General features: G+C 39.5%; 1 long non-coding RNA gene across 1 annotated transcript; it reads right to left on the bottom strand.

Annotated features, from left to right (window-relative positions):
- Positions 1–67562: 67562 nt before the first annotated feature.
- On the bottom strand, positions 67563–135153 carry LOC140917283 (uncharacterized). The gene is made up of 3 exons (XR_012160781.1): positions 135073–135153; positions 74442–74535; positions 67563–67843 (listed from the first exon to the last, which is right to left on the bottom strand). It is a non-coding gene; the product is annotated as an uncharacterized lncRNA (long non-coding RNA).
- Positions 135154–144179: the final 9026 nt, after the last annotated feature.

Raw genomic sequence — 144179 nt, 5'->3', positions numbered from 1 at the left:
AAACCACTTTAAACACCAGCTTCAGTCCATATAAAATATCAGCTTTACAATGCTTATTCCTAGTTTGTACAGCTGGCGGCTTTGACCCTTCCTCAGCAGATGGTGTAGATAGATGCCTTAGCATATATTTTCAGGATCCATGTAAGATAAAAAAAATGCTATCTTTATTATTACTCTTTGTGGCATCAATGACTGGTTCAGAAGAAAAGCAATACCTAAAATTAATTGTGATTCAAATTCCCTGGATATTTTGAGGCAATTGTAGAATATGAATTACACTCTATCAAACCATTCTTCACATCTGAGGCCTTTTCTTACACGTCACCATCTGGAAATTATCAAGATGCCCAGGAACTAGAAAATGTATAAACAGTATGGTCTGATTAATCGCTACACTCCCACGTTCATAAAGACAGAATAACTCATTTGTTTTATTTATTTAACGTTTGCAGAGTGTTGGAGCCATGTTGGTTTCAGAGTGCTAGACAAGGTGGGTGAGGTAATATCTTGTATTGTCTCTTTCACCTATAGAAGTTGGTTCAATAAAAGAGATTACTCGTTTCTCTTATTTATTTTAAAAATTCCTGAGCAGGAGAGTAAGTTCTTGGAAGGAAGACAAGCATAAAACTGAACCAACCAGACAATAGAGCTTTCCTATTCTTGGTCAACTCCTACAATGCTAGGTCTCCCTACTATACACAAATACCACTGTCCCCAGTCACTGAAGCGACTCTCCTGGGATACAGCCATCGCTGGCAAGGGCAACTTGAGTTGGGCATTGTATTTAGGGCCCTCTTAGGAAGGGGAAAATTATGAGTGTCCATGAGCCATCAAACCATCTGTGGCGTAATAAAGGTATTGCTGTTTCTCTCGCTCTAATTATCGTCTCCTTGTTGACATTCTTTGGGAGGCCAGATTAAATTCAATTGAAGCCAATGGAAAGGCTCCCATTGATTTCAGGGAAGTTGGTTCAGGGCCTTACTGAGGCAAAGTAGAAAATAAGAAAGCTCCAATAGTTTTCTATTTGTCAGTGCAAGAGTTGAGCTGAGCTCTCACTGACTGGCAAGAGAAGACTTAAGAGCTAAGTGGCCTTTTCGATTGCACTGGTACATCTCCATGGACCACAATCTGGGATTCAAATTTAGGTCTTCTTCTTGGCTGTGCTTTATCAGGTATATAGCCCTTCTCATCTATTTATTTAAAATTGCTTTACAATAGAGGTAACTGAGGCAACGGAGGATTAAATAATTTGCTGCAGGTCCAACAGCAGGTTAGTGAGAGAGCTAGGAAGAGAACACTCTTGGTAGAGGAGAGACAAGACTTAGCTGTAGTGAATATAAAGTGGACTCTATAATGAGGATACCAAATGCAAATAGTTTCTGTAATTCTCCCTGAGGCTGTAGTTCTCAGATTAAGCACAGCTTGCGTTGCTAAATATCACCAAAGTACTGGCCTGAACCAAGCAATCATAGATGGTATTGCTTTCAGTGTATATAGCCAACCCATAAAGCCATCTGATAAAAGAGGTAATTTTTAAAGAAATCCTGGCAGACATGAAGTTACAGTACAGTGCTATATATTTTCACTCTGAAGTTTACAAAATACCTGTATTTATCATAGCAAAACTTTCAACAAAATGGTGAAAAATGTAGTTTCTATTAGAGGATACATTTCACTATAACAGAGGGAAAAACCACAGTTTTGCAAAATTGTTTTAGGCCTATGGTGATTGATTCTTAAAAAATATATATACATATATATGATTGTGGCTTCTATGGTTTGATGCCAGGAGAATCATATTTCTTAATATGGGATTGCTCATTAACATGATATATCCACTATTACCATATTAATCACAAATTGATTTCCTTTACAGACAGGGTAGTTGAAGAACTAATAATTGAAACAGACATTAACAAAGACAGCTTTATTATGAATAACTGCCATCAATATTACCTTTGATAGTTACAGTGTAAATTACTATTTTCCAGCTGTCAAATTTCTTTTGCTAGAATACTTTGAAAATAAAATGTGCAAAACCAATGCAGTTATTGTACGTCAAATTGCTGAAAAAGTTATTTTTATTCTGATTCTATTTTTAATTTGCCCTTTAAAGAAAGAGTGCAGATTTTTAATACTGTAGATATATATATACACACAGATTATGCTCTGCTTAAGGAATTTATGTCAACGTTCTGTAAATTTTTAACATTGCCCTTTATAAATGTTTCAGGGGCTATAGAAATGAGACAGGCCTATAAGAAGTTTAATGGGTCCCTGTTTAGCCATTTGTAATGGGGATTTAACTGCTTTGTTTGTGAGCTTCAGCCAAGAAAACAGATTACCTTCATCAAGTGCTAATACTCCAGAGTCAATCTATACTCTGTTCAGCTATGGAAAGGTATCATGGGATGTCAATAAGTACTGTAAACACTAATCCAGCAAACATGTCAGCTGCTGTATAAAAAATTATTTCTAAATCCAAGCTTCAAGTCCAACACCACCCTTCCTTATCCAAGACATAAAAAAAATATGGTGCATCATCAGGGACACATCTCAAAATTCAAAATACTCTGCTCATAATAATTGAAACTGTTGCAGTTAAAGGGATGCTTTCTGCATATCAGCAAGACAAAAGCATGTGATAAATATGAAAAAAAAATCAAGGCCTCAGAGATGACACCATCACAACACAACAAATTCCATCAAAATGTGTTTGCTGAGGCACTAGATGGCTCAGGGGATTGGTAATGGTATTTCAGAGACTTTCCCATCTCATTCTCCAGTTTGAATTCAGTCCTAGTGTCAGTAGTAAATGAAAACTATTACCATCCAACAGGGGTGAAAGTAATATTAATTTCTTACTGGTATGGGGGCCAACTCTGGCCCCTGGAAGGGCGGGGCCTCAGACAGAAGGTGCGGGGCTGGGGGTGTCAGCCTCCCCCAGCCAGCCCATCCGTGCTGCCCGGGGCTCCAGCGGCGATTCAAAAGGGCCCGGGGCTCCAGCTGCTGCTACAGTAGTGGCAGCCGGGAGCCTTGGGCCCTTTTAAATCGCTGGCCCTGGGGCAGCTGCCCCTTTTGCCCCCCCTGTTGGTGGCCCGGGGCAGAGGCAAAAGGGACAATGACATTAAAGCGCTGCCACAGTGCTTTAACGTTGTTACCCATTTGATACTGTCTCGCATGACCTTCTCATAAACTAGGGAAATACAACCCAGATGGAGTTACTATAAGGGGGGTGCATAACTGGTTGGAAAACCTTTCTCAGAGAATAGTTACCAGTGATGCACAGTCAAGCTGGAAAGGCATATTAAGTGGGGTCCCACACAGATCAGTTTTGGGTCTGGTTTAGTTCCATATCTTCATCAATGATTTAGATAATGGCATAGAGACTACACTTATAAATTTTGCGGAGGATACCAAACCGGGAGGGCTTGTAGGTACTTTGGAGGATAGGATTAAAATTCAATATGATCTGGACAAACTGAAGTGGCCTGAAGTAAATCGGATGAAATGGTCTGAAGTAAATAGGATGAAATTCAATATGGAAAAATGCAAAGTACTTTGTGCTTTGGAAGGAGCAATTAGTTACACACATAAAAAACTGGAAATGACTGCCTAGGAAGGAGTACTATGGAAAGGGATCTGGGGGTCATAGTGGATCACAAGCTATATATGAGTCAGGAGTGTAGCACTTATCAGAGGGGTAGTCGGGTTGGTCTGGATCTGGATCTTATGCTCCAATACGTCTGTTAGTCTATAAGGTGCCACAGGACTCTTTGCCGAGTGTAGCACTGTTTAAAAAAAAGCAAACATCATTCTAAAATGTATTGGCAGGCATGTTGTAAGCAAGACACAAGAAGTAATTCTTTCACTCTACTCTGTGCTGATTAGGCATCAGCTGGAGTATTGTGTCCTGTTCTGGGTGCCACATTTCAGGAAAGATGTGGACAAATTGGAGAAAGTCCAGAGAAGAGCAACAAAAATGATTAAAAGTCTAGAAAACATGACCTATCAGGGAAGATTGAAAAAATTGGGTTTGTTTGGTCTGGAAAAGAGAAAATTGAGAGGGGGACATGATAGCAGTTTTCAAGTACATAAAAATGTTACAAGGAGGAAGGAGAAAAATTGTTCTCCTTAATTTTTGAGAATAGGACAAGAAGTAATGGGCTTAACTTGCAGCAGTGGGGGTTTAGGTTGAACATTGGGAATAATTAAACACTGGAATAAATTACCTAAGGAGGTTGTGGAATCTTCATCATTGGAGATTTTTAAGAGCAATTTAGACAAACACCAGTCAGAGATCATCTAGATAACACATAGTCAAACCTTGACTGCAGTGGATTGGACTAGAAGACCTCTCAAGGTCCCTTCCAGTCCTGTGATTCGATGATTCTATAACAGATACCCTTGCTGGCAGTCTCAGTGTTGCAATGCCTAACTGATTTAGGAGCCTAAATCGCATTTAAGGTGCCTAGATCACTTTTAAAAATAAGATTTAGGCTCCTAAATCAGTTGGGCGTTGCAACACTAGGCACAGCAAAAATCTGGGTCCATATGGCTAAGTGCTTAGCTGGACTGGGGGCAGCACTCCCAGCACTTTGTCGGATCAAGCCCATATTAAGGAATCTTGCATAATTGTTGCCTACATCATGCAAAAACAGAAAACTTCACTCTCCAGGGCTTTCAGTCTGGCACATTTCATGAGCACTAAAAGTTTGGCATAAGGAATCTTTGAGATGCCTTTCTTGATTTTTCAGCTCCTTTGGCTGCAGCATTTATTTGATATGTTTTTAATGGTGTTATCATTTTTACACAGCTGAAACTGTGTTCTTACGAAGTTTGGTTAGATATATTTATTGCTCCCCAGTCAGATCTCCTTCTTCATATATACGATATGCTCGAGAGTAAATATTCTTCTAAAAGCTTTGCTAGATTATAAAGAGGGGTGTTCAATGGAAGATAAATTATAAGAATTACATATGATTGGCATATGGAAAAATATAAACAGAACACTATTTGCATTACAGTACATCAGGAGAATTTCTTTTATGTTTATTCAACAAATATTTCCTAAAAGGTTTTCCTCCAAACCAAGAAATTTAATATTCTGTCTAATGTTATTCTCAGTGGTTATATACTTAATTAGCTTCTTAAGCGTCACATTTATTTGCATTTGAGATAAATGTAATCTGTTCTTAGTATAACTTTTTGAAATCAAAATATGGACTAAAAAGGGGCAAGTTTGATTAGTGGAACAGATACTGTAGCAAGTAATCATAGCAATGAGATGTTAATTGGTGTCTGGGAGGTTCTATTCATAGCAACAATAGGCCATAATAACACTCAGTGTCCTCTACTGCTCAACTGTGTTTTGCCGTGGCATTTATTATACTGACAATTATATTGTACTTGAATTTCCTGCCTGTCTTCCCAATAGAAAGGTACATAAAATGAATCAGGCACCTGTGATTTTGTGAGGCACACTGTTTGGAAGTAATATACTGTAATTTACCATAACTCTGTTTGTTTCTGGAAGTCAATGCACAGAAATATAACAGGTTTCAGAGTAACAGCTGTGTTAGTCTGTATTCGCAAAAGAAAAGGAGGACTTGTGGCACCTTAGAGACTAACCAATTTATTAGAGCATAAGCTTTCGTGAGCTACAGATCACTTCATCTGATGCATCTGATGAAGTGATCTGTAGCTCACGAAAGCTTATGCTCTAATAAATTGGTTAGTCTCTAAGGTGCCACAAGTACTCCTTTTCTTTTTGAGAAATATAACAGATTTTTCTGCACAACATAAAGGACTAACCTGTGAGCCTTGTGCTTACACAAAAGTCCCAGATTGTCAGAAGGTTTAGTTTCAAGAGTCAGGTGAGTAGGATTTAGCCCAATTCTAAAGAAACTAGAAGAAATCATTGGTTTTAACAAGAAATTTTCCACTCATCATCCTGATCTCTTTATCTATGTTATATCCTTTTTTAACATCAGACCCATCTGTCTTGTCTGTTTAGATAGCCAGCTCTTCAAGATGAGACTGTTTTATTTATGTGTGTACCGAACCTAGCATGATGGGACCTCAGTCTCTAATCTGGGCCCTAAATGCTACTGAAATACAAATAATGAAATATTTTTCTGTGCCCTTAAGGCACAGGTCAGAATTGGAGCCAATGCTGAGCTGCACCATGCCACTGGCACAGTGCCTTACGGAACTGGATGGAGCCCCATTGCTATGTCACCCTGAAAGAGGTGCGGCGACTACCCCCTCCCTATCTGTTTTGGTGAATCTACCATCAGCAGTGCTGCAAGGGTGAGAGACTCCTTGTATATATGGCTGCGGACATCTTGTCCATAATTAGTATATGTGATTGAACACACACTATAGTCAGAGGCGTACTTTTGGGAGGTAATTTGGAGGAACGAGCACAGGGTTGGGAGTCCAGAGAAGTTCTAATCCTGGTTCTGTTGTGTGTCTTTGTACAAGTCCTTTCAAAATTTCCACGCTGCCTCGGTTCCCCCATCTGTAAAATGGGATTAATAATAATTGCTCACCATACTTGGAGATTCTTCCCAAAATACTCTGAGCTTTCACTGGGTTTTCTGAGAGACTGGGTTTTCACTGGGTTTTCAGATTTTGAAGAGGCCAGAATGCCTGTCACTTCTTTCGACTGAGATCCCATTATTCTAGGAACTTTACAAGAAATATAAAAAGACATGGTCCTTGTCCCAAAGACCTTACAGTCTAAAAAAGAATCCATGCTCAAAGTCCTAAATGCTTTGTATTTTTGACACTTACTGAATTTATATTATTTAACCCAAAAGTGAAGATCATTTTATTGCTATGTAGTGTTGTGGATGTTCCTTTGTTTTGACTTTGATACCTTAAATATGAGAATTACATTAGCTACCTTCAATCTAGTCCTCTGCTAATTACCCTTATGGAAAAAGAAAAGGAGTACTTGTGGCACCTTAGAGACTAAGCAATTTATTTGAGCATAAGCTTTTGTGAGCTACAGCTCACTTCATCCGATGTAGTGAGCTGTAGCTCACGAAAGCTTATGCTCAAATAAATTGCTTAGTCTCTAAGGTGCCACAAGTACTCCTTTTCTTTTTGCGAATACAGACTAACATGGCTGTTACTCTGAAACCTACCCTTATGGAGCAAATCATGCTTCTTTCTCAGAAGGTTTTCCTGTTTCCCAATCCTTCAGAATTTTGGTATGTAATTAATCTGAGCCTAGGTCTTCGCCAATTTTTCAAAATTACTGTACGTGTAAGAAGAATTATGCAAAAACAAATATGCAACCCAAAAACATACAAGTTTTGGGAGGACAGGATTTGCTGTTGTAGTTTATTTGAAGATTCTGAACATGATATTCAGCTACATTTATGAAGAAAAATTTAAAAAACCCTTTCATGATTTAGAAACTACTTCTAAGAGACCTACTTTCCTGTTAGGGCATGTAAAACATTAAATAATAGTTTCAGATTGACTATGAAGGTGACAGGAAAAACCTCTAGTTTTCACTACCTCTACAAGAAAAATCAATCCTTTAGAATTTAAAGGGTGTTCAAAAATACTTAGCAAATAAACCAATATATTTTTAATAAATTAAAATTTAAAATTTTATTTGCTCAGGCACTGGGGTCAAGCACTACGTCCACATTTCGTCTGTGAAAAAAATAATTACACTGCACTAAGCCATGGGGAGGTGAGATTGGAAACAGACTTTCCTTCCTGCCCAAAACTTTTGTGCAGATGACGAAGGGAGCTCATCACAAAACCTCTGTAAAAAGACACTTTTTGCAAAGCCAAATGGGTGAAAATTTACCACTTGTTATATGGCTGTACTTCAGTATTTCTCACTGTAAAAAACATTGACAATTTACCTTTGTGGAAATCAGCAAATCTTGGCAAACGCAGAAATCAAAGTTTTTGCATAAAGACGCTTCCTGTTTCACATACCCTACACCCTAAACCTCTTTCAAATGTGAAAGTCAAGTGAGGCACTCCAGGCTGTAACTATTTCCTTTCATGTCCCTGATGTCATCAAAACATCAGGTAACAGCATGACTGGGCTTAATCATTCATAGCTGATAAGGAGAAGGTGGTTGCATCAATAATGCAGCCTTAATTGGGGTTATAAATATCAACCTGGATAGGATTTAAAACACAAAGAAGAATGAGTTGAGGAAGTGATGAAGGAATAAGATTTGACAAGGGCAGGATTGAAAATAATGAATGAGATAAAAATGGGAGAGGAAAAAGATGAGACAAGAAAGACAACAAAAAATTAATGCATGCAGCTATGAGATTTAAAACTGAAACATCCTGCAGCTGCTTTTCCCATCACCTTTAATGAACAAGGGATAACCAGAACTCAGTTCACCAAACCTGAGCCCAAAGAGTTTCCCTGTCTGTGTAAAAACCTAGTAATCCTAATCACTACACAGCATCTTTCTTCTCAAACTAAACTCTACCCTCCTTTAAACAACAACAACAACATAAAAGTGCTTCAACAATCCTGACTACAGTTTCTCTGGAATTTTTTGATGAAGTGCTCTTTCATCAGAAAATGCTGATTGGTCGAAATCAAAACTTTTCACAGGAGCATATCACTTTTGATTAACTTCTCTTGGATAAGGTTTCTTGAGTCAAAACCAGTGTGTGTGTGTGAGAGAGAGAGAGAGAGAGAGAGAGAGAGACCTGATTGATTCAGAGCAGGGATCTGAATCTCTCTCATATTTTGGGCAAAATTTCAAAAAAGTCTCACATTCATCCCAATACAGAACAGGACACTTTGAAAGCATTACAACTTTCACAGGGTGGGAAAACTGTATCCTGCTCACCTGTAATCCTGACCCAGGAAATACAATTCCATTTTCATTCATAAGCAAGGAGACAATACAGTTCTCATAGCTGCAGTCACACATATTCCAAAAAAGTGTGATTCGGCTGGTTCAAAATATCTTTCTAGTATCTTCTACCACAAAGCAAATCTGACCTGTGCTAGTTTACTTCTGTGGGAAACTGCCTGAGAATGAACAACTCTTGCATGTAAAACAGGTGCCTCATACCCGAAATTGATTAACTAAAATAATTACAATCAATTAACAACCTTCCAAGGGTTGCTACAATCCAGAGAAAGAACAAAATCAAGCAGGTGACCTTTAGCATTAAATATGCCAGAAAATTTACATACTAAGTTAATACAAAAAGACTTTGTATCAAATGAGGATCTGGCCCTAAGGAAATGGTGAGCCATTGCTGAACTGGAAACAAATATGGAAACAATAAAAGTTAAAGGTTTGAAGAACAGAGTATAAATGACAGCAGATTCAGCCTTTTTATCTGCTCAACATTCTTTATCAGAAATATTTGTGAGCAGAGAGATTTCCTTCATTTTAAATTACTCTATGAATTTACTCTGAATTATTTTACAAATTTAATTTTTCTATGGCGTGTTCCTATACGTTTTGGTTAATTTTGACTGGTCATAAGAGTTTAATGGAACTGTAGCTGTTCCCCAACGGTCTTTTTCTTTCTAGCCTTTGTAGTCCTGGCCTCAGGCTAGGGTTCCGGACATGGAACACTCTGCTCTGGTGTATTAAGAATTTCCCACCCCACACATAATATACCAGATTCTTTATAGAATTTTCTGGCCTGGAGTTTTCTGTCAGCACGATCCTAGGTATTTATGTCTGTGGAGGGTGTGGACAGATGCTTGAATGGTATGTTTCATTGTCTCTGTGCCTCGGGACAAGTGTCCTCCTCCTGGGTTAGTATCTTTATTGTACTATATAATAACTGTCATTCCTAGTCATTGAATGGATAGAAGAAAGGAGTCATAACTGCAAAGGATGAAGAAACTGCTCTGCACAGTTCGTATATTTAGCTCCTAGCATGAGACAAGCATCAGCCCTAACATGGGAACCAGCACAGTTTTGTCATAACACACCCCTTCTGCCAGCTTCAGATGGCAATGGGCTACTGCAAGGAAATATCAGGCCAGTTTGTTCAATGTGACAGAGAAAGCAGTCAAGAACTTTGAGTTCAGACTTCAGGGAGACGTGGTGCTTATTGTTCTGCTGTAGTCTGACTAGTTCAGTGTATTGTTATGGTGTCTGGAGAAGACTGTTTAGCAGAGAGTGACATATTTCTGGGGTATACCAAGATAAATGACAATGCTACAATGGAACTCATTACTCATGATGATTTGGGAATGAAGAAGCAGAAAAGTGATGAAATGGAGTCATAGAGAAGGTACTAGAAGAGGAGCTCTTACAGAACATTGCTAATACCTTCCTTAACAGTGTCCATAACAAAGTACCTTTACCTTCTGTGATGGGTTGTGGCGGTGAAATTGGAGCTCGAATAAGAGACCAAACACAAGAGATGATGCAAGTCCCTGAAGCCCTATTTATGTTTCTAATGCTTCACACAGGCAATCTCATTGGAAACACCAAAAACAAATTATAGCTGTGAGTATTTTTCCCAGTGATCCAACTCATATAATTCCCATGTCAGGGAACAGTTACATGCAGACTGACCCCTAAGAGCTGAGTATTTCATTTCTCAGTAACCACATAAAGCATAATCATAGCAATGTATACACTCATCAGAAAAGCCAGGGTCAGCAGCATCTTGGGGTGCCCCTTTCATCACTAAACAATGACTCAGGGAAATGCCTTTTCTGATGTGGAGACAGGGCAGCAGAACCAGCAATGGACTCAGTTGTTCCTAAGAGCCTCAGCGTTTTCCTATGCCAGCTGAATTTAGTTTAGGGTTAAATGGGCAAAAAGTACCACCATGAGCAACCTCAGTCCTCTTGAGTGAATGCTGCCGATGCAAAGACGCTGGCACTTATTACATGTGACCGGAGGGTTTTTGTTTTGTTTTTTAAATGATAGTTGCTACCACTTCATGATAGCATGTACCTCCTTTCCCCTCCTGCTCCCCACAAAACAGGCTCTATCAGGGCTCTGCTGATCAGCAAGGAGCAAGGCATATTCATGTCACCATGAGAGGATCCATCTAACTGCAGACACATGGACAAGCCACAATGAGCTGTACACAATGAGCTGAATTCAGCAGTAGCAATCCTCATGTCACACTGCACACTTCTAGGCTGCGCTAAAACAGTGGATGGTGATATAGTCTCTCATTCAGGTCTGTAGTCTCTGACAAGTGGCAAAATACAAGGAAGGCAGTGCATGATGGACGTTTTCCATACGCATTCTGCAATGTGTATTGTTTCAATTGCTCCCTCATCACTCAATGAGAACTTTGTGGGATTCTTATCACAACCAGGAAGATTTGTGAACACTTCAGCTGATCTCATGCCGTACAACATTCTCCAGGAGCTTCATGTGGAGAATCAAATTCCATGCCACCTGATGAAGGAGAAGGCAGCAACACAGTGAAATTTCACATCCTGGATTAGCTCTAGGAGTATCAATTAGCTACCTACCATCCATGCTCCACTCAGATTCAGCAGTCTGCACTTAACACCAGCAGAGTGGTCATTAATAATGACTCTGTAACACCTCCAGTCCACAGACATGGTCAGTGATACATATTGAAATCCATAAACAACTGCCTGATGGGATACCAAAACAAAACAAAGTAAAGCTACATAAGCAGGAAGGCTCTGAAAGACCTATAAGTGGCCCATGCCTCCCCCACGCCTGCTTGAAAATACTAGGTCTTCTTTCCTGCTTTAAAGAGAGGAAGAAAAGATCAACTGACCCAGTGGCTGTGTGTGTGACAGGAATCCCCATAATGGAAATGCCAGGCAGGACTAATGTGAAAGTAGTAGCTGAGTGAGGGGAGTGCTCTGTGGGAAATCCTGGAATACTTTGACTTTGATTTTATTGCTGCCAAGCTGCAGACTTCATCCCAGGGAAAGGCTGCACATATGGCCAGTATACTATTGTTATATCTGCCAGTATAGAACCTTGGCTGTATTGGTAGCAGTACAGGGACCCATAGCTGGCCTTGTTTTACGTTCAGCTGTACAAATCCCACTGGTAAGCCGAGCCTTTCCTCTAAGTGCCTTCTGAGTACAGCAGATGCTGTAGTCACCAACAGGTGAACTTGCCTCTCCACAGAAAATATGCAGGGGCTTTTACATCATAAAAATGAACAAACCACGGCTTCCACAGGCATACAGACTACCAAAACATATGGCTAGAAGCAGGGAAGCAGATGCACAGGACACAAACCGGGATAATCAAGGGGATAACATAAAAGACTTGGAGCACCAACGGTTGGTTTATTTCTCTTTCCGCCCCTCTCTGTGTCTGCCTCACACTCGCACATCAATAGGGTTTTTATTTGAAGTATGTTATGAAAAGATTGCTTACCTTATTGACAGTAAGTGTGGCCAGGCCTCCATTTTCTCCCAATTAGCAGGACAGGATCTGCCTGTGTCTCAGTTTTCTCCTGGTCTTGAGTAGTTTAGCCCTTCAGCCAAACTATAAGCTCCCTCAGTCCCCTGAAGGGTAAAAAAGAGTCTAATTCCTTTTACTCTTCAGTTCAGGGATTCCACAAAAAGTCATTCACCTTCCCCAGATCACAGCCCTCTCTCTAGGGTCTGTGTAATCTCATCTTTAGTTGGTCACAACAGCCCTGTACCCATTGGTTGCAGGAGTATCCACTCATCCCCCCAAAGGACACAGCCAAAAGGAGAGCACATTAGCTCCCTTATCTACCACAGACTCTAGGCCCAAAGCCCTAAACAACAAAGCAGCCATCTGCTTCAGCCTCAAATTTTGCTTTAGCCTTCCCCCAGGATTACCTCCTATCCAGGCTAACTGACTTCCATCTCTCCCTCTATGGTCCTTTTCCTCAAGATTCTTTTTCAGCATCTGCTTATCAGGGAATCCCAGAGCAGGTCTTGCCCAGGCCCCTACCAACAAGCTGCTGTTCTAGCTAGCTCTACTCACGCTGAGATTGTGGCTTGGCTTCTTAGCAGGATTTGCTCTTAACCTGTGGTCACAGTGATCCCTGAGAACTACAAGTCCCCAAATTCCTTTGATCTGGGAGGAAGCCAAACATAGAGCAGATCTAGGATTTCTAATAAAGGCCTGCCTTGTCCTGTGTCAAGACCACTTGAGTACATCTAATGCAAATGTAAATATGCTAGTCATGAATACAGCTGGCCAGAAATTATTGTCATTTTTTTTCCCGAACAACAACAAAGGACATTTTTGTTAAAATGAACACACTGACAAATGTTTTCATTTTGATAAAAGATCATTTAGAAAAAAAGATGTAAAGCACTTTGATAATCTTGAAACATCCCACTTCAAAATTTCCAATATGGAAAATGTTGAATTTTTGTTTCAAAATGACTTTTTGAAAATAAATGATTTTTTATATAAAAATAGTTTAAAAGTGATAAAGGCTCAAAATCAAAACAAAACATTTCACTCAGCCTGAGATTTTTTTTTTCAGAATTCCATTTTGCAGGAAATTTTGAAATGTTTAAATTATGTTTCATTTTGGAATGGAAAATATTCAAAATCACAACATTTTGAATCACATGTATCAGAAAATCTGGTTCTCACCCAGCTCTGTTTATGAGCACGCAATGGTAAGAGTTGAAAAGCTCCTTTCCACAAGTATTTATGTAAATGTAACTAATCCCCCTGGAACTGACAGTAGTGGTTGAATCTGGGACCTTCAGCATTAAAACTATATCTTGGTACTTTTATATGCCCATCATCCCTACTATTTGAGACCTCAAAAAAAAACCCTCAAAAAAACCTCATCACCTCCTGTAAGTTATCGTCCCTATTTTGCAGATGGAGAAGTGAAAAAACAGAGTAAATTAAGTGATTTTCCAGGTCACGCAGGAAGTCTGTCGCTAAACTAGGACCTAAAGCCAGTGCCCTATCCAGTATACTATCCTCCCTCTACTGTTTGAGCAAAGGATTAAACCTCTTGTTTTGCTGAAGTGAGAGCTAAGTCCATTAGCTAGAAGTAGTAATAAAATGTATAAATCTCTCATGTACAGCAGTCACAAGAGGAAGACAGAGACCCACACGGTCCTAGAGTGAATTAGAATCATGGAATAGAATCATAGAATCATAGAATATCAGGGTTGGAAGGGACCTCAGAAGGTCATCTAGTCCAACCCCCTGCTCAAAGCAGGACCAATCCCCAATTAAATCATCCCAGCCAGGGCTTTGTCAAGCCTGACCTTAAAAACTTCTAAGGAAGGAGATTCTACCACCTCCCTAGGTAACGCATTCCAGTGTTTCACCACCCTCCTAGTGAAGAAGTTTTTCCTAATATCCAACCTAAACCTCCCGCCCTGCAACTTGAGACCATTACTCCTTGTCCTGTCCTCTTCTACCACTGAGAATAGTCTAGAACCATCCTCTCTGGAACCACCTCTCAGGTAGTTGAAAGCAGCTATCAAATCCCCTCTCATTCTTCTCTTCTGCAGACTAAACAATCCCAGTTCCCTCAGCCTCTCCTCATAAGTCATATGTTCCAGACCCCTAATCATTTTTGTTGCCCTTCACTGGACTCTCTCCAATTTATCCACATCCTTCTTGTAGTGCGGGGCCCAAAACTGGACACAGTACTCCAGATGAGGCCTCACCAATGTCGAATAGAGGGGAACGATCACGTCCCTTGATCTGCTCGCTATGCCCCTACTTATACATCCCAAAATGCCATTGGCCTTCTTGGCAACAAGGGCACACTGCTGACTCATATCCAGCTTCTCATCCACTGTCACCCCTAGGTCCTTTTCCGCAGAACTGCTGCCTAGCCATTCGGTCCCTAGTCTGTAGCTGTGCATTGGGTTCTTCCGTCCTAAGTGCAGGACCCTGCACTTATCCTTATTGAACCTCATCAGATTTCTTTTGGCCCAATCCTCCAATTTGTCTAGGTCCCTCTGTATCCTATCCCTGCCCTCCAGCATATCAACCACTCCTCCCAGTTTAGTATCATCCACAAATTTGCTGAGAGTGCAATCCACACCATCCTCCAGATCATTTATGAAGATATTGAACAAAACCGGCCCCAGGACCGACCCCTGGGGCACTCCACTTGACACCAGCTGCCAACTAGACATGGAGCCATTGATCACTACCCATTGAGCCCGACAATCTAGCCAACTTTCTACCCACCTTATAGTGCATTCATCCAGCCTGTACTTCTTTAACTTGCTGACAAGAATACTGTGGGAGACCATGTCAAAAGCTTTGCTAAAGTCAAGAAACAATACATCCACTGCTTTCCCTTCATCCACAGAACCAGTAATCTCATCATAGAAGGTGATTAGATTAGTCAGGCATGACCTTCCCTTGGTGAATCCATGCTGACTGTTCCTGATCACTTTCCTCTCCTCTAAGTGCTTCAGGATTGATTCCTTGAGGACCTGCTCCATGATTTTTCCAGGGACTGAGGTGAGGCTGAGTGGCCTGTAGTTCCCAGGATCCTCCTTCTTCCCTTTTTTAAAGATTGGCACTACATTAGCCTTTTTCCAGTCATCTGGGACTTCCCCCGTTCACCACGAGTTTTCAAAGATAATGGCCAATGGCTCTGCAATCACAGCCGCCAATTCGTTTAGCACTCTCGGATGCAACTCGTCCGGCCCCATGAATTTGTGCACATCCAGCTTTTCTAAATAGTCCCTAACCACCTCTTTCTCCACAGAGGGCTGGCCATCTACTCCCCATGTTGTGATGCCCAGCACAGCAGTCTGGGAGCTGTCCTTGTTCGTGAAGACAGAGGCAAAAAAAGCATTGAGCACATTAGCTTTTTCCACATCTTCTGTCACTAGGTTGCCTCCCTTATTCAGTAAGGGGCCCACACTTTCCTTGGCTTTCTTCTTGTTGCCAACATACCTGAAGAAACCCTTCTTGTTACTCTTGACATCTCTTGCTAGCTGCAGCTCCAGGTGCGATTTGGCCCTCCTGATTTCATTCCTACATGCCCGAGCAATATTTTTATACTCTTCCCTGGTCATATGTCCAACCTTCCACTTCTTGTTAGCTTCTTTTTTATGTTTAAGATCCGCTAGGATTTCACCATTAAGCCAAGCTGGTCGCCTGCCATATTTACTATTCTTTCGACTCATCGGGTTGGTTTGTCCCTGTAACCTCAACAGGGATTCCTTTAAATACAGCCAGCTATCCTGGACTCCTTTCCCCTTCATGTTAGTCCCCCAGGGGATCCTACCCATCCATTCCCTGAGGGAGTCGAATTACATGTGGAATGTACAATCACAAAAAGGGGGGTGAGTACACTGAATTTATTTTTATTTATTTTAAAATTCTTCTGGAAATATTACTACAATGTTTGCCCTGTGCTAGTTTAAAAGTAGTAAAAATTTTTAGAGACGTAATACAGAAGCTGCACTTTGGCATGTGTTCTACACCTTCTTGTCCTCTTTGCCATCAGAATGATACAAGTCATATTCCTGTTATAGCAGCAGTCAGTTTATTATCTGCTAAGCACAATGGGCCAAAATGTGTGGGGCACAGGATTGTTTTAGATCTGAAATCAATTTTAGAGTTACTGCTGGTTAATACAGCTACAGTCCCCATAATGGAAAGTGATTTGTGCAGCAAAGACAGGAAATTTAGGTTGTTTACCTCTTTGCAGGCTGAACCCCCTATTGATTTGATGCGGTTGGTGGACCAAGCCAACAACAGAAGTGAATGTGGGAAAAAGATCAATGTGTGGAGGAAATTCAGTTTCCTGGTCCCTCCATGAAAAAAATGGCAAAGGAACAGCATGTAGCCCAATGCATTTTCTTTGTACAATTATCTAATAATTATCTGAAAATGCATATTTGGGTAAAGAGCCCAAAATCATTTTTGGCAATAAGGATCATTTCATGAACCAACCTATACAACTCAATTTTGAACACTTGTCTAATTTTCAGTATACTGTAACCTCTCACACCATATCATACTGCAGCGAGTCCAATGTAAAATTGGAAAGTTCTTCTATGAAAGTATAGTTTACAATGGGGAAAACTCAAAACATATCCATGTAATAGTTTGGAATTAATTATGGTATTACAGTTTTATCTGATTGTTTCTTGTGTTGCAAAGATGTCAGACATAAGAACTGAATATTTTCATAATACAAGGGCATTAGCATTTTTCTCATCATCCTCAACTTCTATAGTACCTTCCCTAAACTGTAGCAGCCAATCCTGCAAACATGCGAGTGAACAATGTTATTCCCATGAGTAATCCCAGTGACTTCAGTGGAACTACTAACTTGTCAAAATTTAGTCAAGATGCCCACTTTAGTGGTTGGGCCTATAGGCATGACTATTTAAAAGGCTCTTTACAAGAGTCAGCCCATCATTTTTAATGATCAGTTGTAGTCAGCACTTATGATAGAATTACCTGCCATTTCCAGATTTTTTAAAACAATATTTCCAGTCCTTAGAATAAACTGGATTATTCCTGCTGACCCATTTCACTAACTGTCTTTCTGTGTAAAAATCTGTGTTTTGGTTTCCTGCAGGAAAACACCTACCATTTATGGAGTGAAATTAAATTTTCTGTAATTGGGCACATGAGTTACAGAAAATTATAGCTAAAATTGTGTATTTAAATAGCTTATTTTGCTAGTGAGTTCTCTCTTAGTAAAACTTCTGCTGGATGGATCCTTATCTTTTGAGATACATCTTTTCCTTGATGCAGATGCATAACTCTCATTTATATTAGAGGGAGTTACCTGTGAGTCGATGACTAGATCATGCAAACCCTTCCTCACATTAATAGTCTTTATTCATGCAAGTATTCCTATTGGCATCATTGACACTACCTGTGAGGACAACTCATGTGAGTACTGTTTGCAAGGTTTGGATCGTGAGAGAACAGATCTGTCAGCCCTTTAACATATTGCAGGATCACTTTCCATCGTGTTGGTTCATACTAGGGTCCACATTTAGATACCCTTCTGAATACAGAATAGTACCTTACTCAGCAAATACTCAATTGAAAGCACTGCGAATACTCAACGAGACAGGGAATATACAGGATGAAGAAAGGTAGCAGTTGAGCCCAAAGGAAACACAGGAGATGATGGGAGTTGCTTTGATATAAAACTGGAGTAATACCAATGTGAATCTGGCCCAGATTACATAAAAAGTTGACAGGTTTCAGAGTAACAGCCGTGTTAGTCTGTATTCGCAAAAAGAAAAGGAGTACTTGTGGCACCTTAGAGACTAACCAATTTATTTGAACATGAGCTTTCGTGAGCTACAGTTGATTGTGTGCTGGTGCAGCAACAATAAAATAAAGTTCTGAAAAATGGAAGAAATAATTATGATTTCACAAAGACAGAAATTATTCTTTTAAATAAGCACAAGATTACTCATTTGTTTTTCCTTTGGAAAACTGCCCTATTGGATATAACAGTGATGCACACAAGAGGATAAAATATTTTTTATGTTATGTCTTCCTGTTACTTCCACTTTTGCTGATCGATGACTCTCTTTCTCTTGGCTTTTGATTTTGCAAGGCTAAATCAAAAGCAAAGTCCCAAAAGAGAGAAGCAATGATATGTGACCGTTCAACATAGCTGCCTGTCTTTTGGTCCACTATAGAATATTTTTAAAACATAAAAAAAATTCAGTTCCTAAGGACAGTAATCAATCCTGGTTAGCTGAGAAACTGGAGATCCCATGTTGGCTGTGTGCTTGGCAAGTATCCACTTTCCTGTGTATTACAAGTTTAAGTAGAAACAGAGCTAGGCAACAACAGGCGGCCTCAGGCTCCAGAAACTTATACTCTCCTCCAATACAAAATGTATAATTCATAGTTAATACCTCATCTAAATATGCCCAAACAAAACCAAGGGCCCTGTTTTGCCCTTACTCAGACTGCACATGCCTTAGAATTTAGCATAATTTAAACAAAATATAACATAACTCTTTCACAGAGGTCACGTGATGTTGATATTCTCTTCTTTGCAATTTAGGACTTGTAATTTTCAGAAGGTTTAACTGCACAAAGGACTGTGCATGTCCCAGAGGCATAAATAAAAAAAGGATAGTACTCATGGAGCTAAATAACTAGGGAACAAATAGAAAGGGGAAAAAAGCCAGTTATTCTTATTCTCCAATTTAAAAAAATTATAGATGGCCCACTCTTTCAACAGCAGTTGCATGTGTTGGTACCATGTTAGGACTGGACTCATATGCATTCCAGAAGGTTTTAAAACAAAACCCACATCTTTCATATAGATTTTTAGGCTATCCAAGTATCTTCCCATCATAGAAAAACCTCTGGGTGGCACAGGGCTCTTTGCCACTTCTCTCCCCCTGTCTGGGTTGTGGGGAGTGACCCAGGACTTGGCTGGCGGACAAGATGTGCCTGAAAGTTGCTGTGCTGATGATCTAGAGCAACCCCTGTAGGTGGCCATTCCAGCGTGGCACATATAGCCTAAACATAATGCTGCTATAACTAGTGCCAAGGGCCAAGCTGTCCCCTGGCAGACCCCAAATTCAAGGGAGCATAAAGGACATCAGGCCAGTGCTATTAACTGGTGTGAGAGGAGACTCAGACTCATTATCTGTAGATTCTGAGAACTTCACTGCAGATATTAAAAATGACTGCACCACAACTATAGGGGGCAGAATTTGTCTGGGCTTACCAAAAGAAGGGCAGCTCTACTTTGTGGGTGGGGAGGTGGGAGGGAGAGGAAGAAGGTCAAAAACTGCTGCAAAAGGTTCTTGGTGGTCAACTTTGCTGCAATGACTCCCCCCCATCCCCCCCAGGAATGTGCATAAATGTACAAAACCTGGGTGGGGCAAGTCTCTGTGTGAAAGCAGCAAGGAAGCCAGCACTCACCCTCCCTCCCCTAGTGAAGGTGAATGGCAGGCTGGGTTAGGACTCGCTGTGGGCATTACGCCAGTCGCTCCTTTTAAATGGGGCCTGGGAAGGAATTTTTCCTGCACAACCAGAATGGGCTTCTATAGAGTGCGGTTTTTTTGCCTGCCTCACAGCGGGTGTGAGGATGGACCTTTTCTGGTGAATAGAAAAGGTGGTAGGCCATATGTCACAACTTATTTTGTAATATTGGGTGGATGTTCAGTGCAGATACGCCATAGGGAGGGCAGCCAGTGACCAGATAAATGGCCTGGTAAAGAACTTAAAAGGAGGTACTGCATAAAGAAACAGAATGGGGGAGAGGGTTCGGGGACTCCCATGATCGGTACGGCAGGGAGCCAACCCTTCCCCTCTGCCCCCCACCCTGTTCTCATAGCCCTCCTTAACCCTCCTACGAGGCTGGTGGATGTTAAGGTCTAAGACATAGGTCGGCTGGGGAACCTGGATGGAAACAAAGAGGCTGTGGGGTGGAAGCCCTGGAGAATTGATTTGAATAAGCATGGATTAAACAAAGGGGAGCTGGTAAAAGCCCCAGAGAATTTATTTGAATAAGCATGGAGTTGCCTGCACTGTACACTTTATCTGTCAGGTAGTCCCAGACATCTATACAATAAAGTTGTGGCCTGATTAAAACCCATAATAAGCTTCCTGTCCTTCTTGCGGTATACCCAGAAGTCTTGAGATCAAAGGGGCCAAAATGTGCTGCCAGTTATAGTTGTAAGGCTGTACTGATTTTAATGAAGCATGACTTAGAGCAACACTTATGGAAAAATCCTATAGGACTAGTAGCAATATTTTTGTAGGACTCTATTGACATTAATAATGGTCCATAATGGTTACTTTAAAGACCTATAAAACTTGATAGAAAATTATATCCTTCTACGTTTTTTTTTGTTTTGTCTTGTAGAATTCTATAGAAGGGATATAAATCTCCATTAAAAATCTATAGGATGGCTGAAAGAACCTTTAGGAAGAATATAATTTGCTATTAATTTTCTGGATTTTCTGCCAAGGGGACTTTAGCCCTAGATGTTTTCAGTATTATTTCAAAATGACTCTTGAATTAGCAGTAGAGTGCTGATCTGTTCCTGGCCTCAGATTTGAAATGACTTTTGCCAAAATGTGCAGAACTCTCTGAATTATCAATGGAGTTATATTTTAATATCTGGGCCCAGATGTTTCAGCAGTGTTCATGGGAGCTGCATGATTAAAGCTCCATTGGGAAAGTTTCCCTTCCCTCCTCCTCACTTCACATCTATACCTTTTATTATAGACTATTCCACCGCAACTTGATCGCAATCAAACATTAATCAGGGCAATATACAGAAACTGGAAGAGCTATTCACTTCTGCAACAGATTTGAAAGTTACAGCTAAGTTCAGGTAAGCGTGTTCACTTTCCAGGACTTGTCTGATCAAAACCTCCAGAACTTTTGATCCTGTGTACCAAGGTTTTCCAGTCCCATGGTGCACTCTTAGTGCACAAAATTGCAAGGAAGCACAATAAAATTAAAAATTTTAAAAGACAATTTCGTAGGATATAGTGAAGGGACCATTGTTCATATACATCTACAGTATTTTACTGTAATATCCCAGGCACTACAGCTCATAAAGTGACACCACAGTATTTTGGACTATTACATCCTTTTATTTTGATCTGATGTGTCCTGCTGACAACTATCTGCTATAATGAAGAAAGGAGCAAGCCATCTGGCCACCTTCTGACTGAAGAGGACCTTTGGTGGGAGAGGGAAGTGGGCCAACTTGCAATCCTTGAACAGAAGGCCTGCTACTGGAGGTAAGCAATGGGGGTTGGAGTCAAGGGACTTTGTGGAACATTCAGAATGTTTCAGTTCAGATTACGTTTTAAACGTAGGCAAAGGTTTAGTCAGGTTCTTATTGTATCCAAATCAATTCACTCATCGTTAGTGCGAGGAGCTCATTTTAAAACAGATCTATTTATTTTTTAAAGTCAGGCTTTGATTCTATCGTTTGAAAAATGTGGTGGATGTGTTTACATAAAACCATAATATTGATCACAAAGGTATATGGCAGAGTACAGTACTAAGTATACAGCTCTGCTGATATCATTTAGTTGAACTGATTAGATTTTGATCTGCCCAAATTAGTCATTATAACCAAAATACACTGAGCTTTTGAGAGTGTTATAATCTTTTGATTCATACATCTGCATTCAGTTTCACCGAAGTGAGGAAAAAACTCGTAAGTGACTCTATGTTGTCCATATAAAAGGACTAAGCAGTTGTTTACTATCAGCTACAGTAAATACTGCTTGTATAAATTACACATAAGCAAAGCGATCCACTGTCAGAGAAAGCTCTGTCATATTTATCAACTAAACAGTTAGTTCATATGATTCACAGAGAATGTTTCATTCCTATATATAGATGGACAATTTGTTCCAAAATCTCTATTATATATATCTTCGTATATAATATAGGCACTAAATAGAAATAATGCACTATAAAGAACAGCAATTGTATCATATACTATAATTATTTAGATAAGTTCCTAAATTCAAATAGATTGCCCCTTCTGATCCCAATTTAAGAATCTTTAGTTTGCAGGAGCCAAATGTTTTAAGATCATAATACTATAAAAGGTTTTGCAACTAGAGTCTAAAATATAATTCCAAAATTCTAAGCAGCTCACATTTTATTTCAAAATTAGTCTCCTTCATTGAGATATTACCTTGGCGTCTATTAAGATTTTGCCTTCAGCTGGGAATTATTGGGCTTTTTTGTTGTTGTTGTTGCCTTCTTTGTTGTTTTTACATTTAAAAGCTGTCTGATTCTAAAATGAAGCTATTTAATCCCTTGTCATCACATGGCCATAAAAATTGCAGGCAGACAGAAGTTAGCAATGGTTGCTTCACAGGCCCCACAGCAATGCATGGTAACAGATTTTCAAAGCAGTTCAAAGAGTCCAGTTTCCATCTGTGTTTGGTGAAGGGTGCAAAAACCTTGGGGCCATCTGAAAACTCTGCTTCATCTCTAACACTTGGAATAACAAAGGTGTTATTTTTCAAAGCCACATTCTCCCCTCCTGGGGTGGCTCTGCAGATATAGTTCAGGGAAGGTGGAAAACTTCAGAGTAGATATTCTCCTTCTAGACTTTGCCTCCTTCAGGGAGTTCTTTTGAGGATGTCACAATAGTGGCCTATATAACATGGGTTACTGCCAGCAGAGGCCAACAGTTAATGAACCCTATAGACAAATTCTTTCTTCAGATTTCTGTGCAAAAATCTGCAGAAAAACAACATCCAGGTTATTTCCGAGCCCTGGAGTGTTATTTAATCAAAAGAAAGCAGAGGGTGCTCTATACCCATAGTACAAGCCAACATATGCCATATGTCTCCATTTCATTCTGCTGTGCCAGTATCACTAAACCCCACATTATGAAAAGGATAACTTAAAGATGGTTGGATTGCTTTATTCCTAATAAGTTGCCGATTGCTAATGTTTGCCTGACCTTTGCAAATAAGGCAAATCTTCAACTCATTTATTTTCACTTTTGGTATCATTTTTTAATTTATTCTTTGTACACAGAGCACATTTATACAGGATGCTAACATAAGGAACCTGATGAGTAGCATAAAGCAATAACTGTTATTTATTGTAATTATCCATAAAGCACCAATAATATGTCAGGCGTTTACTCGATTTTCACTGTACTATCAATACACTTAGTTCTTTACCATCTGTTACTGTATTTCTTGTATCCCGTATTTATCACACAAACATATGTGACCTCTCCTATATTGGGAAAACAGAGTGGAGAATAAGTCAGCCAGAAAATACCAGTTACTCTCAATCATAAGTATAATAACTGTAGGTTCTTGCTTAAACGCCAAAGTTGCTTAAGTAGTCCAGTGTTGTGAGGTAACAAGGTTTTTTTCAGCCCTTTTGTTCATCTGAGAACAGGACATGCATTATTTATGAGCATTTTTGTTTTGCACAAATATTGCAATGCATGTGCTTTACTTGTACATTTAGGTTTGTCTCAATGCTCACTAAGGGTCTGATCCACTTCCATCTGAGTCCATTAGGAATCTTCCCATTGACTTACATGGATTTTGGATCAGGCCCCGAGGGTTGAATTCTTCCCTGACTTACACAGTAGGTAATTCCATATAGGTCTATGGACCAGCAGGGAATTCAATGCTATTTGATTAGTTAAAACTGATATTACTAGAGTTTGAGAGAAGGAATTTGGGGTTTGGAAAATGGCTTTGACTGCTGTAATATTCTAGAGTTTATCAAACAGTCTTAAAATGAAGACATATTTTGCAGATTGTAATCAAGCATTTTTTTTCTTGCATTGGCTACTCAACAATATAAACTTCATTGAAAATTTAAAACTGTCTTAGACTGATAATCATCTTAACTGACTTGGCTTTCTAGAACTGGATCCATCAACAATGGGCCTCTCAGTACCTTTTCAATTCTTCTCTTTTTCTTCCCCTCATTCACCGCATTCTGGCCCTGATTCTCTCTGTTCCATTACATTAGTTTTACATGGTGTGACTCAGTGGAAATAAAACAGGACAAAACTGGTGTAAAGGAGTTCTGTTCCAAGGGCCCTGCCTCTCTTTCAGTGCTGAAATTCAGATGCAGGGGGGAAGTGCTGGTACATTCTGATCCCCAGAACATGGATGATATGCTCCCACTTTCTCAGTCATTTCCCACTCCCCACAGAAATCATTGTGAAGTGGAGAGTGACATAACCACTATACTCTCCCCCACAAATCCAGGAGCCGCTCTCTTATTCTCTACATTTGAATGAAACTCCATCCCTAACTTTCTGCCCACGGGGTTCCCTGATTTGTCCACAGGCATCTCTTTCATTTCTTATAGTTCAAAGCTTTTTGGTCGGGGCAATTTCTGCTCTGATTGACATCTTTTGCTACCCTGGTGCCTTCAGCATGGTGAGCCAAGTCAGAATTTAGCCCAGAGTCCTATGCTAAAATGTTTTCTTCTAAAGTTTTGCTCTGACCTCTGCTAGTAGGTTTATTTATTATTATTTATAATTATTGCAACCTAAAATTAGACAAAGAAAGGAGGGAAGTAGTGAAAGAGGTAGTGCAAAGATGGTGTGTACCTTGTTACTGTCATATGACTTTGGATTTATTTATTTATTTTTAAACAATTTAAAATTGTAACATAATGTGGGTGAGGTTATAAGATTATGAGGTAAGGCAGACAAGCAGGGATGAGTGGTTAGTGGTGGGAGGTTTGCCAAAAAACTGAGCTTTTAGGATAGAGTTGGAGGAGGACAGCAAGTTGACTTGTCTCAGCAAAAGACAGGCTCTTCAAAGTCTGATCCAAACCCCTCTCGATGTTCAAAGACATTCTCGCTCTCTGCTGTGACCCCTTTGTTCCATTATTGTTGAGCTCTACTTCCTTTTAGGCCTCATTATCTAGTCCAAGGCATTCAAGCCTTTATGTGCTGGTTCTCCAAGATTTTTATAACATCTTCTCTACCCCTTCCAATTTCACCACTTGCCCACATATCTTCCTGACAGTGGCCCTTGTCTTTGCTACCTTCTGTGTTTCTGGTGGCACTGGATAGAGAAGGCAGTTATCCCTAACTACTAAGTACCCTATTTTGATAGCTAATCAAAAGGGACATAAAAACCCACAAAACTGTTAAAGGAGTCATACATATGGAAATCTTTCAAATGGCTAAATCAATTTCAATTCCATTCTGCTGCTCGGGGCACAAGAGTTTAAGATTCCGTTGTAGTATGTACACATTTTTGCAGAACCAGAATAATGAAAGCACAATTCATAAGAAGAGAGGAGAATGATACTATGTCCCCTCCATACAGGTGAGACTGAGGTGTTCTACTGAGAGGAGTTCAATAAGCTCTCCACCCCAGGAACAGGTTTAAGAGAGTGACTTCACTATCCCAACAACTCATCCAGCAGAGCCAACCCAACAGCCAGAGAGCTCGGGGGCCAGTCCAGAACACATGAGAGCATGGCAGAAATTCCAGAAATAAGTGAGGCTGGGAATCTAAGACCAGCAGAGACTCCAGAGCTGTTAGTGAGTAGGGAAAGATGGTATTTTTGGGTGGGAAGGAAGCACTTTAAAGTTGTCCACTGTTCTATCTGTGATGGTTCTGATACAGTACCCATTACCATGGTAACCAAGTTCCTTAGAGAAGGAGGAAATCTACTTTGGGGCCATACATGTACTGTTACAACACTGGTTTCACTGACTAAATTATTAATGTCAGATCCCCAAGCTGGCATAAATTGCCACTGAATTCAGTTGAGCTATACCTGTTTGTACCATCTGAGATTCTGGCACTTAGTCTATAATATTTATGAATTATTATAATAGTGCTGCATGTACTAAATACTTTACAACCCACAACTTGATAGTCCACGATGACCGAAGGAGCTTACAGATTACCAGGGATCCTAGAAATCCATTTGACACAGAAAAACCCAGAATCTGCATTTTTAGAGAATCTTTAGCGTTTACATTTTCTGGAAAATTAAGAACATATGTTAACTATAAACTAAATTTTACTAAAAGTATCAGTGTCACTTATTCAATGCTTGCAACTTCCCCCTGTTGTAGCTGATTTTTTAATGTGCTTTACATTTACAGTGGAACCCCGTTTGATCCAATCTAATTGGGACCAGGGCCAGATCAGATAATCAAAAATGCAGATAATCAGGAGAAATGGCAAAGAGCTTTCTACCCCTTATTTTAAGATGGGCAGTGGGGCTTGGGAGGTCAGCCCCATGCAGCTAATATGGACAGCCAGGTAATGGAGGCTGGATTCAATGGGGTTCTACTTTTATATCAATAAAACACTGTGTTCAACTGATACCTATATATACTGTGGTTAGGGAAACTAAAGTTCCGTGTGTCATTTTAATTGTGGAAAAAGTGGATTTTAATGTTTTTTATTGGAGAATTTGGGGGCTTTACCATGGAAAACCAGGATCCCTGAACATTACTAAGCTCATCACATTAATATGAATATTAGCTATTTGTTATGTTCTATGGTAGAAAGTTCATTTTTGCAAAGCTGCTTTATGCCTCACACTGTTTGTGGTTGAACTCAATTTCAAATTTACTCTCGTCTCCGTATTTATGTATAATTCCCATTGAAACTAACAGAGGCTACTCCCAGAAGAATCAACCAAATATAAATTACTGATGGCAAATGGGAAAAGTGTCAGCTAATGGACTTGACAAGGCCCTTAAAATTAAAAATGATTGTGTGGCTACGGACACAAGTTTTACACAGGTGTAATTCCATTGACTTCATTGGAATTAGTCCCAGTTTTCATATCTGGGTGAGAGGAGAATCAGATCCTACAAATACAGTACATGTCAAGCTATGTATACAGATATTGCCCCTGTATCAGGCAATGGAGTAGTAAAGCTAAGAACAATAGTTTTAGCTGAAGGGTTTAAACATCACAAAGCTACCGTATATTTTATCATTGATTATTATTTCAGTGGGGTTTGCTGTACCTCCTCTTTGGATTAGATGTTGTACTGATCTCCACCAATGACCTCTCAGAAGCAGTTGTGCTATAAATATTTCACTTTCAGTGTACAACTTGCTGAAATATATCTTTATTTCATGACCATCATTGCTGGCTACATTTCAGATACACCTGGAGTTAAACTTCAAACACAATTCACATTAGGTAATCAATGGTTAAATCCGATGTAGATACCAAGAGAAAAATCAATAATGTAACACCTAGTCAATACAAAAGGTCAAAATAATATAAACAGGAAAGAGTTGCACTTTATGAAAGACTATGTGAATTCATTGGTATGTTTAACAGAGACAACATAGCACAGGAACTCTTGATATTCATGGGTATTGTTAAAATATCTATAACTATCCATGGGCACTCAAAATTGGTGGGGGGTTGCCATGCTTTGAAGCCATCCTCTCAGATACCATACATCAAATCACAGAATCAGCCTACCTGGACTGGCAATTCAATTCTTTGTAGATGTATTATAGGACAGTACTCCAGGGAATGTAGAGAACAGCATGTTGTGTTCACTGAGCTCAGGCTAATGCAGATATAAAACTTGCTTTTTATTGCTGGCCTCATAGTAGCTTTATATGGGGAGATACCCCCACTGCACTTTAGTGATTAAGCTACTTCAACACTTACACTGAGTTAATAGAAAGATTAATTGTTTATGATTCCTTTCATATCTATACTGTTACATACAATTATAACTGTAAAAGCTATTCCTTTAATATAAGGAGCCATTTAGTAGGCAAATGTTCTTTATGTTGCAATAGCTGTACATACTACAGTAAATTGTCTGCCCACATTAAAACTCTAGATATTCCAAGAAGACTTCACAGTCATAATTTCTTTTAGTACCTCTTATACATCAAGAAAGTTGAGTTAGTGTTTTATAAGCATACATGTTAACCCCATCACTCCCTATGTGTACCTATGACCAACAGTGAGGCATTGGTAGTGAATCTGAAGGTGGAAGGGAATTGGGGTGAAAGTCATGCATTTTATGACTATAAGGAAAGGAAGGAGTTAGAGCATCAGAATAAGAACAATAGACTTCAAAAAAGCAGACTTTACCACTCAGAGAACTGGTAGTTAAGGTCCCATGGAAAGAAAATATAAGAGGAAAAAGGAGTTCAGAAGAGCTGGTAGTTTCTCAAAGAGACAATATTAAAACCACAGCTAGATGGATAAATTGTTAAGGAGGAATACAAAAGAATAGCACAAGCATGTAGGATAAAATTAGAAAAGCATGTAGAAAGATTAAGGCACAAAATGAGCTAAACCTAGCAAGGGACATAAAAGGCAACAGGAAGAGGATCTTTAAATACATTCAAAGCAAAAGAAAGATGAAAAAAGTGTAGGTTCTCTACTTTGTGGGGGAGGAGAGTTGATAACTGATGACATCAAGAAAGCTGAGGTGTTTTAATGCCTATTTTGTTTCAATCTTCACTGAAAAGTGAATGGTGACCAGATACTGAACACAATTAACGTTTCCAAAAAGGGGGAAGGAATACAAGCCAAAATAAGGAAAGAATAGGTTAAAGAATATTTAGATAAGTTAGTTGTATTCAGGTGGGCAGGGCTTGATGAAATTCATCATAGGTACTTCAGCTAATTCCTTAAGCAATCTCAGAACCATTAGCAATTATCTCTGAGAACTCCTAGAGGATGGGTGAGGTCCCAGTGGACTGGAAAAGGGCAAATATAGTACCTGTCTTTAAAAAGGGAAACAAAAAGAGGATCTGGGAATTATAGGCTAGTCAGCCTAACTTCAATACCTGGAAAAACACTGGAATAAATTATTAAGCAATCAATTTGTAAGCATCTGGAAGATAATAGGGAACAGCCAGCATGGATTTGTCAAGAACAAATCATGCCCAACCAATCTAATTTCCTTCTTTGACAGAGTTACTGGCCTAGTGGATAGGGAAGAAGCAGTAGATGGGATATATCTTGATTTTAGTAGATCTTCTGACACAGTCCCATATGACATTCTCATAAGCAAAGTAGGGAAATATGTTCTAGATGAAATTACTATAAGGTGTGTGCACAACTGGTTGACAGATTGTAGAGTTATCAATGGTTTAGTGTCAAACTGGGAGGGTGTATCTAGAGGAGTCCCTCAGGGGTCAGTCTTGGGTCCAGTACTATTCAATATTTTCATTAATGACTTGGATAATGGAGTGGAGAGTATGCTTATAAAATTTACAGATGACACCAATGGGAGGTGTTTGGAAGACAAAAATAGAATTCAAAATGACCTTGACAAATAGGAGAACTGATCTGAATTCAACAAGATGAAATTCAGTAGAGTCAAGTGCAAAGTACTAGACATAGGAAGCCAAAAAATCAATGCACAAACTACAAAATAGGGAATAAATGGCTAAGTGGTAGGAGTGCTGAAAAGGATCTGGGTAGTATAATGGATCAGAAATTGAATGAGTCAACAATGTCATGCTGCTATGAAAAAGACTAATATCATTCTTGTGTGTATTAAGAGGAGTGTCGTACGTAAGACACAGGAGGTAACTGTCCTGCTCTATTCAGCACTGGTGAGGCTTCAGCATTTCCGGGTGCCACACTTTAGGAAAGATGTGGACAAACTGGAGAGAATGCAGAGGAGAGCAACAAAAATGATTAGAGGTTTAGAAAACCTGATCTATGAGGAAAAGTTAAAAATCTGGGCATGTTTAGTCTTGAGAAAAGAAGACTGAGGGGGGACCTGCTAGCCTTCAAATATGGTAAGGGATGTTAATAAAGAGGATGGTGATCAATTGTTCTCAATGTCCACTGATGTTAGGCTAGGAATCAGTGGGCTTAATCTGAAGCAGGGGAGATTTAGATTCGATGATAAGAAAAACTTTCTAAGTATAAGGGTAGTTAAACTCTGGAATAGGCTTCCAAAGAAGGATGTGTAATCCCTATCACTGGAAGTTTTGAAAAACAGGTTGGACAAAAACCTGTCAGAGATGGTGTATGCTTACTTGGTCCTGCCACAGCGCATGGGGCTGGACTTGATGACTTCTCCAGGTGCTTCCAGCCCTACATTTCTGTGGTTCTATACACATTATATTGTACATCCAAGAAAGCTTTGTCCATCTATTATAATGATGCATGAGCATATGTGAACGTAAGTGTAACAGTCATCAGAAATCCACAGACTATAAATCGAGCTGATTCTGGAATAGAGTAAATGGCTCTAAACTAAATCTCTGACCACTTAGCAAGTGGAGGAAAACTTAAATGTCTAAAATGTGTACAATATACCTTCATGCTAACAGAGAGCAGAGTATAAAAACTAACTCATCATTATACAGCTGAGTGAATTATTAATAAATACGTTTGATAAATTTATTCTCTTTTTCTCCTTAAGAGTTACATGAGCAGACTGATATCCTCAGATTTATCCAGTTTTTGAATTTATTCAAAAATCTCTTTTCAGATTTGTAATTCAGTGGATTGATAGCTAGTACTGATAAAACAAGCTGAGTTGCTTACTTGTGATTAGTCAGATAAGTCATATGGTATTGCTGGAATTCACTAACAGGATGAGCACGCAAGCATTTCTAGCGCAAGTGATTGTGTGTGAAAACGAACATTTGGTTTCTGCAATTACTCCTGCATGCAAGTTTGAAGTGTTCTTTCCATAAACCTTTGTATCAGTAAAACATGATCATTCAAGTGTTCATGAAAAGTAAACACGGAGGGAGGGACGGGGACGGAACGGAGGCATGGCCAAAGCAAGTTCATTTAGAACTTAACATGAATATTTTCAGAAAAGGAGTAGCCCGAGTCTCCCAGCTCTGATCATTAGAATAACCCTCGTGCTCAAATAGATATTGCTGCATGGTTCATGAATGTACTTTATACACCTCTCACAAGTATTAATGTACTTTGTATCAAAAGGAACCCAGCTGGGTTAGCTTTAAAAATTTTTTTTAAAAGGCAGGTGCTTCAGTGAAACCAGGGAAAATGTATTTATTTGTCCTCCTCACCCTGGGGAAAACAACCTAAATAAACAAAATACACATCCAAGTTATTAGCAGTGCCATCTTAGACAGAATAAAGACCTGGGGGCACTCACCAATGTTAGTTAAAGAGGTAGGCAAATACCAGCTGCCTTTCAACTCAGATTTCTGTACTTTTTTAAATACAGTTTACTGTGCCTTGAGATTTCTAATTCCTAACCTATTGCACTTCACTCCCAGTTGCTAGCAAGCATTAACAGCAACTTGTCCATGGGTATTTGCATATTTGTCCTTTACGGGTTTTCTAGTAAAAAAAAAAATGCTGCCATAATTAACATAAAGGAGAAAACATAAAACTGTTCTACCTTTCACACATCCTTTAAATCTGATGCCCCACACAGTAATTTGACCTGAATCTTTAAGGGAAAAAAACAAAACAAAACAAATCCAAACAGCCTTTTAAGGAAACAGACCGCCTTGTCAACACTTGGAAAGCAAGTTACTTTATCTGATATAAAGTAAAATGGTGTAAAGTGACCCTCTACAAGCAGTATATATAGGCAGAAATAAGTACATCTAAAATTTTGACAGAACTAGTTTTCTCAACTAAAAGTGTGTGTACTGAATAACATGCCCTAACATGAGTCCCCTGATATGAGAGAAAGTACTGTGTTTACAAACTGAAAAATGACTATTTAAGGCTGTACCACTTTTACCACATCAGCAACTGGTATCATGGCCATATCATAACAGGCAAAAGAGAGAAAGCTGGGAGAGAGGTGTAATAAAACAAGGACACCTAAAAAAAAAGGCATGGGGAGGGAGAGGCCAGATTCTGAGCTGATATAAATCAGCTGTAGTAAGTCAATGAAATGCTGGCAATTTATATTTGGCCTTGACTTTTTTTAATTGTTGTGGTGATAATGCGGTCAATAGTATGATCTACTGCTCATAGTTTACAACAAAATCCTGTCCAACTGGATTAAGGTAAGGAAATGCCTCTAACCATAATCTGGTCATCATGCCAGAAAACAGTGATGAGCTGTTTTAAGCAGTGTGTTTGAGGGGAGGGAGAGGTTGCTGTATATAATGCTTATAGCTAGTGCCACTGTCCTTCACTGCATGCATTAGGGAGACAGCATCTGTAATGTAATGATGTAATGATAAACCACAAACCATTTAAAACAGACAAGTTGGTGTCTCTTGAGCAGATTTCCATTATATGCAGAGTTCATTATAGATCAGATTTTGGCTGGTCTGTGCAATGAGGGAAGGCATAAGATGCTTTCCCCATCCACTTCACACTCAGCAAAGAGCCAGTTACGGTGCAGTAAAAAGGACTGCTTGCCCTGGTGACATCAGGCCAGAGAGCGCTGCATGTACCACCCTTGCCCATAAGGTCTGCCCAAGATACAATCCTGCTATGAGCTCCCCGAGTGGTTCAGTTCTGCAAGGGGCCAGTGCCATAAGGGAGGGCATAATTTGGCCCTACATAGCACAACATGGATGTGTGTGTGTTTCTGGGGAGAATATATTCAGGGAAATGAACTGATAGGCAATTGCTGTTTGTCAATTAGAAATAAGCCTAATTATTCTGTGTATTCCAACATATAAATTACAACATTTATGAAAGTGCTGTACATTTCAGATTTGTGAATGTCCTCATTCTAGAAGTAATCAGTTATATGGAGCTGATCAGGTAGAAAAACTGTTGATAATCAGTATCTGACAAATCTGCATTTAATTCCTGCCCCCCCCATGAGTTCTCATGTATCAAATGTAATTCCATGATTTCCACCTCTACAGCTAGCCATCTGCAGATTTAAAATCCTTGTCCCTCATAGCTGAGGTGAGCTGCTGTGATTTTGCATTAGCAGGGGACTAGTAATCAGTGTTTCTCAGTTCCTGGCATTTGAAAACCAGCATAACTGAGTTTACGCCAGTCCTTTGTTATTTATTTATTTAGGCCAGGGTTCTGATTCCTGTTCCATTCTGAAGGAGCTGTTCTACTTTTTGCTTTAATTAGGTCATTGGAGGTCAATTTGGATAGAACAAAGGGAGCTACCATGTCTATCAGGCTCATTTTTGGCAGACACACGGCAGGCATGATTATCACAATCTCTCAGCAAAGAGATAGAATGACTGATTTTCCTGGAAGCCATCATGAGCAGAGATTAGCATACAAAACTGAGGGCTATTTACACCTGACTGAAATAATAAGTTTTTAACTGGTTAGTGCGAAACCATGCTGACACCAATGATCACTAAAACAGCGTTCATGCAAAATTATTTCAGTGCCAGTATTAAGTGGAAACAAGTGCTATCATGGCATGTATTCATTTGATCTGGGAAATTATTGCAAGTTTTTTATTTCAGTGGTGCCATCTCAAGGGAAGTGTGCTGTACATGGCTCTCTGAAGGACTCCTCTTGACAGCCCGCTCATAGTAATTCAGAAATCTAGTTATGGCACATGACACAGATAGATCGGCTAGAGCAGATTTAACTGATTAGCCAAGCACTCCATCTGGTAGGAGGGCTTCTTGTGCATACATCCTTTGTATGACTGTATCTGAACCCTGAACAGGGAACCAAAAGGAGCAACTCTACTGGCTGGTTCGATAGGGATTTTCATCTTGACCAGTTGTAGGAGTTTTGCTAAATTTGTCTCAACTGGAAGTTTTTGGTTCTTGCATTAACCAAGAATAAGTAGTTTGGGCAAAGGTGTGAGAGGATGTTTCATACTTTTGAAACGAACACAAACTACTTCAGCAATAAGATACCAGACTAGATGGACCTTTGGTCTGTTACAATATGTCTAATTCCACTAATATTAATAATCCCCTTTAATAGGCTCATGGCTTGAGCTAGAGCCCTTAATCTTGCTCTCCTCACTCCACCCTAATTCTGACTAACAATCAAGGAATCTCCATCCTTCCCTGTTACTAAGCTGCAGATTGTGTCAGTAGGAATTAGGCAGGCACCTGTGATACTACCTGCTGGAATCTCTAATTCTTTTAGTCACTTAACCATTCTTGGTCTTTTTATAGTTCATTCAGTGCAAGAGAAGGAGGAGAAAAGAGAGCATGCCATTAATGCCAAAGTTACACTACTCACAGTTAGGAAGTTATCCTTATCACATGAAATTAATCTGGTCTAGTACCCAGGAATTCCATTGTTTGTATTCAATCCGACTACAGTCACTAGAAAATTTCTCAAAAAGAAAAGGAGGATTTGTGGCACCTTAGAGACTAACCAATTTATTTGAGCAGGTTTCAGAGTAACAGCCGTGTTAGTCTGTATTCGCAAAAAGAAAAGGAGTACTTGTGGCACCTTAGAGACTAACCAATTTATTTGAGCATGAGCTTTCGTGAGCTACAGCTCACTTCATCGGAATTTCTGAACAATTTCAACCACAGCAATTTTTCTCTTTTTTTACTTTTTGTGTTAACTTAATAAGGGTCTATAACTGTTGTACCCTTGTTTCAGCTCCTGGTATGGTGGTGAACTAAAAAATTCTGCCTTGACATATTTCAGAACTTTCAGAAAGAAAATAGACACACTGATTTTATTTACTGATTTTTAAACATTGCAACAAGTCAGCAAATTGGGAACGATGTCTGGAAATGAAAACTCCTTGTCCAGTGTACAGAATGCAGAAGGAGTTAGATCCTACCTGCAATAGATGGATATACAATGTTCAGCTCCATCAGAAATGTGACTTGCTAATCCCAGGGACCATCACCCCCCAACCTGTTTTTGATATGTTTTTATCCTTCCTCTCATACTAGGCCCTGATAGAACTTTAGTAAGTGAAAGAGTCATTCTCTCCCTACAGCACTTTCCCCCTACTACACCAAGGTAACAAAAATCTATAGGTCATTTTGAAGAGCAGCACTGAAATTCTACAACAAGCATCATTCATAGGTTAGGAGGTAATGCTGAGCGTCCTGGACCTCCGCAAAATCAGCTTGGAAGTTATAAAAGCCAAACTACATGAGCTAGTTTATCAACAGCTTGTGACTTGTTAGCCCAGTGAAGAACATTGTAAGCGTATGTGAATGATAGAAAATGACATAACACTCCTATAGCCTTCATAAAAGTGTAATTTGTTTTAACACAGTTTTAAAGACTTCTACCCAATCCTGATACAAGCTGTGGCAGCACATATTGAGACATGATAGGGGGCGCTACAGAAAAAAATGATACTGCATTGTGGTATTTAACTTAGACAAAATATTGTTATTATTCTTTCTACCTACAATGGGAAATACCTCATATCCCATAGTCAACTTACCTACTGCGGGTGATAAATGTCCAGTTTTTAATGGCACACCCTAGGGGTATGGAATCAGAGCAAAGGCCTAGAAAAACATTGACTGTGGATCAGGAAAACAGAGCCAAGCTTACTTCATTGTGGATCAGGGAACCACATCCAAGTGAAAGGAACCAAATGCTGAAGAGAATTATTTTGGCGGTTTGGACCAACTGTGAACAGATGGAATATAGACAGTGATGAATTGGAACAAGAGGAGCAGTGGAATGTGTGGGCCAATAGGTGACCAAAGCTGTTCAATCTCATATTCTCATGTGAAACAATGTCTCTCACCACTGCTTGAAGTCGTTTAAGCCCTTTTGGACCCATGCATTTAATGTTCAGCAATGCATCTTCAACCCTGATGAAGCTTGTAAAGCCAAATGGAGTTCACACGAAGTCACAAATAAACACCTCATGAAAGACCCAGTGCAGAAAATCCCTGGCTTCGATCTCCCACAAAGATCATGGCCAACCCTAAACTGTATCTGCACAAACCATGGCAGATGCAGATTCTTGCTGCACAAATGGAAAATGTAAGACTCTCCAGTGTGCGACTGTGGTTGTCCAGAACAGACCATGGAACATATAACTGCTCAATGCGTGATTCACAAATATGAAGGAGGCATCGCAGCAATATGCTCTGCTACACCAGATGCAATTATCTGACTTAACCCTCTAAATGTAAAATTATAGTTGTTGCTCTACATTTACATCAACCAATATGAAGAAGAAGAAGATGTGAATCATCACATGCTTAGAACCAAGAACGACACTGTAAAACAACGAATAAGGATGAAAAGGAAGGCACTCTCCCCTCGGCCTGCATCTGAGAAAGAAGAATAGTATGATAAGTGCTTCAGACTGGTAGCCCAATGCCAAGTCTTCAGGGAGATTTGGAATTACCAAGCAAACAAAAGAGGAAGAGAAAACACTGATCATGGTATGTCTGTGGCACAGGAGTGTGTTTGTGTGCATTTTTTTCAAATTTAGTAACACTTTCTGAGGACATTAAAGTGTGTAGGTGGGGTGTGTATCAACCTGTTAATCGCACTAATAAGTTAGTGGTTTATAGTAATGCTATTAAAGAATGTGTCTCCTGCAGCTGTAAAAGTGCCAAAATTTATGAGATGGGTATAAATTCCTGTGCATCCTGTTACAAAGGTAACATTTTTGGTCTGCGATTGTAACACACATGTGTAAAGTTTGTGTGATTGGGTACAAGTAAAAGCTGTCAGCAGACAAAAGTGCAGTATTTGCCAATAATAGGTATGATTTTTGCATAGAATAGTTACATATATATTCCTGCATGGTGTGTAATCCCATCCAAAGGGCATTGCTTGCAGCAATTGTAGTATCTGATCCTGCAAACATTTTATCTGTCGTAAGTAGCTCCACTGTTATACAATCAGTAAAGTTAAGCATCTGAGTAAAAATCATCTTTTGTTCTGCTAATATATTCTAACTCTGATTTCAATTAGCCTGTAAAGAATATTAATCTATGTGATACAGTAATTTTGCAACACAAAATTAAGGGATTAACATCTAGGGATATGATGTATTGTAATGTCTGGGGATATGTTGTTAAATTGTTTTAGCATCAATAAAGATCAGAACATCATATGTAGGGGTGTCAGAAAGGTGTAAGGCTCTCCTTGTTCTTGTCTTCAAAGTCCTTCATTCCTCAGCCCCACCCTGTATCTCTGATCTTGTTTCCTATCGTGTTCCCGATTCCCCTCTCTTTTGCCAGTAATGCCGGTCTAGACTCACCCACCTTTATTCCCTTCTTTCACTTCATTTTTTTTCATGCTGCCCCCTCTACATGGAATTTCCACCAAGCCACCCTGCTCTCTTTATTCAGATCCCTCCTAAGAACTCACTTCTGGCATGTTGCCTATGAGAAGGGAGGATTAAAAAAACCCACAAACCCTCATGTGATGGTACTGCCAAGGTCTGCACACAACACTTTCAAATGAAACTTATTGTCCTGCCTCTCACTTTCCCCACCTTTTGTTTGCTTATCATCCTCACATTTTTGATAGGCCATGATTGAGGAGCACATGCTTAAGTTCATCCTGATTTCAGAATAGCATTGAAGAACATGCTTAACATCAAGCATCTGCTTAAGTTCCATTGACTAAAGTTAAGCACAGGCTCTAGTGCTGTACAGGTGAGGGATGCTTTTCTAAAGAGCTGCCTTAAATGGTAAGCAGTGTTGGTATGGACCATGTCTTTACTTATTTCCGTGATGCTACTAGAAAACTCTTGGGCACTTGAAAAATAATTAATAGTGCAGAAGATGGATGTCAATGAAGCTATGACAATTTATAGCAGCTGAAGATCTGCCCCTAAACCTTTACCTCAAGCCTTCTTCTAGGGAAGCAACCTTATGAATTGATGAAAGAAAGTGTCAGTGGTGAACTTGCGTTTTCTGCACATAACTGAGGTATTTAAACTGAATCCATGAAATTGTTACTATCCAACTAACTAGCAACATCTAGCTCAGTGGAAATGACCTGATATAAAGTGAAGTAAGCCAGGTAAGAGAGACAGACAAAATACTAACTACAACAATACTTTCCAAATAAATATTTGGGACACACTACAAAAAGTAAGAGCTGTGTACAGTGTTACCTGTCTCAAAGTCACTGGACCTGTTTGCATTGCTTTTCTGCAATAAACAGTTCTATATTCCTAATAAAATATCTATTTTACTCTTGAGTAGCTGGGCATCTCAATGTTTGGAGATAGGTAAGCTTCAGAGGTAATTAAACAAATTGCTTTGTCCCACCTCTGTTTTCAACAAATTCTGTTCCTCAAGAAAAACACAGGGAGGCAGTGAAATATCACTTTTGCTGTATACAGTGTGTTTTTTTCATGGTTTTATTTCATTTTGCTTATCAAACTCAGGAGCCAACTATCAATTCTACTGAGGCCTTGTAAGTGAAGATTAAAGCATTCTAACACGCTTGTCTACAGGTGTGCCATGGTGAATTATGATCCTCGCATAATTCATAGAATGAAAAAGCTACACCCAGAAACCAACTGTTAATCAGTGCATTGGCACAGAAGATCAATCTTTGATTCGTATATTCACAAATCCTGTTTATTTGGCCACATTAGAGAACAGTCGGGTGAGCTGGAATGGATTCTGAGAAATGATGGATGTAATTGTCAAAACTGCCAAGGTCAATGTATAATGTTCAAAAAAGAACTAACTCATTTCAAGCACCTTCCATTTATCATTCATGCAATTTGACCCCCAGTTCTCTTTGTAATAACATACTATGAAGGAACAACTGCTGTGTTCATTCCTATATACTCCTGTGGACTTTTAAATACCATTCAGGTCACAGCCTTTCCAAAAGACTGAGGCCATTTGTATATACCTTTTTTTTTCGAAGTATTTAGAAACTATTAGATGAAGCCTCGATTTAATAAAGAATAAGTTGACTTCATATGTAGTTGTTGTTGTGTTGCCATACAGTGTACATTTAAAAAGGACCCCATTAACTTATTTTTCACAATGTTCCACAATTAAAAAAAAAAGGGGGACACTGGTTTACAACAACCTCTTGGAACCCTGAAAAAGAATTCTGTTTCTGTATAAAGATGTTCCACCATTGCTTGATGCATTCTACTTGCTGACCCTCATGCTGCAGAGCATAAGCCAGCCTCTCAGTAATGAGGATTAGAAAGAAACTGTCCCCAGGGACAAGTTTATTCTATAACTGCTTTTTACAGGCTTTCTTGCACATTCCTTTGAATACCTGCCACTGTCAGAGACAGGATACTGGACCAGATGGATCTTGGGTCTGATCCAGTTTGGCAAGTCCTATGTCACTCTGTTTGATTCTTTGAGTACTGGGCTTCTGGCCACAGCTGGTTGAAAAATGTGTTTTATTTTCTACACACACACACACACAAAATTGACAAAAAAGAACATTTGGGGTTTTCACAAATTAAAAAAAAATGCAGATTTTTTCCAGTTTCAACCAAATTAAAAAAGAATTGTTTTGATTTTCAGCAACGACAAAATTGGGTTTGTGACAAAAACCTGTAACATTTTTGACCAACTCTACTTCTGATACCTTTCATATGGGACTCTGTTTTTCCCATTGTTTCCTCTTACATGGGCACATACAGCTTATGATTCCTTTTGTCATGGAATAAAAAGCCTAGAATCATTAAATAAATAATAAAATATACTGGATATTTTCTGTGAGGACAGGGTAGTGACTGGACCTTAGGCTTCATGGGATTTTCAACTATTTCTTTCACATTTTCTGCGGAGCAACTTAACGTTATTAGGTCAGATCCTCAGCTTCTGTAAACTGGCCTACCTCTAGCTGAGAATATGGCCTGAGTAATCTGAATAATTTGGAATCAAGTTCAGATGAGCTCCCCAAAGTCAATGGGAGCTGTTTGGTGAGCATCCGATGGACACAATTTGGCCCTATTTTGGCCTCAGTTCAGGAAAGTATTTAAGCTTATGCTTAACTTTAAACATATGCTTAACTCTCATTTACTTCAATGAGACTTAAACACACAGTTAACGTTAAGCACATGCTTAAACACCATTCCTGATTAGGGATGCTTTCCTAAAAATTAGGGCCTTTGAACTCTGAAATTAAGGTGCCACGTAATAAATAATTTCTGGTCATTTTTAAAGTAGCATGCTCCTAAAGTATCACATGTTTAAGAAAACATTTCAAAGTGCGTGGCAAATGAAATGTCATTTCCCTCCTAAATGATAAATGATTTCTCCTACTCAAGCTGATGACATTGTACAGCATTGTACAGCATATAGCCAGTTCACATAAGTGCTTCCCTTCATATTTAAAATGGAAGAAGGCACAATATGGCAAAATTTGTAGGTGGGAAACTGTGACATCAGAATGAGTGGCAGCAAAAGGTGTAAAGGGAAGCAATCATGTCTGAAATGGCACAAGATGGTTTTAAAATGTCTTTTGTTAACTTTTACACCTTAGAGTTGAGCTGTAATCTTGGTAATAGAGCTTTTTCCATTTGTGAAGAAGCACTTTGTTCAAAAAATATCCTTTAAAAATAAAAAATATAAGAAAAAGTATCTTCAGGGGATCTAGAATAGAGAAAATACAGAGACAAATTATTTAAGTGATAACTTCAGCATACATGAGTACACAGGTATGAAAAAAATGGATTAAAGCCTTCAGTTTACTAGAAGGGTCAGAAATGCATTGCTGGATGAAATTTATGAAGTGTTACACTTTTATTCACAAAACTCTTACTGCTCTTATTTACTTGCTAAAGGGAAATAAATCCATAGGCTTAATTTAAAAGACATTGGCTGCCATTTGATGTTAAACTGGTCTCCCTGACACACACTCCAGATTTAAATAAATGAATTATCTCCAGCAGAAGCCACATCAGAATTGTGTGTCATATTGTGACATTCCATTCTCCTGCCTTCTCTCTTGTCCCATGACTCTTGAAGCCTTAGAATGATACGCCCATGGAGGAAGCTATTTCATTAAGGTTGGTCATATTTCAACCTATGGTATGAGGACAGTAACTATATTGCTGTGGTCATTACTGCCCTGTGCACACTGGCAGTGGTGTTATATATATTTATAAATTTGTAAGTCTCTAAGGTGCCACAAGTACTCCTCGTTCTTTTAACAACTATCATGTGAGAACTGTGAACAGTGTGAAAACTAGTGTCAGGTGCTCACCCTTTTCTCTGGCACAGTACTTATTCACTGAATGCTGGCTGCATACACTGAGTTTTTGAGGTAAGGCAATAAAAGTGAATGGAAATGAGGCTGCTTTGTGCATCCCTTCTCTCTTGGGTCCATGGAACTTTCCACTGCTGCTGTCCAAACCTGTTAGAATACCTGTCAGAATACCTGTGGCCTTCTCAGCCAATGAGCACTCTAGTTTGAAGGTGGGAAAGGGTGGCACAGTGGTTAGGGACACTAGCCTGGGATTAAATTCTTTGCTTCTTTGTATGTGACATTGGGCAAGTCTGTGTTCCTCAGTATTCCATTTGTAAAATGGGGATAATAGAACTTCCCTACCTCACTGGGGTATCACGAGGACAAATGCATTAAAGATGGTGAGGTTCGAATACTACTGTGATGGAGGGGTCATGAAGGTACCTAAGAAAGACAGGTACAGTTGGAGCCCAGTGGCTACCCAGCTTTCCTGTTAAACCCCATACATTCAGACAACATAGATGATGCACAGTTGATGCATGAACTGATTTACAACCCTGTAGTGAAGGTGGAAATTAATTATTCTATTAGTTGCTACAAAATGTATTGAGAATAGTAACCATGTGGGATAGTCATGCCCCTTTTCTATGTAACTCACTACTAAACTGAACCCTTCTTTGCACCCTTATAGGTAATATCCATACCATTGTCACCATACACCATACCAAACGAGTGGTATAACTATTTTAAATATTCTTAATATATATAAGAAATGGCATGAAATAGAAGAGGCAAGATTATCTCATTGTAGGTGAGATAATAATTATTATTTTATATTATATTATTATGTAATATATTATATTATTAATTAATAATTAATTAATCTCTGTTTTCCAATTTTGAAATTGTCTAATTCTATTTTAAAAAATAATTCCACAGAAAACTGGGAAAACTGTGCCATTCAAGTATATAATGGGACAGAAAATTATTTTGAGTTTGCTGAATATTCTGTGGAATGTTTACTCTCCCCCCACCCCAAAAGAATATAGCTTGTACATTTCAATACTTTTTATTTATTTCATTACAGGTCTGGTCAACTCATGTTAGTGTGTGTTTTTCTTATATTTTTTCAAGAGGATTTTCTGATATTAATGATTGCTAGCTGATTAACTCCACCCCATGTAGACACAGGAAGTTTGATTAAGTTTGATTTCATTTTTCATTTTTTGTGAACCAAGATAAGAAAAAAGTAGGGATTAATTATATTTCTGCTTACATCTCTCTCCAGCACAGTGTCAGATAATGCTGTATGTATTACTGTAGGTTTCAGCAAAACAGACCAAAAGGACGACGAGTGTCAGAATAGAAAATGGAAGAATAAAGTCAGCTTTGAAGTCTACCTGTACATCTGCAGTGCATTGTCAACTCTGAGCTTATTTTGAAATCAAAGAATGATCACACAAAATTCCAAGCAATCAGACACAGATTGCTACATAGAGACTTCACATCAAGTTCTTTCTTTGTAGCAAGGCAAAGTAAAAACCCTGATGTTTTGAGATGAACAGTACAAGCAAATTAGTCACATCTAGCATACAATTAATGTTACCAGCAACACAGTGAAAAACAGCAGTTTGAAAACGTATAAATATGTGGAGTTATTTTCTTGGACATATAGTATAAAAAACCTGTCATTTTTATGAGACAATGATTACCAATTTGAAATCTTCACAGATGTGCTATTAAAGTTATTAATTTCACCAGGATTATCAATAATACTTTATTCAGTTGTTCTCCAAGCCTTAGAATAATAATGAATCCACTCACATTCTAAATTATAACACCTCTTGTCCTTATGTTCAAGATTTTTGTTTTGCCTTATATGTTTTCAGTCTCCTGGGTTTAAATTAGTAAAACTGTTTTAAAGAGTTGAAAGCTTTAATACATAATTGCATACAGTACAAAATGATTATGGAGACTTCAGTCAAATATATTAAGCTGTGTCAATTAATGAAAAAAAGAGAACTCTAGCTACTTTTAACCTATTTGTGAAAATGTCTGGGACAGTAGACTTCAAAGAGAAGGAAAATGACTTAAATAGGTTGCATATGACAACACGTATGAAAAGAAACAGTGAAATAGAAGTCAGACATGTTTGATTCAATATTAGTTTATTTTCACACTGGCCATAGTAGATATGAAAATTTGGCAATCTGCTATTTAAGACAAAATTCACTATTGTTATGTAACCCTATAAAATACTTCATTAACAGCATCCCACTCAATGAAAGACAAACAAAGCTACTGCCAATATTCATTTTAATTAACCCAATAGTATTAGCTGCTTACGACTTCACTCTCTTCAGTCCCAGTGGGCAACCTGAAAGGCAATTCTCACTATTACTTAGCTCCTGTGGTGTAATCCACAAGAGGCTGTCAGCTTGCCATGGTTTGTGACCTCTGACCCAATCACTTTCTTCCTTTTAACATTACTACTTTTGCACATTTAATGAACTTTGTACATGGTTAAAAAAGATGTCAGCACAGAGAAATGATAGGCCCTGCTGTGAAAGGCTCCATTGTTTCTATAAGTCTAATTGACCTTTCACATCACAGAAAATGAGAAAAAAATCAATATGGTTACTAAGTCACCAATCCAATGCTATCTTTTATTAATATGCTAAACACATTGCTTTCAGAGCATTGACACCCAAACACCCTTACACGTACAAAAATGACTTCTCATTAATAACCATTATATTAATCACTGTTGCCCAGAACTGGATTCTCACTGTGAAATCCCCTGGTGGAAATTGCTATAACCGTTCAAACTACAGGAATGAATATTTTTTCAGCATAATTACTGCTGTCTTCTTATTGAAAAATATTCCATTAGATGGCAGCATTTAGTTACGTAAATCGAGTTGATTAATTTTTAATTTCGAGCATTTATATGACATTGCACAAGTAAAGATCTTTGATAATTTAAATGGTGAGCTGAGCAATTATTAAAATAATGTACAGCAATTCAAATATTCATTTACTTACTAGCATTGCCATACATCATTAACGCCTGGTTAAAATAAAATTTGGGAAATTGTAAATGGTGATGTGATCACAATGATATTTTTGTTCTTGTCACTAAAGAAATGTGCTAGTGTAAAAATACGTCTACTAAAAATAGGTTAAAAGGAGATTGTCTTACCTAGTAATTCCTTACTGTGACTCTGTTCCACCACTGAGGAGGGAGGAGGAAGTCAGTTCTCCAGTGATTGTCAATCAAGCAAGAGGCGACAAATAGGAACATAGCATTTTGGTGCTGTTCAGAGTCAACTCCCCCTCTAGGAGTCAGAAAGTGTCTGACTGTAGAATATACACAAGCTGTCTGTGAGAATAGAAAAGCCCCCTACCTCTAGGCAAAGTCCTTTAGGGACATGGAACTTTGACTCTGATCTCACTGGCACTGATGTGAATCAGGAGCAACTCTACTGAAATCAATGGAATTATTTTAGTGTAAAAGCAGTGTACGTGCAAGAATTGGGCTGCTCATGGTATCTGGGTCTCTGCTTAGTCACCAATTTCAAGTATTGCTCTGAACTATGCATTCTTATCCTCAAATATATCAGCCTTGAACATCTTAGTTAATCACCCCGACAGATCCTCTTTCACCTCGGTGTTCACAAACTTTAAAAAATTGTACACTATTATCATGTCACCACAGAAATTGCATCCATAATGTTGCACATGAAAAATTTAGGATTTGCCTGAATTAATCATATTTAAAATAATAAAGTAAAAAATCTCATGCAATCCCCATTTCTTCACACATTTAAAATTTAGATTTGATAATTGCTAATAACTGTACTGCAGGGAACCATTTCTTCACTGGGCATGGATTAGATGAATTAGTAGGTCTTTCCCATCTCTAATATCTATGATTCTAACTGTGTGAGGGAATGTTCAGGAAATTCTTGCATCATTCTTATGCAATTTCCCTTAAGGAAAAGGGTTTGAGTTAAATTATAATATAATGGTTTAATAATTATCCTCAACAAGAAATACCCCAGGCTCACAAACAGTTTCAACAAACCTTTCTGTTTTTCTCCTACTGCCAAGGACAATAGTTTCCCTGGCTGCTGCTGTTGTTTTGTATTTTGGTTTTGTTTTTTGTTCTATTCCTGTTTTTATGCAATGTTTCAAAAGGTGCTAAACTAGTTTCACACCTTTCAGCAATAAGAAATGTATATTTAGTATGGGAATAATAAGGAAAAAATTGAGTTTTGCCCTTGGGGAACCTCAAAGATGAGAGAGAATACCTACATCAAGGAAATGACTGTGCTGTAAAAGGGTAGTTCTAAAATAAGAGAGTTCCATTTTACAAAATGGACCTGCTCCTTTGTCTGTATTTAGGGCCATACCTGCTTACCTTTCTGACCAAAATCAGTTTACAAGATTTTACTCCTGTTAGCCATAGTTATAGAATTCTAGAAAAGTGAGCAAGATTCTATTCTGACTGTGTATCATCAACAACATTGTTTGTTATTATTATTTATTGTTTAGAGTAGCTAAAGATCCCAGTCCAGATGAAGGCCCCATTGTGACTGGCAAGGTAAAAAAAACATATAATAAGACATGGTCTTGTTCTGACTCCAGGATCTTATAACTGATGATACATCAGTCAGAAAGAGCCCAATTTGATTGTTTACAGGACTGTCAGTAAAACAAAAATAAAAACAACTGCTTACCCACAGACTGAGCAGATTTTATCTAGAAGCTACTGAGAAAGCAAAGTTTAGGACTACACAATCCCATTTTTACAAAGTCATTTTTCAGACTATAACCACACTAAACACACTGTAACATATATGGACTTCCTTGTAAACACTATGTTTCACACCTGGGCCACTCAAAACTTCACCACAAAAGCAGTGAGAGAGCCCAGGTTTCCTACTCCAAAAGAACAACCCCCTACCATTTAATCTAAAAGAGAGTCTCACGATTATCACTGCAGTGCCTGTGACACGGCTGATCAGTTTTGATTCCTTCCTACAGAACACAGGTTCCTGAATTCTTGTTTTTTTGCTGCGTCCTCCCTTCTCCATGGGAATTACTTGACTGCTCCCTCTCCCCCTGCTACTCCTGCCTGTACATGACACAAAGTGACTGACTGAGGGGAGTGAGTGTCTCACACCTGGGGCAGTGGCAGGCCCCTGCTGGCTCTAACCCCAGAGGAGCCCATGGCAGTCCAGCACGAAGCGGCCTGGGGTTCTTTGCCCTCCCTTCCCCATGCCTAGATCCTCTAGCTCCTGCAGGCTCTGGAGTGTTTAAAACATGAGGGGCTTTGGCTGGCGGGGCATCCCGGCCGGGGCAGGACGGCAATAGGGAGAGCACACAGTGTGTCCCAGTGGTCAGGAAGGGGAGAGCAGCAAGCCACTCCTGCAGTGGGACAGGGCTTGTCAGGGCAGGGTGGGACTGCATTACCCCCTCACTCTGAGTGCTGGAGTCTCCCTGCATGCTCTCCCCACTGCTGCCCTGCCCTGAACCAGACATCTCGCTGGCCTCTGCCCCGTGCCCCACCTCACACTTCCACGATAACCTTGTCATTCCACCCAAGGGGAGTGTGCCCCACAGTTTCAAAACCAGTGCTACAGCAGTACATATACACTAACCAGTTTATTACAATATGTTCTGTAGCAAAAGGGAGGCTTTTAGCTTGAACATACTTCTCCTGAGGAAAGACAAAACGAGAATAAACTGGGTGTAATTAGCTTTGGTTTAGAAGGTTAAGGACCATTCCTGATTAGAGATGGGTGAAATATTTCATCTGAAACTTTTTTTTTTTTTTGGTTTAAAATGTAGATTCAACACCACAAAAATGTTGTGAGTTTGTGCCAATTTTGCCAAATTGGTCATTAGGGGGACCTTTGGGAGAGGGCACAAAGTTTTGTTTCAACATTTTCAGAATGAATTTTTTGTTTGTTTTAAAATTACTCTTTTTTTACAATTTCCTTTAATTTAATTTTTTTAATGTATAAATTTAAAAATGGTCAGTGATTTTATGGAAACAATTTTTTGGTTGACCCAAAATGATTTTGGGGGGACTTTTTTGAAATTGCCAACAAATTAAATGAGCCTAACTCAATTTGTGACTACCAGCTTAAATAACTATTTGCAAGGAAGCGTCATTTTAAGATTTCCTCCCCAACCATAATTCTGTATTTATAAGTATTATCGACTTTAGATTTATTTCAAGTCTGTATGGTTGGTAGCTATTACTATCCCATTAGAGAGAAGGGTGTGGGGACAAAATCTAAGATTCAGAGAGATTTAAATCCAGATTTTCAGTTTTGCCTTATCTTGTCTCTTCTTCTACATACACACATGAGGCTGCACCTTGCAGATGCAGGCAAGTGTTAAAATTTGCACTCACAAAACCCATTTGGACAAATACATCTGCAGTGAAAACTGTAATACCTGCATATGTTAAAATTATTCAAGTGTCACACCAAGAACATTGTGCACAGAGAAGTGAAGGTAGGGTCTCGAATCAGGCAATAGTTGACTTGACCAAAGTCACACAGAAGGTCTAGGAAACAGTTGAAAATAGAATCTAGACCAAGCCTTGAGTACTCCCTATTCCCTGTTTTGAACATAAAATCATCCTTCTTTTGATTTTAATGTACAAAGTGTTGTACATTGCCATATTTGTTTATGGCACTGTCAGCTAACACTATTAGCTGCCTTTCACTGAAATCAAACTTTGTTATAAACACCCTTCTTACCTGTTCTAACACTTAAAATATTTTGCTCTTGGGAACAACATAATACAAAAAATAAAAGAAACTTTATTTTTGGAATGTTGGTTGTTTTTTATGAGCCAGTTCAATATGGTTCCTTAGAAGATTAGCATTATTAGTATGCAAAGGATAACATCCCCAAAAAAGAACAGATAGTATGAACAGCTACCGTGTCAATTAAATCTTTGCATTTATTATTCCTGTGTCCTCTTTCTGCCCCTTTCTTCCTTGGTGGTCTTCTGGTATTTTCCTTAAATAATACCAGCAGCAGTGTAGAAAAAAAATAGATACTACAGGCAATATCTTAGTACAGTTACAGAGAGAGACTTTTTTGTAGTATAATATTTGAAACTGCAGGCCTTGGAACTTTGAGTTCTACTATTTACACAGATGTTAGAGAAGGCAGCTTGTAACCATCTACCTCTGCCCTTGTGGTCACCTTTGCCTCTGAGCAGTCTTTGGGAGGTACATTAATAACATTTGTATTAGATACCCATTTCTAAGGTACAATATTTTTATTTCACATTGTCTGTGTGGAATGTAACTTAATATATACTCTTGATGCAAAGAGATGTTTACTTAGTATTTTATGATTAGTTCAATTGTAGAGCAGGGGTTTTCACAGGCTAATATCAATAGCCCGTACAGTAAGAAACGAGGCAAAATACAATTATTATGCTGTTTTAAAGAGTGGCACACACAAAAAAGTTAGAAACTAATCTTAAAGTCATAATATAAACATTCTGCTACAAAAAGGAAATAAAAGAGACCCAATCTTTAAATCTTGTTCTTTGAAATTGAAGGAAAATATTTTCAGGAGAGAAAGATTGAATAAAAAAAGGACTGAACCATATTGTGTATAAATTATATCAAAATGTATCATAATCACTTGATAATGTGATTAAACTGAAAGGCCTTTTTGTTGTCTCTCTCCTGGATATCTTACTTTAGTCATTCTTTAGAACATTCCAGAGAAAGAATAATAATGTTGATACAGAGTATTAGAGGGCGTTATACAACATTTCCTTTGATTTTTGCCTTTTAATTCCATTCTCTTATTTTATGGGATACAGAATAAAATTGGAAGAGGGCTTATTCCATAGGCCCTTCCTACCTCTTTAATCTTTAGTCTTGTTCTTTCAGATGCTGCAGGTGCCCATATCCTGCTGGTAGGCCGAGTGCTAGCCTCCCACTGGGATTTTTACTCAGCCAGGTGTCATGGCTGCCATGCTGAGTGATAAACACTAAGTAGAACCTGTCAGAGGAATATTTGCATTGTGGCTTTTCCTTTAGAATCAAAAGGTGTTACAAAATGTCATTGAAGAGCTTATAATAGTGACTAAGCATTTTCTATACTTTAGCATCTCTTGGCCTAACTTAGTCATAGGGGCCTCCTGCAGGTATGCCTAATAACTCCAGCTCTAGTGCCTATATCTTTTCACACCTTTTTACCATGAAGGAAGCATTGTCTTTGATTGTCCATCAGCCATAATCCTTTCTCAGCATGACACTTGTTAGCATAATTACAGAGGAGAAACCAAAAGGTACATTGTGTGTGTTTCTTTTTTAATGATGTGGGCTATTTGGATGAAAGGACCACTGTATTTATTGCACTAATCCAGCATTTTACATGTTTTTTTTTTCTATGGGGGAAAAATACCCAACAACTTCCACCTTTTAGTTTTCCTCTCTTATATTAAATCAAAAATCTCAACCACAACTCAAAGAACCCTTCACAATAGTCACAACATTAACAGAGTTAAAAGAGATGCCTCGCTAGCATTAAAATTAGAGTTTCTATTGAATAAAATTATGAATTATGATCAGCACTCGCACCTCCAAACTCACTCTCATCTTCCTGGTTGGCTAGTAGAAACTGTGGCACTGATTATGAAGAAGAAAGTTATGGAGATTGTAGTTTGAGCCCCTTCTGTCAAAAGAAAGGAAAACTTTTAAATGATCTCTCCTTGAGAACTGGAGGCTAAAAGGGTAAAGAGGAGCTAATGAGCCCTAAAACAACCCTTTCAAATTATTTTTTTTCCTTGACCACCTCAGGAGCCTGTAGTCCTTATAGTCATGCGATTGCTATTTCTGAAGCAGAAAAGAGACTAGAACATGTTTAACTCTAGAAAACTCCCCTCACTTTATAGCAAGATTTGCATCATTTCCTATCTCGCTCTCTCAGGAAGAATGGAGGATGCTGAGATGCTAAAACTAAAACAAAAACAAAAAACATCCTACAGATGGATAGTGGCTTGGTCTGTGTGTCCAGGCAAGGGAGTATGGGGCTGACCCATAAGTTATGTAACACATTTTGATGATTTTCAAGGACCCCCCCCCCACACACACACCTTGTAACATTGAAACACACAAGCAAAATTAAGGATTCACTCACCCCCTAATCTGTTACCTAATTTATGAACAGCCCTTAAAAGAACCTCCCCTGCACTTCTACGTGGGCTTGTGCACTGTGGATCCTGGGAGTAGGTGGGTGAGGAAGAGCGGGGATGGATAGATACTTGGCTTCACCCTTCAATACACTAAGAATCTTAGCTGAGCCAGTGTGAATGTTGTAATTTGATGCTGGCGTAGGCCACTCAATGCTACATTAAGACAGGGCTGACAAGAGCGGAGGAAGCAAGGGCAATTGTACTGGGGCCTCAAGCCTCAGAAGCCCCCAAAACATCTGTAACTGGGATGAAATGGGAAGCAGAGAGTCCTTGGCAACCATGATGTAGTGGGGCCCCAAAACTCTCTTGCCAGGCCTGGATTAGGACCAGGATTTTTTTAAATTTACAAGGCATATTGAGAGCCTGTGGGGTTCATGGACCATCAGTGATATGCTCACAAGAGGCTGGTTTCTGTGAGCTACACATGTTGTTGCTTCTGTATTGCACACACGTTGACCCTGAGCTAACGTGTGTTGTAGTAGCCTAACCTGGAAGTGATGAAGACAATAAAATAAGGGGCAGGGGGAGGGAGCCCAAAACAAAAAGGTAAGCATAACATGATGCCATGTTCATCTTGTCACAGAATAATCTTTTACTTTTTTTACTGCTTTATGTTGCAAGAAAACTCAGAAAAAAAGCCCAAAGCAAGGAAGAGAAACAAGGCATAAGCCACACAGAACATAGCCAGCCCCTGAGACAGAACAACTATCATGCACAGTCACCAGGAAATTGCCATCAAATAGAAGTGACTCCAGTCAAGAACTATCTTTTCTTCAGTATTTTTTCCAACAGGTCCATCAACAAAATTCCCCTACACATCACTATTCAATAGTTATATCAACCAAACAAGTCTAAAAGTAAAGACCTAGTGTCATCAAGTTTGTGGCAAGAAATGTCATGTCATTTAATTCACTGTGCTAGCTTTCTATAATGGGAGGCAGAGGTGATATCCATAAATTTGTAGCTCACATTTCTTTGCCAATGAAATTAATCAGAACAGGCATTCTTGTAAATCTGTAAGTGTGAGCTTCAGGTTGCATGAGCCCGACAACAAAGAGAAGAAGTCTTCAATATTGACTTTAGTCTTAAGTTTACTACTTCCCAAACATGTCTACATTTTGGACTGCCCCTGGTATATGTGAGGGAGAACCGTGGAATTCTTCACATCTCCATGAGTTGCCAGTATCTTTAATACTTTGGACATATGAGCTGGTGGAACTGTAAAGAAACACTTTTCTGATGACTTAGATGAAGGCAGAGATCTGCTAGGGCTTTATTATTATGCACAATTTTGTTCCACTATTGTGTTCCTGACCCAGTTCACACTGAAATGCTTCCATGCTTTTTTTCCCCATGGACTTTGTTAAACAAGCCAGTAGAGTTGCAGGTGCTTAGCACTTCTTAGAAATCTGCAACAAAATATCTCAAATTGAAAGCACAAAAATTAAAACATTGAAGATCGGTGGGCACTTATGAAAATTTTCGCTCTGAACCACAATCCTGGATTCCTTATGACTCTAAAACTTCCATGGTAACTTTGGTTTTGAGTTTTGAGCCTAGCTTTCTCATTAACTTTATTCGGAATTTGGGGTGCATCAGTAACAGAGCAGCTGAGAATAAAGTTAGTGAAATCAAGATTTCAGGTGGCTAAAGATGAAACTGAGGCATACTGGAATTTTTCCCTTGAAGCACAAGCATATAGTTGGGGTGTGTAATATTCACAGCATTTGCATAAGTACAAATGGCATTTTTATCTAAATACATATAATTTTAGTCTATAAAAAATCCTAGATATAATTACTTCCAGAGATTTCTTGTGAAGAAGAACAGGAAATTAACTGTGTAAAATGTGAAATCTGTATTACTTACTAGTCATTTTATATGGCCTAAAACGATATACATTTAGATAAAAGTATCATTTGTAGATATGGAAATAATGATTCTTACATTTTGCATAAGTACCCCAACCATACACCAGTGCCCCAAATAAAATAGGTTGTTTCATGAAGGATAACCTAGGACCTTCATAAACAGTACACTAGAGAATTTTGGAATACCAAAGACTATACATTCCCGTAATGTTTTTCCAGAGCGCTATATATCACAGTGTTAAGTGTCTATCAGTCATTACATTTAAGTACACATAACAATTTTAACACAATTTTTTTTACCACCTTGGAAACAAAAGGAAAATCCATCTTCAGTCAAAGAATGGTGTACAGGGAAATCAGATATCAAATGCTTCCTGTTTCTGAGAAAAGATGTAATACTCTGTGAATGACTGACCCAACTCTGACCTTGATCATGGGAAGAGATTTGTTTTGGTAGTCTGTTGTAGCCAGCTACCTGAAGAGAGGTTTGGGAATCTTACCAGAGGGAGTTCTCAACCCTGCACATTTGTTTGGGTGGAGATACTATTGCAGATAGGATATTACCATGTATTTAGATTGCTTGACTGATTGTTTATTCTGCTTTAATGTATTTTATACATAAGTATTTATGTTTCTTGAACATAAGGTGAAATCCTACACATAGCACCTTCACTGATGGGATTTCTATAATAAACACAAAACCTGCATTTGAACAACAGTAAGGATTTTATTTCTACACAACCCAAGAAATTAAAATTTAAGATTTCTCACTCCATATATACATATATGCTGTTGACCCTAGGTAATGCAGAGGTCTGAGAAAAATGTACCATGTGTACTGTATTGTTTGGTATAGAGGCATGAGTAAAGCACAATGAGAAATGTTAGTTGGATTTCCAGGCATTTAACATATTTATGCAAAACATTTACATTATTTCATTAGTTCTTTGTGTGCAACTTCCTGTTTTTGATTTTGTTTTAAAATCAGGAGTGTAATAAAAGAAAGGAGGAAGATGGATGAAATAGAATTTAGCACAGAAATGGAATGGAAGTTATGGAACCAGGTATTTTGGTTTATTTTTCACTTGAAACATCTACTGTATACTAATGGTACTAATTGTCAAACTGCCAGTGTTCCAAACCACTGTGACAGTGATTAATTTGTGTTTGAAATTTTCAATCAAACTCTTCTTCAGATCTGCAGTTGTTTGTTGCTAGGAGGTCTGACAATAAAGTATACATTTAAAATCTGGAACAAGCACATGATCCTGCATCCATTTTGCATCAAAACCTACCGCTGTCTTCAAAGAGAGTTATATAGGTGTACAAAGAGATCAGAACCAGACCCCAAGAGAGAAAGCAGAATATTGGACAGTATATTAACAACATTCTGCACCATAAATGGGTACCAAATATAATCTTCACTCCCTTCATTAAGTAATAGTAGATAATGGGGCTTAGTCAAAGTTCATACATTCTTCTTCCCTATATATTTCTGTGTGTATATGTGATGTATATCTGTACAATTCACACTATATCAGATGGTAATCTCATTGACACATACTTGAGTGTGTGCAGTTGGTCACCTTCTTTGCACACTCTCTACTTTATGTACATGCACAAATCCCAGATTTGCACATGCAATGGTTTATATAGGTATCTCTTGGAAAGCTGTGTACACATGTAAATAGGGTGTGCAAACACTAGGCCTGCAATTGAACATGCACAGATGAGAATGTGACTGATTCTTGAAGAGCAGGCCTTAAAAGCTATTTCTAGGGGGGAAACTGTAGTTAAGGTTGCAAAGTGGTTTCTAATAGAATCCCCTGTTTAACACATTAGAATCTGTATGTGTCTCTCTCTCCAGCATTTGTGAATGATTTTCCTCATTGCACGAAGTGTAAATTTTGTAACTGATTCAACAAATGAAATTAATTTCACAACTCTGACTGTTGCTAGCCAGCTAATGAAAACAAATATAAACTCAAATTTGCCTTTGAAATGAAGTGTTCTTGTTTTGCCACTGCTGTACCATCAACAATCATATAAGCAAATAAATGATCAGTTTTGAGTAATTTTGTCAGACATGCATTTAAGGAAGTACACAGCATAATTAAACACAACATGATTTCCCCAATATCCATTTCTTTCCTTCTTCATATAGCTATGTGATGGCATATACAAAGCCCATGCTGGAGAACAAGGGGTTAAGGAGCTGCTCTGGGCTCAGCCAGCCCTACCCTGCTACACCTGCAAGAGATGCACAGGCTGGAGGAGAAGTTAAAAGGGAGCAGAACAGCTCACTTGTGGCCAGGCTCATGGATCAAGGCACTAACTTTACACCTCGGCTGCTGAAACAGGTATGTGATCTTCTGAAAATAAAGATCTCACACACATTGGTCTATCGCTCACAGACAAATGGTCTAGTTGATTGATTCAAGCAGACCCCGAAGAGGATGTTAAAAAAGTTTATGCCTGAAGACTTCTGTCATTGGGATCAGCTGATACTTCCACCCTCATCATTTGCTATTCAAGAAGTCCCCCAATCATCTACTGGGTTCTCCCCATTTGAACTCTCGTATGGGAAATGGCTCTGGAAATTCTTGACTTGGTCCGAGAGACGTGGAAAGGGCAGGTTCCTAGAACAGAGAATGTCCTATCATACATGCTGAAGCTCCAGGAGAGGCTCAAGAACCTAGTAGCCTTTGCCAAATAAAACCTCCTTAATGCTCAACGGACCCAGGAGCGAGCCTACAAGAAAGGGATGCATATGCATGCACTGAAGCCAGGTGAATCAAGTACTCCTTCTGCTCCCAAGTACAGAGTCCAAGTTACTTGCCAAATGGCAGGCACCCTACTACTAAGCAGTACTAAAAGTCAGGCCAGTTAACAATGAAATTAGGTAGGCTGACAAGAGGAAAGCCACACAGATCTATCATGTTAGCCTTGTAAAGTCATGGAAGGAGTGAGAAGGCATATTTATTGCCCTTGCCCCCAAGCCAAAATTGGAGCCCCATGTGTCCAGCACACTGGCCCCTGACTCTATAACTATGGGGGAACACCTCTGCCTAGAACAGAGGGCCCAGGTGAGAAACCTCCTAAAAGCGTTCTTGATGGTGTTCTCTTCCTGGCTGGGGCAGACCCACATGCATCACCACATCCAATTGGAATCTGGGCAACTTGTTCAGGAGAACCCTTCAAAAACGCAAGAGAATGTGAAGCTAGAAGTCCAGGTGATGTTGGAGCTGAGGGTCATTGAAGAATCTCACGTGACGAAGCCTGGTCGTGATCTCCAGATTTGATGCCTACTCCTTGTCCCAAGTAGATGAGCTATTAGACAGGCTGGGTGAGGCCTGGTATATCACTACATCAGACCTAATGAAGGGGTATTTGCAGATCCTACTCGCACCAGAGAACTGCCTTTTCCACACCCATTAGACCTCTACAGTGTCCTGGCAGCATTTCAATGGTTCGTGGATTGAGTTCTGCAACCACATGGCTTATGCACCTTATGAACCTCTAGCACACATTACTGCTGTCCTTTGGTCCCTACTGCAGGCTGTGCTAATGGCAAACCACACAAAGTGCAAGATGGGGAAGGAAGAAACCAACTATCTGGGATATACTTAAGGGAAGGGCCAAGTCTGGCCCCTTGTGAGTAAAGTCCAGGCCCTCAAAGCATGTCCACGTCACATCATGAAGTCAGAAAGTATTTGGGGCTTGCAGGTTACTACTGCCAATCTGTGCCAGGGTTTTCGATGACCACAGTACCTTTCACTGACCTAGTTAAGGACAGTAGCCCCAAGAAGGTACACTGGTCCAAAGCCTGCAAAAAGGCCTTTCAGAAAGGAAAAGAACTCCTGTGTAAAGAGCCTGTCCTGTTCAGTCCTGATTCTCAAAAGAATTAATTTTACAGACCAATGCTTCAGAAATGGGACTGGGTACTCTCTTGCAGCAGAATACCCATTACTGTACTTGAGCCATAAGCTGTTCCCACGGGAACAGGCATATTCTGTAACAGAAAAGGGAAGTCTTGCTGCGAAATGGACTGTGGACTCTATGATATTACCTCCTGGGAAATTCATTCAAGCTTGTCATCAACCATGACCCCTGGAGGTAGTTAAATGCCATTAAGAACACAACCCCCCAGCTTATGTGCTGGTACCTGTCTCATCTGTCACCCTACGCCTTTCAAATTCAGCATAGAGCCAGAAAAGATCACCAAAATGCTGACTTTTTCTCCAGGCCCTGCTCTGGAGCAAGGTGGAGTGGGAGGGCCCACTCTCCCCTACCAAAATCACTCTCTCCATGTGGAAGGACCTAAGCCCTGACCACTAGGCAATGCTCCCCACAAACAAAGACCATCACAATCTATATATTGCCTGTCCTAATTGTCCCCATTTTTATTTTGTGTATTGACCAACATAGGAATCATTGCATAGTTTATTGCTCATTTTAAAGACCCAGAAATTTAATTTACAAATGCTAATTACCAAAGAGAGCAGTCGAGCTTTGGTAGCTTTCTATTGCTCCTGCTCATGCGCCACATTCCAGGCTGCAAAACTAACTTCATTAAGATGGCATCTTCCTTAGCAGGTGTTTTTGGAATTCCAGCATAATTCTTTTGTCATGCAAATACAAGTATGCCTGCCAGCCCATCAAATTATGCTCTCCTGCTGCACACGAATCTATTGTAGCCAACAGCCTAACAATAAAAAATGTTTTGCTATGGTGTTTCTTTTTTTTCAGTATAGGATCCCAAAATTGTCTGGGGAACAAGTGTGGTGTCTGAAAACAAGGACTTTCAGGTGAGATAAGGTGAGCATTGATCCTACTGGCTCAGCCAAAATAGGATACTACTTTGGCTCGGTTTGTAGAGGTGTTCCCTGTGCTAAAAAAAGGATCTCCAACTGAGCCTCGGTTGTAGGAACATAAAGGACACACCCAGAGTGAGTTTAACTAGCAAACAAGAGACTTCCCTAACTGGCTCACACCACTTTAGCATGTGACAGACACAACAGCTAAACGATAGGAAAGGTGAGATTGAAATGTAAGAAACTAATGTTCAGAGGAAAAGACACAACAGAGGAAGAATTTTAAAAGGCTGGATTTGTTATACAGGTAAGAAAAAGCGCTATGTGAACATGTAGGAAGAAAAAAGTTATATACAGAAAAACCTTTGTGGCTTAACAGAAAAAAGGTGGCAACCTTACCTCAGCATGATAATCATTATGTAGAGGGTATAATGTGTTCTCACCTACAGTGTGATCGTGTTTATATTTGAGGAGTAGTGTGATTTTAACTTTAGTGGGTTAGTAATTAAATTTAAGGTATATATGAATAATACATGAGGAATGAGAAGGGGCATTTTTATAGACCAAAGAAGTGAAATAACCAGTTGGAGACGTTGTTACAGAATTCTGAATGTGCAAGCTTCCAGATGTTTGTGTTACCCAGCTTAAAATATTCATGAGAGCACTAAAGATTTATACCCAACCCCTAAAGCAGCATATGAGTGGGTCTTTTAAGGGTATGTCTACACTGCTCTTAAACACCCGTGGCTGGCTCATGACAGCTGACTTGGGCTCATGGGGCTCAATCTGCAGGGCTGTAAAATTTCAATGTAGATGTTAAGTCTCAGGCTGGAGCCAGCCATGGGTGTTTAATAGCAATGTAGATACACCCTTAGACATAAACATGACCACTTCCTGAAAAGCACTATTTTTAAGATTCTCCATGATTGAAATGAATAGACCTACAACTGAATTAACTGGATGCAAAGTCATTTAAAGTTAGTCCTGTCTGAACTTCATGGGAAAAGCATTGCTCCACCACAGAAGAAACCTGTAATGTAAAAAAGTGTAACATGATCTAGTGGCTGGAAGTTGAATCTAGACAAATTCAGACTGGAAATAAGGCATAAATTTTAATCAGTGAGAGTAATTAACCATTGGAACAATTTTCCAAGGGTCATGGTGGATTCTCCATCACTGGCAATTTTCAAATCAAAATTGGATATTTTTTTAAAAGATCTGCTCTATGAATCTAATTCTAAGGCCTGTGTTATACAGAATGTCAGTCTAGATGATCACAGTGGTCCCTTCTGGGCCTGGGATCTATGAACCCTTTGCAGTAGTTTCAGTGTAAACCATATATTTCTCTATATATGATGACGCTGGAGACAGCACTTACTTTGTAGGCCCTTAAGGTTCTCCCTCCAGATCAGAGAGAAAAATCACATTATCGGGACCAAATCTGAATGCTTGTGCTGCCAATACCTGTGCCACACCTATTCTGTGAATAACCAGAAGACTTGTTCTAGTGCAGTCAATCTAGCACTCCCACGAGAAAAAACATTGTATTAATATATGTTTTTAAAAGCCGCTAGTCCCTAACAAACAAAAAAACACCCCCAACTGTCTAGATAGTTTGAAACAACTTGCAATGCTTATCCAAAGATTGGTCATGAATTGAGATCAAAGTGGAATTCTGGGAACTAAGAATGCCACATTTTTCTGTTTCTAGACCCAGCCACCATGGACTCCATTTGACAAAATTAAACCTATGTCGTCCTACTTATGACTAACTTTATAATATCCAAATAGTGTATTACAAAGCAGCTAATTTTACTCTGCACACAGCAAGTCCTTCATCTAATACAAAGAATATTTTTGCTTCCAAAAGCTTAATTGCATTTCATACTTGCATGGCATCAGAGAGTAATTTACAAGTGTTTTAAAAATATAGACATGACACAAAAATATTACAGTCATCTTCTCTTCCTGTGATCTAAATCCAGGCACCTTTGACTCTCTCTCTCTCTCTCATTGAATCACTCTAAGCAAATTACTCTCTCTCTTTTTCTGGGCAGGCGGCGGGGGGAGGGGGGCATACTTCAATACCCTCACACATGCTCAGTGATACCTTTGATTATGAACCACTTAATCACATTAGTGAGTGGTCACTCAAGTGGCCAGTCCCATTGAATTCATTGGAACCACTTGCATGAATAACTCCTCATCAGTATGTGTAAGGGAAGAGGTAGGTGTGTGTGTCACAATCTGGCCCATTGGGACTACTTGAGAAGTAAGGATGAGGCATGGTAAATGTATCTGGTCCCTAATATCTACACTATTCATATTTCACATTTCAAGGTTGAAATTGGCTTTGGGGTACCTCAGAATTTTTTTAGGTTGTTTTTGCGGCCAAAAAACCACTTTTCCTCAGGTGGGGTGGGGAATGGCAGAGCATTTTGGGATCTGACATTTTCCAGGCTACAACTTTAAGTTATTCCTATTAACACTAACCACCCGAGTACAGAACCATTTTAAATAGCTGGACTCTCTGCATTTCCTTTTGTCATTGTGAGACTTAATTAATTGATAATAAAGTTAGGTGTTATACTAACAAATACTCCTGACCCTCCATATTCTTATGGCTTGTTACCATGAACTAGGAGCAGTGATAGAAGTATGGTATGGATGTTTGTTTATATATGGCCTGTTTTACAGAGGTGTTGAGCAACAGTGGGAGCTGTGGGTGCTCTTACAGTATTGCCAAAAATTTCAAAACCTAGCCATTTCAGTGCCCATTTATGTATGCTTCTTGCAGTTGGGCATATATGTTATTTTTAAAGACTGGTTTTGGTCACAGCCAAGAGTGCAAAGCACTCTGGCTTTCCTGTGTTCCGAGAGGCAAGGCCTGAGATGTAGTTTTGGGAAGTAGCACTGCATCCGTATTTTCAAGAAAAATCTGGTGCTCTCAAGGGCTGCTCCAGCTGCTCCAAACTTACTCAGCTCAGAGGCATAACTGACTCAGGAGGCATAGTGTGAAATACTCTACTAGCAGTTCCTCACTGGCTGCTGACAGTGTCTGCACTTGCCACCATGCTCCACACAGAATATAAGTCCCCAAATGCTCCTAGAATGGAGTACTGTATTTTGAAAAGCCGTGATTCAACAAACGGTTTTGTGGTTCATGATGGATAACAAACTGAACATGAATGAGCTCCTAGCGTAATACAGTGGCTGAGAGAGCAAATGCAGTCCTTGGACCTATAACAGAGGAAAACTGAGTAGCAGTCAGGAGGCATTATTACCACTATATAACGCATTAGTGAGACTGTTACTGGAATACCGTGTCCAGCACTGGTGTGCACACTTTAAAAAGGATGCTGAATTAGAAAGGGTTCAGGAAAGAGATACAAGAATCATTTGAGGTCTGGAACACCAGTTTTACAGTGTGAGATTCAAAAGTACCTTCTCTTGGATAAACTAATAGATTGTAAAAGATTATGTAATCACATTCTAAAAGTACTTATGTGAGAAGGCAGTTTCTGACAATAGAGAGCTCTTTAATCTAGCAGACAAAGGCATAACAATCTCCAATAGCTAGAAGCTGAAGCTAGACAAACATATACCAAAAATAAGGTGAAAATTTTTAACACTGAGGATAATTAACTTTTGGAATAACATACCTAGGGATGCGATAGATTCTGTCACTTGAAATGTTTGAATTGACGTCAGATGTCTTTCCAAAAGATACACTGTAGCTCAAGCAGAAGTTATGGGCTTGATGCAAGAATTACTTGGTGAAGTTCTATGGCCCATGTTATTCAGGAAGTCAGACTAGATGATCATAATGGTTCCTTCTAGCCTTAAAGTGTATGAAAGCAAATCCATTAAACCATCCTCCCTCATTTCTCTCTTCCTACCAAGTAAGACCATCATATTCCTGCACTGACACTGTCCTATGAAAGAATGTCATTACCTACACCTTAGGTGCTTTCTCTACAGCCCCTTTGCAATGAAAAAACAACTCAGAGTGAAGTCTTGGCCCCACTGAAGTCAATGGGAGTTTTATCATTGACTTCCATGGGGCCAGTATTTTGCCCTCAATCTTTTGCTCATTCCAAATCCAACAGATTTAGAGAAAATAATCTCTCCACCTTTAGTTTGATAAAGCTTCTGACCCCATATATGTTTAGTCTGTCTGGTTCAAGAGAAGGTACAGCAGTTTTATGAACTACACAATCACTCAACTCAGACTGAGTTTGCTCAGGGTTCTGAAGATTTCTAGTTCCTAATGGGCATGTTCAAACACTTAACACATTATTAACATAATCACTCCCATACCAACTTTAAGCCATCTATTTTCATGGTCACTTCTATACTAGAAACCTGATACCTATATTTACGTATACTATGAATAAATCCTCACTTACGCTGTGAATTGTGCCTTGTAGTCTGGATTAGATTGGAAAAAATCATACTAAAGATTCAGTAGCACCTACCCAAGGGTCTAAAGTCAAGAGATGCACCTGATTAGAGTGCCAATGATTTTTTTTGTGCTTTGTTTCTTTTAGGCTGATAGGATGGCAATGACTATCACTAAACCCAATGATTTATATATATTTCTTGTAGACAAAAATATTCAGATATTACATGTCTGTGTGTGTGTGTGTGTAAATTGACTTCCATCTATGCCTATCTATACTGGGCAGGGGTTAATTATACACACACACTTAATATCTGAATATACTTGTCTTCAAAAAAGAAGATAAAAAGGCTTGTATATACAGTATTTTATGTGCTGATATTAAGATTATATTTGCAGTGATGTTTGTGGTTAGATTTTTCAGACATGCACATTTATCTATCTAGCAAAAAAAGATATTTCAGTATCTAGCAAAGTATATTTGACAGATTATTATGGACCTTTTACATTATAAACATCCACTAGATATCCACAATAGATATCCCCTATTAAAATATACCGTTTTTAAAGTTTTTCTCTTAGTTACCTTCTGCTTTTTATCTGGTGCAGAATAAAATATTAAAAAAAAACTTTTGTTGTTTACTGTGCATCTGGAGTATAAAAAAAGCACAGTATGAGAAAAGGATACTCCATGAAACACTGTGTCAGAAACTTTCACAGTCAGAATTCCAGAAATAGCAAGATGTTAAATAGATAATTAAAATGTCTTCCAGGTCTAAACCATAGGGAGGTAGAGTTTTAATCATGCAGAGTATATTCATGAGAAGTTTCCTCTTTTATCTAGATGCTCAGATTCTGATGCTCTGTTCTAAGAAGAACATAAGATCCTGGTCTGGAGCACTGAAATTGTTAAGCCTGGCTGGCATTGGTAATATTTGCAGAACGGAGACTCTGCATAGACATCATTTTTTTAATGGGGTCTGCAGAAAAGTTCTGCGATCTTGCCTTACAGAGTGCGATGATGCTTCCAGTTTCATTGAAATGGGAAGTTACTGGATCTTAACTCTGCACAGTACAGATGGCACAGTGCCTCCAGACAGTATCATCATAAGAGAAAGGGAAGCAGAGATCAGAGCCTTGTTTTACTATTAACTAAAGATCCAGTCTTAAAAGGATTCATAAAATGTCTGCTATAATTACAAGATAAACATAAAGGTGGCATTTCTGCTGTGAGGCCTTCATTGGACTGTGGAAAAGCTGGAACAAGCTTAATGGGGGAAAAATAAGATTAGCTATTTTTCATAGCTAGAAGAAGGCTTCATGGTTAAAGCAATTCAGTAATCTTATTTTCTAATTCCACCATGTTTTTATTAACTTATTTTTCATCTTGTAGCCCACACACAACCATAACACTTATTTAGGTGTTACATTTATATCTATATCTGTCTGTATCTAGCTAGATCCAGTTATTGTGCAGTATGTTAAAAGATACTGTAATTTTAAGGGGCAATTTAGATCTTAGGCATGGTAAGAGAAAGGAAAACACATCAGTGCTAAATTAGGTACTGATTAGGCTCTTGATCACTTTCTCTTCTCCTGACAAAAACAGAAGGTGTTAGTAAATGCTTAGAAGGACTGTGCCCCTGACGAACAGATGTTAATAACAAAGAGCATCTTCCTCATGTTAAATTGCCAAAAAGAAGAGACCTGATATTGCAGCTATTGATAATGATACCCATATATCATGCATTCTAAGTCATGACTAAATAATTAAAGTAATTGCATGATACTTTGTTTCAGGCAAGTAAAACGGATCACGGTGTTAGTGGGCGGGAAAATAAAATGCAGTTCACATAACTGATTGTCATTGGATGTATGGAACTTGATAATAAACATGAAAATTGCATCAGGGAAAAAATCACTCTATTATTCGTAGTTTATTCATAAATTAAGGCTGGAAATTCTGCTGGTTGTTTGATACTCCGGGTAGTTAGATACTTTTAAGTGACTGGTTGTTTGGACATTCATTAACATGCTAGGAGAGGAGAGACAGGACTCTTGTAATGAATGGAAAGGGGATCCTTTATTAAGGCTACTGGACACAGACTCTGTATTTCTTCCTGGCTTTTTAGTTTCCAGATTAACTAACACCATCTGTGTTACCTATTATCACCACAAAGGGTCTCCCTATGTCTTGGCCAAAAATAGTCACAGATGGAAGTGCTGACTACACTATAAGGGGATACAGTCAGCACAGAGAATTGTTACCCCTTTAAAAACAGTATATCTATAGTCACCTAATTCTGGCCTACCAGCACTTGCCAGTACACAGGAGATGAGGGAGGGGGTATGATATTGCCCAAACTCCACTCCACCCAAACATGTCTTACTGGGTCGGTAATACTGCACACAATTCTTGTTACCATGCTTGTGCCCTCCATGCCTCCCAGCAAATTATAGCTGCCTCCCACATGAGTTGCCTGGAGAAGTGGTGGAGAAGGAGAACTCCATTTCTCAAACCCTCTCCAGCTACCCCATGGTCTGTGAAGAGGCATATATAGACTGGACATCTGAATTCTTGTGATATTGTTCCAAAAGCATGTTATTTCACAAAATGGAGACTGCAAAGACAGGGCAGTTTTATTAACAGCGATGCAGAACTTCCCCACAAATCAGAGAGTTATCCAACATGTGAGCTGACAATTGGCTGAAATTAAAATGTTCTCTGATCTATTTATATATCCTGATGGGCTGAATTTTGAGGCATGCAAATAATGTTCATCCTGTGAAATGTATATTAACTTGGTCTACTGAAACTACAGTTACAGCTGAACCTCTTTGCCCAAAATTATTTTAAAGCTGATTTCACTAAATACATTTACACAAGCATATACTAAAATGACACTGGGATCTATTGTGATGAGAAGCTTTTAGAAAATGAATTAGCAACTTAGGTATTAACTGTTGAATATTCCGTAGCAAAAAAACCCCACATCTTGAAGTCCTTACTCAGAGAAAACTCACTTTTAAATTAATGAGAATAGAGCTGATTGTAAATCTAAAATTTTAAAATGAAAACAAAACCAAAAAAACAGTAAACATGATTTTCTGTGGCAACCCTCCCCATCATTTTCCAACCCACTATAGTCAAAAGATTTTGAATTTTGAAATTTTAAAATTTAAAGTGGGGAGGTCCCGTCCCTTTTTTTCCCTCTTCCAAACAATTCTCATTGAGATTTATGCTGAGTGAAGAATGAATGACAACTGAGCTCTGGATTTTCAGGCATCATCATGATGATGTTGAGTAAAATACAATAATTAATAATGTAAATACTGTGATCTTTAGTCTTTATCCCTTTTTATGTTTTTCTAACATAACTGTAGCACTAAATTTGTCAATAAGAGTGCACGCCAATGTCCATAGTGGATTTTATTCTAAGGATTACAAAGGTTCTATTCTTTCCTCTCCCAAGTTTGTTATGCTATCCTCATTACATTTCAGTTATGTTGGGAAAGCTTTGGCCTGGTGGCTGTTTCAGCATGCACAAAAATTTGTGATACTTTAGCTCTTTCTAATCTCTTTGGGATCTTATTTCACGGTCAATCCCCCAAATTCATCTTCATTTCAAAAATGCTACATTTTTTAGAGTGCTGTGTAGGCTTATGGCACTATGTTAACAATGCTAATTAAGTGTAAATAATATTTCCTGTTTTACCAAGGTAATAGTCAAAGATTGTGAGCAGAGACCCAGAGAGTGTTAATAAAAAAATTTGGTTGACCAAAAGGCTGAAGGAACATCTGAGAAGTCAGAGATTAGGGATACTCCTAGGTTTTGTGGGGCCTAATGTGAAGTTCGATACGGGTCCCAGTCAGACTTCCATAAGCAGCACTTCTGGGAGAAATGGCAAAGGCTTTTGCATCTAGCTGAATTGGGGCTCAGGCAGCCATTACTGCAAGGAGAATTCCTGAACAAGAGGTTGTTATTATTTAATTGGAGCACAACCCAATGGGAATCCTTCCATGGACTTTAGCGGGCATTGGATCACACCTCTAATATATACAGAATATCATAACACAGGTCTTCACGCTTGAACAAATAAAAATAACCCAATACATTTATTTTTTCACTTTCTGCTATTGACTGGGGGAGGGGAATCATTTACAACAACCAAGTTTCCCCTCACACTGATTTTTCATGTCACTTTTTTTTCAAATGCTCAGTTTACTTCCTGCCCCCTCTGAAAATGACCTCTTGCTTCATGACTTGGAATGGGCTGTTTTTCTGTTTTCTTTCTACCAATTCTAAGCCCAAAGGCACTAACGCACAGGGAAGCAAGAAATGAGGAGCCAGGGCATGGGCCAGAGTCATTCTATGCATCCTCAGGCATAAAATTTGCCATAAAGAACATGAAAAGGGGCAAAGAGAAGTGCCCCAGTAATGACCTGCACACATCAAACTATCTTTGTGCACACATACAACAGGAAGCTAGTTGGCCCCAATGACATCAACTGCACCTGTAATTATTTGCACCTACAAACTAGAGATACAGAGTTTTAATAATCTGGCCCATAATCTTGAACATTATTTAGTTTAAGGTTAGCCATTCTGATCACCATTTCCTATGATAGAGGGATACTTATGAAAAATATGAACTGCATTAATCCTCCATTATTTTTTAAAGCCTAAATAACATTTTTACAAGACAGGGTACCCTTTAAAATGTCACTGAGTCAGCAAAATGACAGAAAATATAACTGTCAAAATGTAAAGATTCAGGTATTTCAGATCACAGAAATCAGTTACTTGCTTTCTTTCTGCCTTTGCTATTACCAGCCTGAAGTGCTTTCTTAAAAGGAAAAAATTGTAAGGAAACTAGCATGCATTGAGTGTTAATCAGTAATCCTTTGGTGTACAGTAACAACTAAGAAGTCTCTGGTGGCTGCCACATGCTAGATACAACAGATAAAAATGGAGAACAATCTTAAAGGGATAGTCTACTAGGAAAACAGTGTTAATTGTAAAGAAAGAAACCTTTTAAACTAATATGACAAGGTACATGAACAAATTAATATTATGCTCTAATGTTCTTTTTAGTGAGTAGCCTAGGTTGATTTATTCATTTAGGTAATTATGTACAGCAATATTAGTAATTCACAGTTAAATTGAATTAGGAAAACACAATAAATTGAAACTGTATTCATATTTCTTTCTCACTGTGTAACGAACAGAGATGTATTGATGTAAATTCTAAGTGTACTACATAAGTTAAATTCCCTAGACTGCAATTTGATCAAAAAGCATTAGACATTTACTTAGGCTATAATAGGTGCTTGCCATTGGATGGCAGTAAAATTCTACATCAATCACTTCAAGCAAAGTGAAGCTAGGAAAATAATGGGACTTTTATTATTTAACAGTAGAAAGCTTAGGCCTTTGAGTGTATTACAATCAGAGATAAACACTAATTTTAAAAATGTTTTATTTTCCATATTAAAGAGATACAGACATTTTATGAATAGTAAAATGCATTCACCCTTCCTTGGAAAATTATAATTTTTAATGGAAAGACAATACAAGTTTGATCCAAAGCTTTTACAGCAGCATGCAATGCAAGTATATTCTCATTATTGCTACTTAACTGTTTTTCTTCAAGTATTTTTTAATTCTGACTGGTTATATTTTACACAGTAAGTAAAATCCTTCTCTATTATCTCAGTTACTCATGTTACTCATCCTTTCATGGCTGAATTTTAGAAAGCGTCTCCTCTGGAATAGTTTATATTAAAAAAAATACTAACACTGAGTTTTCAATAGACAACCCAATTTTTTGATAAAATGTTAAAAAAATTTCCTTTGGTGCCGTACACATGAATATGATGAAGTCCTTTACGCAGGAAGATTCTGATATTTTATGTGGTAAAATCATTGTATGCACCAAATTCTTCCATCTTTACTCAAATCTTTGCCCAGGACAAACTCCCATTCAAGGCTTTGGAAGTTTTGCTTCAATAGAGGTCCAGGGCCCCACTCTGTGAGGTAGCCAGAGCCCTTGAGTCTCATTGTATTTAATGAGAATTGAGGATGTTCACACTTCAAGTGATTTGGTCCTGAGTAACAATAACAGAATATAGCCCTATATTAGAATTAACATTAATTCTTACTCTCAATTTGTACTGCAACTAAAGGTGAATGTCCATCCCCAAGTTCCACACGCCCTTTATACGCTCTGTACATACAATACACAGAAACAGATGATAATTTAGCAAATTATCTTGAAAACATTTTTTTAGACATTTATCATCTGCCAAGAATGTCTTCTAAAATAAAAAAAAAATAGTTTCACTTTTAAATACATAGGGCCTGATCCAAAGCCTGTTGAAGTCAATGGAATTATTTCCAGTGGAAGTATTTTTGTTGACTACAATGAGCTTTGGGATCAGGCTCTATTTGCATTAAAAGTATCATATAAATTTAGTAATCAAACAGAATTATGAATATATAGAGTGAAATAAATAGACCAAGAAATAGGTTTTCAGCATATGGGCTTATATGAAGAACTATAAATTCTTGTGCCTTCATTTAGTGGTTTTTTTAATTTGTTATAAATTTAGTAAGTTGAATTACAATCTAAATGGCCATAAAATTAGTCAATTGTTTTCCAAAATGCATTCAGGGTGGTCTGACAAAAGCTGAAAGCTATTAATCAGGATTTCCTGGGATCAAACGACAGACTCCCTGGCAATTTATGCTCTCACTTTATGTTTAAAGTCTTTTAAAAGTTTATAGCTTTTCAAGGATCATATTAGGCATTAAAATTCAGAAGTCAAATTCTTGTAACAAAGACCGTTATAAAAGAAGGAGAGCAAATGTTTTTTTCATGTACCTATTTGTATGAAAAAGAGGTATAAAACACATACACAGTGGAACAATATTAATTTATTTTTATGACAATCATTGTAAAGCAAAAACAAAGTGGCATAAACCTAGAGAGAGAGTCTTATTTCAATTTACAGGGACTTTTGAGGGCAATACTGCAGCACTGAAATGAGGGCAATACTCCAGCACGGAAATGGGAATACACTACTGGAACTTTTCCTGTTTTTGGTTTTAAGACCTGCTCCTGCAAAAGCTTACACGTGTTTATCTTTAAGCATGTGGCTAGTCCTATATAAATCAGTGGAACTACTCATGCTCCGAAAGTCAAGCAAGCGTATTAATATTTAAAGAATCGGAACCTAGGACTATGGTTTTGAAATCCCCCACGGTTTTGTACCTAGGGCTCAACTCTGAGCATCCTGCATTCCAATTAGATTTAGTGAAACCAGACAGACAGCATTCAACCTAAGCTAAACCCGTAAAAGGATTTATTTCTGGTGACAGAAATGCTATTAAGAACCATGGGCTCAATTTTATGAAGCACTCAGCATCCTTAACTCAATGGGAGTTGAGATTTCTCAGTACCGCTTAAGGAGAGGTTCAGCACAGCACCACACCAGAGCAGGCCGCAACTGCAATAAAAATTGCAATGCACTGGTATATAAAACTAATTGGTGAAAAGATGCTGTATATTACTTAATTCATGTTTAAAGTTTGTATCTTTTCATTAGCAAGAAAACAAACATGCTGTTATTCTGTAGCTAAACATCCTGATTGGTAGAAACAAATTATGTTACATCTAGTAACCTCTTTATTACTTTTGAGATGCATAAGGCCTGATTGTGATCTCACTTAAACAGATTATATACCAGTCTAGTTCTATTGGAGTTACTCCTAATTTGCATTCATGTAAGTGAGTTGAGAATCAAGCCTATAGTGTTAAATGTTCATCGGGCCTTAAGCAAGCTTCTGAAAGTATGTTTACAAGATTTGCTCATGGAAAACCCTGGATATAGGTGGATACATACATACAGGTGGACATCTGTACCTGCAATCAAATCATTAGAGTCTTCATTAGCAGCCCTATTTGCATGCAGATATGTCATTTGCACATGCATTACATATTTTTGGAAATTTGATATGGGCTATTTTGGGCAAAAGTAGAAGGAACAATTTCCAAAGTCAGGGAAATATTTCAGTTAGAAGTGAAATTGGTCTCTTACACTCTCTTTATTTTTTTAAACACACTGCATATGCAGTTACAGTAGTTGAGCATGTAAATTAGCCATACAATTGCCCATATATTTATCTGAAAATTTAAGGCAGGGTTATGCAGAATTGAAATGAAAACGTGTATATGTTCAATAAAGTAAGGACAATTCAGGACACCTTTCATATGGAGGTCACTGCTTTGAATTTGATACTTGTAGGTGGTGACCAAGAGTTGTTACCAACTGATGGCTGTTTGATATGCTGTATGAAAAGAGTTGGTGTTCTCAGTCCAGTTCTTTATGGAGAAGGTCTGGATATCTTATTTATGCTCTACAGGCTTTGTGGAGAGAAGAAGGGAAGGAAGAAGAGAGAGGAAATAATAGGTCCAAGAAAAATCATGATAAGCAAGGTGGAAAAGTAATGGTAGAATATTGTTACTGAGTAGATGGAAGTTTTGGAGCCAGGTGAGTTGTGGTGGTTTGGATGTTAACTGAGCAAATAGCAAAATAAGGCAGTGAAAAGGTGTGTAAATATTCAAGCAATAGAGTAATAAAGCAGCAAGTTAGTGAGTCAAAAGGTGGACAAAGCAGAGTATTGAAACCCCAGTAACTCCGAGCAGCAGGGGAGCAGCTGGGCTGCAGGTGCTGAACTGTGGGAGCTCTGGCAACACTAACAGAGAAGTTTAGTGTCAGAGTGTAATGCCATCATCAGAAGGCAGACTGGAGCGATGCAGTTGCCAAGTGCCGCCCTCAGCACTCTATCCCATCTCCAATGCTAGGAGTGCTGCCTTTGTAGAAAATTGCATGTTTTTGGCTTTCCCCTTTGTGAGAAACTAGAATTGACAATGGACTTTTTTTTTTGTGATTCCTCAAAGAAGTTGGTTATTTTCTCAGTTTCTCCAGCAGTAGCATTTATATATTACTTCTATTTAACTTCTCCTATTATGCGGTGCTGTAGTGAAGTTGTAAGTGTCCCTGTTTCGTCTGCCAGCAAGATTTGCATTGGTTACTGCGTCATAATATTGAATGTGTGACCTAGCAGGGGAATGAACTCTGATGTCAGAAACCCAGTCTTATGACATCATTTAAGGATCAATCAGAAGGGAAAGCTTTTATACACCACAAGCAGTTGGAATATATAAAATGGTGACTGTCAAGTAAACTATTGAAAAACTGTTCTCCTGGGAAGTTTTTTCTTACAGGAAAGTCTCCCATTAAAACAATTTCCAAACCCCTGAATCAGTGTTACTTTTAGGCATTCGTTGCCAGTGTAAAATCCAAAATAGCAACGTGAAGCCGGAAAAAAAAGCTTTTATATCACCCCACTTTATAATATTACAATAGCGTAATAGTAAGGCCTGAGTCATATGGCTTTGAAAAGTTTTCAAGTGTCCAAAAATTCCCTAAATTCTGCTGTCTTACCATTTAATTCCACAAATTGCTTCAACCCACTCCATAAGAGAATCAAAAAGCAAGCACGATGTTTTCTAAAGTTAATCACTTAAATCCATGTTAAGACACTTACCTAAAAAGAGATCTGATTTTCAGAAGTGCTGAGTACTTGTAACTCCTATTGGATGAATGGGACATGTGAGTGTTAATTACCTCTGAAAATCAAGCCATTTTTATTTACATGTCTAAATATGGATTTAAGAGCAGAATTTTTAAAAGATTTTGGCTCCATTAAGTTGATCAGATCTTCCTCCACTTTATTGCATTTATTCTCAGCCAGCCAGATATATAATAATGTGAATAAGTCATTTTAGTAATGAAATATTAGTTCATTTTATTTTGTTTATTTCATTTTAGTAATGAAATAAAATAAGTAACAGGACCAAGTACATATACTCAGGGTGAATAGTTTGTGAGCAGTCTATGCATTGAGATTTCTTTCCATGAAATATTTGAAGAATTACAAATAGAAAAACAATTTGTAAAAAAGTGACAAATCTAGACACGAACAATTCATGAATAGTCTAAGAAGTAAAATCCATCAAATAAAATGTTCGCTATGAATGGTTGGCTCAGCTCTACCATTAGCTACGTTTGTTTAAAGCCATTAGTTTTCTACAACTATTAAGATATCTGAATGGGTATTTATTTTGAGGCTCTTGATATGCAAATCAGTTATGCTAAATTCTGTAGCTTTGATTCAGTTTGGATTATCAGAATTTACCTGCAAATATTTGAACAAACCCAAGTGAGACCATCCTTTTACAACCCCTTTAAGATCAAAGAGACAGTATTCTGCCTTTGAGACTTGTCAGTTTAAAATCTGCACTAATAACTAAAGGATGTTTTTCCTCCAAACATCTAACAATAAAAGGATTTGGTTTCCAAAATGTTCAGCTTTATATAGGCTCTTCCCAATAATAAATAGCTGTGTATTGGGAAATCTAATTGTGCAAGTATTATCATTTTATCATTCCTGTGTTACAGGGGGTGCCACACAGCATGGTCTAAAAACGCATACTGAAAACAGCCATGTAAAGATCTAAACTATTGTTTAAAAGGTTATTTGTTTGGTGACACTGTAATATGACTACCTAAGGAATTAAACCATTTATCCAGGGCAGTTAATGTGTCAGAATGACAAGGGGAAGCACTGCATATTGTGAGTGAGTTTAGCATGCTTGGCAATAATATTCCTGATTCAACGAGATTATGAATAACACTCTCCTTGGATAGGAAGAATAGGACATCTCATTCTGCACAGCCTTGCAAAATATATGCAAATATACAGTGTGCATATCCCATACAATAATGTCTGCTATACATGGAAACTATTTTTACTCCCCTGAGCTAATTGGTGTGGGGCAAGTCTATCCTCTCAACTGTAGTGCAGAAGTCCCACAAAGAGCAACAGCATTCTAGTTCTGCTGTTAAAGGGGTGGGAGAGCTGGATACGGAAGCTGGGGAGGGGCAGACCCTCTGTGAAGTGCAAAGCCCTGTTTCTAAAGATCACCCAGCAAAGCAGTGTGCGAAGACATGGGAGAGGGCTGGGCATGGGTGGATTGAAGGAAGCTGTGCCCCGGCACTGCACAGGTCTCTCTGTCTTCTCCCCCTTTGCCTCCGGGTGAGGGACACAATGTTTCACAGAGCCATTAGGTAAGCTCTGCAGAGGTAAACCACAACCTGAGGAAAGTGGGGAAGATCTGTCCTCCTCCCTCTCTGTGTTTCTTGACTTGTGCCTAGCTCCATACGCAACTCCATATACTGCAAGGATTTGGGGAAAGAATGGGGAAGCATGTCTAACCTACATGAACTGTATATTCTTTTTAAGATATCATAGGTCAGTGACATGCTGCTTCTCTTGATATGCAGAAAACAAGAGCACAGGGTGCATCCACTCATAATACATAATTGCCCAATTCAAAGACCAAATACTATTTACTAGCTCTTACAAATATTTTTGTTATATATTATTTTTCTATTTAAAATTAGCCAGCCACACTTATTCTGAGGCAGCCAGAGCTATAAATCTCATGGTGCTGCTATTGACCTTAAGTACTAGTCAATGACCACCCGCACCGCCCACACTCCTCAGACACTCAACCTCTTCTCATCCTGAAATGGCAGGTAGCGAGATTCATACATCAGTAATTTGCACAACAACCACATAGGCAGAAAACAGAAATGGCATGGAAAATGCTATGACTTCAGCTAGGAGGGAAATAGCACAAAAACATGCTCTCTTGTCCCATTTCCTATCTGGTCTAAAGCTGAAAATTCAGATTTGACGGCAGACAAGCATATCAGAAGAATGAAATGATAAATAAAAAAGGTGTTAAATCAAACTGATCTGAACCTCTGAAAAAAGGTTTTGGTTTATATCTAAGTCTGGGGTAAGGTTTAAGCCAGTTCTTCTTTTAGCCAGGGCTGTTAACGGCAAAGGCTTGCACACAGGACTGTTTTATCAAAACATTTGCAAACAATTTTTTCTAGTGCAGTGAGAAAATCCAACCCCACAAATTACATATGGAAAGTCAACACACACACTATGGTAGTATACCCATGCTTACTAGTACTTCTGACTGAGAATGTAATTTTAATCTCTCATTCTAATTTTCTGATTATGTTGATACAAAGGTATTCCATTTTAAAAAAAATTCTACCAAATAGGAAAAATACTACAGAATATTGGTAAATTCTAAGGGCTACGTCCACAGAGTTGTCAATGTGAGCTGTATCACTAGTGGAACAGGACTGTAAGGTTGGCATAGCTGGCCTTGGGAGGATCACCTCAGTATGGTGGTATAGTGCCAGGCTCCTATGCTATCCTTCACCCTGCTAACAGTGTAGGTGGTGTGGCTAGAGGAAAAAAGGTATGTGAACCACATGCCTTAAATCTGTGCCAATCCCAGGCTGGTACTTCAGCCCGTTAGGGCCATAAACAGCTAATGTTAAATTAGAGAAGCTGGAAGGCTGCTCTAACTTTTGTCTGGAGAGCAAACAAGTATATGGTCAACCAACAGTAGGGGGCAATATCATCTATGTGATCCCCTATTGCCTCCATGACTTGTGCTATTAGTGCCTCACCTACAACTGAGGCTCTGGTCCACTATTTCTACTAACTCCATATATATTAGGCTATTTGACTGCTGTAAAAAACACTTACATTTTCACCACTCACAGATTCTCCCATGACACAAAGAATCAGTCAGTACTTAAGGGCTAAGCTGATGGCAGTTGGGTTAGGCATCTGCTGGCAACTGGAAAAAGACAATATTTAATTACAAAATTAAAATAAAAAATAGTAGAATGTGCCTTAATAGAATGAGCTCATAGAATGTAATTTACATGTATAATTCATTGTCTCCTCCTCCACCACCCTTTGCACTGAGGTCATCTTAGATGATAAGATCTTCAGCTCAGTGGCTGCATCTACATCTGCGTTTGTACAGCACCTCTGTACTATGCTGTGTGTGCTCAGGTGTTGACTTCACAGCAGTGAATGATGTACCATAAAATAAAATGCAGTACATCTTTAATGGTATATTGGTCTGACTGCCAAAAGTCAGTAGAAGTTTTTGGTCATCCTGGGCATAGCAAATCAAAATAATTTTGGCTTGGGTTGCATTTGAATGTTAAGTTGCAAAGTCTTGTTTCATCATTGAATATTAGAAGACCTAAACCCTTTAACTGAAGCCAAGTTTCCTTCTACAAGGTAAGTGTTTTATTCATGTCAGTGGAAGACTTGGAATTGCATGGTGAATCAATGTAATGTTATCAGAATATCATAAAAATCTCCGGAATAAAAAGGTACTGGGTATTATCACAAAACTCCACAAATTTCAGCCACTGATGTCGTCTGTGGAACAGCCTCAAAAGACAACTATATTCATTGTAGGTGGTAATTGTTAGACTGAAAGGATGTCTAAGGTAGCAATAGGACTGTATAACATCCATGTAATGGATCAGCACACTTACTAAAGAAAAAAATAGATGGCCAGACAGGAATAAAACAAAAAAATCTAATGCATTAACTTCTGCCCCCTACTAAGGCGTAACATGTGTTTTGCTCTACATCAGCTAGCTCAGCTATGCCTCTTAGCTCACACATCCTTGTCTTTTGGGTTGGCTGGAAACCAACAGCAACTTAGGTGTGCACACACACAGACTGCAGTTGTGTCTGGTCCTTTTATTGTTATTCATTATTTTTTATGAGAACCCAAAATACGGTAGGTGCGTCATGAGCAAATAAGAAAGACACATTACCTGTCATAAAAAGCTTACAATTTAACTAGAAGACAAGATGTAAACAAGTGAGAGCAACAAAAAGTGGGGCGTGATAGGGGAAAGGGAGTGCAAGAGATCATGTGACCACTCTAGCTCATGTGCATGTCTTGAAATTGTTATGATACCTATTAATACTTACACACATTTGGGGGAGGAAGTTTAATAAGAGGGGCTGAATGGATGTAACAAGAAGGAGGAGAGAAAATATGTAAAGTTAGGAGTGTATGGGAGGATGAAGAGCCCAGGAGATGGGGAGGAGGGGTGTGAACATAGGGAAGAGGATGGACAGGGTGGAAGGTGAAATTAAGGACCAAGGAAATGAAGATAGAAGGCCTGGTGAGATAGTGGAGACCAGTGGAATCATGGTCACTGGTTGTTTGCTGTTGCTGTGAGAGTCAGAGTGTCTGGCAGAGTTCTGTTGACTAGATAGAACATAGGCTCTGTTGTCCAAAGTACAGGACACGCAAAGCCTCCAAAGTTGTGATGAGACACTAGGAGTTGTGGAGGCCTCCAAGGGAACTCAGGACTGTGCAGCTCCACCACCCACTAGTTGGGCTTGGGGAGGCAGCTAGTAGGGGAGGCTGAATGGGCAGGCAAGATACATTCGGAGGACAGCATTCCAGAGCCCTGCTGGGACACAGTGGCCCCAGGCTCAGTGCCCTGTAGCATGTGAAAGGAAGGAATTGAAGGGGGACCATGCCGTAAATCATTCCTTCTGCTGCGTCCCCTCTGCCACTTCTAGTGCATTGCTGGCTGGTGGCCATGGAGGCCTCTACTGCATCTGGGGCCTTTGGACCTCTGCCCTCATTTGGCCTACTGGAGAGTCACTTATTCATGGGGGATGGCACTGGAGTTAATGTCCTTGGGGTCACTTTCTTTGTGCTGCAGAGGAAAGTAAATCACCCTTTCCTCTCTGCACCTAGCTGTCACAGTCTTTGAGTACTCTCTCAGAGGCCAGCTTTCAGAGTAACAGCCGTGTTAGTCTGTATTCGCAAAAAGAAAAGGAGTACTTGTGGCACCTTAGAGACTAACCAATTTATTTGAGCATAAGCTTTCGTGAGCTACAGCTCACTTCATCGGATGCATACTGTGGAAACTGCAGAAGACATTATATACACAGAGACCATGAAACAATACCTTCTCCCACCCCACTCTCCTGCTTGTAATAGCTTATCTAAAGTGATCACTCTCCTTACAATGTGTATGATAATCAAGTTGGGCCATTTCCAGCACAAATCCAGGTTTTCTCACCCTCCGCCCCCCCCCCCCACCACACAAACTCACTCTCCTGCTGGTAATAGCCCATCCAAAGTGACCACTCTCTTTACAATGTGTATGATAATCAAGGTGGGCCATTTCCAGCACAAATCCAGGTTTTCTCACCCCCCCCTTTTTTTCCAAAAACCACACACACAAACTCACAAACCCAGCCACAACCCAGTCTTTGGTTAAGGTGGTGGTGGTGGTGGTGGGGGAGGGAGGGGGATCAATGAGCATCTGAATGAGTGTCTATCAAAATATTGTAGGACACTGTATTAATCTCTAGGAAGACATCCTTGTTCATCCATCCAGATAAAAGGGAACAGTGAGACCATCAATGTCTTATAAGCCACGTGCTTAAAATTAACGGTCATCCAAAGACACAACATTGTCCTGGATAGCTAAATAGCTGGGGAACTGAGGGAATCGAACAAATTGCTTATAGTTTTTGCTGTTTCTGGTGTTTTCACTCTAAGTAGGCTATGATGAAAATACAATTCACAAAATAATCTCCAGTGTTCTAACATATTACCAAATTGCACTGAAAATGAGCAAAGTTCAGCATACCAACATTAGTTGTGGAACTGCCATTTGAGAACATTCACTTTCACAGCAAACTTTTTATGAAACAAACCCCAAGAAAGTCCCTCCTTGGCTATAATTCATATCTTAATTCAAAAAATGCATTTCATGTTCAGCCTTTTTGGATACTTAGAGCCCAATCAGTGACAGAAGTGGGTGCACAAGGAACACAGTAGTTGGACAATAAAGACTTAGGAGCCTCTAACTCATCTAAGCATGTCTGATGAATAGAGGAGTCTTTACTTCTTCTGGGCTAGCTACACTGACTTCCAGTAAAATCTTCACAACATTGTCATATATGCAGGCTGACTGCCCTCTTCACCCCCACGCAGAGCCTCTCTGATTTCAGTGGGTCTCCATGTATGCGAAGCAGCCTGCTCCTAGATCACATTGCTACATCAGGACCACAGTTTGCAGGCAATTAGTATTAAGCCAAAAAAGACAAATTCTAATGGGCCAGGTTCTCCAATCCACTAAGTTAACTGTTGAGATTCTCCCTAGAGAATTTCCCTTGCATAGTTGCACCTTGAACTTGTGGTAAAGATGGGGGAGGGGGCTCTGTGACCCATTGCCACCATCTTCTAGGCTGGAGCAGTGCCACCCTGCATAAGTGGGAGGGAAAAGGCACAGCAGGAGAGGGACCAAGCCTGGGAAGGAGAGGCATAAGGGCATGGCAGAGCAAGGCTCCACTTTACCCAATTCCCTACTGGTGGAAGTTCTTCTGCCAGTAGAACAAGATACATTTTCCTTCTGCAATTTTTAAGTTACTCTGGGACCAAGCAGAGAAAAACGAGAGACACATGATCAGCTCTGTCAGCCTCCCCTCTCCATGCTTTTCTGGAGCACAGTGGAGATCTGAGCCCTAAGAATGTTTATGATGAACAACTAATTGAATTTCTTTATTTATTCTAGCAGTTGTCACTAGTTCTACTGCAAAATGTATACAGGATAAACAAACTAGTGGTGATCACAGTTGTTTCAAGGGACATATCTGAATTTTTGTTTGAACATAAATTAATCAATAATATAATACATTAATCATTAATAATCTATATTAAGAAGATTGTGACATCACCCAAAGCATACTAGCACTTTCCAAACACAGAAGGAAACATTCACTGCTTTGAAGAGCATACAATTAAAAATAAACAAGGTGAGTTTAGTTTGGAGTTTCTGAGTTACATTTTTGTTTAAACATAAAAGATCTAAATAATGAGGCTTTAATATAGAACAATATAATTTGGGATATTTGCCATAATTTTCCATTCCTAACAAGAAAGCTGTCGTAAGAGCCCAGCTATTAACCTAAGAAAAAACAAATGTTTCTGTATTATTGTACAAGACCATGTTTCTTTTATGAAACCAGACTGAGTGCCAAACAGAAAAGATGCACTTCTGCTGGGGACTGAAATTAAAAACATGAATAGAAGTAATTTCCTGTAGCTTGGCAGGAATATGTGCATGGCTGATGAACAACTGTTTTAGCAAATGTTCAATAGAAGAATCCAGAATCCATAGAGGAAATAGCAAAACTACTGATGTCTGATTCCATTAAGATCAGTATCGCTGCACTGCTAAATTATTGCAGTATATTTTAGGAACTGATACTAATGATTTGGTGACAGGTTAAGATATATAGCTTACAAGCAGCCACCATTAAGGTAAGGCCAAAAGTGAGCCCAAGGATGTATTCCAGGGAAAATACATCAACTATTATAGCATGCGTGTCAGCAAAAGTTCTCCCATAAATGATATATTTTGATTTAGGAACGTTTAAACATTTAATTTAGATCAAAAATGTCCATTCCTGAATCAAAAGTTTTCAAAACTTTCTGTTCTATGAAAACGTTTGATATTTCAATTATTCATTGCAATTCAGAATGAAAACAAATTTCACTGTCCTTCTGGCAACAGAAAAGCTGTCAGTGGGCACCCTTGGGTATGGTTCAGCTATAAAGAATCTTCTCTTAAACATTCACCTATAGCTTGGGATCCAGAGGTTGCTTGTCTGATTTAAATGGAAGAGTGGTCATTTAAATATCTTCCTTTACAAATACACTACTGTCAATTGACTTTGGTTCAGAGGTCTCCAAATTAAAGTAACATGAGTTTGCTACTGAAGCAATCTGTTAATAATCCTGCATAAAATGCTTTCTTTGACCAGGTCAGCTGCTTGGTGCACTTGTGATGTATTAGAAGATAAATATTTAAACTGATTTGACAAGCAATGGGTTTAATCAATCACATGTCAGATCAGTTAAGGCCCTTAAGTGAGCCTCCTGATTTTAAATAGAATGATTAAGAGTCGCAAGAGACAGTTCCCAGTGTACCGTATTGTGCCTCTACAGTTCATAGACTTTCAGCTGTGTAGGATATACCCGTGATATGATATGGCATAAAAGAGGGTTGTGGGCGCCACTCTATTTCAGTGTTAAGTAAATGAAAATGTTAGGACTATAATTATAAAGAAGAGTGTCAACCTAAATATGCAAGACAGGGCAAAAATGAATCTGTGGCATATTTTCCTTCAAACTTTGCCACAGGGTGATTTGCTGAACTCACAGCACAGATGTTTTAAATACGATACACCTTATCTGCCAGAATGTTTGATGTTAATTCCTTCAAAAATGTGTACTAATTTAAGGAAGGTTATGTTTTCTTTTGATGAAGTAGCTCAGCTCTCACCAGTGCTTCAAGGGACTGGTCCTGATTTTCTTTGTTAAATGGGTAATATCTGAGTGAAGTGGCCTGGTCTTCCATGGAAAGGCTATCTTACTGTAATTTCAGTATTAGCTCTACAGATGTAGGTGTTCCCCAGATGTGAATAGACTAGAAACTTAGTTTTGTCTCCGGGTATTCATTTGCCATATAAATCTACTAACACATTCTTATCTGTTATGTAAATAAGATGTGGAATTCCAATAGTGTATCAGTGTTCTACAGCAGATGGTATAGTGAGATTTACCACACCATTACATTTAATGGGTTTGAATTCATTTGGATTTCTTGATGTTCACTCTGTCCTCCTCTTAGCAGCAAGTGTTGCCAATGTTCCTGATTATATATGATTTGAGAGAATGCTTAAAGAAGAAAAAACCTTTATCTTAGAAATATGAGTATTTTCTGTCAAATTTTAAAGTGTATATGCATTGCATTTCACATGATTTATATGCCCTATGAGGAAAGGATATTTAATGAATATTCAACAAAAAACTTGAAGCCATTACATTTTATGATATTTTGTAAATATCAAACCTTCAGTTAACTGTTTTTGTACTAGAAACATTATCTATTCATTTGGAAAAAATGTGTTTTCCTCTCATTATATCAGTATGGACAGAGAAAACACATTGTACTTCCCTTGTAATAGAATTAAAAAATAAATTGACTTAGGAAAAGGTCTTTGGAATATTTAGAGTCACAATTTTCAAAATCAGAAAAACAGTAAAATAGCTTTCTTTACTGTTCCGCATATACTAATTAGTTTCAAGTTAACAAATAATATTTCAAACACTTTTGGAAGAATTAAGTGACAGAGTACAATGCTGTCTTCTTCTGGTGAATGGGCATTTCAAAAGATATCTCTAGGAATGCCCTGAGCTACTTGTTCCACAAATTACTGTGTGCCCCCAAAATACCACCAAAAACATACACAGCTATTGAATGTCGTCATACAGTCACTGGAGTTTCTAAATTCTCCAGTGTCTCTTCTGGCAGCCTGGCACTTGTACAATACCATGTAGTGCCTAAAGATTTAGACAAAGAATTGTTATAAATGTTGTCACACTGCTGTTACCACTCTTTGATATTACAGACCATAGCAATTTCATTTATAAGACACTTGAGACAAAAATATGATTAAGGTTAAATTGGGTTATTCAGCATTTCCCCCTAAAGTGCATGATTTTTGCAATTAAACAAACATTATTTCTAAAATCAGTCCTCAGAAATACAATTTATAAAACATGTAAGTCAGGCAGCTGTTTGACAGTAATGCCTTCTTTACCACAATGACAAGCAATGATAGCAATAACGTGGAATTTATCATGCATGAATGAAAAAGCTTTAATTAGCACAAAATACAGCAAAAGTTGCAGTTTTCTCCATAATGTGACTATGCAATAACATCACCTCTACTGCAGAGCTGGTTGAAAACTGGAATTTCCATCGTGTGGAAAATTCCAATATTTTGACATTTGTTTTCATTCTGAATTGCAATGAATAATTGAATTATCAAACTTTTACATAGAACAGAAAGTTTTGAAAACTTTTGATTCAGGAATGGACATTTTTGATCTAAATGAAATGTTTCAACATTCCTAAATCAAAATATATCGTTTTATGGGAGATATAGTCCAGTCAGGAGCCCAGCCCTTGTAAGAAAATGGGGACATGGAAAATGGGCTCAAACGACAATTTCCACAAGGCACTGTGGACGCTCAGAGATTAAGGTCAGCCTGATTTGAACCAAAATATTTCGTTTCCATTTTCCCCAACACAAAGGGAAAAACAAGGCGAAAGTTAAATTTGCCCATGTAAAAAAATTGATTTCACAGAACCTGCATTTTCTGTCCAAAACAAAAAAAGACATTTTGAAGAATTCCTGATCAGCTATACTGTACAGCAATATACACTACTTTGATGTCACAGCACAACACACTCACCATACACTGTCTCTGCAAACACACAGTCCGGACACTTTGCTTTCACTTTGGATACACAAATTTGAAACTGACTTGGCTGCAATGGTGAAGACGCAAAAGTGCACAACAACTAGATGCCATGTCATGTGCTTATTGATTCTCATTGTTAAGAAGTTTTTGTTGATCATCAGATTTCTTTGATTTATGCAGAGTGAACTATCACTATTCAGTTTAAGAATAAGAGGATGCTAAAGAGGGACATGGAGGGAATAGCATTACTTTACCTGTCTGGTAAGTAATGTGGCTATTGCAGTTTCTAATTCAGCTAGATGTTATTATAGCGCAAAATCTGGCTTTGAGTTATCTCTGACAAATCATTTCATTTTTGTAAAAAAAATATCTATCTTCAGAAATGGGATGCCCACTTAGCCACATGGCTAATAGCCTGATCCAACTCCCTTTGACTTCAATGGAGGTTAAATCAGGCCCTTGGTATTTTACATTCTTATTACCTGCCTGCTACAGACCTACTGACACAGAAGGAATTTATCCTGTATAGCTTTCTGTTGGCTCAGAAGTCACTTCTTGCATCGTAAGAGCTATTCATGGCTGCCAAGAGCATTGGGAAGTCATTTCATATTGTTTCCAATTGTGAGAGGCACAAGATTATGTCTGTGTTTCCAAGGTGAAATTATACCATAAAAAAAACTTTAGGACTCTACAGTAGTTAACCTTCTCCCAATAAGAACTAAGCACCACATACACACACAACTAATTCTGAAACTGGCATGTACATTGGTGACAATGGCTTTACCAAACCCAAGTTCCTGAACTTTCTGACCTTTACCAGATTATGGACAAAAGAACCCCATGGTGAAAAAATTAGATTTAATTATTACCAATTTCAAATAGATTCAAAGTTACATTACAGATTAATTTATAATTATTTTAACTCATTTAAATATACAAGTGACTTCAAATGTGACAGATTATATGAACAAGAGGAATCACTAGATGAACTTCAAAAAGTGCAGAGCTTCAGTTCAGCCTGAGTAAATACTCAGATTTTGGATGCCTATTTGAACTATCCACACTGAAAATTTGGCTTGAAATCTCATGAGAACAGGCTTCCTCAGGAGATTTTTGGCACTTGTTTCTGATTGAGTTCTGGAATGCATCAGGATTCTAGCATTCAGCACTTTTCTTTCAGTCCCTACAACAACACAGATGTGTGTTATAAATGCAAACAAAAAAAAGTACCCCATTGTCAGACCTCAAAGTCTATTGGAGCCCATTCTTTCCAAGTTTTGCTCAGGGGTACATTTGCTCAGAGCCACATTTGCCCAAATAAGACTTAGTTTGTTCTTCTCTATGTGGCAGTCTGGCTTACAATATTTGAAATCTCCCAGGTGAGAGAGGATTGAGATATTTCATGAGCAGGTGGGTGGCTTATACTCACTGAAAAGTATTGACAAGAAGTTTCAAGACAGTCAAAGGGCTAGATATTAATTTAATGGGTTGGGAAGATGTCCTATGAAGTATGTAGAATTTGCTGGAATGAACAAAATAAATGAAATTAAGGAATTAGAGAATAAAATAAAGTCCAAAAGTCAGAGTCCCAGATGTGGAGTAGCCACTTTGTTTTGTGCTTCCAGTGGTGTCTGGCTGTAGGGACAGCAAAACCAGGCCTGACAGGATCACTGTAGGGTAAGGGGATGCTCCCGTGATGTGGATCTGCTATAACTATAACTATGCTTCTTCTCTCTCTGTTGCTGCCCCAGAACAAGACAGGCATGTCCAAGGCTGCCGTATGTTCAACATCTTCAGCTCCATTTTGGCCCTTTGAGGCTATTGGGAACCAAAAGTAATTTACAGCAGCCTTTAAGCTCCTCTGATTGGTACCTAGGTACTGGCCTTCAGGTCTTGGATTAAGCTGGTACATGCCAGCATGGCATGTCAGCACCTCTCATGATCTCTAGAATCTGTTATCGTTAGTAGCTTTGAAAATGTGAAGTATAACCTATGCAGTGACACCACCTGCATTTACAGAATCTGCAACAACTTTGTGAGGTGTGAACTGACTTATTAATGAATGCTAACTCAGAGGGCCAATGATAATACCTTAGATATCACTGTTATTTTCACTGCTCAAAGCATGAAAGAAAGGAAAGGGAGGATCATATTATAAAGAACTGCACCACCAACTGTGAATGACAGCTCATTTTGGCCTCCTAGTGAGTGGGCTTGAGGAGGAGCCAAGTCCAAGGAGCATAGCAGAGCACAGTGGGCATCTGAGCCCTACAAGGAGGAACAAATACCAAGAAGCTTAGTGGGTCATACTTGCCTCACGAGGAGAAACCAAATATGAAGAACCCAATAGAATCCACTGATGTATTGGAACCCACTGATGGGATACTGATCCTAGCCTAAGTAGTCCAGAGACTATACAATCTACTGTAAGAGAGGTCTCATGTGGGTGTAGGTTATTTTGTTGGGTGGGCTTAAATGAGTATGATTATTTTTTCCCTTATCTGACCTCTGCTGGCCTTGTACACGATCAGTGTAGGATCGGGGAGTGTAAAGGAGAGCTTTATGACATCTTTGCACCTTCCTCCTACCCCGATCTGCCATGTGTGCTCCTTGATTATTGCTGAAGATCTATTATAAGAAATAGATAGCTGGCAAAAATAGAGAATATTGAGATGGAAGAGGAGTCACTGTAAATTTTGAATTGGGTCTGTGACCTTTTAGATCCCTCCATTTCTCCAGATTAAGTTTCACTAAAAGATTTCCTATTCAGAAAGCTTCTTCATGGCTTTATTTCCATGTCCACTTATATATTGACAAATTATTATAGCATTCATCACAGTAATACCTGAGTTTCTAAAATTCTGTGGGTTATTTTCTGACCCTAAGAGAACCTCTGGACCTTTTCATGTTTGCCGATTTCTAATTTCTAGTGGCATATGATGACAAATATTCTTCAGAGATCCTGAGCACTCTCAATTCCCATTAAGATCAACAGAAGTGGCTCATGTTCTAGCCTTTCAAGATTGGGCCCTTGCTTGAATAAGAACTTTTTCATTGTAAAAAGTTATTAGCCCAAATCTTAAGCTACATTTGTTCTCTATTTAATTTTCATAATAAATAAGATCAATAAGCATTTCTATTATAATTATTTTGAGAAATAAAAGCATCAGAACATAGTAACTTATTTTGAAAGGGTCATAAAAAAAAAGTGTGCTCGTGTAACTGTTAATGAGCTCAGTGGAAGGCAGTAGGATTTCACAACTGGGACATATTAATTATAACACAAGGGTTTTAGGACCCCGCAAGGCAATTAAGAATCAAAAGAGTAGACTTTCATCATGGAAGCCATGACAATAAAAGTCTTCATGGGAAAACATTTCAAGTCACAGAGGGCCAGATTCTACAATCTTTTCTCAAATGGAGAAGTATCTTACTCCATGAGTAATCCCATTTACTTCAAAAGAACTCACTGTGCAGTAAGGAGCTATTCAGTGTTAAAAAAGGTATCAAAATCTGGCCATGAGGTAATTTCTTGCACTTCCGAGGGACTTTTACTTTGCAATACAATAGGAAACTATCACTCATCCTCCTAGCAAATTTTAAAATAATTTCTTTGTTTTTTGGTGCTCACCGTTTTGGTATTTATGTTTTCAATTCTACTGCTAAAGTAAAAATTTCAGCTATTAGATCTGTTACTCTTTTGTGACAGCTAGGCTAACTTCCCCCATAGATTTTCCAGTTTTATTACATTTCTCATGTAGTTATGAAGAAGGTAAATTTAAGTCTTGGACTGACCCTAGAAGCTTGTAAATCAGAAGGCACCATAGGTACTGTGTGTTCTTGTTAGTTGGTCCCTGGGATTTAGATAGGAAAAAAACCTTTAAAACAGGAAAATAATATACTGTTATTGTTGATTAGTTGACTGTAGTCTCCTAGATACAGGAGATTTCCTCCTTTTGCACAGCAGGCATGTGCATGACTTATTCAGACAAAGCCCAATTTTGCAAAGGTTAAATTTGATCAAACTGATTAAATAAAGATTTTTTCTCCATTCTATCAAGACCAGTTTTATGTTTACTGGTTATCAATCTGTTTCCCAAAAGGCACAGTCATTTTCTTTCTTTATGCAGCCTGGATGTGAAGGACCTGTAGTTTCAAATTGGGAAATAATCCTTTCACCTACAAATCTAAAATATATTAAGTGCACCCCTCAAAAACCATTCTCCTTTTACCAGCAACAAAGGAAATAAGTATAAATTAATCTCTGCAAGCCCACTGCGCTTTGCACCTCAATGCACAGCACAACTCAAACATTTAGTTTAAGAAACAGTATAACCACTTTAAGTAAGTAAAAGAACGAAAGGTTCTTAAAAAAATAAGTCACACAGAGAAATAATTACTTTTCTCACATAGTCAAAACCTAAAATCATAGGTTTTGATCCTGAAAATATTTACAACCATGCTTAACTTTGGACTTCAATGAGACTGCTAACATATATAAAATTAAATACATGCATAAGATGTGCATAGCAATAGGGCCATATCAAGGTCCATTTCTGGGAGTTTAAGTGCATTAAACTTCCATTGAAGTAAATGATAGTGAAGAGTGCTCAGCACCTTACAGAAGTCACTGAGCAGTTCACAAGATCAGACATTTAGTTTTCACTTGGGCTGATGCTAGTTATGGGCAGGGTTTTGGCTCAATACCATAAAAAAGTCAATATGATTTTATGATATCTGAGGATATATTAACTAACAAACCTTTTACACCATAGGTTCAGATTTATATTCAAGATCCATAAAAATCAGTTCTAAATGTTTGCATTAATGATCTGTATGAAATAGAATACAATAAAAGCTAATTAATGATCTGTATGAAATAGAATACAATAAAAGAAATAGAATACAAACAAAGCTAATATTGTTACCTTTGTATTACACCTTTCAATTACTATTAGTTCAGCCCAAATAACAAATCATTGCAGCTTTCCTGGCATCTACCACACTGCTCCGCTGTCCCTAGACACTCAGAGTCAAATATGCTTACTAGAGCAATTAACTATTGACCCCACTCATCTATGGTCACAGACACATTTGAACATCCCTTTAAAGGTGTCTTAGACCTTATATTTACTGTTCTGAATAAACATTAGTCTCATGAACAGTGAAGCACTGAAGGCTGAATACTGGTAATTACCCACAATATAGGTGCACTGCCATTAGCCACAATGAAAGCTTCTCTAAATTTCCACGTCAATGAACTTTACAACTATGAGATGGCTTCAGACGGAAGAATTCAGCCTCCATGCTACTTTAATCCCAAATGCTTAGTCAACAAGGATTGTGTGTATGCTACATGCTTTTTGGGTTTTGACTCATGCATTATTAGACACTGCACTTGAATACTTAGAAATACAATTTTGGTGCGAGTTTAATAAGGATTCAGTTCTCCCAAACTGTGAAAGACCTGTGTGTTAGCCTATGCCTTCAACACTTGAAAGGTGAAAAAATTAGCCCAAAGATGGACTGTTCACCTTAACTCTGAATTGTTTCATGAAATATGCATACTATGTATCTATGGTACTTATACTGCATACATGTTAATGGCTGTGCATGGAGAATTCAAAGCTGTCTCTTTTCTATCAGTAACACAAACACAGTCATGATAACTTTTTAGCCCATGCCAGCTGGTACTTTACCTGAAATGTGTGGCTCAGGCTTTGACAGGAAGTGTGTCCTAACTAAAAGTAGCTGACAGTGTTGGACCAACTATTATTTCTCATAGGCATTCACCAGTATACCCAAAACACTAAAAAATATGAGTAGGAGAGAAGAAAAAGAAGAAAGGATGCCAGATCTTTGGCTGGTGTGAATTAGAATAGCTATATTTCAGCCCCAACTTCAATGGAGCTTTGCTAATTTACAGCAGCTGAGGATCTGATATAATGGCTTTATGGACAGCCTCCCCATCACAGAAGAGTATTTTTGCAGGGGATGCTGTCTATAAGGCTACAATGTACCATCAACATGGAAATCATGGATGGTCGGTATGCCAAGTAGAACTGGGGAAATGCAACATAAGGTTGTTTATAAATTGGATTTGAGCCTAACAGAACACAATAGACAACTTTTTTCCTTCAGTGCAAAATTGTATTTCTTACATTGCTCATTTTCAGCTGCAATGCAGATCCCAGTCTCAGACATCAATAGGGTCCAACGTTTGTTTACCAGGATTTCAGGGAAGCCTTCAGGTGCAGAACTATTTGTATTTCGAATTGAATATGTTTTATACAATCGTAATGGCTTCTGCTTTGTTTCACTGGGTATCTTTTAGATTGGTTCAAATGCTAATACATGCTTATCCTGTAATCGTACAGGGCAAAATAATAGCCTTTTCTTTCCTCGTCCTCCAAAATATCACTGAATGTGGACATGACTAGGAAAGGGGTTTTGGAAGTTATGCAAGTCTGCTGCAAGAGATTATCCATCATATACTCCTGATTAGCCTTTTGTTTACCTTTTTTCTTTTAAGTTTTATGCATGATTATCTAGGATTTACCAATTCCTTTAAATGGCAGCATTAAGGACATAGGTGTTATTTTAATACTTCTAGAAGGTGTTTTCACAGTTATCCTCTTTCTGATCTTCCAATCCGTGTCTTTACTCCCCAATCTCCATTCACTGTCGTGGCTGATTCTTCCCTTTCTTCCTAAAGTCCACAGACAAATAGCTCTGTAAAAGATCTATCACTGATATATCATTCTGGGAACACTTCCTCTGCCCTGCCCTGTCTCCTCAACAAGCCTTTCACATCCAGCTGCCAGTATTTTCCATCCATACCGTGTTAATTGTAAAGCAGCTGGACTCTCTCTCTTTTCCTTCCAACCTTCCACTCTAGCTCAGCCTTTATACCACAAGCTTGGCAGAAAGATCATGGTGAGGGCAACAGACGGGATCATGTTAAAAATATAGAAGCAGCATGTGGCAGCTGTGGTCTTTGAGCCACAAAAGCTTCAGGAAAACACCCTCCTATTTTTTATTTAATAAAAAGCCTAATACTGGTATGGGACTGACTCTAGCCAGGCCAATTTGGTACATGGATGGGTAATGACACAGAAATTCTCAGGAGTTTCAGCTTTACAATACGGACAGGCTGATTCTCCAGTTTGCTTTAGAATATTTGGAAAGCACTGACAAGTGTTTTAAATCAAAGCACATCTCACATATTAATGCTATTTCAAATGTGTCTCCTATTTTAACTTAAACCTGTACTTAGTGCTTTTCCACTGAATTGAAAAACAAGCCAAACAAGACTTTCCACTGCAAGGCACCTCTGACTGGCATTAACATATTAACGGTGCTTAGTTCCTTGCCAGCCTTTATCCCAGCCATCCAATGAGGAATAGTGGTGGTATTTCTAAAATACTACCTTCCAGAAACATTTCCAAATGCAAATGCCTTTTATGCCCGTTGGTTTAGTGTATCTTTTTATTTTATATTTTTTATAGGAATTGGCTGTCAGGAGAGACATATCGCATAGCATTGTTTATATAGAACATCATTATGAAGACTGAATGTTTAGCTGCAGCTCACAAAGACTGTTTTCCTTTTGGGGGGTAGTTTGTGCCAAAATGAGAGGAAACAGCATTTCCTCTGAGAGTAATGAGCAGCTGGTGCTATTGCCCTGGTGTTTATGGGATGTAATAGGCACAGTGGCACATTTGGAACTGGTTGGGGAAAAAATAAATGCTGCTTTCTTTTATCTTTATCACCCCTTTCCCATGCAGGGTTTTGCAGTTTCTGTGGTTTATACTAATTTTAGAAAATACAATAAAAATAAAACCACATCACTTTACCACTAGGTACTATGCTATTGCAATGTATGCTTGGTATAGATGGACTGTTTTTATCAACTGAAACAATAAAAGCTAAGACAATTAAAAAACAACAACCACTTCTCCAAATAGTTCTTGGAAAAATTAAAACAGAGGGTGTGAGCATACATCTGGAAATCATACTTGTGGAAGAACTAGTAGAATTGCCAAAAATTGAACATCTGCTCTTTGTCTTAACATCTGACCTCTGATGAACATATATGGCTGCCATTGCCTTAGTCCAGTGAATGGACTTGATTAGGAGGGAGGAGCTCCTAAAAGTAATTATTCCTCCTAAAAGATACAGGTTAGATCCTCAGCTGGTGTAAATTTGTGTAGCTCCATTGAAATCAATGGAGCTATGGTGACTTACACCATATGAAGATCTAGCTCATTAAAATAGGGCCAGATTCTGCCTCCTTTACTCATGCCTAGCAGCATTTTACTCCTCAAACTTGTACAGTAAGATATTACTCACTGTGAGTAAGGGTGGCAGAAGACTTCCTATAGATTTATTTTATTTTATCCTCCACAACAGAATTGCCGTCATCAGTCGTGCTCATCGATTTTTGCATTCTGGAAGAGACTTTCTGCCTCTGAGTACAATAGTAATACCCATTGGGCTAAATAATGTGTGTGGCTGTACAGTGTAGTGAAACATTAAAACTGCATTCAGTCCCCCGCACCCTGCATGATGTTATGTATGTAGATCACCACTACTGTATAAGGCTGCGTTATGCTTCAGCCATCAATTTCATACTAGTATTGGTACAGAGATCATTGTTAGTTAAAAATTCAGACCTGGTACACTGAAATAGCTACAAACCTTTTGAATCATCATAGGTAGAGTTATGGTTTTAACCTGGCTTCCATTTATCATGTGGTTTTGAAATGAAACAAGGTGAAACTTGGCGATTTTAGCTGTTTCACTTTGAGTTTTTCAGGTTGGATGGGCTAGTGAGTCCAAAGATTCATGGTTGGCTTTTCTCATCCAGGCAACACCCTTTCTTAGCATCACAATTGCCACTCAGTTACTGGTCCATTCAGCTCAATTTGAGCACTCTCCCCTGTCTTGGCATTTGACACGATCTCCCACAGTATTCTTGTCAGCAAGTTAAGGAAGTATGGGCTGGATGAATGCACTACAAGGTGGGTAGAAAGCTGGCTAGATTGTCGGGCTCAACGGGTAGTGATCAATGGCTCCATATCTAGTTGGCAGCCGGTATCAAGTGGAGTACCCCAAGGGTCGGTCCTGGGGCCGGTTTTGTTCAATATCTTCATAAATGATCTGGAGGATGGTGTGGATTGCACTCTCAGCAAATTTGCGGATGATACTAAACTGGGAGGAGTGGTAGATACGCTGGAGGGGAGGGATAGGATACAGAAAGACCTAGACAAATTGGAGGATTGGGCCAAAAGGAATCTGATGAGGTTCAATAAGGATAAGTGCAGGGTCCTGCACTTAGGACAGAAGAACCCAATGCACAGCTACAGACTAGGGACCGAATGGCTAGGCAGCAGTTCTGCGGAAAAGGACCTAGGGGTGACAGTGGACGAGAAGCTGGATATGAGTCAGCAGTGTGCCCTTGTTGCCAAGAAGGCCAATGGCATTTTGGGATGTATAAGTAGGGGCATAGCGAGCAGATCGAGGGATGTGATCATTCCCCTCTATTCGACATTGGTGAGGCCTCATCTGGAGTACTGTGTCCAGTTTTGGGCCCCACACTTCAAGAAGGATGTGGATAAGTTGGAGAGAGTCCAGCGAAGGGCAACAAAAATGATTAGGGGACTGGAACACATGAGTTATGAGGAGAGGCTGAGGGAGCTGGGATTGTTTAGCCTGCAGAAGAGAAGAATGAGGGGGGATCTGATAGCTGCTTTCAACTACCTGAAAGGGGGTTCCAAAGAGGATGGCTCTAGACTGTTCTCAATGGTAGCAGATGACAGAACGAGGAGTAATGGTCTCAAGTTGCAGTGGGGGAGGTTTAGGTTGGATATTAGGAAAAACTTTTTCACTAAGAGGGTGGTGAAACACTGGAATGCGTTACCTAGGGAGGTGGTAGAATCTCCTTCCTTAGAGGTTTTTAAGGTCAGGCTTGACAAAGCCCTGGCTGGGATGATTTAACTGGGAATTGGTCCTGCTCTGAGCAGGGGGTTGGACTAGATGACCTTCTGGGGTGCATTCCAACCCTGATATTCTATGATTCTATGATTCTATGATTCCTCCTGGAAAAGGTGAAGAGAACTGATATACCTGCAGTGTGCCCTGAAGGCCAAGAGATCCTTCCAAAACAATTAGGGGAAGTTAATTCGAACCCACTCATCTGTGTAGGCTGTCAGTTCAAGAACGTCATCTGCCTTGGTATCACTTGATGAGAGGCAATCCCTCAGATTGCAACTTCCCCACTTGTCCTCTGCCACAGTATACCAGCGTCCTATGGAGCTGTGGAACTGGACACTTGTGGCTCGCGCCACTGCGCTTCCGAGATTGTCACATTTAGCATTACCCATTATGTTAACTGATTTGTCAGTATGTTTTCCCTCCCTCTGCCACCCTGCTCGGACACACCTGCAGACACATTTCTTGTGGCAGTCAGTGGGCTTCTCTGTGTTGTGCTGTAACTGTCCTGTTGTGAACACCTTCTAGAAGAGACATTTGTTCAAGTATGGTTCTTTACTGCAACACCTGACAATTCACCTTCATTGTGTCTCCAGGCCGTTCTGTGCCTTGTGGTTATGAGTGGAAAGCACAGTAGTTTGCTGAGATAAATGGTGTATTTGGGGTTGTATGACCCAACTTTTGATTGGGTGGCAACTTTGGGGCCTTAAAAAGATGGGCCTTAGCAAGACCGTGGCCTGTTTCAACTCTTTCAGCTCTTTCTTCTGTTGGCCTGTTTTCTCTGAACTGTCCCATGAAGTTGGACTTTACTTGTTTACAGCACTGTTTTTGATTAATTACATTTTAAAACTTAGTTCCTGATTCATACAAGTTTAAACTGGGAATCTCTCTTTCAAGTGCTGTAAGACATGCAAGGTGAAATCCTGGCTTAGCTGAAGTCAATAAAAGTTTTCCCACTGACTTCAGTGCACTCAGGATTTAACCCATCTTTCTTACTGATAAATCTGTTTCCTAGCAAGCCGGGTGAATACTTTGGTTGGGAACAAGAGAGAGCGCATCACAATTAAAACTCAATATAACTGACGTTTTATTAACTGGATAATGATCACTAGTATTAATTTCTAAATAAGACCTCAAGGCCCAAATCCTGGCGTGTTCTTCATCCACTTTGCACTGCTCCACCAATGCAAAATCCAGCTAAATTCCAAAGTCCTTCCCACAAACAAAACAGGAAACTATTTTTTCAGAGAAAACCCTATGAAAGCACCGTAGGACAGAGTCCAAAAGTAAATTCCCTTCATACAGCATTGCCATTCTTCAGACTGCTTTTTCAAATAAATTTCATCAATCAAATTAAGCAAGCAAGAGTACATACTTTTGTAGCAATCCCTAGAGTGGAAAAAAGTTTTCTCGTACCAGCAGCAGCTTCTTTAGGAAACTGTCCCCTTCCTAACTGTTTTTGAAAATTAGATGCATCTGTCCTGCCTCCTTCACTTGAGCTCCTAATAGAACTCTTCTGGGTCCAAACCACATCCTTAAAAGTGGATGTTGTTTCTCTTCTTTAGGGAAGTTAGCATGGAGGGGTTACCTTGATCACAAGGATCCCTAAGGGTATATATTGCCTGACACAGAGACTGAGAGACGCCTAGGACTGCAGTGTTATCAATAGGCTAATATTACTTAGCACTATACTGTCATCAAAACCATATTCCACCATACCCTTAGACTCTTCCATTGCTTGGTTGATAAAACAAAGCTTGCTGAGGCTCAGCCCAGGAAAGATGGAAGTGGTGCTTGTTAGCAAGGAGAGGTAACTGAAGCTTTTGCTATCAGTTCCTAGGATAAAACTCTCCTTAGTAAGTGGTGAGGCTTTATCATTTTAGAGTCCTGATTGAGGTCCTTTGCCCAAGACAGAGTCTAGAAGTCTTCAGGGCATGCTGAAAGACACATTTATTTGGTTTAGCTCAGATTGATCTGTTTTTTAAATTAAATTTTTATCTGTTAGAGCATTTTTTCATAGACTCATAGATTTTAAGGCCAGAAGGGACCATCGTGATCATCTAGTCTGACCTCTTGCACATTGCAGGATGCAGAACCTCACCCACCCACTCCTGTAATAGACCCATATCCTCTGGCTGAGTTACTGAAGTTGTCAAATCATGATTTAAAGACTTCAAGTTACAGGAAATCCACCATTTAGATTACTTTAAACCTGCAAGTGACCTGTGCCCTATGCTGCAGAGAAAGGCAACAAAACCCTGAGGCTCTCTGCCAATGTGATCCAGGGAAAATTCCTTCCTGACCCCAAATATGGTGATCAGTTAGACCCTGAGCATGTGGGCAAGACCCCCTCCAGCCAGACACTTGGGAAAGAATTCCTGTAACAACAACTCAGAGATCTCCCCATCTACTGTCCCATGAAGAGGCCTTGGAGATATTTGCTGTTAGCAATCACAGATCATTTATATGCCATTGTAGGCAGTTTCATCATACCATCCCCTCCATAAATTTATCAAGTTCAGTCTTGAAACCAGGGACGTTTTTGTTCATTTCATAGTTGTATTGAACGTATTGTGTTTCCTTAGCTGTGCAATAAATCACATTGTATTGGTGCTGCAGCAACTGGCGATTGTAAAAGGTGCCATGCATTTGTTTCTTGATTAAAATTGTTCACCAAATCCTCAGCTCCAGCTGCGCAATGCTCATCATCACTGCTTTCCAGCTTAAAGCCACCTCTGCACTCCTCACTCCTGTGGATTTTCTGTGCTGGCCCTTGCCCCAAGCCCAAGGGCAAGCAGAGTGAAATCTGCTCTAAACTCTGCAAGAGCTGCTCATGCTCCCAAAAAGCCATTATAGCAGCTTGGGTAGATTGCAAAAGAAACCTCAGTTTTCTGGCTCCCTGCCCCCCAATCCAATGGCAGGGGAAGGTGTGATAGGACCTATAGCATCCAAGGTACTCTGTGTTGGAGCGAGAGGATCGTCCTGTGGATGGGTTAGCCAGTTTTAGGGCATCATTTTGGTGATAGAGTAGTGTAAAGTTGACCTGACTTAGTGAAGGATCTGTCCCATAATGGATAAATCAATTTAAGTGGTTTGTTGTATAAAATAGCTGACAGTGCATTATAGTATGCGAATAACAAGCCAATAGAGGGTGCAACACAGACACTGATATCAATAAAATTCAGGGATAATGGTGCACACAGTATGTGTGAGCTCACATGGACCAACTTATGCAGCAAAGGCACACGGTCCTGGGAAATGCAAGATATCAAGCTTATGATGTATGCATATTGGTATAGCTGTATTAGGCCTAAGATATGAGACAGCCAGGGTGGGTGAGGTAATATCTTTTATTGGACCAACTTCTGGTGGTGGAAAGGACAAGCTTTTGAGCTTCACGGAGCTCTTCTTCAGGTGTGGGGAAGGTAATCACTGTATCCACCTTCCCCAGACCTGAAGAAGAGCTCTGTGAAGCTCAAAAGCTTGTCCCTTATTATGGTAGTTCACAAAAATTCCCCATGCTTAAAGCTCATTCTTGTTTCATTTCATCTTTCTGTTAGCCAAACACAAGTGTCATTTTCGTGGCACGGTTCACCAGTTGTACACCCACTGCTATTTTTTATAATGAGCAGTCCTTAGATTTGTTATGCCACGGCTGCACAGATTCAGTAAGAGTACCACAGATATACTATAACTGCACATAAAAAGGACTGGAACCATCATTTGTTCCTTTATTTACTTCTATTAGAACATGTCTTGGCAGACTTACCCATTAACATTTTCTGCTTTCTCAAGGAAAAGATAATTTACCCTCTTAAAGATATTAGGCTCCTGTGTATTGTTTTTCCCCATTTAGTATCCTTGATTCCCCCTTCTAAACACTTGAGTGCTTGCAATCAGTACACAATGACACTTACTAATAACAACTGAACTACAGCACCCTACCATAATGTTGTGCTAATACCACATATCACACCATATAACACCAGCTATGTGGAACAGTTTCACTGTTCAGAGAGTTGACTCTCTCCATATCTACATCTGTTTTTCTTTTCCCTCTGGTACATCTGCTGTGGAGCGTAACCCTTGCTGAGCACAATGAGACCCAAACTTTGGTCTTTTGCTGCTATTTTGAGCCCCAATTCAAATCCTGGTGCTTGGCTTCAGATTCTCAGAAACTGACAGATGTTGGATCAACAACAGCATGCAGAAAAGCTTAACAAAGACAGTGGAACACAACACGCTTATGATCTCCTCTTGTTGAGATGGTCGCGATTAGATTATGCAGCACACCTTCTTTATTACAGTTTATGCCACATTACCAGCAAAGAGAAATAGCTTTCTGTTTCAGAAAAAAAGTGCAGAGGGAGGGGAGATTAGATATCTAAACTTTATTACAGATATTGGCTGACTTCACTGCCCCTTTAATTGCTCCATGTAGCAAAAGATAGTTGAGAACTAGCTAATAAAAATCACCAGAGTGACAATTTCTGCTGAATTCTTTCATGATTTGTAACAGACACACAGGGAGAGACATTTTGCTCAGATGCTCCATGGATGTTAATGGGTGTGGGAGGCTTCAGAAACGGGACACATTTTGAGTCCTTGACCTCTTTGGAATTCCAGGATTAGTCCTTCTCTATGCATCCCCTGGGTTGCAAAACACCTGGGCAGAATGAGGGAGTGGTGCATTGTTTAGTCATATTTCTCTCATGTCATTCATTTGGTAGGAACCTGTCTGACTGTCAGAGGTAAATCAAAGGAGGATGTTAAGGGGGAAAAAACAACAAGAAAGGGAACAGTGACACAGGTGAGAATCCTGAAGGAAATAATAGAAAAGCTGTTTATTGAGGAATACTCCTTATCTGGCTCCATCCAGGCTAGAATGGTTTAGTCTTCCCAAGACTGAAGCCTGAGCTCAAAGACCCCTGAAAAGGGAAGGGAGCTGGGTGAGCCAGGAGGACAGGGACAGGCTGTCAAACACAGAGGAAGAGAGGTAGAAACTGCAATGGGGCAGTCTGTTTCTCTCTGCCGAAGATGGAATTAGCGGAGGTGAATGGGACTTCAAAAGGTGTAAGTAACAGCCATGCATTCAGGCCTTTTGTTTTTATCCTTTGCTTTACATGGTGGGCAACTTAGGGGAATGAAGAAATAATGCTATATGCTGAAGACACTGTTTCTGTGTCACCACAAACTTACGTTCTCATGGGCTTCTGAAGGGAAAACTCTTACATGTGCCAAAACCGAGTTGGACTTGTGTTGTTAACAGGGTTGCGAACCTGGTGCATCCCAGATGCTAAGCGCATACTAGGGGCAACTAGCCTCTCCCACTACCTACACTAGCTCAAGCAGAGCTCGTGTGGGTATGGGTCCTGTCTTGGAGCTGGGAATTACACCACCAGCAAAAAGTGCAGGCATACCCTACAACTTGTTGGACTGTGTGGTTCCACGCAGAGTTGAGGTGCAGGAAATCAGGCCTGTCACCTAAAGTGTGCAATCAAGGGAGACTAAAAGGAATCTAAGGCATAGTTCACCTAATAACCATGATCGCACCCCAAAAAGCACTCTATAGCCCTCCCCTTATGCCGGGGGCTGTTTGCTGCATCCCCTAGGAGGCTAGTGTGGCATACGTGGTCCCCCAACAAGCAGGGGGGTAAGCCAGTCTCTGGAAGGGATTTGGATCTCTACTCCAGTGTATAGGTCTTTTGGATAATTTCTAGATCACCTTGTGGGTTTCTTCCCTATTCAATCCGATAGGTGCTTTTTCCCTGGAGAAACCACTGAAACATATGGGCTTGCATTTAAATTGCATGCAACAACTATCATATTGCTCATTCAGTTCAGGAAGCTTTGGGCACCATTACCTGTCTCCTCATGCCATAATCACGCAATAAGAGCAATCTCTCTTTTACTAAGTGCTAAATAGGGAGTGTGATTCTGGCAGACCAGGTGCCAGCTCATCCCAAGGCCTCACTGAACACTGACAAATATATAGCTGGAAACCAGTCTGGCTCACCTGTGTGTTTAAAATAAATTCCAAGTTTATAAAAATGTGTTTGGACTTTATGAAATGCTTGTAGGATGCTTCAGGTATTAATCTTACTTGTAAACATCTGTACTCCATGTCATAAGGTTATATTAAGTATTTGCATTGTAATCCTCTAACTCAGACAAGAAAGAGGCATTAACTGATGTAAGATGCTGGCTTCCTACAGAAGGGTTAGGCCCTGCCCACCAAGATGACCCACTGAAACCAAATGAGCCATTGTGAAACAAAGAACAAAGACTTTGTTGAGTGCCCCCCATGAAAAGGAGAGGTGCAGATGGACTTGTCTCATCATCTTGAGCTCTGGGGGAAGGGAATAAAAATCCCTGACTAGAAGAAACTCAATCTCTTTATGCTGCTTAAACTCTGAGGGGGTGAAGATTTCTAAGCATAAGCAAAGGATCCTCAGCTATTTGGCCTGGGTTAGCCCTAGAGGATTTACAGAACTTGCATATTACAGCAGCTTCTAGTACTGTATGTGTGTATGTGTGTGTTTACCTGCTTTAACCTTATAAAAACTCATTTTCTCCGTTAAAAAATCTTTAGTTAGTTTACTATAGGATTGGCTACAAGCATGGTCTTTGGTGTGAGATCTGAGGTAAGTGACTGTACCTTTGGGATTGAGAGTAACCTGAAGATTGTTATGTTTTTCGGTGTAAGGGACCATCTATCACAAAGGCATGCTTGCCCGGGTGGCAAGATAACCAGTCCCCTTGGGTACTAGGGCAGCAATTACATGTTAAGGCTGTTATAGTGTTAGAGGAGTTCACACCTGACACTTGGTTGGTGAAATTGAAGTATAGAACTCACATCCATGGCACACCCACACCTTGAATACCATGTGTAGTTCTGGTTGTCCCATCTCAAAAGAGACATGAGAATTGGAAAAGGTACAGAGAAGGGCAACAAAAGTGATTAAAAAAAGAAAAGGAGTACTTGTGGCACCTTAGAGACTAACCAATTTATTTGAGCATAAGCTTTCGTGAGCTACAGCTCACTTCATCGGATGCATACTGTGGAAAGTGTAGAAAATCTTTTATACACACAAAGCATGAAAAAATACCTCCCCCCACCCCACTCTCCTGCTGGCAATAGCTTATCTAAAGTGATCACTCTCCTTACAATGTGTATGATAATCAAGTTGGGCCATTTCCAGCACAAATCCAGGTTTTCTCAACACCCCCCCCCACACACACACACACACAAACCCACTCTCCTGCTGGTAATAGCTTATCTAAAGTGACCACTCTCCTTACAATGTGTATGATAATCAAGGTGGGCCATTTCCAGCACAAATCCAGGGTTTAACAAGAATGTCTGAGGGGGTGGGGGGGTTAGGAAAAACAAGGAGAAATAGGTTACCTTGCATAATGACTTAGCCACTCCCAGTCTCTATTCAAGCCTAAGTTAATTGTATCCAATTTGCAAATGAATTCCAATTCAACAGTTTCTCGCTGGAGTCTGGATTTGAAGTTTTTTTGTTGAAGAATTGCAACTTTCATGTCTTTCATGAGCGGTTGAAGTGTTCTCCTACCGGTTTTTGAATGTTATGATTCCTGATGTCAGATTTGTGTCCATTTATTCTTTTGCGTAGAGACTGTCTGGTTTGGCCAAAGCACATGGCAGAGGGGCATTGCTGGCACATGATGGCATATAGTAGACAAAATAACATGCAACTATTTCCCTTCTAATATTTCATACCCTGGGAGAGCACACCCGTGAAAACACAAAAGGGAAATTGGCATGCTTCTAGATTGAGTTAACAGTAGCTCATGCTACCAGCGTGTTGTACATTGCTTTCATTTCTACAAGGTATTGGCAAGCTAACACAATAACACTAGCAAAATTGTCAAACATGATGCAATGCAGGCTAAGAACTGCATTTGTCAGATATGTTAGCAAGATCTGAAATCGTAACCAAGACGTTTTCTTGCTATTTAGATTTGACAAAAATGTTTTCTGAAGGATAGGAAGTGTGAATTGTTAGTACTGCTTACATCCTCATAACCTTGCTGATATATTTGACAGAAACTAATCATGCATTAGGATAGCTATCTGTAACCCTAATATAGAAGTAAAATTAAGATTCAGTTGTTGTTAATTTCAAACATTTGGTGGGATTGCAAATCATCATAATGTACTGAGTGTCTACATTTTAATTACAAGCATTGGCAAAAGAATTCAGTTCTATTTCTGTGTCCCTGACATAACTTCCCATCTTTGGAAGGTTCATAGCTGTATTCCTTCCATTCTTTATGCTTGCTGGTCTCCTAGTTTAAGGTGAGTGGCATTTTATATTTAAGCAAAATATGTTCACACTGAAAAACTTTCAAAATTTAATGCTATAAAAACAGATACATAGCTCTGGCATAGTTATTGCATTGGTGAAAATGTAATTGTCTGAACACTGGGGAGGCACCTGCCAAACCACTAGTCAGTCACTGGTAATTGTTACCTGCTCTAACCCTGTCCTGTGTTTCCGGGCCTGACTAACCAGTGCCTTGTACCCTATACATTTATACCTGTGCACAGTGACTGTAAAATGACAGCATTGTGTGAATGGAGAATTCTAATTTGGTAAAGATTTACTCCCACTTTGCACTGCTTCAAATAATTTGAATGAACCAGGCTGGAAATATGGAGCAGAACCTTTTGTCTGGTTAAAGTTTCTAGAGACAAAGCATCCAAGAAGAAGTGCATGGGAGGGGCCAGAAAAAGGAGGAAAACTCTGCAAGACCACACACACTTAGAATTTCCCACCATGCCAACCTTTCAGGTGGAGATAGGGGAGAAAGGGGAAGGGAGGGTGACTTGGGTATCCTACAAAGTTGTGAGAGACAAGGCCTCCCAGTGCTGAAAAAATAGATAATCCACAGAGAACAGGGTCATCTGCACGGACTACCAGAGTCCCCCCTGCCTCCTCCAGCCACCTTGTTCTCATTGGCCCATGATATAGGGATAGATTTGTTTGAGCTGTAAACTTCATGTGGATCTGATGTTTTGGTCCAGGTCCAACTCTGGTTTGCAGGGTGACAGGAAAGAAAGGAGAACATGATACTTACTCATATCTCCTCCAGCAGTCTTTCCTGCTGGTGCCTGGTCTATGTACTGTATTATTGGTGCAAATCTACCTCAGCATCATGGAAGATGGAGTACATATGCTGTAGCCTATATGCAGCATGATGTCACCAAAGTGTGGAACTTTGTTGCATGCTATAGAATCAAAGTAGCAATCTCTCTTTCGACATAGAACAGATTACTAGATATGTGCACAGAGAAACTGCTAGGAGCACAGTTGGCTTTAATTTTAATTTATGTGTTTACATATGTTAAAAGCAGATATCTGCCATCAAAATATTTTATCTAGGGGCATCAACATTTGTAAAAAATAAACCCAAACAGACAACCTATTTAAAGCATTTTAGGTCTGCTGTAGTCCCATTGAAAACCAAGGGAACAGGTTCAGGCCTTTAGCCTTTACAGAAATCAAACAGCGGAAATGTATACTACCTGCCAGGTGATTTTCAAACTACCCCTGTCAAGGTTCCTTCCCCACTCTGAACTCTAGGGTACAGATGTGGGGACCTGCATGAAAACCCCCCAAGCTTACTTTTACCAGCTTAGGTTAAAACTTCCCCAAGGTACAAACTATTTTACCCTTTGTCCTTGGACTTCCACTGCCACCACCAAACGTTTATCTGGGTTTATTGGGAAAACGTTATTTGGAAAAGTCTTTCCCCCCCAAATCCTCCCAACCCTTGCACCCCACTTCCTGGGGAAGTTTTGGTAAAAATCCTCACCAATTTGCATAGGTGACCACAGACCCAAACCCTTGGATCTTAAGAACAATGAGAAAAGCATTCAGTTCTTGAAAAGAAGAATTTTAATAGACGTAAAAAGAATCACCTCTGTAAAATCAGGATGGTAAATACCTTACAGGGTAATTAGATTCAAAACATAGAGAATCCCTCTAGGCAAAACCTTAAGTTACAAAAAGACACAAAGACAAGAATATCCATTCCTTTCAGCACAACTTAATTTCTCAGCCATTTAAAGAAATCATAATCTAACGCATATCTAGCTAGATTACTTACTAAAATTCTAAGACTCCATTCCTGTTCTGTCTCCGGCAAAAGCATCACACAGACAGACACTTTGTTTTTCCCTCCCCCCAGCTTTTGAAAGTATCTTGTCTCCTCATTGGTCATTTTGGACAGGTGCCAGCGAGGTTATCCTCGCTTCTTAATCCTTTACAGGTGAGAGGATTTTTCCTCTGGCCAGGAGGGATTTTAAAGGGGTTTACCCTTCCCTTTGACAACCCCCAAATTGGTTTTCAGCAAAACAAACAGATTTAGGTTAGCTCTTGTTCTTTGCATTTTACTAAAAGATTTTTAAGTGAGCATACTGAACAACCAACTAGTGACAGTGGGTGCTCAACTTGAGACTCCTTAAAAAGCCTGATTTTCTGAACGTGGGTATTACACACATTCTGAAAAACCAGGCCGCTTGAAGAGTCTCAAGTTGGGCACCCAAAAATTGAAAGGCCTGATATCACTTGCCACTTTTGAACATTTGAGCCAAAAAAGTCTAGACTAGAACAAAGTCAAAAGTAATGAATCAGAAAGCTTCAAAAACAAACAGTTCAAGTCTGCACTAGCCTACAGGTTTGAGTCACTCCCAGGTGCATAAGCAGAAAGTCCATTTAGGTTTGTTACAGCAGCACAAGATACCTGCCAACTATATTCCTTTGGGGAGGGTACGCAGCCAGCCTAGACTACCCCAGAAACGGGCAGCGGTGGACAGAGCAGGGATATGGCTAATGCAGCCAGGAGATGCACTGACTGTACACATCCTGCAGGCAGCCTCCTGACAGGGCTTCTATATCAATATGTTCTTGGAGGAACCTGCAGTGCAAAAACAAGTTGTCTGTCCCAAAGATGAAACTCCCTTGGGGTGCAGCGGCTCTGCTAATACTGGGTGAGGAGAAAGTCACTCTGCTGACACAAACTGCACCTAACTCCAAGACTGCAAAGATTGCTATGTTGTTCCTTGAGTTTATGATAAACTTTTCATGCAATGGAGTATTATAGCAGTCAAACATAGTCCATTCATCTTTTATATGAAAGAGCCTTTTTAGTGCTGTTTTTGCTAGAACATCCTGTCCTTGAGTCATGTTTGTTAAACTTGTGCAGTATTTCATTAGTTCATGCCATTTTCCCATCTCAAACGCTTTGAATTGCACAATGTTATTCAACTCAGTTTCTATTTGGATTTCTTCCAGAGCTGTTTAGCTCTGAGAACAGCACATGAAACAAAATTGGCTTTTTTAAAAAAAATATAGCTCCTTTGTTGTTTTCTGATGATAAATGTGTGATGAAATAGCTGGAAATGTAATCTACAATGTTATTTTTGTATTCATATACTATAGATATTCTATCCTTTAATTTTAGTATTCAACTCTCGATATACCGGATGCATTATGTGTTGCTGCACATGTTGGGTCAAATTCTGCTTTAAAAGCACTGTACATCTGGAATAAATCCACTGAAGTAGATAGATTAACTGAGAACAAGATTTGTCCTGATTTCTCCAATGGCTTGCAATTACTGTTGGGAAATAAAAGTGAGAGTGGGAAAGAGGGGTGGAAAAAGCAGGCTCTCCTGTATGTTGATATTGATTTCTTGGATAAGAGAGCAAAGTTCCTTGTAGAACTACGAATATCAATGGCCTAACATCTATGGTAACAATAATTTTAGATTATAGTAAACCATTATGACCCCATTTATGCTTTTTTCTTGAGGGCTTCCTGTGGTTTATAAGTACAAAGCCATACCAGATAGTTGTCAAGCTGTTGAGTGTCTATGGTATTTAGAGCTAGGCAAACAATGTTAGAGGATGCTTCTGGATATTTTACATGGTGCCCCATTACACTAACATTAAACTGAGTTCAAATTCAGATTATTCAAACCTAAATGTTTGTTTGGCTTTTCTTCATCAGAAGATCCAAACGATTCACTGGACTGTCTGGAAGAAAGACACATCCAGTGCGCCAATTGTGCAGCAGGTATATAAATCATATTCAGCTCTTGGATACACCCCTTTAAATATATGAACTGATGTTTTACCCTTATCCTCAACTGATTCTCTTTTTTGTGCCTGAAGTTTTGCAGAAATAAATATTTAAGAGTGCAAAAACATTGCAGGTGCAAAACGCCATTGGCAAGTTTTGCACCCAGTGCTTGCATTGTCAAGGGGGGTGGGGCGGGAGAAGCACCTTTTTAAAAAAAAGTTTGTCCTACTGTCAGTTTTCAGAAGAATTTGCATCTTGTGTTATTCTGCATGCATGAAATCTGTGTGGCACTATGGTATGCGAGTGGTGTATTTTATTGCAGCTTTCTCTGGACCAGCTGCAGAGAAAATTTAGCAATAAAAATCAAATGTTCTGTCATAAATTTCTGCTCTCTCATAGCTACATTTGAGTACATGAAATGTAATCTGATTGTTGGAATGTCCCCAGACATGGAGCTGAATTTTATATTCTTTCAATTTAACACTAGCTTTACAGATGCCACGTCTCTTATTCCAACACTTGCAGTTATAATATAAATCAGTACTAATGTTGCCGATTACTATAGTATAATTGTGAAGAGAAGGGATTATTCTTCCTCCTCCCACCCAACCCCATCTGTCACTCCAATCAGGAAAGCTGGTGAGAATAGAACCTGCCAGTTATGCTGGTGGATGGGCAGTTTTCTGGTGGACTGCTTAGTCAATCATGCAAAGCACATTTCCCATGCAGGTAGGAGTTAGGGACTTGATTCACCACTGCCTTGCATCTTCTGAAGTCATTTATTCCGCGCAAAGTGGGGAGTTTTTATTTCTATCATTCTCATCTGGCATTGTTTTAAACTATTGTACATTGATATAAATGGCTAAGCCAGATGCAATGTAGGAGAGATTCAGGCTTAAGAATTTCATCATTTCTGTGTACATATGTGCACATATATGGCATATGGCTGCTCCCTTCAGGCTTTTTTAGAATTAAATTTGCTATAATAAAAGCTGGGTCTGAATCACTGGGAAAGCCATGTTTGTAGGTGTTGGGTGTCAGACTTCTGGAAAGCAGCTAGAGTGTTCCAGTGTATTTCTCTGTTACTTTAACATAACTGGGCTTAATTCAGTGTAAGTAACAGACCATTACCAGCAAAACAAATTTGTCCAGAATACTTTGATTATAGAGCAAAAACCAAAAATATATATTTGAATTCCCTCCATTTCCCTCCCTCTTCCTTTCTTTCTAATAAGCCTGTTTGTTCAAGGTGGGTTTTTAATAAAAATTTGTTTGTGAATCTCCTGAATGTAATGGCATCAGGAATCGCAATTGCCGGAGCATTGTCATCACAAGCATTGCTTCATAGAGTTATGATTCAGTGTCAGGGATTAGAAAAAAATAGTCGGGAGAAAGACAAACAGAATGATGTAACTGTATTTTCAAGGGGTTTGTTTGCAGCACATCTCTAATAGTCATTATTTTTTGTTCTGGTTTGTAGAGCTTCTGCTTCTGGCATCTCATCTCCTGCACAGCAGCCAACAATTGAATTAGAATCATTGTTGAACAGCAAGAAAATCTGTCACAGAAGTCATGTTGACAGACAACTTTGTTCTGTTCAGACTTTTATGTTTTCTTTATTGTATTTGCATCTGAAAGTCCACATGTGGAAGCAAACAGAAACAGGCATAAATCATATTTATCCATACTCTCTCCTGTGTCTTCCTTTTGTTTTTAATAGAGCTTGTATTAGCCACCATAGTCTTTAGAGGCCACTGTGTCAAAGTACCTTTTCTCCAACACACTGCAATAGTGGGACTTGTTTCCCTTGATCATGTTAAATGACAGAAAGGAATAAGATATTCAAAAATACTCCAGACATTTTCCCCTACAAACACTAAACTTAGACGCTTTAATTTTGGGGGGTTGGTAATTTATTTCCAGATCTGATATTACAGTATCAACACCAGCTGATGCAGTATAGTCATTGCTGGAAGAATCATGTTTCAAGGGTTGCCGATCAGGCATGTAAGGGACATCTCTTCAATGGACAAGGTCAGTCTCTTACTAGATGGTTTGTTGCTTATAGCACACTTGGACTGACATAAGCAGCCAGTGAAATTTCAGAAGCACTGAAAGCCAGCGAAGCTTGTTTTTAACTTCCTTTTAAGTTCCCTGGCAGTGGAATGCCACAGCATGTCTGAGAGGTGAGAGAAACTTAGATGGAATTAAATTCATTTGAGAAATAAGACTCATTTTTACCTAGACTTTATACTTTGAACTTTGTATCAGAGATTATCCCCAAACAGAAACCTTCCACAAGTAGGCCAGCAGTAACTGAAAAGGTGTGCTACTAACATTAAAAAACAGTAGCAGTTAAGGGGGAATAGTTCAATATTGACACTGTCCTTTAGAGGAATGCTATTTACAACGAAGAAAAATTGTATGTTTTCTGACTAAAGACCAGTCTCTGATATGCCCACAACTGCTAGTGCATGTTAACCTTCTGGGCCGTTCTGTCAGTTCTCTTGGGGCTGCTCTGATCTGGGCTTCTGCATCCTTAAGCATTCAACATCTGTGCACACAATGCAGCAGTTCATAGGACTGATTTTTTGCTTTTTGCTCCTTGTGTTGTTCTTTACAGCTGTCTAAGGTAGGAGTGAAAAGCTACCAGTTCAGAATTTTCCACTCACTTACCTTGGAGATAGCATGGCTACCTCCACTTAAACTCCATTTGCATCTGTGTAAATGATTAAATAAGGCACAAGGTGGGAGCAGTTCAGGTACAAGACAGTGCAGAATTTGATCTCTTGCATGTAAGATTCAGGGAAAGCCCAAATGAAATCTGATGTTCTCCTTTGGTAGTTCAGCTCCCTCCTCCACAGGGATACAAATGTTGTATTTACTCTAAGCAGAAAGCAGTTTTTCATTGGGAAGTTTTTTCTTCTTTATGAAATTCACACAAGTGCATTGAGCTGTTTCTTTGCTGGTCATACTGGCAACTCCCCAACAAACATTTGTTGCATTTGATTTGTGTGCACAATATCTGCACTATCGTTATAGAGACTTCCATGATACAAACTGCACCGTCACCACTCTGGATGCTGATTGTATTATATAAAAAGCTAGAGCATTGTGACATGAATACAGACACACAAATTGTATTATATATTATCTCCAAAATAGGTGTTTGTATGTACTTGATACAAATACAAACATGAGGTACAGTATATTAAAATGACTTGACTTTAGCAATGGACAAGTACTGTCAGAGATTCAGTTTGTCTATTTTATAAAGGTGAAACTAAAAACAGTTGCAGAATTTCATGCATTGTAAACCCAGTAGGGAAAAAGAATTTTTATGATGTTAGACAAACTTACAAATTATATGTAGAAATAGAAGAAAACGTTCTTTTAATGGGTTGTGGTGCAGAACGTGGAGGAAGATGTCATGTTAGGGGGGAAAGGAATAAATCACTCTTACAATATCTATAAATCCTTTCCAGTACTAAATAATAACTGATTTGTCAATATCCTGCCAAACAGCTCTCATGGCTGCCTATTGCTTGTAAAATCACATTGGCCCAGTTCAGGATCAGAGATTTCTAAAGCTCGTGACTCCAATTTGCCACACTGCTTACTTTAGTAATGTTACCAAGCAATCTGTCCTTTTCCCTTTTCAGTTACAGTGGTTAAGGATTCTAGAAGAGTATTAAAGGGTGTCACATTCACACGCTAATTTTCATTTTGCTTTGTTTGACATATGTAGACTTCTTCAGAAAAAGCAGCAAAAACTACTTCTACAGAGGAATGGATGGCTCAAGAGATTGGAAACAGGATGTCAAGCTTTGCCCCTAGTTGGTATCTGCCTTAGGTCTGTAGGTCGACAGCAAATTAAAGTTATTGCCATTTGACAGGTGTTCAGTGGCATATGTAAAATGAGTTGGTGGGTTCAGCCTTGTTCCTAACAGGCAGGTATCCACATCACAGAAAACAAGATTAGAATTAGCACTCTTACTGGCAGTCTCAGGAGAAGGGTCAAGAATTGCCTGGACATGGACATTGAACTAAACTCTCACTCTTAGAGGTGGTCCTTCCAATTCAGGGATGAAGCACATGGACAGCTCAACATGGGGAAGCTTGAGTCTTTGAAACCTGTGCTGTAGCTGTTCTATGGTTAAATAAGGCCTTCGGATTTCATAGCCACCAAGCAGGCATGTTTCACAAGCACTGAATATTTTGCAGTTGGTAAATTAATAAGCTAGTATAGTAAATCTTTACACTATTATGAATTGCTGAAAAATTAAACAGAAAAACCTAGATGACTAAAATACAAACGAAGTGCTAGATTGTGGCAGGTTCTTACACTGAGGGAGAGGGAGTAAGGAGCTTTCCATTGCCTGCATAAGGGTTGGACTGATTTAAACCTCTGTACTGCAAGGAGCAGAGAGGCTATTATTAGCATACTTGCTACGGGGAGCGGGATGATCCCAAAGGGGTGGGAAGGGCAGAGAGCAGGCAGAACTATAGTTCTTCCCTTCTTTCCCTGTTGGTCAGTAGCACAAGGAGTAGCAGTTTGTGCCCTCTTCACTATACCAGGCAGCTCTGGGGAGAGAAGGAAAGTGTGTTTGGTGATTCCGATTGCATTACCCCTCAATTCAGAGCTGTGGCTTATAGGCACAAATGAGCCTTAAATAAATCGTATCAGAGATACAAAACGTTAACAAAAACCAACCAAACAAAAAGTGTTAGAATAAAGAATAGAACTGAAAGTATTGAAATTGTGCCACTGCATAAATAATTATGTCCTCACCTGGCGGACTGTGGTCAATTCTGCTCACTCTTTCTGCTATATCTATTTTTGAAACAGAAAAGATTCAAAGGTGGGCAATGAAAGCTATCAGAGAGGCCTGAGGAGACAGATTGAAAAGATGTTCTTCTCTCTAAACTAGGCAGAATAAGAGGACACAATAGAGGTTCCTAAAATAGAGATTTACCGTCTCCATATCACTAATGTTTACCCTCTCCTAATGCAAAAGCAAGGGGATACTCAGTGAAACTGAAAGACAACAAAATAACTGATGAAAGGAAAAGCCTTTCAACAAAACATAGTTAACCTGTAAACTCACTGTCATAAGAAATCATAGACAAGATAATAGTAGGATTCCAAAAAAGGTTAAAAATAGATATGGATAATGAAAACACAAACAGCTACGTTAAACAGGAAACAGTTTAAGAGGGGTATAGACATTCATACTTCAGAGCACATATCAAATACCAACAAGGGTTAGGGAGAAACTTCCCCCCATGGAGAAGTTACATAGTTTTTTTATGGCTGGTGTTGATCAGCTGGTTCTGAGAAAGGCAACAACTAGGGCTCAGGGAAAGCTCCCACGAAGAACTTGAAAAGATTGGCATTGTTTACCTTCGAAAGGAGACATGATAGAAGTTTACAAAATAATCTGTGGACTAGAGAAGGAGTTTCTATTCACCCTGTTCTTGCATTAGAAGACAAGGGGACAATCAATGGTGGCAATTCAAAATGGATAAGAGATAGTAGTTTTTCCACACACGTCATTGACCTGTGGATTTCATTATCACAAAACATCATAGAAGTGAAAAAACTCATCATGGTTCAAAAAAGACTGGACACTATATGGATAAGGAGAATGTCCAGAGTTATAAGTTAATGCTAACAAATTTTGGAAGAGATATTAAGCTTCATTGCCTTAGGCCACAAGCCAATGGAACGATTAAGGATTAACAGATTTCCACGAACATTCCTCTGAAACATCTGGTAGCAGCCGCTGTCAGAGATGGGATATTGGTCTCGATCCAATATCCAAAATCCAATTCCTGTGTTCCTATGTAGAGGGTTTCTTGAACTTCCAGGGACAGGATATTGACATAGTTGCATCATCATTTCACTCTTCCAGTATGGCAATTTCTATATGCTTTTGAAAAGTCTTTCTGGAATTTCTGAAGCATACAATCTTTTTATCTTGATAACAAAAAAAGCATGGGTTCTACTACTTACTAGTACATAAGGTAGCTAAGCGTATATAAACTATTCAAGATGCATTACTCTCTGAAGGAGCCTCTTTTTAAAACTGACCTTTACTATTCCCCTTTTTTGACAGTTACTGTTACGTTCTACAAGAAGAAGAATTAGGCAATTGTATCTAATTGTGTTCTCCCTGACTGTTGTTTAAACAAGGAAAACCTTTCTGTTGTTGTGGAAAGTGTTAACAGCAGACCTCTGTTGACCTTCTAGGGCCATTTGGGAAAACTTGACATTACACAGAAGCTTACCCAAACAAGGCATTATTAAGCTGAGTGTGAAGTGACACTGCTTACAAGAAAAACTAAGTATGCCATTTAATCCAAAAACTACTTAAAGACTCTGGGGAGCAGGGGAGCTTACTTCTACTATAATGATTAAGGTCTGGGTTTCGATGGAAAGGCAATACAAATGGAATGTGCATGTTCTTATTTAGAGTTGCTTTGCTTCACTGCTATCAAAACTGGAGCTGGCAATAGAAAGACTTTTAAATAAGTGGGTTTATTTTTAAAGGTAGAAGCATCTGCATATCCTTATAATAACCTGCCAATCATCCATAAAGTAAGGGCCAGATGCTGATTGGTGCGGAGTATCCACAAGTCCCAATGAACAAGCTCAATTTTATGGCTCTTCAATTCCTTTCAGGCCCTAAAACTATATTTTTTGTGTGTTTTTTCTTTCTTTCTGATCTTATCTGTTACAGCAAATATTCCGTTGCCAAACATTTTCTGGGATCAAAATATTAATTGCAGAAGCTGCTGAGCACAGCTATTCCATGACAATTTTTCAAATTCAGTAGGACTTTTTCATATGGTTTCTTGTAATTGCTATCTATTACAGTTGACTGGGAGATTTTAAATTTTTTTGCGTATGGAAAATTAACAAGATTTTAAAAACCTCAAATCTGAAGACAATTTTGGGCCATAAGTCAGCTGAAAGATTGATAAGTTTTGTACCCCTCCCCTAAACCTTTTTCAGGGCATGGCAGTTTGGGTTTTCAACCAAAAAAAAAAGTCAAGTTTTCCTTGGAAAGCAAATATTTTCATTTAGTCAAAACCCCAATTTTCAATCAAAAGTCAGTTTGATTAAACAGTTTTGACCATTCTCAGTATATATTCTAATTTTAAAAATAAAATAGAAAACAAAGTGTAAGAACCCATTTTAAAGGGTCCTAACACATCATATTCAGCTCATTAACATTTTATTCCCATGCCTCGATATACAGTTTTATATGGAACTTCCCACCAATGGGAAATTTAGCTTGCTGCTTAAGAACAAAAAAGTAAGATATGGATCTTAGAAGTCACTCCTCCCCATCCCCGACATATACAAAATTGTCCCCCCGTGTGTCCCTAGTGCCTGCTCTAGCTCAGAGTGAAAATAGTAAATGTCCCATTTATTTCAGTGGTACAGAATTAGCCTCAAACAAATTCCCAGTGCCTGAATTATGCTTCTCATTCAATACTTTGATCAGAGCAACTCCTCTGAGTCACTTCACTGTACATCAACGACACTCATGGCTTTGCTTTCAATACCTGACACCAAGCAGCCCTGATACTTCTCTGACCTGGTTTTCTTTTTCATCCACTCTCTCTGGCCTGCCAGCTATACCAGTTTTGATACCCTTTTTATCTCCCAGGCCACCCCTTATGCATGAAGGTCATTCCCGACCTATTCAGCCTCACCTCACTCAAGCCACTTTTAAAACTCCTCACTTCTGTAGCGTCACCTGTCACAGTTTAAAGGGTAACTGGTTTACTCCAGGAATGTCCAGGAATGGTTTACTCAGGACTGTAGCTTTCACCACTATCTGTATAGGGACCTGTGTCTCACGTTCATCTGACTGGGGATTTTAAGAGTCTGGCTCTGAATTGTGATTATCTCAAGCAGGTATGACAGACAGCAGGGGGATGGACAGTTTCTCTCCAAGGACAATTAGAGAGTTTTTACTAGTGACCACGCAACTCTCCAAAAGCAAGCATGTTTATTTAGAGACAAAGCATAGAGAGGAACACACATGCACACACACACTAAATTTATCAGAAATTGCCTCTTAGTCCTATGGGGTCATGATAGGCCAAAATCCTACTAACCCTTGTGTGAGTCTTGCCTCCCCTATCCACCAACCTGAGATCCTGTTCATTTGCTGAATCAAAAGGATGATCCTGAGCCTGTTTAAGCTCAGCCTTTTATACCTGAAATCTTGCTTTCTCTCCCAGCCCCTTATTCCTCAGGAGTCCAAGCTTCAAAGCCAGACTTGGTATTTTGCATTAATCTCTCCATAGTGACTCCAGGAACACACAAATACACATCACCTGTACTCATACAGAGGGCTGTAAACACTCTACAGCTCATACTGTCTGGTCCATATCAATATAGTGGCCCTTGACAACATGCTTGTGTTCAGCATTTCTGTCACATCGCCCACAAAATGTGTGTGTGTGTACTTCAAAAAATACATACAAGGTGGTACAAATGCATTTTGTATCACTACATTTGGGGCAGCTCCTCAACTGCTGCACTAAACCAACTCACACAAGCTGAGAAGCCAGCCCAAAGTGAGTAAATATGTAGTCATATTTCTGTAACTAGAGACTTTTCTAAGCCTCCTCTTGGCTGGTGTGCATTATGTCCTTTCTTAGCTGTATAAATAGGTCAGTCAGCACCTCAAGAATCTGGAGAGGTACCACCAAGGAAGCCTCCGGAAGATTCTTTGCGTCAAGTGGGAAGATCGCTACACTAATGCCAGCATCCTTAGTGAAGCCAATGTCACCAGTATTGAAGCAATGCTCCTCATGCACCATCTCCATTGCCTGGACATTATGTGCGGATGCTAGACTCTCACCTCCCAAAACAAGCCCTCTGCTCTAGGGTCACCTATGGTCAGAGATTCCAGGGTGGTCAGAGGAAATGCTACAAAGACACAATGAAAGTGTAACTGACGTGGCCATCACAAGCTGGGAGGAGCAAGCCACCAACCGACCTCAGTGGTGCCACATTCTCCATCAGACAGTGGCACGCTTCGAGGAGAATCACCTTGCCCTCAAAGTTGAAGAGAGAGAGAGAAGGAAGGAAAAAGAAAACTTTCTCCCAGCAGGCAGCTGACCCACCAGGAAATGTCTGTAGCTACTACGGGCAGATCTGTGGTTCCAGGATCAGACTCATGAGTCATCTGAGGATCCATCTGTAAATCTGTGTTAGACATCATCCTTGAATCCAGGGATCACCGATAATAAAGGAAATCAGTCATCATCGACATTTAGACTGTCAACTCCTTGAGGCAGATACAGGAATCTGTCTTTCCTCTTTATTCCATGAAGCACCTAGCACATTTATTGGTGTTTGAATGAATGAATATTGAATGGATATTAATGGCAGCCCACTTACCAAACACCTAAGGGCAAACAGCAAAAAAGCCAAATATATCTATGCATTTCTACAGGCAAAAACTTTTTTATGCGATACACTCCAGAAAGCAGAGAATATCTGTAGGGCCATGGCAAGTGACCTTTTTTCTGATCATCATGTGTGTTCAAATGCACTATTGTAGCACTAGAACAGGTTATAATATTTGAGACTGAATTTATAACAAAATTACATTATTGTACAGAGTAGAAGTTTGCAGAAGTTATTTTTCTCCAAGGTGGTTCCAATGTGAAAAGTCCTCTAAAAAGCACGTTAACCTAATACCATCATATGTAAGCAAAACTGTTTAAAATTATTTCATTTTTTTAAGTTATTTCACACTTCATCACTATGCTTCCAAATTCCTTGTGAGTTAAAAAGATAAGAGATGGGAAATGTTTATGCATATGGTGCATGCCTTTGTAATGTGAACACACACACACAAATCTAGCAATAAAGTCTCAGGTCCTTTTATGAAGGCTATTTGTGGGTAATGCTTTAATGCCATCCTTCGTGATACACAGTAGAAGGTTAGAGGTAACTTTCCTCCTCCTCCTGCACCCCAAAATTATTTTGGTGGCCCAGTAGATAATGTCTATCATCACTGGGAAAGGTATGTATATAATGTAAAGCTCATCCGGAACACTGATCTGAGGTCCTAGTAGCATCATTCTTAAAGTGTTTTATACATAGAGGGCTATAAAATCTATTTATAGATGTGTTTTCATTGTATTTCTAGACTATCAAAGAATCAACTAGATTTGCATTTTGGTGTAGACTTAATAAAAGGTCAGATCTACTAAGAGCTTTCCTTTTAAATACAAATTCAATCTGGGCTTGGTGGTTGAATGAGATGCAAAATGCTTAAAGCAAGCTGAGTTCACTTCATGGTAAACACATTTAAGAGTCTATAAAATGAAACAAACAGCAGTTTACTCTTTTGTATGAGAAATTAGATTGATTTTTTGGTGTTTTATCTCCAATTTCAATTTCTGTCCTGTCTCTTCAATTTTTGACAAGAACATCCCATTATTTTGTCCTCATTTTATTCATGGTGTTAATTTTAAAAAGGTATTTTAAAAAAAATTAAATCAAGCACTAAAAAACAAAAAACAAATAAGCCTCTCTACGACAAATTTGAACTTAGTGGGGAGGGTGGGGGTAGGGAGGAGGAGGAAATAACTTTTTAAAAGCAGATAGTATCTACAGAATATTGTTTAGTATTTTATAAAAGTCCTGATTGAAGAAAAAAAGTTTCAAGAGAGCGAGTGAGAGGGCACACACTTGCTTTTGGGTTTAAAAAAGAATTGGAAACCCAGAATAAAAACATTCTAATTAATGGTGGCTAGTGAGAGAGAGCTCTCATTTAAACAGTGCACAGTAGTTCTAGAACATCTCATCTGTGTGATCTCAGACGAGCTATCCCCCAAATTAAAGGGATTTGGATCCAAATAATTTCTTCCACCTCCATGGAGAGAAGGGATGAAAACTTGGTCAGTTGGGAAGGGGGTGCACAGAAATGCTTTTACCACCATATTTCTTTCCCGGGCACCCAACTCACAAGTGCTCTAGAAAGTTCAAGGTCAGCGCCTGTGGGAAGGGGTCAACTCCAGGACCAGGACGACAGAGAGGAGCACACTTTCAGGCATTGGCCCACCAGCTACAGGAAGATTCCCCACTTACAGAAGATAATGCTAACTGTATCCCAGCGCAGTCAGTGAAAAGAATTCCATAGATGCCAATGAACATTTTATCAGATCCTAGTACTTCATTAAAGTAAATTGCTTCAGCCCTCTGAATTATCTGGAAACCACGAGGTTCTGGGATTAGCAGGCAGTGGATGAGGAACCCCATGGGAGCATGGCTACATCAGCGCCGGACTGCCATAGCAAGAGGGACAGTCAGACAGGCCCAGGTGTATTCAGAGTGGATGCCTCTGTGTTGCAACAGATCACAAGGAATCAGAGTCCCATGTGTCCACACCAAGGGGCATTGAGGAGGGGAGAGGAAAGAAGTCTTGCCATTTCTCCCATAATTGAGCTACATGAAGGAAATGCTGTGAGTGCAAACTTAATGTTTCCAGTTCTCGCTGCAGATTTAACTTTCCTAGAGCCATTAGAGGTAAAGAGAAGCATGCTAACCTTGAAGCACTGTCGTTGCATAAATCCATCCATCTTTTAGTGTTCACAGAACAGGAGGTATGCAGGTAGAATCTTTATGTAGCTAGAGTGGAGTTGGGCTGGGTGCTTCTTCTTTGTCACAACAGTTCCCAACATTTTTCCACAAAAATAGAAACTTCTTCCTAAGCAATGATACCAATGCAGTATAACAATTAATTAGGGTGCTAGGAAGCTGCACATGAAGATAAGTAGTGTTACAAAAGCAAAAATTCACATGATGAATGAAAAGGCTGAACTTGAATTGTCCATTCCTCTTGGGCATGATTAACAGGGCCATAATGAAAAAAAATAAAAAGGAATACAAGTGAAACAAAGTCAGAACTATCCATTTTCTCCAATAAACCACGTGTGTGAACACATAGATATGCAGTATTTCTATTTTAAAGCCCTTTTGATTTGTGTTATTTTCTTAAGTTTCCTGCTCTTGAAAGGTGCGATAGCAACAGCCCAGGAGAATGAAACTTGTGTTCATCCACAGACAGAATTGGTGATGACAGTACATGTGCCCCAACCATGGCACAGGCTGAGCCTCATCACTCACAGAGCACCCCATCATCGCTCAGCACAAGCTGGGATCTCCTGGCGGACACTGCTAATAAGAATGTCAGTTAAAACCAACTGTTATGATATGCACATTTGTCAACTAAGGATTGGACTCCAAGCACAAACTCATTTCACTGAAAGCCAATCTTGGGTTCAAGTTCCCCTTCTGCCACACTTCCTGTGTGACCTTGAGCAAGCTTATAGATAGGGGGACTGAGAGACAGAGGGTAAGATGGGACTAATAGTTCCTTATAGGGGGGCTGGAAGGATAGTTGAATTAAAAAGATTCAGAGGCAGTTATATACTACAGTAATGGCAGTCATATAGTGTCTGAAGCTCACTGACTCTTTTGGCTGAAGTAGTAGCCATGAGGAAGACTGTCTTCAGAGTGAGGTGGTGCAGGGAGAAGTCTGACAGAGGTTCAAATGGAGGATCCAGGAGTTTCCGAAGAACTAGATTGAGGTCCCAGGCAGCAAGTAGGTTCTCTGAGCAGTGGGTAAGAGTGTAATCCCTTTGAGAAACTTTGAAACCATGAGGGTAAGAAAAGAACAAGCAAGGCTGTACAGGTAGATGGTAAGCTGAGGTAGATGTGTGGTTGACATAATGAAACTGAACAAAAGGCCAGATTGAGTACCTATTGCACTTGAAACAAAGATATGTGGAATCAAGGCCTGGACCAGGTTCAAGCAATGTTGGACTGCCCATTTGAAAGAGGTTCTCTATTTAGATGAGTACATCCTTCTGGATGATGTTTTCCCAGTTTGTACCAGGATTTCCTTAACCTGTAAGGAACGGTCTTTGTCTGTGGCATTTAACCAGTCAGTCACAGTCAGCAACTATGGGTCTAAACGAAGTATCTGGCCATGGTGCTATGCTATCAGGTCCATGTATTCTGAGCTGAACAGATATTTTAGCAGGTGTCAGAACAGTCTCTCTCAGCCAGAACAGAGCTATGAGAATAATGGCTGTCTTTTGATTTTGAAAGGTGCCAAAGAAATCGGGGGATCCATGGAAAAACCTTGGTACCACTGTAGTAGAAGGCCTTTGGTTAATGACCTGGGAGTCATATCCACTCTGGAACAAAGTTCTGGTACTTGGCATTGAAGTCAGTGACTAACAGATTTAGTCACCTGGGTCCACCATCGCAGGAATATCAGATCTACGATGGACTCCTGTAATGTTTGCTGATGAATGGTTACCAACTGTCTAGACAGGGAGTCAGCAACAACCTGGTAGACTTCCAGAAGGTGAAGAGCCATCAGGGTTTTCCTGTGTTAGTGATAGCAGCTTCTGAGCTTGATAGCTTCTGCGGAGGAGAATGTATGCCTCTTTGTCTATTTATATAGTGCACTGCAGAGGTGTTGGCCATCATGTTCTACACTGTGGAGTTTTGAAGAATGGGTAGGAATGCCATACAGGCTAGTCTGATTGTTCTGTGCTCCAGGACATTGAAGTACTTTGCATTTGTGGGTGGTCCAGGTGGATTGCCTAGATGTTGTCTGTCATAGCCACCCAAGCCCTAGTGGAGCAGACCAAGACAATTCCCAAAGATTTGTACAGGCTTCATACGGCGGTTTGTTTGTTTTTTGTTTTTGGTGACTTTCAATGGTCCTGTCAAATCTGCAGCCTCTAAGAATGAGCCAGGTTGGTCAAGGAGGTGGAATATGGGCATCTCCTGGAACACCTAGGTTTCTTCCATTGCTGATATTCCTGCTGTCAGCCCTGAGAGGGGAAAAAAAGTGTTCTCTGTCTTTGCTGGAGTTGATATTTATAAGACATATCTGAGGTCCTTGGTCTGTTCTGTCATGGGCATCAGTACCAGGACTGGTGCTGGGTTTCCCATGCTACATAGTTGCTCAGAGGCTTTGGCCCACATCCTTCAAATCAATGGGAGTTAGGTGCTTAAACACCTTTGAGGATCTGGGCCTTTGTCCATGGAGGAGTGTGGTCTCATGTCCTCCCCCTAGAAGCCCCCCTTTTGTCTTGGAGATATGTTTATGCTTGACCCAAGTAGGTGCAGGTGTCAAATTTACTACCAGCATTGTTGGAGCAGTCAGTATGGGAGCAAAAGACATCAGTGCCAGAACTATCCATGCCAAGATCATTGGTGTCAGAACTGTCAACACTGATGTAGTTGTTGCCAAGGTCTTGCATGCCTGGGACTTCCCCAGTGTTGAGGTGGTCAACATTGTCCATGCCAACTCTGACTCTATCCTCTTTGTATCCTGCAGGATCAGGCAGCGGAAAGAAGGCAGAGTGGTCAAGGAAACACTGGCCATTGCAGGTTTATCTGGTCTCCTGTGGTCATATCGCTTCTTCTCAGTTCAAAGTGACCTACATGGACTGCTCAAGTAGATGGAGATTAAGCCAAGCATCCTTGGACATGCCGGCCCTGGTGGTGAAGGACTTACTGGCAGAGCACTTTTCTCCTAGGCAGAAGAGTCATTCTATTGTGTCTTTACTTGATGGAGATCAGTCTGTTTCAGGATTTGAACCCTGAGGGTTTGGACTCCACCATGAGGCAAGGAGGATGGTGCAAAGCATGGTTGTACGAGAGTTGTCCAGGGATTGGGGGGGGTGTCAAACAATCAATTTGTTTTTATTTTAAGGAATGTTCATTATGAGAAAAAAGTTTGAAAATAAAATTTCATCAAATAGATTGAAAGAGTACCAGTTTAGGGTCTCTGAACAGACTAAAGAGTTGAACCTTCACTGGGTTATGTCTCTCTGCCACCAGCAATAAAAGGGAATGGAGGGAGGGACACTGCTATCCTTTGCTTTTTGCCATGAGGTGGCACAGGGTGTAAATACAACCCCAATGGGCACTGCTATTAAAAAAAGTACATCCTTTCACATGTGTACTTATAGTGGGATCAACACTGACATATACTCAAAAAAACCCATTATTCTAATATTGACTAAAAGGTATGGTCCACCTTGAATGCTCCCTTAGAATATGTGATAACTACTTATACTAAATTATCTGTTTGATCATATATTTAGCAGTGACACTCTTAATACCTTTCTTAGACCTGAAGAAGAGTACTTTGTAGCTCAAAAACTCATCTCTCACACCAACAGAAGTTGATCCAGTAAAAAATATTACCTCACCTACTTTGTCTGGCCAACTAATTGACTAAACATGCAGAATGTTCAAGAAATCAAATGAGGGAGTTCAGCCAAATGTATTTGTGATGGGTTCCCTCCGGGGTGCCACCTGGAACTGGGGTTCCACTGAGCCCTCCGACTCACCAGCCCAGGCTCCCTCTCAACACTGTGCTGCTGTGACAGGCTATAGACCACTCCCAGTCTGACACTCCCACCAGCATTCACAAAGGCAGGGATGTGTACCTAGCTGCAGTTGTATGTAGGTTTTGGCCAGCCACTGCATGGACCAATAATAGAGAGGCTATAGCCAAAATAACCCCCAGCTCTCCAGCCTAAGGCCCCAGAGCTGTACCATCCTGCCCCGCTCAAAACCCTGACCAGTATGAATTTATTACCCAGTTCGCCTCTCCCTCACTGTGGAGAGGAATATGCAACATGTGTTAATCAATCTGAGATATTTCCCAGACACTTCACTCAAAGGCACACTGGTTTAGATAAAGCAAAAAAACAAGTTTATTAACTACAAAAGATAGATGTTAAGTGATAAGCAATAGCAAACAGGTCAAAGCGGATTACCTAGTAAATAAACAAAACCGTAAACTAAGCCTAAAATACTAGAAAGATTGGATATGAATTAGCAGTTTCTTACCCTGGATGATTATACAAGCAGTCCACCAGGTTTCTATACACAGACTAGAAATCCCTTAGCTTGGGACCAGCACTTCCCCCACTTCAGTCTTTTTTTCTCAGGTGTCCCCAGACACACACACCTTATATAGCCTTAACATATGGTGGGTACCTTTGTTCCAAAAATAGTTCCCAGCCCAGTTTGTGGGAAAATACAGGTAACCAAAATAGAGTTCAGTGTCATGTCATCTGATCACATGCCCTTGCTGAGTCATAGCAGCCATTACTTACAGGCTGTCCAGAGTGTTCTAGTCATTCACAACACTAATGTACTGTGTCTAAATATGAATATTTGAACATAGGCCAAGTGTTACATTGGTGGCAATGTAAAATGGGCAGAGACAAAGGAGTTCTTTAATGGAAAGATCAATCCTATTTTTAGAAGTTCTGTTCATTCACAGAATTTGAACTGTTCATGTCATGCCTAACTAGAGCTGGACACAATTTTTTGGATTAAACTTTTTGTTTTGCCAAAAAAAATGCCAATTTTGGTTGACCAAAGCATTTCACAAATTCATGTCAAGTTTGCTGAGTGGTTTTTTGGTTGAAATCTCAACGTTTCAATTTCAAATAACTTTTTTTTAAAATGTAACCTCAACTTTATTTGAAAAAAGTGTTTAAAAACCTCAAAAACAAAAAATGTCATTTGACCCAAAATATGCATGTGGGTTTGCTTTTGGGTTTTTCCCTCCAATTTTTCAGTTTGACTAGCAAACTAAAAAAAAAAATCAGTTATTTGCACACCTCTACTCCTACTCTAACAAAAGTATACAGTAAGTGGCCCAAGTACTCCGAAATTCAGAAATCTGAGATAACTTCAAATATTTCCCAAACTGAAATCGCATATGTTGCGAATGTTGCTAGTGCTGTTGATGCTGCTGTTTTTGGAGCTCCGCTGTTAGCTGCACCAGTGTAGCTTGCTATTGTTGATTCAGCACACCTCAATGTTACTCGTACAGAAAGACCACAGGTCAGTTCAGTGGTGAAGGCACTTGGCCAGGTGTAGTCTCAACAAAGCACAGTATTAGTGCCCCGCATACCAAGCTAACACGTTTGCCCATTCAAGGTATCAGCTCAATCAGTATATTGCTGTCCCATAGGCCAATGCAAAGTTGCCCCTCCTATGTCTTATCCTTTTATACATTAATACAAAAGTTATGTATTACATTCCAGATGTTGTTAGTTACCACTCATACCTTGTACCTACTAGTTCGAACAAAGAAAAGGAGTACTAGTGGCACCTTAGAGACTAACCAATTTATTTGAGCATAAGTTCAAAACATCCTCATCCATTATCCAGTCATTCCCTCCTTATAATATGAGGGGTCTATGTGTTCACGTAGATACTTAAAGAGGTCTGTGTGTTCCTGTACCATCCTCTCTGGTCCAGAATGTGCTTGCTTGGTTAGCTGATTCCTAGATGTTACTATTCTGACAAAGCCAGCTTTGGTTCACTTGCCTTTGGTTCATTCTGTTAGCTATGCAAAGGGCTCTAGTAAGGCCTATACCATGCTGAATACCAGCAATTCTAAGTAGCCCAGAATTGTGTAGATAAATTCCTAGGTCTCTCAATTAATGGAGCACGCACACATACTACACAAAGTTTATTATGGGCCAGGAGGTAAATTAATGACCAGATATATGATGGCAGTCAGATAAAAATTTTACAGACTTTTTTCAGCTATGAGCATTTCTCACAGATGTGCCTGGTATTGATATAGTAAAATAATAGTGAATTAACTGAAGTAATATGTTTTGCAAAAAATTACACTTTTTTTCAAGGTGTCATATTACCAGGATTTCTAATTGCTAACCAGGAAAAAGTTTAGTTCAATATTTAGTATCTGATTTTTTTAAATGTAGATTTATCATCTGTATTCAAAGAGTGGTTGCTTAGATATAATTCCCTTGTATGCAATGATAATGGAGATTATATAGAAAAAAACCTGTAGAAAATCTGGTAACCATATGGTTACTAAGTAAATTGGTCAGCACAGGAAAGAGTCATTGCATCTCATTCACTGATGAGGACTAATTAGATCACCCATTATAATACAAATGCATGACTTGGGTTTGATTTTTGCCACCTGCAACACAGAACTGAAAAACCATATACTGGTCTAGATGTCACATTCTACATATTGCATCAGTAATATCTGACTAGTTACTAATTCACTGAGATTTGAGGGATTGTCAAAAATAGTGCCTTCATATAGTGAACTGTAAACTCAGATTTAACTCACCAGTTTGTTCCTAAATATTTTTTATGTTAAGTGTGTTGTATTGTCAAAACAGTTATGTTCAATCCCATGTAAAAAATATTACTACATGTTTCCATGTAACACCGATCACTCAAACCTAAATATTTGATGCAATATTTCACAGTTTTGGTTTTAACATCAGTTTTGAATTCCCTAAACTAATAACTGAATCTTTAAAACTCACAAAACAAAACAGTTATCCGAGCAGAAAACATCATAAAAGCTCTTTCTAGTTGGGAATAAAGCTTTATTAACTACAAATGTTCAAACATGCTGGATGTACTTACCATAATACCTATGGGCTTACACTATTACTATATTCTTGAACAATTCCCTAAGTGAAAATATATAATTTAGTATAACCAAGTCTTTTCAAATATTCTGTTTTATAAGTTTGTCAGTACCTATCAGCTCTAGATAAATTCTTAACTGGAAATGTCTCCTTTTTTCTTAAAAGAAAAGGATATAAACAAATTCAGAATTGTTACACGAGTAGTTAATTGAACATACTAAAGAAAAAAGCTTAGTGTCTTTAAAATTCTGTCTCTAACTTTACTATAGAAGGGTAATTTTATTATATAGTTGGTATCCTTGTCTCACAGCAGAAAGTGAATGGGGATAAGGACAGAACTTCTACATAGAATTTCCCTTTTAGTGTCTTTGAACCCCCTTCTATTAACTTAACCCAAAATTTTGCTGGAGTGAAGCTTAGTTTACATGAATGTTCATGAACAGGAAATTTCAGGCTGAGATATCTCCAACAACAAAATGAAAATTGCTTTGCAAAACAAATTTTGTTTCAGGTAGAAGAGGAAGTAATTTATAAAAGTTAGATCATCCATTCAGAAAATAAAGACTATGTCCTTTTTGATATCCCAAACCTGAATATTGACTCAAATGGCAAAGGAATTATTTGTTGTGAATTGTTTGTCCAAGCTCATCACTTACTGTTCTTTCTAAACACAGTTCTTCCACATTTGTGTTCTAGTCCAGTGCCCATTGAAGACAATGGAGCTTTCCAATATCTTCAGTGTACTTTGGGTTATATCCTAACAAAGAATTTTCAGACTGGAGAAAAGTGAATCAAATTTCTGTGACTATAGTGTATAATGTCACAAATGTCGTTTGTGACATTAGTGCAAGATTAAGCAGAGGAAGAAGGTTCTTACTCAAACAACCACATCTGAAACAATTGTAAGGGAAATTACTAAAAGACAACTGCCAAATATATTTGGTTTTATACCTACGTGTTCACTTTAAAATTTTTGCTCCAAACTGAATCTCCCTCTTTAAATTGACTCATCAGAGAAAGAAGATAACCTCAGAAGAGTCAGATAAAACAGTGAAATATCAATGGGTTCATATATAATTGAAAATGTTGCCTTGGAAAATGTATTCCTTTCTAGTTCAGTTCATGGTTGGAAATATACAAAGTGATTCATTTTTGTTTTAAAATACATGCAATAATAAACTCCAACTTTGCATATTTAATAAACTACCTACCAAATGATTACGTATGTTTTATATGTTTATATGTTACATATGATTATATATGTTTTATAGTGTATGGATCTTCTAAAAATAGCGTATGGATCTTCTAAAAATTAAGAAATAAAGAAATGCCCGTCTCCTTTTCCTATACTCCCAAATCTCCTATGAAAGGATAACCCATAGGTCATAGCAAAGGCTCTGGTTAAAGATTAAAGGCTTGGATAGGGGCAGCCTTTTCTCGGGGACACAGATAATGGCAATAAGGTTGAATTGCTATGGACACGTTATAGCCGGATAATTTCCCGGAGATATTAAAGTTGCAGCCTAGTTAAACCACATTCCTAGTATTTTGTCTTTTGTCCTGCACTATCTGGAAGAACATGTGAGAGCAGAATTTGTCCCACTGTGCTCACATCTATGAATCTCCATGGTTGAGTCTTTCACTCATAATTCTGTCATGTCATTGACTAAGGACTCTGGTACATGAAGAGTCACATATAAAAGAAGATTTTTCAAATCTGCTCAAGCAATTTGTCTTCCTCGATAATACAAGACAACTGTCAACTGTGAACTCTCTCAGTTTTTGCCAGAGTAGAAAGGACACAGCAGTGGTGTTTCTTATTGATCTCTAAAGGAGCCTCTGATTTAAAGACTGGAGTGACTGAGGCAGATTTGGGAAACATCTGGTACATATCTAATACCAAAAGACTGATTACACAATGCAGGAACAGGTGGTGCAAAAAAGTATTAAGTCAATTTTAATAATGAGAGGTCAATACCTTCAGCTCCTCTTTTTCCTTTCCACAAGTGCTAATAAATTCCTATCAACAGGTGCGGATCTAGGATATATAATTATATAGCTCACACTCACAGGCCCACAGAGACTTATTTTAATGTTAAGGACATTCCTGGAAAAGATCTAGTGGTTGAAATGTCATCCCTGACTTCCTCCCTTTTAGTGTATGTTATATTTAAGGTCACTATTGTTTATGGGTATGAGGTTGAAAAAGATACTACCCACTCCTTAGGTATTATTAATTCTCAGGAAGAAAAATCTCTTCTGGATTTAGTTCAGTGATTCTTATTGTTTGGTATTTTCCAGTTTTCACTGCACAATATCGGATTGGAGTTCTTTCTGCCCCTCCCTTCCTCCATTATGAGCTCTGTGTTCGTTTTGTTTGTTTTCATTCCTTCCTTTGCAATAGGAATTAAGGGCTCAATTCTGCAAGGTGCTGGTGAGCACTATGGCTCTCGTCCTTCAAAGCCCTTAAATGCGTGCTCAACTTTAAATATGTGAGTAGTTGCATTGTCTTGAATGGGGCTATTCAGGTTCTTAATGTGCTTAAGTGTTTTTTTTTTTCTGGATTAGGACCAGTCTAATCAGTGCCTGCAGGATTGTGCCCTAAAAATCCAATGAGAAGGACTGGTAACCAACCTCTGTGCAAATGTCTCCTCCCTCCATTCCAGAGTGAAAAGGCCATATCATACCATAGATTATGGCTCCAGGGTTTTGGCTACTGTGCTGAAGCTCCAGACAGAACAATGTTTTATATCTTAGAGTTCTTAATGTTTCTGCAGTCCTTTGAATGTAGAGGAATTTATGTATTTCTATTTTGTCTTTTTCAGACATTTTAGGAAATATGTTTTAAAGTGTGATTAAAGAGAGTTAACACAAATGGTACGTGATGAATAAACACGGCAAAGCTAGTTTATAACTATAAAAAGTGCAGCTTTCCTACTACTCTTTGATGTGGGAGTGTAAGTAATGTAGAGATAGAGTAGGCTGCTGAGCACTAAGTGGGTGCAGCTAAGTGGCTAGCTTAATGGACAGCATTTTTACCTAAGGCTCTGAGGTCAGTGAAAGTTATCAGAGCTATTATCCCCTGCAGCTTTCCAGTGTGTACTCTTTATTTTATATATAAGACAGTCCTCATTATTTTTTTCTTTGACTCACACATCCTAAGCTGTTACTAGTTGATTAGCTGAATATCTGGGTCGGAGAGACTATTTATTCTGAGTGCCCATGCACAAATTGCACAGATTGTCACAACCCTTAAATCCTATTTGCAGTCCACCTGCTGATGCGGCACTCTCTTTTCTTTTGCTCAGAATCCTGATAAGCAACCATCATTACTTAAGAGACTCGAGACCGAATTATCACAATATCACCCAAATTTGTCATCTATAAATATAGATGTTGAGATGATTAAACACATTAGCAATTTTCAGTGGATCTTTAATTCCATCATTCATAATTTTTATTTAATGAAACGCTTTCTTCTGAAACTTATTAAAATGTTGCTAAAAATCTTTTATAAATTGCCTTGATGACTATGTTTATACAAATAATATACATAATGATATGCTTTTACATTCTGTATTAGAAATATACATTGGTTCCTCATGTTATAAAATGTTACATGTCACTCAAAGACTCATGACTGAGATTTTCTTTTGACATTAGGGGAGCTGCAGGAATTCAAGCATGGACTTACCTCATTCTGGGCCTCAACCAGCTCCCATTAAAAACAATGGAAAGACACCCATGCTGTCAGTGGAGTTGGACCAGACCATCCGTAAATGTGGAACAGAGCATATCAAGGTGATCCTCACCCCTCCAAGCAAATTTAAGGACATTAGCCATTCAAGAGGACATAAGGGCCAGATTCTCAGCTGAAATAAATTGGTGAAACTTCACTGAAGTAAAAGGAGCTCTGCTGACCTTTTCCAGCCAAGGATCCGGCCCAGGGGTGGCCAAACCGTGGCTCGCAAGCCATATGTGGCTTTTTTACAGTTAAAGTGCGGCTCACAAAGCACTTCCCCCTCATTCTCCACCTACCAGATTGGGGGTGGGGTGAAAGCTCAGGACCTCTGCCTTGCAGCGAGGTGGTGGGATAGAAGCTTCTGCCCAGCGGAGAGGGGGAGATCGGGGCTTCAGGTGTAGGTACATCCCAGCTCTCGAACTTCTGAAGATTGTCGTAAGTGGCTCGGAGATCAGTAAGTTTGGCCACTATTCTAGGCCTGTCTTAAAGGCAACTCCACTCTTCCTTCTAGTTTAATTATTTACACTTTATAAACCCTATTTCCCCTCTCCTCCACTTGGCTGTAATTTTCACCTCAGCTTTCAGTTTGTTGCCTCACAGTACAGTAAGGTTTACTATTAGAGATGCACACTGGCCTTGAGCCAATGCCTACAACTAAGCTATTTGAAACATAAGAATGGACATACTGGATCAGACCAATGATCCATCTAGCTCAGTGTTCTGTCTTTGATAGTGACCAGTGCCAGAAGCTTCTGGCAGTTGGAAGTTTAGGGACACACAAAGCATAGGATTGCATCCCGGACTATCTTGGCTAATAGCCATTGATGGACTTATGCTCCATAAACTTATCTAATTCTCTTTTTTTCCCCAGTTATACTTTTAGCCTTAATAACATCCTCTGGAAATGAGTTTCACAGGTTGACTGAAGTGTGTGAAGAGGTACTTCCTTTTGTTTGTTTTAAACCTGCTATTAATTTCACCAGGTGACTCCTAGTTCTTGTATTATATAAAGGGGTAAATAACACTTTCCTATTCACTTTTTCCACACCTCATGATTTTATAGACCTCTATCATAACCCCCTGTCATAAATATAAAGGGAAGGGTAAACCCCTTTGAAATCCCTCCTGGCCAGGGGAAAGCTCCTCTCACCTGTAAAGGGTTAAGAAGCTAAAGGTAACCTCGCTGGCACCTGACCAAAATGACCAATGAGGAGACAAGATACTTTCAAAAGCTGGGAGGAGGGAGAGAAACAAAGGGTCTGGGTCTGTCTGTATGCTGGTTTCTGCCAGGGATAGATCAGGAATGGAGCCTTAGAACTTTTAGTAAGTAATCTAGCTAGGTATGTGTTAGATTATGATTTCTTTAAATGGCTGAGAAAAGAATTGTGCTGAATAGAATAACTATTTCTGTCTGTGTATCTTTTTTGTAACTTAAGGTTTTGCCTAGAGGGGTTCTCTATGTTTTTGAATCTAATTACCCTGTAAGATATCTACCATTCTGATTTTACAGGGGGGATTTCTTTATTTCTATTTACTTCTATTTTTTATTAAAAGTCTTCTTGTAAAACACTGAATGCTTTTTCATTGTTCTCAGATCCAAGGGTTTGGGTTTGTGGTCACCTATGCAAATTGGTGAGGCTTTTTATCCAACATTTCCCAGGAAAGGGGGGGTGCAAGTGTTGGGAGGATTGTTCATTGTTCTTAAGATCCAAGGGTCTGGGTCTGTAGTCACCTAGGCAAATTGGTGAGGCTTTTTACCAAACCTTGTCCAGGAAGTGGGGTGCAAGGTTTTGGGAAGTATTTTGGGGGGAAGGACGTGTCCAAACAGCTCTTCCCCAGTAACCAGTATTAGTTTGGTGGTGGTAGCGGCCAGTCCAAGGATAACGGGTGTAATATTTTGTACCTTGGGGAAGTTTTGACCTAAGCTGGTAAAGATAAGCTTAGGAGGTTTTTCATGCAGGTCCCCACATCTGTACCCTAGAGTTCAGAGTGGGGGAGGAACCTTGACACCCCCTTTAGTTGTCTCTTTTCTAAGCTGAATAGTCTCTGTATTTGTAACGGCTCCTGTGGAAGAAGTTCCATCCCACTATACCAGAAGAAGCCACACAGAGAATTTCACACATTTTTTCTACATAGAGAATATCAGCATATTTGTTGATCCTCGAGTTCTAAGATGATGCAAAAAAAGGTTCTTATTCATTAATTACATTTTCAAATCTCCAGCTAATTCTCTCTAAAGCAATGATTAATCTGATCTTATATCAAGCCTTCTTTCACAGATCTTGTGTTTGTAGGTGTGAAAATACACAGTGAAGATTGAAAAGTTTCTAGCCAGGCAAGCTTTTTAGAAAAGTCTCTGTGAATTATGTACAAGTGACCAGGACAAGCAGTGTTTTGAAATTAAATTACAACAGGCCGTTTGATTTAGCCAAACAAAAGAACACTTAACTGAAAAGTTTTCAAGATGTGCTTAGTTCCTTTCACAACAGGTGGCAGGTTTTTATATGTCTTGCTCTGACAACCCAGACCTCACTTTCAACCCAGACCTCCGAAAGCTGATCCTATACACACTTAGAAGACAAATATCCTTAACTGCAGGCTAAAACAGAACCAGGGTAAAGCAGGTGTACAATGCTGCTGGTGTTGCTTCACTGCTGTCATGATTTATTCACGATACATGATTTGTAGCAGATGAGGTAATTCTCCACAATTTACTGTGCAACAGTATATTTTGATATGAATGGGCTTGGATTATGTGACAATTTAGTTTTTGTTATGGCATCTTTTAAAGTATTTTTAATCTTTATCTTAGAAAAAAATATTTTGTTACTGGAACAATTTTAAGTAGTTGAGTACTCAATCACCACCTTATCATCAGCTCTGCTTGCCATTCTCTGCTTACAGAATGGCAGGGCCTTCCCGTAATTTTGAGGTAACATAGAAATAGTACAGCCAAAGGAGGGATGAAAGCTGAAGTGGGCTGAAGTCCAAAGTGGGAACTTTGTCTGGGGTGGGAAACAATATTGTCTGAGGTGGAAAACAACAAATAAATAATATCCAAATGATAAGCTGCTGGTGGGAAGAAAGTAGATAAAAGGAAAGTGTTTTCTTAGGCAAAGAAATTCTTTTATCAAACAGAGTACAGGAACGTGTATATAGAGCAGGAGATTTAAAAAAATATATTGTAATGAACTATTTCAGGTACATATGTACTAATGCCCTCTAAGTGGACAAAATCAGAACTGCTTAACTGTGTGTCACAGGTTCTATATTGTTAACAGCTAAAGATTTTCATTAGGTTAATATGGTAGAAGCATCTTTGTTTTCTAAAGTAGATGAATCTGGGCTTTCTTCCTGCTTTTGTCAGGATGTTATGAATGACCGTCATGCAAAGCATAGAGATGACTGTGAAGTCCTTGGTGGCCATAGATCTGTAGTTACAACTAGAAGTAGATTTTTATAAGGAAAAGGATGCTTTAACATACATAAAACTGTTCTGCTACTGTTGGGAAGGGAAAGACAGGGACAAAAGGAAAAGCTCCTGCTCCCCACAGTGACACAGTGTTAAAATATCCTTCCATCACCAAGGTTGGATGAGAAAATTTTTCTGTTGCTGTAGGACCTCGTTAACATCAGGACCAGAGGTGAAATTCTAGGAAAACATGAATGTTGTCATGGTAAAGAGTGGCTATATAAATACTGCCTGGGCCAGCAACATCAGCAAAAGCAAAAAATTAACTGTGAAACTGAGGCAAAAGCATTCCTTTCTGAAAGAATTACACCCCAAGTAAGGCAGAAGGAGAGCACTGCACCCGAGAGCTTTGTGTCTTTTACTGGGGGGGGTAGTGGTGGAGTTGCAATGACACTGGGGTTCTAGATAGAATGTTGGGCCATCAAATGGATTGGGGATGGGGAAGTAATTGGGTGAGAAAGAGAAGACTCTCTGTAGTGTAAATTTACAGGAATAAGCTATACCAATATATCTATCTATCTCAGTATAACTATGTCCAAACAAGAGAGTTGTACTTCATTACCTATTTCTATACCAGTATAATTAGAGTAGTACAAAAACTGTCTGTAGACCAGCCCTCAGCCCTTTGGCCTTATATGAGTAGACATTTTGGATGTCTACACTGAAAACACACTAAGTACATCCTGAGAGAGTGCCCCTCTCTAATTATTCATAACTAATCAATTAAGTGTATATCTTCTGTAGAAAATATTTATTAAAAAGGGTCTTAAAACTAAAAAGACAACCTGGTTAGACAAGAGATATCCAGCTGTGCTAAATGAATTTGTGATTGAATTCACTGAAATTTTATAAGTGTTTCCTTGGGGTTTTGAGTTCAGAAGATATCCTTGAGGATTGGAACATAACTTTATCATTTAAAAAGTCTAAAAAGCCGTGTTTGTGTTACAAGCATGGGCATGATTCAGATTCAGAAATATACTACAAAATTACATACAAGCAGTTAGGTTTATTTCTTAACTCTCAGGATAAAATTTTAATAACTATTTTCAAGGGGCCAACGGTGGGAATAGTTGGAAAAGTAGAGTTTGATTAATGACAGCCATCATGGTTCCAGGAAGAGGAGATTGTGTATAAGTTTTTGGAATTCTTTGAGGATATGATTGACATGGTAGATTAGAGGGATTCACTGGATATTATATAGTTAGATTTTCAGAAGGAATTTGATAAATTGTGAACACAGGTTAGTATAAAAAGTAATGCAATCAGAGAATGTCTTTTATATAAGTTGTCACTATAGAATAACTCAGCATGAGTTATAGGGCCAGAAAACAAATAGCCTTATTAAATATTTTTTCCCCAGGAAGAACAATTTTTCCTTTTACTAGTGTGATGTTTTTCTTGCTGAGAACAAACCTTCTTCTGTGCCTTTGCCTATGCCTGGAATGACATCACAATTAAAATCTATGAAGATGTCTCCCACTCCTCCCACAAAAGAGTCACTTGTTCCATGATATGTTCCAGTTATAATATAGCTAATGACCATCCAATAATCCCTATTTTTATTGTAACTAGATTGGATTGTGCTATACAGTTCCAACTTGACCCTCAACGGACAGTGGATTCCTCTCAGTGGAATTTTGTCTGCACTCTCATGGTTCATAATAGGCATATCCCCTTTTATTACTTTCTGTAGCTTTTAGAAGAAACATTGCTCTGGTCAATGCTATGTCCCCGAGCAACTGTAATAAGGGTTTATCAATGTTCATATCTCCTGGGGTGTGATTAATTATGTCATTTTATTTGCCTGTGATTGGGCCTTTCTTCCCACAAATGGTAAGTTGGCAGAGGTACTTTCTAACCTGCAGAGCGTTTTTCTTTATTGACTCAGGCACTACATCTGTAACCACAGTTTATTTTGTGGTCAGTCTCTTTGTATAAATAATGCTCATCAGCCTCTGTCTTAAGTGAGTCTTCTTTATGCCCATAAAAAATAATCCCTAAGGACCTCTCATAGAAGGTTACTAAAATGGTAGGTTTCAGAATAGCAGCCGTGTTAGTCTGTATTCGCAAAAAGAAAAGGAGTACTTGTGGCACCTTAGAGACTAACCAATTTATTTGAGCATAAGCTTTCGATGAAGTGAGCTATAGCTCATGAAAGCTTATGCTCAAATAAATTGGTTAGTCTCTAAGGTGCCACAAGTACTCCTTTTCTTTTTACTAAAATGGTAGGTAATGGAAAGCTTTTTCAGACAGCCTAGAAGCGTAAAGACATTTCTCTTTCCATTTATTTACTCATAGGAAACATATCATTTGGCTGGAAATTGTGATTTTGATACATAATTTTAAAGCATCTTTGTTAAATTATCCCCATTTCACCAGGTTCCTGTGGAAAACATAAGGCTTTGAGCATTGCAAATGACATTTTCCTCACAAGTTTTGCTCAAGTCTTTGAACCTATCATATGCTTCAAATTCTTCCTTCTTTGTCATTAAATTTGAAATTTTTCATATTTCCATAAGTGACTATATTTACCCTTTCTATTATTCTCTTTAACCTGGAAACCTTTTCACTAGTATTTCAGTTTCTCTAAGCTCTCTTTTATGGTTCCATCCTTTTTCCCAGAGTTCTTTATGTTTTCCCTTGCTCAATAAATAAATCAGTTTAACTGGCTTTTAGTTCAGATTCATCTCTCTCTCTCTCTCTCTCTCTCTCTCTCTCTCTCTCTCTATATATATATATATATATCCACTATGAGAAACAGTGAAAAGATGCCATGACTCACTCTAGAACGTTCTGCATATCAACTGAAATACATGATAGGGGTTCCTATACCAGGCAGGGAAACCCCTCTACATTTAAAGGTGTAGTCCACAGAAAACAGAGTCACAAAATAGCCTTTCAGTTACATAACAACATTCAACATACATTATTTATGACCTAATATTTCAAAAATGTCCACAAAATGTGGGTGCCTCAATTGCAGATAAGCTGAGCAACCAAAAACGAGGAACCCCCAAATACTTGCCATTTTTAAAAATTTAGGATGAAAATATTTCTTTATTATATAGTGTACAATATTAGTCAACTTAGAATAGATACAGTGAATTAAAGATCCAGAGAAATGTTCTCCAGTCAATTATCTAAGATGAAAAGATATCTCGGGAAAATAGAAAAACATATAATGTAGGAAATGAAAAACAATTAAAGGAGTTAAAATAATTGTATTTTGCATAAGGGGAAAATGGAGATATGGGATAAATTACTAAGATGGGCCACTGGAGCAAACAATATGAGTTCAAGACAGTAATAGTGGGATTTCAAGTAGAGTTATGAGAAAACCTGCCTGGTGAGTAAGTGCCAGATTTTAAAAAAAAAATTATAATCACAAATTTTGTGAACCTAGGGAGAGGTTAATTAAGGCCAGTAGAAACAAAATTCAAGCGAGAAAGATTAAGCCTGTTACAATGTCTTTCTCACCTTCCTGGAAATTAGAGAAGAAATAGAGACAAAAGGAAAGCAGGAGGAGGGTAGGTCGTGCAGATAGTGGGTCAGCAGCACATTGTTTCTCCATTGTCCCATAAAAGGTCTCTCATGTTAATCCACTTTTCAACAATCTCTAAATGATACAACCTGCATGAGGCATTTGCAGAAGCATCTGCAAGTGAAAACCTATTGACCTGCAATTTCTTCTAGTGTGGAGCTGGAGTTGATTTTTAACTGCAAGTTAGTGACTAGTAAACACATTATGACTAAGTACCGTAGTATTGTTAGTCGTATTATGCTGCATGTGACCATTAATGTTTTCTCTCTTTCTTTCTTTTTCTTATTCTGGGAGTTTAAGTTCATCCTTCAGTTTTGTGGGGGGAAAAAGAAGCAGCAGCAAAGTTGGGCTGAATGTGGAAAATCAAAGAATAGACACTAATTTTGTAAATTCCTGTATTCCTATGTTCCTCATCTACAAGGAATGATCTGAAAGAGAAACGCCATTCATTGAAGTATTATTTTCAAGGGTTATACTTCCAGGAATGGCCAAAACTCACTGTCTCACTAGGAGGTTAGTTAGACAAAATACCCAAACTATTGACAGGCTTTTGAATATGTTTGGTTTTGGTGACACTGAACCTATTAGGCTCATCTCCGACACTGAGAATGTTCCACTGACTCTAATCCTTTCCCACATGATGCTCAGTGTAAAAGGATGGCAGACTTCACATGAACCCTGGCCTATTCTGGTGTCATCTAAGACTCAAACATGAAAACACAGCATTAAGGTTTGAGTTAATTACTATTAAGTCATGATGGCAGATATGTCCAATTAGCTCCAACCAGTTTATAAAATGGCGGGGGGTCTGCTTTCTCTATTGCAGATGGAGGGGGGGGGGGAGTAAGAGAGACTCAGCCTATTTATTCCCCCATTAAATTACTCGTAGAGTTGGCTTCCTTATGCAAGTCTTGGTTGCAGATAATTTTGAATGGAATTTTTGGGGTACAAAGGCTAACAAAAGCTTTGTAGATCCATGCACCATGCTAGCTGCAAAGACAGTATGCCTTCTTCTCCACTCCTTTACACCAGTTGTGTAATCGTATTTTTCTGTTGACTTCACTGGAGTAATGAAGTGGAGATTTGGGCTCAGTGGTGTTTTACTCTACTAACAGTGCAGGAAGAGTAAGGAAGGACCTAACTTTGATTGTTTTCAGTGGTAACACTGGCTTTCTCTCAATAAGATCAGGACTGGTGGTATCGTCCTATGCCCTGTGGAGTTCAGAGAGGAAATCTGCCTGCCAGTGCTTCTCCCATCCCCACGGTGGTATAGTTCTGCCTGGCTCTTTACTCTAGGCTGTGCCTAACAAGCATGATCTAACCCAAAATAATTTTGAATCTCAAATTTAATTCTCTCCAGCCTGAAAAAGAAACAACAAAATCATGGTTAATCAGATGCTGTCAGTTCCGTAAGTGCCTCCATAGTGACTGACTGAGTTATCTTACATTTCAGGCAGAAACTCTGCTGTTTAGGGTCCTATGACTTTCTTTGTAGCTAAATGGAATAATATGGGGATGAAAAGGTAACTTCATTCTTCATGATGAGCCTCTTACAAACACAATAAAAAGCCAGACAAATGGTGGATTTAGTTGATAGCTTAAATAGATTGCTCACCAGAGTGGCAGCATTGGTCACTGTCGTGATGATATTGTTAGTCTTTTGATAGTTGGTGTTTCCTTTAATGCCCCAGCTCCTGGAATCATGAATACAGAAGAAACTCAGTTTTCATTTTAAAAATAAGTTTTCTAAAGACTCAAAAATCAGAAGGCAAAAACAAAGTATCCCCAATTTTATTATTTTCCAAACCATGTCATTTTAAAGCCAATCTTGTGATGTCGGGAGGCCTGACTCATGATTTTGAATGGTCAAGGTTGACAATACTGCAGCTTACATTTTTCAAATGCTTTTTTCCAGCTTTCTTGTAATAATGGCAAAGGTAAAAAGGGGCAAGTGATAAAATTAGTATGAATGAAGCCTTTTAAAAAAGATCTCCCAAAACAAGGGAGTTAGGTAAAGAGATAACATAAAGTCTTTATGACAATTTGATTAATTTTTAAGCTGAAAAAGGACACCAGAGACTTCTGATCATAACTTTCTTTATTTCATCACTTGCCCCTTTTCTTTTGTATCGAAAGCCATCTGTAGGCCAACCAATTTGGGGGGTGGGGGAGGAGGGAGAAGTCTTGCTTTCTATACAAAAGATGGCTTTTCTATACAAAAGAAAAGGGGCAAGTGATGAAATAAAGAAAGTTATGATCAGAAGTCTCTGGTGTCCTTTTTCAGCTTAAAAATTAATCAAATTGTCATAAAGACTTTATGCTATCTCTTTACCTAACTCCCTTGTTTTGGGAGATCTTTTTTAAAAGGCTTCATTCATACTAATTTTATCCTTGCCAGTTTTTCTTTGCCCCATAATATCTCAGATACAATGCAGTACAAGGAAATTTCCACTAGCCAATTTGATTAGTCATAGCCTCATCATTGCTAGCTGTACTATTTGTTATGATCTGGAATTTATTCCTGTTCTAGTTTATGCATGCATTGATTTGCTTTGAAAATCCTGAACAAGGTTTACCTTTGGGTTTTTTTTTTATATACTGTAAGAAAAGGAGAGGCCTGGACATATGTATGGATAATAGACCTGGTCTAATTATCCCAGCCTGATCCACTCAAGTAGGGCAAATCAACTGTAAATCCAGCTTAACTAGCTCCTTTAGCATTCCACTTCTGTAAGACAAAACCCTAGGTGGAGGCAATATAACAGCTTTATGTCACACCAGCATAGGGCCGTATCACAATAGTTCCTGTGGCCCGGCAACCCCAAGATGTTGAAATGGTTTCTTTGTTACCATATTACTAGGGCCCTACCAAATTCACGGTCCATTCTGGTGAATTTCAAGGTCAGAGGATTTAAAAAATCATAAATGTCATGATTTCAGCAATTTAAATCTGAAATTTCACAGTGTTGTAATTGTAGGGGTCCTGACGCAAAAAGAAATTGTGGGAAGGGGTCACAAGGTTATTGTAGGGGGGTTGCGGTGCTGCTACCCTTACTTCTGCCCTGCTGCTGGCGGTGGTGCTGCCTTCAGAGCTGGGCAGCTGGAGAGCAGCGGCTGCTGGCCCGGAGCCCAGCTGTGAAGGCAGAGCCAACGCCAGCAGCAGGGCAGAAGTAAGGGTGGCCTGGTATTGTATTGCCACCCTTCTGTGCTGCTGCTGGCGGGACACTGCCTTCAGAGCTGGGTGACTGGCCAACAGCCGCCCCTCTCCGGCCGCTCAGCTCTGAAGGCAGCGCAGAAGTAAGGGTGGCAATACCGTGGGCCCCCTAAAATAACCATGTACATTGGTCACACTGGACAGTCTCTACGTAAAAGAATAAATGGACACAAATCAGATGTCAAGAATTATAACATTCAAAAACCAGTCGGAGAACACTTCAATCTCTCTGGTCACTCGACTACAGACCTAAAAGTTGCAATATTACAACAAAAAGACTTCAAAAACAGACTCCAACGAGAGACTGCTGAATTGGAATTAATTTGCAAACTGGATACAATTAACTTAGGCTTGAATAGAGACTGGGAGTGGATGGGTCATTACACAAAGTAAAACTATTTCCCCATGTATATTCCCGCCCCCCCCCCGCCCCACCGTTCCTCAGACGTTCTTGTCAACTGCTGGAAATGGCCCACCTTGATTATCACTACAAAAGGTTTTCTTCCCCCTCCTCCCCCCGCTCTCCTGCTGGTATTAGCTCATCTTAAGTGATCACTCTCCTTACAGAGTGTATAGTAACACTCATTGTTTCATGTTCTCTGTGTATATAAATCTCCCCACTGTATTTTCCACTGAATGCATCCGATGAAGTGAGCTGTAGCTCACGAAAGCTCATGATCAAATAAATTTGTTAGTCTCTAAGGTGCCACAAGTACTCCTTTTCTTTTTGCGAATACAGACTAAGACGGCTGCTACTCTGAAACCTAAAATAACCTTGTGACCACCCTGCAACTCCCTTTTGGGTCAGGACCCCCAATTTGAGAAATGCTGCTCTCCCCTATATAATATAGGGCGAAAGCACACAAAAGACCAGATTTCACAGTCCATGAGGCGTTTTTCATGGCCGTGAATTTGGTGGAGTCATACATAACACACACCAAACTAATATCTAATTTGCTGTCCATTATCCCCACAACTCCCTTTCAGAATTACTGCTCCTCAGGGCTTTTCTTCCTCTTGAATGTATAGTACATGGTTCAAATTACTCTTCCTCTGATATATTAGCGTGCATTTTTCCAGGAAAAATCTCATGTTCTCATGTTCAGTCCATGTTTCTAATCTCTCTATGTTCCTTGGTACTAATTTCTTTGTCTTAACCCGAGTTCACAGCACCTCCCCATTTAATATCATCTGCAAATTTCAATAACATGCTGGTAGCTCATTCTTCCAGATCATTAATGAAGATATTAAATAACATGGCGTCCTAAACTAATCTTTACAGTATCCCATTAGACTTCTCCCTCCTCCCCCACCCCCCAAATTGGTTGGCCTACAGATGGCTTTCTGTACAAAAGAAAAGCCACTTGACAATTTGTACAGTAGCTCACCATTTATCTGTTCAATGCCCACATGCTGTGTTTTGATTCAAGATCAATAGAGGCTGCACTACTATAGATGGCTATCACTGGTTTTATGTCATTCATCAGACTATAAAAAGTGATGCTTCCTTCAAGATAATGTTGACTATTTTAACTGCTTGTTATTTGCAAGGGAATTACTGCAATAGGCAGGGTTAGGTACATTTATCTCCACCTACAGAAAACTTAGTTTATTAATGTACTGTGTTTCTGCCACTCTTTCTTAATTTAACCAGCTATCTATCCATATGATAATAAACCAGAGAGGGATGAACATAATTAGTCTGGAAAGCATATTTATAGATAAGGGCCCAATTCTGTTGTCAGCAGGTGCAATTCCAATGACAATAATGAAGTCATGCCATCTTACACCAATTCTGAACTTGTCCCAAGGATTTTAGGCTCACCCTCTTTGTCTTTATTCATAATTTTTTAGACCTATCTTTTTAAATATCTCATTTATTTTGTTCAAGGAAAAGGCAAAAAGAGCATTAAATAATACAACCTTAAATAAAACAGCATTAACTGGCCAGGTGTGCACACATTGACTTTAACCCAGTGAGACACTGCAGCTGGAACCTCTAAGCACTCCCAGAATCCTACTATTAATCTTGCTACTAATAAATTAGACTAGACTATCCAACTTCACATGCTGAATTCAGAGCTGATTTATACCCCCAACAGCCCAGTGAGCTCCAATGGGGTTTCTTGGAAGTAAGTCTGCACAGAATTTGAACCACAAAGGTCAACTGTAAGGATGAAATGTTGACCACATTGAAGTCAATGTCAAAACTCCTATCCTCTTCAATGGGGTCAGAATATCACCCGAGATCTCGTGCCAGAATTTTAGCCTGTGTTAAAGAGAAAATGAATTAACTGTCAGATTCCAGACAGATGAACATAAAGCAAGCTAATGTCTAGCCTGAAAACCAGCCACAGGATAACATCACCACTACACCCCACTCTGTGCATCAAGAGAACCTTCTGTTCATCATTAAAGCTATGAAGGTGCCACTTGATACCTACAATCCCATCATCTACTAGCCTCCTGAAAATTGGTTCAAAGCAGACTGCCCCACTGCTTAAGAACAATCCATTTTACATGAAGGAAGATGACCAATCCTACTGCAATGTTACCCTGATTCTTAATTAGTTAGTAGCCTCTCCTGCATGTATGACTGTTTTGTACTCAAGCCATTTCTTACATTTTGAAGAAAACACCAGTGGCTTATGGCATTGGTCCAAGGTAAACAAAATGCAGGAAACTGAATGAAAAATTCTCACTAGCAATGAAAACACAGGAGAGGAAATTGAGCTTTTCAAAAAAGCAAAATATTTCATTTTCACTTCACTTTTTCTTAGAAACAGACGGGTGTTTTGCAACTGAATAAATGCTAGAAAAACTGGAATATTTGATATGGAATTTTTCAGGAAAAATGTGCCCTGTTTTTTGTCACAGAAATTCAGATTTTGTCAACAAGCTCTTGCAAAGCAAATGCTAATGATTTTACATAGCTCCAACCTCAAGCTACCCCAGCCACAACATAAGTTAGAACAGCCTAGAGGCTGCATTAGTTTCTGACAGCTGCCCATGGTCTCTAAAGGACTAAATGCTAGCTGTGAATTGGCAGGGTGAAGATGTGCTCTGCCCCCAACTTGTCCCCTGTGCTGTGGGTAGGTGTTTGGTTGATATAAGCTCTAGCTCTGTCAGTTTATAGCAGCTGAGATTTCCCTGCCACAGGAGAAATTCTCAGCTGGGAAGCAGCAACCAGATTTCAGGTTCTTTTAGGGTATGTCTACACTACGGAATAAGGTCGAATTTATAAAAGTCGTTTTTTTAGAAATCGGTTTTATATATTCGAGTGTGTGTGTCCCCACAGAAAATGCTCTAAGTGCATTAAGTGCATTAACTCGGCGGAGTGCTTCCACAGTACCGAGGCTAGAGTCGACTTCCGGAGCATTGCACTGTGGATAGCTATCCCACAGTTCCCGCAGTCTCCGCTGCCCATTGGAATTCTGGGTTGAGATCCCAATGCCTGATGGGGCTAAAACATTGTCGCGGGTGGTTCTGGGTACATATCGTCAGGCCCCCCTTCCCTCCCTCCCTCTGTGAAAGCAAGGGCAGACAATCATTTTGCGCCTTTTTTCCTGAGTTACCTGTGCAGACGCCATACCACGGCAAGCATGGAGCCCGCTCAGGTAACCGTCACCCTATGTCTCCTGGGTGCTGGCAGACGCGGTACGGCATTGCTACACAGTAGCAGCAACCCCTTGCCTTGTGGCAGCAGACGGTACAATACGACTGGTAGCCGTCATCGTCATGTCCGAGGTGCTCCTGGCCACGTCGGCTGGGAGCGCCTGGGCAGACATGGGCGCAGGGACTAAATTTGGAGTGACTTGACCAGGCCATTCTCTTTAGTCCTGCAGTCAGTCCTATTGAACCGTCTTATGGTGAGCAGGCAGGCGATATGGATTGCTAGCAGTCGTACTGTACCATCTTCTGCCAGGCAGGCAAGAGATGAGGATGGCTAGCAGTCGTATTGTACCATCTTCTGCCGGGCAGGCAAGAGATGAGGATGGCTAGCAGTCGTACTGTACCATCTTCTGCCGAGCAGCCATGAGATGTGGATGGCATGCAGTCCTTCTGCACCGTCTGCTGCCAGCCAAAGATGTAAAAGATAGATGGAGTGGGTCAAAACAAGAAATAGACCAGATTTGTTTTGTACTCATTTGCCTCCTCCCCTGTCTAGGGGACTCATTCCTCTAGGTCACACTGCAGTCACTCACAGAGAAGGTGCAGCGAGGTAAATCTAGCCATGTATCAATCAGAGGCCAGACTAACCTCCTTGTTCCAATAAGAACAATAACTTAGGTGCACCATTTCTTATTGGAACCCTCCGTGAAGTCCTGCCTGAAATACTCCTTGATGTAAAGACACCCCCTTTGTTGATTTTAGCTCCCTGAAGCCAACTCTGTAAGCCGTGTCGTCAGTCGCCCCTCCCTCCGCCAGAGCAACGGCAGACAATCATTCCGCGCCATTTTTCTGTGCGGACGCCATACCAAGGCAAGCATGGAGGCCGCTCAGCTCATTTTGGCAATTAGGAGCACATTAAACACCACACGCATTATCCAGCAGTATATGCAGCACCAGAACCTGGCAAAGCGATACCAGGTGAGGAGGCGACGTCAGCGCGGTCACGTGAGTGATCAGGACATGGACACAGATTTCTCTGAAAGCATGGGCCCTGCCAATGCATGCATCATGGTGCTAATGGGGCAGGTTCATGCTGTGGAACGCCGATTCTGGGCTCGGGAAACAAGCACAGACTGGTGGGACTGCATAGTGTTGTAGGCCTGGAACGATTCCCAGTGGCTACGAAACTTTCGCATGCGTAAGGCCACTTTCATGGAACTTTGTGCCTTGCTTTCCCCTGCCCTGAAGCGCATGAATACCAAGAAGAGAGCAGCCGTCACAGTTGAGAAGCGAATGGCAATAGACCTGTGGAAGCTTGCAACGCCAGACAGCTACCAGTCAGTTGGGAATCAATTTGGAGTGGGCAAATCTACTGTGGGGGCTGCTGTGATGCAAGTAGCCCACGCAATCAAAGATCTGCTGATATCAAGGGTAGTGACCCTGGGAAATGTGCAGGTCATAGTGGATGGCTTTGCTGCAATGGGATTCCCTAACTGTGGTGGGGCCATAGACGGAACCCGTATCCCTATCTTGGCACCGGAGCACCAAGCCGCCGAGTACATAAACCGCAAGGGGTACTTTTCAATAGTGCTGCAAGCTCTGGTGGATCACAAGGGACATTTCACCAGCATCAACGTGGGATGGCCGGGAAAGGTACATGACATAAAACGCTCGTATCTTCAGGAACTCTGGTCTGTTTCAAAAGCTGCAGGAAGGGACTTTATTCCCAGATCAGAAAATAACCATTGGGGATGTTGAAATGCCTATATGTATCCTTGGGGACCCAGCCTACCCCTTAATGCCATGGCTCATGAAGCCCTACACAGGCAGGCTGGACAGTGGTCAAGAGCTGTTCAACTACAGGCTGAGCAAGTGCAGAATGGTGGTAGAATGTGCATTTGGACGTTTAAAAGCGCGCTGCCGCAGTTTACTGACTCATTTAGACCTCAGCGAAACCAATATTCCCACTGTTATTACTGCTTGCTGTGCACTCCACAATATCTGTGAGAGTAAGGGGGAGATGTTTATGGCGGGGTGGGAGGTTGAGGCAAATCGCCTGGCTGCTGGTTATGCACAGCCAGACACCAGGGCGGTTAGAAGAGCACAGAAGGGTGCGGTGCACATCAGAGAAGCTTTGAAAGCCAGTTTCATGACTGGCCAGGCTACGGTGTGAAAGTTCTGTTTGTTTCTCCTTGATGAAACCCTCCACCCGTTGGTTCACTCTACTTCCCTGTAAGCTAATCACCCTCCCCTCCTCCCTTCGATCACCACTTGCAGAGGTAATAAAGTCATTGTTGCTTCACATTCATGCATTCTTTATTCATTTATCACACAAATAGGGGGATAACTAGAAGGTAGCTCAGGAGAGGTGGTGGAGGAGAGAAGCACCAGGAGGGGTGGTGGAGGAGGGAAGGACAAGGCCACACAGCACTTTAAAAGTTTAAAACTTTAAAACTTATTGAATGCCAGCCTTCTGTTGCTTGGGCAATCCTCTGGGGTGGAGTGGCTGGGTGGCTGGAGGCCCCCCCACTGCGTTGTTGGGCGTCTGGGTGAGGAGGCTATGGAACTTGGGGAGGAGGGTGGTTGGTTATACAGGGGTTGTAGCAGCGGTCTGTGCTCCTGCTGCCTTTCCTGCAGCTCAACCATACGATGGAGCATATTGGTTTGATCCTCCAGCAGCCTCAGCATTGAATCCTGCCTCCTCTCATCACGCTGCCGCCACCTTTCAGCTTCAGCCCGCCACTTACTCTCTTCAGCCTGCCACCTCTCCTCCTGGTCATTTTGTGCTTTCCTGCACTCTGACATTGTCTGCCTCCATGCATTCGTCTGTGCTCTGTCAGTGTGGGAGGACAACATGAGCTCAGAGAACATTTCATCACGAGTGCGTTTTTCTCGCCTTCTAATCTTTGCTAGCCTCTGGGAAGGAGAAGATCCTGTGATCCTTGAAACACATGCAGCTGGTGGAGAGAAATAAAGGGACAGTGGTATTTAAAAAGACACTTTTTCTAGAACAATGGGTACACTCTTTCACGGTAAACCTTGCTGTTAACATTACATACATAGCACATGTGCTTTCATTACAAGGTCGCATTTTGCCTCCCCCCAGCACGTGGCTAGCCCCTCCACCCTGCCCCCTCCCCATGGCTAACAGTTGGGAACATTTCTGTTCAGCCACAGGCAAACAGCCCAGCAGGAATGGGCACCTCTGAATGTCCCCTTAAGAAAATCACCCTATTTCAACCAGGTGACCATGAATGATATCTCACTCTCCTGAGGATAACACAGAGAGATAAAGAACGGATGTTGTTTGAACACCAGCAAACATACACTGCAATGCTTTGTTCTACAATGATTCCTGAGTACGTGCTACTGGCTGGAGTGGTAAAAGTGTCCTACCATGGTGGATGGAATAAGGCTGCCCTCCCCAGAAACCTTTTGCAAAGGCTTTGGAAGTATATCCAGGAGAGCCACGAATGCCAGGGCAAATTAATCATTAAACATGCTTGCTTTTAAACCATGTATAGTATTTTAAAAGGTACACTCACCAGAGGTCCCTTCTCTGCCTGGCGGATCCGGGAGGCAGCCTTGGTTGGGTTCGGGGGGTACTGGCTCCAGGTCCAGGGTGAGAAACAGTTCCTGGCTGTTGGGAAAAATGGTTTCTCCGCTTGCTTGCTGTGAGCTATCTACAACCTCATCATCATCATCTTCCTCATCCCCAAAACCTGCTTCCATGTTGCCTCCATCTCCATTGAAGGAGTCAAACAACACGGCTGGGGTAGTGGTGGCTGAACCCCCTAAAATGGCATGCAGCTCATCATAGAAGCGGCATGTTTGGGGCTCGGACCCGGAGCGGCCGTTTGCCTCTCTGGTTTTCTGGAAGGCTTGCCTCAGCTCCT

The sequence above is a fragment of the Lepidochelys kempii genome, chromosome 9 (assembly GCF_965140265.1).
Source record: "Lepidochelys kempii isolate rLepKem1 chromosome 9, rLepKem1.hap2, whole genome shotgun sequence".
In the NCBI taxonomy this organism is placed as follows: domain Eukaryota; kingdom Metazoa; phylum Chordata; order Testudines; family Cheloniidae; genus Lepidochelys; species Lepidochelys kempii.
The sequence above is the reverse complement of the archived record's forward strand: the minus strand, read 5'-3'. Positions and strand labels throughout refer to the sequence as shown.